This window comes from Ochotona princeps, chromosome 14 (assembly GCF_030435755.1).
Source record: "Ochotona princeps isolate mOchPri1 chromosome 14, mOchPri1.hap1, whole genome shotgun sequence".
NCBI lineage: Eukaryota > Metazoa > Chordata > Mammalia > Lagomorpha > Ochotonidae > Ochotona > Ochotona princeps.
Genome location: NC_080845.1, coordinates 1,559,561 through 1,696,910, shown reverse-complemented (window position 1 = coordinate 1,696,910; position 137,350 = coordinate 1,559,561). Strand labels below are relative to the sequence as shown.

General features: G+C 59.6%; 4 protein-coding genes and 1 long non-coding RNA gene across 9 annotated transcripts in view; 3 read left to right on the top strand and 2 right to left on the bottom strand.

Moving 5' to 3' along the window:
- Nucleotides 1–16,268, bottom strand: part of LOC131481929 (uncharacterized) — an 18,452-nt gene extending 2,184 nt beyond the window's left edge. Inside the window, exons 1-2 of the long non-coding RNA XR_009246656.1 lie at nt 15,915–16,268; nt 7,511–7,573 (exon numbers count right to left, since the gene is read on the bottom strand). This is a non-coding gene — a long non-coding RNA (uncharacterized LOC131481929). The remainder of the gene's footprint in view (nt 1–7,510; nt 7,574–15,914) is intronic.
- Nucleotides 16,269–42,396: 26,128 nt separating this feature from the next.
- GFI1B (growth factor independent 1B transcriptional repressor) lies at nt 42,397–45,892 on the top strand. Of its 3 annotated transcripts, none has more exons than XM_058672808.1 (6): nt 42,397–42,528; nt 42,856–42,990; nt 43,329–43,600; nt 44,043–44,180; nt 44,884–45,133; nt 45,251–45,892. In XM_058672808.1, the coding sequence occupies exons 1-6, from the start codon at nt 42,432–42,434 to the stop codon at nt 45,427–45,429; spliced, it is 1,071 nt and encodes a 356-aa protein (XP_058528791.1). In that variant the 5' UTR covers nt 42,397–42,431; the 3' UTR covers nt 45,430–45,892. The 3 variants fall into 3 exon arrangements, with proteins under 3 accessions (XP_058528791.1, XP_004593519.2, XP_004593520.2); XM_004593462.2 differs by having other exon boundaries at nt 42,399–42,528; nt 42,853–42,990; XM_004593463.2 differs by having other exon boundaries at nt 42,401–42,528; nt 42,853–42,990; nt 44,968–45,133; nt 45,251–45,891.
- A 19,322-nt stretch (nt 45,893–65,214) lies between these two features.
- Nucleotides 65,215–77,278, top strand: GTF3C5 (general transcription factor IIIC subunit 5). Its single transcript, XM_058672807.1, has 11 exons — nt 65,215–65,350; nt 67,479–67,683; nt 68,482–68,680; nt 71,664–71,859; nt 72,872–72,976; nt 74,541–74,655; nt 75,038–75,118; nt 75,355–75,449; nt 76,060–76,142; nt 76,349–76,491; nt 77,068–77,278. The coding sequence occupies exons 1-11, from the start codon at nt 65,219–65,221 to the stop codon at nt 77,223–77,225; spliced, it is 1,512 nt and encodes a 503-aa protein (XP_058528790.1). The 5' UTR covers nt 65,215–65,218; the 3' UTR covers nt 77,226–77,278.
- Nucleotides 77,279–83,343: 6,065 nt separating this feature from the next.
- On the top strand, nt 83,344–88,996 carry CEL (carboxyl ester lipase). The gene is made up of 11 exons (XM_004593669.2): nt 83,344–83,544; nt 84,990–85,140; nt 85,242–85,364; nt 85,481–85,678; nt 86,127–86,257; nt 86,344–86,451; nt 86,573–86,690; nt 87,616–87,802; nt 87,933–88,136; nt 88,387–88,584; nt 88,696–88,996. The coding sequence occupies exons 1-11, from the start codon at nt 83,476–83,478 to the stop codon at nt 88,994–88,996; spliced, it is 1,788 nt and encodes a 595-aa protein (XP_004593726.2). The 5' UTR covers nt 83,344–83,475.
- Nucleotides 88,997–92,465: 3,469 nt separating this feature from the next.
- On the bottom strand, nt 92,466–124,324 carry RALGDS (ral guanine nucleotide dissociation stimulator). Of its 3 annotated transcripts, none has more exons than XM_058672806.1 (18): nt 124,166–124,324; nt 100,332–100,442; nt 99,485–99,678; nt 99,092–99,187; nt 98,364–98,557; nt 97,887–98,215; nt 97,195–97,410; nt 96,883–96,986; nt 96,538–96,622; nt 95,954–96,022; nt 95,585–95,671; nt 95,373–95,405; nt 95,096–95,217; nt 94,914–95,009; nt 94,578–94,779; nt 94,240–94,482; nt 93,837–93,951; nt 92,466–93,315 (listed from the first exon to the last, which is right to left on the bottom strand). In XM_058672806.1, exons 1-18 carry the CDS (start codon nt 124,181–124,183, stop codon nt 93,140–93,142), a joined length of 2,490 nt encoding a protein of 829 aa, XP_058528789.1. In that variant the 5' UTR covers nt 124,184–124,324; the 3' UTR covers nt 92,466–93,139. The 3 variants fall into 3 exon arrangements, with proteins under 3 accessions (XP_058528789.1, XP_058528787.1, XP_058528788.1); XM_058672804.1 differs by lacking the exon at nt 124,166–124,324 and adding an exon at nt 106,364–106,666; XM_058672805.1 differs by lacking the exon at nt 124,166–124,324 and adding an exon at nt 106,364–106,666 and having other exon boundaries at nt 99,092–99,151.
- Between the last annotated feature and the right edge of the window lie 13,026 nt (nt 124,325–137,350).

Sequence of the window (137,350 nt, the reverse complement as noted above, 5' to 3'; positions counted from 1 at the left end):
CTCTCTATCTCTTCTCCTCTCTGTAAATCTGACTTTGCAATAAAAATAAAAAATAAATCTTAAAAAAAATAATGCAGCTCACACAATCAAGTGTTCTGTTGTTACACTTGATTTCTTTTCAACAAAGTTGCTACCTACCTACCCTCAGCTAACTGAGAGTAGCTTGTCTTCCCTGTGTTCTGAAGACAAGAATGCCAGATCTAGTCCTGCAGTCCCAGGCAGTCCAGAGCAAAGCAGCCGGAGCTCGGCCACAGCTCAACCCTGAAGCGTGGTCACAGGGCCAATCAGCTTGTGTGTCAGTCTGAGTGCACTTTAGCCAGAAAGCCCAGCCCCTGCAGCCTGCTCTTTCCAAGATGCTTTACACAAGATGATATTCAAAAATACATGAGAACAGTTTTACAGAGACACTTAAAGTTCTACTGCTGGGGCAGGTGCTGTGGCAGAGCAGATTAAGCTTCTGATTACTGCACTGGTGCCCCACAGGGCCACTGGCTGGAGTCCTGACTGCTCCACTTCCCAGCCAGCTCCCTGCTAATGTGCCTGGAAAAGAAGTGGAGGCTGGTCCACATGCTTGGGCCCCTGCACCCACATGGCAGACCCAGAAGCTCCCAGTTCCTGGCTTCAGGCCAGCCCAGCTCTGGTCACTGTAATCATTTGGGGAGAAAAGCAGTGGATGGAAGATCTGCGCCTCCTCCCTCTCCCATTCCCATAACTGCCTTTTGAATAAATAAACTTCTAAAAAAATTCTGCTTAACCACATTTTTAATCCCCAGGAAAAATATAAATACTGGATTTCTTAAACAACAACAACAAAAAACCCATTTATTTTTAATCGTGAAGACAGATTTACAGAATAAAGGAGAAACAACAGAACTCTTCCATCTGCTGGTTCACTCCCAAATGGTTGCAATGGCTGGAGCTGAGCCAATCCAAAGCCAGGAGCCAGGAGCTTCTGCCAGGTCTCCCACGTAGATGCAGGGTCCCAGGGCTTTGGGCCATTCTCGACTGCTTTCCCAGGCCACAAGCAGGGAGCTGGATGGGAAGCGGAGCAGTGGGGACATAAACTGGTGCCCAGACAGCATGCCAGCAGTTGGAGGTGGAGGATTAGCCAGCTGAGCCATCACACCAGCCCCTAATTCTTGGATCTGGAGCTTTTCATTCCTGTTAAGTTCAAGCACCTGACACCCCAAAAAGCCTTCATGAGATTTATGTCACAAGCTTTTAGAATCACTGCCCTGAGCAGAATTCTCTTTTCTTTCTAAATTTAAACAGGTCCTGAGGGTTTATACTAAGCCTAGGGTACTAGATAGGAAAGATAACTTAGCAAATGCAAAGATTCCACGAGTTCTAGTAGAAAAATGGACGTGGTTTGCTGGCGCCCAAGGAGGGAGTAGACCAACCTGGCTGCAACAGAAGGCTCAGGAGACACAGCTGCCTTAAACACCTTCCACAAATGAACAAGACCGGCTGGGGATTGTCAGCAAACTCAAGCGGCCAGTTACAGCCACGACAACCTCTTCTCCACTATGGATGCAACCTGCTACAGAGCATAACAGAAGTCAGAAGACAATAACTGTGTTGAGCAACTTCTGCACCCAACACGCTCATGCAACACTCCACTGAGTTTGGCCTTCTGATCAGTGGCTGCATGCACAACACGGTGCCACAGATAATGCGATTCCTACTGGGGTGCAGAACCTTCAACATCTGCTTCCTGCCCCCAAGCCTACAGCCCGGCCTGTCACCGACCTCAGCAAAGGGCGGCACGGCCATCTAAAGCCAGCAGGCGGCTGGCGTCCCTGCCTCTTCCAACACTCCAGACTTACACGGGCTGCTTTGGTATCACCCCGGTGCAAGCCACTGTCATCTTCCTCCTGGTGACAAGGGAGAAACAGCCTGCCCTGCAATTCACTCACCAAGACACCTCTGCTTCTCACACGCAGGAAAGCTCGTCCTTGCCCAGAGCCCTGCACTTGCTGCTCCCTTTTCGCCAGGAAACTTCTTTCATCGGAGGTCTGCTCAGCACATCACGCTGAGAATTCAGCTGTCAGCCAAGGGGCTGCTGCTCAGCAACTCTAAAATACACTCCTATTTCTTTGTCTTGGCTTTTTAAGATGTACCTACTTATGGGCCCTGCACGGTAGCCTAGTTGCTAAAGTCCTTGCCTTGTACACCTCAGGATCCCACATGGGCACCAGTTCACAACCTGGCAGCCCTGCTCCACTTCCCATCCAGCTCCCTGCCTGTGGCCTGGGAAAGCAGTCAAGGACGGCCCAAAGCCTTGGGACCCTGCACCCACATGGGAGACCTGGAAGAAGCTCCTGGCTCCTGGCTTCGGATCAGCTCAGTTATAGCCACTGCAGCCACTTGGGGAGTGAATCAGTGGATGGAAAATCTTCCCCTCTGTCTCTCCTCCTCTCTGTATATCTGACTTTCCAATAAAAATAAACATTTAAAAAAATTTTCCCTACTTATTTGAAAGTGAGAGAGGGAGAGCTACAGAGGCCTCCTCCATCTACTGGTTGACTCCCCAGATGGTCCTAACAGTCAGGAATGGGCTAGACCAAAGCCATGAGCCTGTGACTCCAGGCTAGGTCTCTGACAGCGGTGCACGAGCCAGAGAGCCTGGATCACCTTCCTCTGCTCTCCCAGGAGCATCAAGGGACCAGAGGCAAACCAACCAGGACTCAAACCAACACTGTGTTGCAGATGGCAGCTCACTTTTAACCCAGAAGAAACTTTGTAATCATTAGGAACCCTGGACCAGGTTGAAACTCCACAACTGGTCATCAGAGGGAACACTGATGATCTCAACAGGCATATAAAGTTTCGTCTCCCGCTCCATACTCCGTGGACTCAGCAGCATGCCTGGCATCCCCAGCAACTACACGATCATGTCGCTACCATGACATCAACCCAAAATACATCAGAAGGCTGAACAAGAAACTTAGGTGGAAGATTCAAATTAATGAATATGTGAATGTTCAAATAAGGTAAAATACCCTAGATGAAACATCCAAGTTGAAACTCTGCCAGTTTAAGTATAAAATGTTGGAACCAAAACTTTGATATAGTGGGTTAGTCTCCACCTTCATTACCAGCATCCCACATGGGCACTGGTTCAAGCCCTGGCTGCTCCACTTCCCATCCAGCTCCCTGCCTGTGGCCTGGGAAAGCAGCTGAGGATGGCCTAAAGCCTTGGGACCCTGCACCCTCGTGAGAGACCTGGAAGAAGCTCCTGGTTTCAGATCAGGTCAGCTCTGGACACTGCAACCATTTGGGCAGTGATCCAGCAGACGGAATAACTGTGTGTGTGTCCTTCTCTTTGTAACTCAGCCTTTAAACAAAAAAATTACATAAACCTTTTGTTTTCTAAAACCTATAAAACAGGGGGTGCCAGCACAATGGCTCAAGTAGTTAATCCTCTGCCTGCAAGTGCTGGCATCCCATAGGGGCACTGGCTCATGTCCCAGCTGCTCCAACTCCCATCCAACTCCCTGCTTGTGGCCTGGCGGGTGGGGCAGTCGAGGACAGCCCGGGGTCTTGGAACCCTGCACTTGTGTGGGAGATCCAGAGGAGGCTTCTGGCTTTGGTTGGCTGAGTTCTGGCCATTGCGGCCACTTGAGAAATGGATCAGTGAAAGGAGGATCTTCCTCAGTGTCTCTCCTCTTCTCTGTGCATCTGACTTTCCAAGAAAAAAAAGTCTTTAAAAAAATATGTTATAAAACATGGGCCCAGCATGGTAGCCTAGAGGCTGAAGTCCTCACCTTGCATGCGCCAGGATCCCATATGGGTATCCCGGTGGCCCTGCTTCCCATCCAGCTCCCTGCCTGTGGTCTGGGAAAGCAGTCGAGGACAGCCCAAAGCCTTGGGACCCTGCACCCACATGGGAGACCCAAAAGATACTCCAGGCTCCTGGCTTCGGATTGGCTTAGCTCTGGCCCTTGTGGTCTCTTGGGGAGTGAATCAGTGGACAGAAGATCTTCCTCTCTGTCTCGCCACCTTTCTGTATATCTCACTTTCCAATAAAAACAAATAAATCTTTAAAAAAATATGTCACAAAGTGTTTACTTTTTTACAAAAATAAAAAGTTTCCATTATAGTGGTGAATGTGATTTATCTTTAGAACAGAAGGAGGGCAGGTGTTGAGCGCAGTCGCTGAGGTGCCACGTTGGACACTCCAGGTCCCAGCCCAGCTCCGCCCCAGGTCCCAGCCCAGCTCCGCCCCAGGTCCCAGCCCAGCTCCGCCCCAGGTCCCAGCCTCCTGATAACACAGACCCTGGGAGGCAGGGGATGCTGACTGACAAGCGTGTGGGCAGAGCTCCCCGTGCTGCTGCTGGCTTGGCCCAGTGTGAGGCTACCATGGGCATCTCACAGGTCTAGCTCTTGTGTCTTTCAAATAAATAAAAACAAGTAAGTGGTTTTAAAGAAGTACAAAAAAGTATATTAACAAATATATTAACAGATTATAATAATAGTAAGAGTAGTTGGAAAAATCTACAAATAATAGTTGGGCTCTGAGCCAATGTTTATAATTTTTTAAAAAAAAACACCTTTTGTCACTGTAGATTTTTTTTAAGATTCATTTTATTTTTATTGGAAAGTCAGATATACAGAGAGGAGGAAAGACGGGAAGATCTGCCATCTGATGGTTCACTCCCCAAGTGACCACAATGGCTGGAGCTGAGCCAATCCGAAGCCAGGAGCCAGGAACCTCTTCTAGGTCTCCCACGCGGGTTCAGGGTCCCAAGGCTTTGGGCCGTCCTGTACAAGCAGGGAGCTGGATGAGAAGCGGGACCACCGGGATGAGAACCGGCACCCATATGGGATCCTGGCGCGTGCAAGGAGAGGACTTTATCCACTATGCTATCGTGCTGAGCCCTCAATGTTTATAAAATTTAAGTAATTCAGGGCTACTTACACAGAAATTAAATACCTTAATTCTAACTGCTATAAAATTGTTTTTGAAGCATTCGTTACAAACAAAATAATCTTTATATAAGTACATTTGATTTGTAGGCTTTGTGGTCTGCCTTGGTGGCATAACAAGTTACGTGACCACCTGCGACAGCCAGCATCCCAGGTGGGCGCCAGTCCGGGTACCAGCTGCTCCACTTCCCATCCAGCTCCCTGCTGAGGTGTCTGGGAAGGCAGCGGAGGATGGCCAGAGCATGTGTGTCCCTTCCAAATAAACTAAAAATGAATTTTGCCTTGGGACCCTGCACCCACGCGGGAGACCCACTCCTGGCCCCAGGCTTCAGACTGGTCCAGCTCCACCCGCTGCGACCTCCTGGGGAGGGAACCAACGGATTCAAAAGCTCTTGCTCTGTGTCTCCTTCTCTAGAAATCTGACTTTGCAATAAATAAATAAATAAATCTTAGAATAAAAATAAAGCTTTAAAAACCATCACTTATTTTTTGAAAAAGAAACAGCCAATATTTGGAGGTAAATTTGTAAGGACAAATTTAAACTGTCAGCTCTGTAACCTCATATTAAATCAAAATAATTTTCATACAAGCATTTGTATTGGTCAACAATATCCATGATATAATCATCTTGAGGTTAACTGAGGTTAAAGAGAGCAAAAAGAATAATAAGAACAAAAATGAAATGACCAAAAAAAAGCCACTTTGTGCTCAGTAATAACATTTCAAACTAGACTTTGCAAAAACTCTAAGGCAATTTCTTACAGTTTCTAATCTCAAGAGCGCAGATCAGCAGTTTGCAGTAGTAACAAAGGTGACAACGGTGGGGCCTCGCCAGCTATGGCTCCGGTGCCCTCTAGTAAACCACCCACCAGACACGTCCCTGAGTTCTGCCTTGTCCACTGAGGCTGCGTGTGCCAGCTGTCAAGGACGGCAGCTTACTGCACTCACAAAGTGCCTTTGCTACGCTAAAGTTTCAGTTTTAAAATCTGACCACTTCGGGCGGGTGTGGTACTACAGTGGGCTAAGCCTCAGCCTGCAGTGCCAGCATCTCACATGGGCACCAGTTTGAATCCCAGCTGTTCCATTTCTGATCCAGCTCCCTGCTGGTGGCCTGGGAGAGCAGTGGAGGATGGCCACGTGTCTAGGTCCCAGCACCCACATGGGAGACCCAGAAACTCCAGGTTCACAGCTTTGGACCAACTCAGCTCTGGCCACTGTGGCCAAGAGGAGAGTGAACCAGGGAACAGAAGATTTCTTTGTCACTGTCTCTCCTCCTCTGTAACTGCTTCACATACAAATGAATCTTTAAAAAATAAAATCTGACTATTAAAATGTAACAGACTCCTAACTGTGCAACACTGATCAGTAACTGCTGAGGCTCAGTGTCACACCCCAGGGCTTCCACACCACACGGCACGCCTGCCCATACAACTGGAATCACACCTCACGGCACGCCTGTCCGTGCATCTGGAATCACACCTCACGGCACGACTGCCCGTGCAACTGGAATCACACCTCACGGCACGCCTGCCCGTGCATCTGGAATCACACCTCACGGCACGCCTGCCCATACAACTGGAATCACACCTCACGGCACGCCTGTCCGTGCATCTGGAATCACACCTGACAGCACGCCTGCCCGTGCTTCTGGAATCACACCTGACGGCACGCCTGCCCGTGCTTCTGGAATCACACCTGACGGCACGCCTGCCCGTGCTTCTGGAATCACACCTGACGGCACGCCTGCCCGTGCTTCTGGAATCACACCTCACGGCACGCCTGCCCGTGCTTCTGGAATCACACCTCACGGCACGCCTGCCCGTGCTTCTGGAATCACACCTCACGGCACGCCTGCCCGTGCTTCTGGAATCACACTTCAGGGATGAACTGAGTCCTGAGACTCAGATCCACAAAAACGCCACTGCTTCAGTTTGTACAAGGTACCTGCTGTAGGACTTCTTCAACTCCTAAAACCCTCTTTGGCATTAATTTATATGTCCCCACATAACTTAGGACAGTGCGCAGACACAGCCATATTGAGCTGGGGGTGGGAGTGGATCCTGGCCCAGGAAGTACCCGAGAATCACCCAGGAAGTCTAAAATCCTGCAGCCCAGGCCCCCGCGCAGAGCTCCCAGGGCGAGGTGCAGCCAGCACTTCCGGCCTGTGTTTTTAAGGCGCAGCCAGGGTCACGAGCTGCATAGCTAACTGACCTGCTCCAGTAAGCTGATTCTGGCATCTAAACCAAACTCTGCTGCCAGGAAGGAGGGCTGCTGCCACACCCCCAACAGCAGGCACGTGACCTTCGGAAAACTCTGACGTCGTCAGGACGCTGGGGACACACCACAGGGAAGACAGCCAGGAGGGTATGTAAAGTGTGGCCGGCATACAGCACAGGGCCTGGCACTAAGCAAGGGGCACCTCATCAGGGACTGGAGGACTTCCAGCCACAGACAGCCCGGTTCCTGGCAGGATGCTACAACCACACATGTGGAATCCCTAAATGTCAACAAGCATGAGAATACAAACGTGGAGAAGAGGGGCACCCTCCACCACTCCCCCACCTTTGGGTGGCTGGCTCACCTGCTCGGTGGACAGCTGGCACTTCGGTTTCCAGGGCTGTCACTCTGGGGTCTTTCATGGTCCCTGGGGGCACAAAGCACACACATAGGTAAGCAACAGTCTCATGGCCAGTAAACATGGAGCGCAGATGGCAGCTGAAAGCTCACGCGGCACAAACTCCTTCCTGTCGACCTCTGAGAGGAGACTACGGGGCTCCCACTGAGACAGACACCAACACCCACACACCCACCATCAGCAACGTGCCTCTATTTGCATTTCTCAACAGCCGGTGGCTGGAAGAACCTCAAGATTTTGCTGAACTTGAAAACAGATGGACAGAATGAGCTCTAGAATAAGAGTTCCTGGCTCTGTCGCTTTTAATGTTACCTTGGGATACTTCATGTAAGTCTGTATGTCCAACCTCAAGTCACTTCCTCTGTAAAGTGAGACTAAAACAGCTCTGGCCCAAGCAGGCTGCGCGCAGACTAGGTGAGGTGTGTGTCCAGAGGCTCTGGGCAGAGCGGGGGCCGCAGTCACTACCCCAGGCGCTGCCACATGCACCCAGCCAGCCTGCATCACCTCCTCACTGGCGCCTGCCCTCCTCGCTGCCATTCAGCTGCTCAACCGAGCCACACCGCTTCCCATCCGGGACACACGTCTGCTGTCCCTGGGCCTCAGAGACACCACCTCAGCTAACTCTCCTTCGATAACGTGTTCATCAGGGAAGCCTTCCTCAGCCTCTGCCCCCCACGCCCAGCCCCTAGGCAAGGTCACGCCCTCTGAGACCCCCTGGGCAGCCTGTATTTTTTGTGTGGTTAATCACCATCCCCTCCCACACCCTGCAGCTGGCCCCCTGCTCTTTCTCCAGCAGCCACCATGGCATCCGACACTTAGTGACCAGGAGTTAGAAAACTTCGTTAACTTCATGCACAAGGCAAATTGTGCCTTCGAACCGCACAGTCTAAGGCTACTGCTTCTACAGTAAAGACATACAACATTTAATTATTTCTCTACTTTCTTCCTCTTTTTTTTACTGTCCAAATTAATTTATAGTAAATATTCATGATAAATATGAATATTAAAGACATTCCAGTTTGCTTTCAAAATACATACCCCTCCGCTACATGGAGGTACAATCTGATCAGATTGCAAACTGCACGAGGGCAACAGCTATTCATCTGGTCTGGCACCTGCTCAGGTCAGCCAAGATCTCAGCACAGCTTTGGCGGCCACTCCAGGATAGCACACAGAGTGTGGACACAGAGCCTCATGCATTTCACCACACTGACCACAGAAAAGCCCGGACACACGATCCGAAACACACTCCTAGTCAAAGTCACACTGGTGGATTGAGCAAGTCTCCAGCTAGTAAAATCTCTTGCTCCAGACAACAGACCCTGTTTCGTGGTGGAACACAGACAGGGCTCCCACACCACCAGCACCTGCCGGTGCCACAGGTCGAATGGCCCTGCAGAGAGGCCGTCCTGACCCTCCTAATTCCAGCTGTTAGTATAGCAAGTCAGATTTCCTCTTGCCATCAGTCCCAGTCAGATCTCTGACCTGAAATCAACATCTAAAGCCGAACACTAACACTTCAAACTTCTTCATCACATAGTCAAAACAAACAAACCAAAAGGGCCCGTGACTAAAGCAGCAGCGCCATCATGCTCACTTGGACAAGGGCATTGGCCATTCCCTGCTCCATTACCCTGAAATCCCATCCTGCACTCCACGAAGGGTGACACCTGCCAGAACCCCCATTTTCATCCTCAAAAGCCAAGCCATGGAATATGTGGCTCCCACACCTGGCATTTCCTGGAGAGAAGTTCCAGCTCAGGCAGCAGTCTCACCTCACACAGGCCTGTGGCCCGGTAGGCCAGCTCTCCAAACAGCCACAGAGGGCAGGCTGGAGGTCAAGCAGGAGGAGGGCAGGGCAATCTGCTTCCATTGAATTCCATCTGAACAGACTTCAGCCAAGACTGTGACTATGCTGGGCTGCGGCTGGCAGGACCCTGGGGGAGTTCTGTGCTGACCTCAGGCCTAGACAGGATGCCTCATGAGCTGAGTCAGGCTCGGGAGCTAGGACCCTCTTTGTAAAGCATTGTACCCAAAATGGGCTAAAACTAACCCCAAGACTTCTCTGCACTAGGAAATACCTGAATTCACACTAAATCACCTAAGACAATTTTGTGAGTTAACTCGAATTTAAGAAACAAATAGACATATTTTAAATATATATATTTATATATTTATAAATATAAATATATTTATAAATATAGATAGATAGATAGATAGATATTTTTTTTAATTTGGGGGCCAGCACAATGGTTCAATGGCTAAATCCTCACCTGCAAGTGCTGAGGTCCCATAGGACACCAGTACATGTCCTGGCTGCTCCACTCCCCATCCAGCTCCCCGCCCACGGCCTGGGAAAGCAGCAGAGGCTGGTCGAAAGCCTTGGGACCCTGCAACATGTGGAAGACCCTGAGGAAGCTCTTGGCTTCAGATCAGCTCAGCTCTGGTCGCTGCGGCCATTTGGAGGGTTAACCAGCAAATGGAGGATCTTGTTCTGTCTCTCTTCTCTCCATAAATCTGATCTGCCTTTCTGACGGGCAGAGAGCTCCCACCTGTTGGGACATTCCCCTAATGCTCACAATAGCCAAACTGGACCAGGCCAAAGCCAGGAGCCAGAAGCTCAAGCAGGTTCTCCCATACTGACAGGGACCTAACTGAGGCATCACTTGTCCCTCAGCATCCTGGAGTCAGGACCCAAACACAGGTACTCTAGGATGGTACCCAAGTGCCTTAACAGCATTCATAAACCACAGTGCATCTGAACCACCTGTCACTGCTTCCTTAGGTTCACATGTTTATCATTAAAAATTCAAAGATGGGCTCAGTGCAGTAGTCTAGCGGCTAAAGTCCTTGCCTTGTACGCCAGGATCCCATATGGGCACCGGTTCTAACCCTGGCAGTTCCACTTCCCATCCAGCTCCCTGCCTGTGGCCTGGGAAAGCAGTGGAGGACGGCCCAAAGCCTTGGGACCCTGCACCCGTGTGGGAGACCCAGAAGAAGCTCCTGGCATTGGATCAGCTCAGCTCCGGCTGTTGCAGCTGCTTGGGGAGTGAATCGTCGGACGGAAGATCTTCCTCTCTGTCTCTCCTCCTCTCTGTATATCTGCCTTTGCAATAAAAATAAATAAATCTTAAAAAAAATCCAAAGTTGCTTAAGACGCAGGCCCAGGCAGGGGCGTACAGGCACAGCCCAGGCGGGGAAGGTGTGTTACCATGCGTGTCGGTGCTCAGCTCTGACTCGAGGACTCCCCAGAGATTTCCCAGAGCAACATTCTGGACAGTGAAGCACAGTATCACCTTCAGCACAAATGCATCTAAAACGAGTTAGAAACTGCATCGGAAAAGAGACTTTCTCTACTTCTCTATCAGTTCATAGAAGAAAAAGAAAGAACAATGCTACTGCCCAAAGAATGTGTAAGTAAAGCAGCTGAGAGCCAGGTACACCCAAACACGCATGCCCGTGAGACACCCAGGCTCAGGGTCCCAGGACGAGCAGCAGCGCCCTAAACTGCCGGGGTTCCCACTCCAAGGCTCTGGGGGAGCTCTGAAGGACAGTATGCCAAAGTCGGTGCCCCTGTCCGAGCACACAGTGTCTGGCGACTTGCCCAGGGCTGGAGCCCGCTTCCGGCCAGGCACTTCCTCGCTTTAAGTGATGCTCAGGTTAAGACATTCTATAAACATGAACAAAACTGTTCATCCAGGAAATACAGACCAAGAACGATGCCATGTGGGCTTCAAAAGATCCAGAAACCATTTCCCCCCAAGGAATAGCAGCAGGTTGCTTTGGATTTCACACGGGAAGGACCGAGGGACAAACACTTGAGGGGAGAAGCGCAGGCGGCTGCTGGCCGAGGCGCCCATGCCACGGGCACAGGCACATCTGAGGACCTGGGAGAAAGCTGAACTCACTAGCTTCACTGCGTCTCTGAATACAGAGAGTAGTTTGTGGGGTCCTTTGAGCCGACTCTGATGCCCCCCAAAGATTAAGCACGACTAGGCTAAGTAAGGAGAAAACCAGAAACAGGCATCCTTTCACTTTCACATCTACTTTGATGCTCAGAAGGCAAAAACGAATCCTTCAGCAAGCCTGGAAAAAGTGTGGTGGGACTCTGCCGGGTGCTAGGCGCCGGTGCAGAGCGCATGCCCAATGCTTGGCGCCGGCGCAGGACGCATGCCAGGCCTGAGCCCTCAGCAGGGCTCAGCCCCAGCTGCTTCTGTGTGTGTGTGTGTGTGTGTGTGTGTGTAAAACACGGCACCTCATTCACAAAATGATTTATTACACAAACACCTAAGTCTACCTTTAACAGACTTGGCCATCTCCTACCTACTGGTTTAAAAGAAACGAGAATTTTGAAAAATATTTCTTTCTTTACTCACACGTTTGTTTATTTCAAAGGTGGGCAGGACAGGTAGCAGGAACAAAAAGGACAGAGAAGAGCCCTAGGGGGGCCATGGTTTCCGGCAGATTCTCAGAGGAAAACTGGGGGTCGCCCGTCCCCTCTGAGACCCCCCTGACCTGCAAGGTATTCCATGAGCTCAACAGGACAGGCAGCTCACCAAGGTGGAAGACTCAACATTTGGAGGCAACCAAACAGGGCTCACACCTGGTCAGACCTTACCCCACCGACTTCAAGTCCCTAAGTCGTCCTGCACCTTCAAAGCTAGGAGAAGAGTTTAAGATCAGACAGGCAGATACTCAGCACAAGTACCCAATAAATGTAAACTTCATTGTAACAATTTTAACAAAATGTACCGCTGGGTACACAATGTGTAGCAATCTCTCCATGAACAGTTGGTATTTGCAACACTGATAAAGTCATTCTCAAATTCAAAACAGATACACATCAAGTGTCTTACTGTGTTCCATGAATGACTCCAAGTGGCACAGGGCTTCCTGAAGGCTCCGGCCTCTGCCCTTGGCGATCTTATCCCATCAGCAGCACAAGGCCAACACTCTGGTACCTGCTGTCACTGTATTCACTTCAGAAAGGACCTGTGAGAAGCGGCCAAGGTCTTGGCTGCTTGCTACCTAGGATGTGGGTTCAAGGCTGGGCACACGCTTCTGACTCAGCTCCCTGCCTGTGACCTTGCAAAGCTGGGCGGTGCTGCACCTATGTGGGCGTTGCACCCACGTGGGAGACCAGACCGAGTTCCAGGTTCCTGGCTCTCTGCTCAGGCCAGCCCTGACTGTTATGACCATGTACGGAGTGAACCACAAGACAGAAGATCTTGCTTTGTCTTTCTAATGAAAACATGCTAAGGAAAGGAAAAGGAAAAGGAAAAGCAAAAGGAAAAGGCAGGGAAAGGAAGGAAGGTCTGGGCTGAGTTTCGGCCAGTAGTGATCATGACACTCAAGACACGCTGCTCATTTTCTTTTTCTGTCTTTTAAGAATGTATTTCTATTGAAAAGGCAGATCTTCAGAGGGGAGAGACAGAAAGAAAGATCTTCCATCTGCTGGTTCACTCCAGCAGCTGCAAGGGCCAGAACTGGGCCGATCTGAAGCCAGGAGCCTCCTGGGGTCTCCCACACACGGAAGGGCCCCAAGGCTTTGGGAAGTGGAGAGGCAGGGGGAGGACTGGCCAGCTGAGCCAAAACAAGGCCCAGCACCTTGCTCTCCAGGTGTCAGTCCCTTGCAGCTTAGCACACAGGTTACTGCTCCTTACTACTTGCCAGCATGTAACCAGTGACAAGGGCAGATAGGAGAGGCAAGAACAGGACAAAGCCCTGAGATTTCATATGAATGTGGTTATTTAAAAAGACATTAAATGACTAATTTTAGCAACTATAAACTTCACAGTAAGTCAAACAATCTTATATTGTTGACAGGAGACTTATTTCAGGCCAACTTAAATGGGAAAGAAATATTTCATATAAACCAAATCATGTAAGATAGAAACCATTTGATGATCAGATGTAAAATAACAGCGTTTGTGACTAAAAAGATAAGCATTTTTACTCTGACTGGACATTATACATTGTCCAAAACACCATAAAGTACCCCACAAATAGGTATAATTTTTATGTCTGAAAGGTTAAAAAAAAATAGAAAGTATAGGGACCGGTGCTGCGGCACAGCACATAAAGCTACCACTCCCGGTGCCGGCAGCCCACATGCCACCAGTTCTAGTCCCGGCTGCTCCACTTCCCACCCAGCTCCCTGCCAATACACCTAGGAAAGCAGCAGAGGATGGTCCAAGCGCTTGGGCCCTGCACCAAGTGCAGAAATGGAGGAAGCTCTGAGTTTCTGGCTTCAGCTGGCCGGCCCAGGCTGTAGGGTCATTTAGGAAGCAAACCATCAGATGAAGACTCTCCCCTTAGCCTCTCCTCTCTGTAACTCTGCGCCTGACTCTGCAGAAGCGGAGCTACCAGGGCAAGTCAGCTCCAGATGAGGCTCCCCAGGCCGTCCCACACACCAGAGGCCTGAAGCAGTTTTAAGTAATGACTGTAACAGTTACAAAGTAAAAGGAATCGGCCACATTGACACTTTGAGTCAGTGGCTGTCAACCACCTGGGCACAACACAGCATCCAAACTAAACCTTGTGGGGTGTCCTCAAGATCCACCTTGAGCTCCTGCCAAACACCCCTAACAACCCTCCGCTGTGGCACTGCACTGGCTCTGCAAACTGCACACACAGGTGTGCAGCGGTTCTGGCTGAGCTCACAGGTGAAGCCTGACAGTGAGGAGAGGCCAGCTGAGCACAGGGCTCTGAGGAGGGAAAGGGAGGCTGGCAGCCGCCTTCTAAAAAGCAACTCAGGGACAGACCAAGGGTTTACGACACCAGGAAACACAGAGGTAAAGCATGCTCCTGTCAGCCGCCCTTGCAGAGCTGTGCTTCGGATAAGACAGGAACTTCAGGCCTGGGATCTCTTCCACTTACACCTGGTGGACACAGGCCCTTAGAGGATTCCACTGTTCCCCAGGGCGTCGGCAGAGGAGCAGAGTCATCTGCTCAACGCACAACTGGGCAAGGTGCATTTCCCAACCAAATGCTACATCAGCTTTCACTTTTGCATATCCCAGGTTTACTCAGAAACACTCTGCTTAGGAAACGCAGGTGACTGCCAAGAGATGAGGTTTTCTGAGGCGCCCTTTAATTTACTGCCCCACTTTTGCAGCCTGCTGGATGGAGCTCCAGGTGGACCCTCACACTGTAAGTCAAAGGATCTCAGAGGAGTCTGATTCTATTTTGGTGCCTCCACAGGCTCACCTGACTTAAAGTTCTATTCCTATGCTTCCTATTTAAACAAACAAACAAAAGAAAATCAAGCAAGCATTCTAGGACTTGGTTCTGCAGCAAACACATCATTTTCTAAAGTCCGAACACTCTCTCTCTCTCTCTCTTCTATCCCCCACCCCCGCAAGCGATGAAGTCTTTGCACTTCACGACGGGACACGTGGATCACACCTGTGGGATGGGTCAGACCCTCCTGGGGGGGGGCATGACCTTGCCCATCCCCGCCCCCGACGCTCGGCATCTTCATCGGAGAAGCCTGCAGGTGTCACTAACGGTTACCCCCTCGCCTTTGTGGAGGACCCGACGACCGGCTGCACAGCGCTTCCAGCAGCGCCCCGGGCTCACGGACCGCGCCCCCCCGACGTCGCCACCCCCAGCCCGCAGCAGGCCACACAAAGAGCGGGCTTCATTTCCGACAGGTCCCTCCGACGGCAGGCTGCACGAATGAATGAAGGAGCGCCGGGCCGCGCCGCTGCAGCCGGCCGGCCCCCAGGCACCACCTCGGGCCACTTGCCGGCCGCGGAGCAGCCCTCCCGGGCGCAGCCGGCGCGAGGCACCCGGGAGGCACCGTGCACCTTGCAGCCGGCCGAGTCCGGGGTGCCCCCGAGCGGGCTCCATTCATTCGGCCCCCAGCGCCCCCCGCGCGACCCCTCTCGCCCACTCCCGCACCCAGCTCCTCCCTCCAGCAGCTGGCCGCCCGCCCAGGGGCTCCCCCGACGCCGGGCCCTGCGCGCCCGCGCGTGAACCTGTCACCCCGCCACGTCCCGGGAGGGCGCAGGGGCCGCCCGCACCCCTGCCTGGGCACCGAGGCCCCCGGGGGCGCCAGCTGGGGCGACGTCCCGGCCCAGCCCCCCTCTGCCCCCCAGGGACCGGCCAGTCCCCCCGACGCTCGCCGGGGTCAGCGCGTAAGAAGAGGGAGGGGACGCTCTCCGAATCCCCCCTTCCCCCCGATCCTCTTCCCAGCAAGTGAGCCCCTGGCGCCGGCCCCACCCCCCACGTCCAGAACCTTCGCGACTGGGATCAGGGTGCCAGGGCTGCCCCGAAAAGCTCCGGTGGAAAGGAGAGGGCGACACCCCCATACTCACCCACCGTCTCCTCCCCCTCAGCTGTTTACCTCACAGTTCCTCCAGCCTACAGGGCGCCGCCATCTTGGACGCCCAGCACCTCCCCCTGTGGTGAAACGTCCGCTGCCGGCTGCGCCCTCCGCCACGAAAAAGAGTCCCCGGCAGGGCGCCGCCTCGCCAGCTCGCCCATGCCCGGCCGGGCGCGAGCCTCGGCCCCGCCGCACCGAGCGGGCCTGGCCCCTCATCCCGGACGGTGCCGGCTGCGCCGCCGGGCACACGGGGAGCGTTTTCCAGGGAGGGGGGCGGGGACGGCGGAAGGATCCCGAAAGCAGGTCGCAGAGCGATCTTGTGACTCCGACAGAGGCAGAAAGAAGGCCCGGCGCGGAGGGAGGAGCCACGCGAGGAGCCGAGGGGCGGGCCGGTCACGTGACGGGCCGGCCGGGCGCCGCCGAGAGGCCTCCACCCGCTGGCCCTGGACGGCCGTGGTGGGAGCGCCGGACCTCAGCCCGGCCGGGCGCCGCCGAGACGCGTCCACCCGCTGGCCCTGGACGGCCGTGGTGGGAGCGCCGGACCTCAGCGGTGGGCTTGGGTCGGCCTGAGGGCGCCAAGCGCGCCTGTCCCCGGAGGCCCTTGGGAGCCGCAGCCCCCTCTCCCTTCTCGAGGTGGACACACACAGCGAAACGGCAGGGTCGCCCCCTCAGCTAGGCGGCCCCACGGCTGCTTTGGGGTCGCCGCCGTGGAAACCGGACGTGCCACTGTAGAGTGACCACATCGCCCTGGGTCCAGCCCTGCTCTGCTCCCTGAGGGCCTGGTCGGGGTGCTCCGTGTGGCCTGGGCAGGACTCCGTAGGGGACACGAGGGTTCCTGCGCCCAGGGATGGTCCGCGTTGTGCACAGCGTCAGCGCCTGCTGGTTACCACCTTGGAGGCCCGTGGCACTGGCCACAGTGACTGCGGGGTCTGACCGGAACAGCCGGAGGCCTGGACCCAAGGGAGGGGAGAGGGGCTGGGAAGAGACAGACCCTGCAGGTGGAAATAACTAAAGGCTTGGGAAGCACTTGGGTCACAACGCAGGGCAGCCTGTGGTTAGGGGAACTGGGGGGCCTGTGAGTGGCCAGCCTAGCATTGGGGTGTCATGGGGGTGCGGTCAGAACTACTCCCGGATGGGGCTGCTGCTGGCCAGGGTGATGCCTGTGTGGGAACTCAGAAAACCAAACCCTGCCTGCTCCCCCACGCCCCACCTTCCCTCGCCCTGTAAGCAGTAAACAACCCGGATAGATACCCAGGACACTCTTGGGGTCCACTAGCCCAGCAAGGCCATAGACGAGCTGCCAAGCGCAAGAGGAGGTGGGCGAATCCGCTGACCCAATATTGAAGGTGGTTTTGGACCTCAGGCTGGGTGGGCAAGCCTTACCTCCTTCATCTGGTCTGGGACACTAGACGATAATGCCTTAAGAATGGGGGGAGGGCTGGAAGTTTGTGGGAAGATGCCACTGCATATTTATTTGGGTGCAAAGAGAAACTTGAAATCCATGCATGGGTTCTCACGGTCGGTATTTCCCCTGTACTTCTTGAACGCTGTGTAGCTCACATGGTCCTCACCACTGCTCATCAACAACACACGTGCTGGCAGGCTTGGGTGCAGCCAGTGCTCAGGTTTTCTGCCGGAGTGTAGTTTGGGCAGGTTAAAGGAGAGGGCTGGGGACTCTCAGTCCCACCAGCCCATGGGAGCCACAGCAGGGTTTCCCGAGACCAGCTGGGGCTGGGAGAGCTAAAGTCGTGAGGGTTGAAGGGGCAGGTGTTGCGCCTCAGCTCCGAGTCAGGGACCTCCTTGCCTGCCCGCCTGCCCTCAGCCCCACAGTTCCATCCCACTGGAGTGTAGGGAGCTGGGAGTCCTGGAGCGCATCACCTGTGCCTCTCACAGGAGCCATCACCACCACATCGGCATTTACCCAGCATCTGCACGAAGAATGATGATGGTTGGAGCTCAGCGTGGACCAGCAGGGACTGCCGCCATCTCCATCCCACCCAAGCCTGAGTCGCCAGGACTGCAGGCTCCATTCACTGCATGGGGCCTCCCTGTCATGGTAGGGGTTCTGGCTGGCCCTAGCCGGTCAGGGCTACACCCTGAGGGCTGGAGCTGGCTGCAGGCTTGCTGCCCATGGTGGGTGCCTGTTGCCTTTCTGTAGTGTCTCATCTTCCCGGCGGAGGGGACACGCAGGGTCTCCCACATGGGTACAGATTCTCAAGGCTTTGGGCCGTCCTCTGCTGCTTTCCCAGGCCACAAGCAGGGAGCTGGAAGGGAAGTGGAGCAGCCAGAATACGAACAGGCACCCATGTGGGATCCCAGAGGATGCAAGGCGAGGACTTTAGCCACTGGGCTATTAACTGGGCGCCAAATAAGTAGATCTTTAATAAAAAGGATGGATGATAAAACAATTTTCTTTGAAGAGCCACAGAAGCAGGGTAAGGAAGCAGGGGTCCTATGCCCAGTTCTGTGGGAAGCTGAGTGACAGATGTGGCCCACAGAGGAGAGAGAAGTGGAAGGAGAGACCCAGGATCCCTGCACCTGCACTGGCTGAGGCCCAGGGAACAGCTTCCTCCTGGTCGGCCAGGTTCTGCTCAGCCGCCACTGTCCTAACAGATGCTCATGCTGGCTGGATTTGCTCCCTTAAAAGCAAAAGGCTTCCAGAATGCAATGGGCTCAGAATCTCTCTGGAAGGGCAGCAACAGCCAGAAAGAGTCCCTCTCAGTGCTTGTAGCCGGTGTGGCTCCCGCTGACACCTGTGTGAGGGCAGCTCCTGGCCAGGCGCGCTGCCCACACAGGCAATGTGTCTTGTTAGGCAGAGACCAGGATCCTGGTGAGGCCCTCCCACCCTGGGCCCCCTTTGATCACCTCACTGTCCTCTCCGCGTGCAGCCCACATCCTCCTGGGCTGGACCATCAGGAGGCCTCACATGGGGTCACCTCACCTCCCTTCCCCGTTCAGCCTGTGTCCTCCCTGGCTGGACCATCAGGAGGCCTCACACAGCCCTCTGCTGCCCAGGCTAGCTGTCACTGCCCTCGGTCCTGCACTGCTCTTTCGCTGTGTGAGTTCCCTCGCACCTGCCGCCACTTCCTGCCTGGTCTGGCCAGGACCCGCACCTCCTGCTGCGAGGCCTGGCTGCCCTCTGTGTCCGCAGTGGCTCCCCGCCTTCCCACGTCACTGTCCCCGGGTGCTTTCCCATTGCTGCCTTCTCTGAAGCTACTCGCACCTCTGCCTTGTCCATTTGCCCTTGGGACTGCGAGGGCTGCACCCTGCTGAGAGAAGCCCCCCACAGCCTGGGCTACCTGCTGAGAACCACCCCCAGACCCACAAATGCTCATGCACCTCAGGGGTCCTGGGTCTCGGGGTGAAAAGCTCCCTCCCCTTGACCCAGCCAGATTCTCCCTCCTGTGAATCCGCTGCGCGTGTTGATGGGCATTGGTTGAGCATCGCTGCGACTTGGAATGGCTTCAGCGGACACAGGCTGCTTTGGGCTGTGCAACAGGGCTGGGACTGTGTAGGCCCTGAGTGAGTGAGTGAGTGTGTGTGTGCGCGCGCGCGCGCGTTGCGCCCCAGAGATCTGTCTCCCTCCAGACTCAATACTGGCTCTCTGGCGCCCCCTGGAGGCGGAATGAACAAGCATGTCCTGGTTTAAGGTCAAAAGTCAGGGTATAGAGGGTCAACACTGAAGCATAACGTATATTGGTGCACCCCAGCTTCCTGCTAGCGTGTGTGGAAAGGCAGAGGAAAGTGACGCAAATGAGCCAACGAAGGCAAGTGTCTCTCCCCCCTCTGTCACTCTTTTAAATAAGCAAATATTAAGATTTGTCTTTATTTGCTTAAAAGACCGATAGGGGGAGAGACAGAGAGATCCTCTGGTTCATTCCTAGGAGGCCACAACAGCCAAAACTGAGTCTGTTCGAAGCCAGGAGCCAGGAGTTTGTTCTGGGTCTCCCACATGGGTGCAGGGTTCCAGGCACGTTGGCCATTCTCCGCTGCTTTCCCAGAAGTATTCGTAGGAGGCTGACTTAGAAGTGGAACAGCCAGAAGTCAAGCTGGCACCCGTGTGGGCTGCGGGCACCGAGGCAGCAGCTTGGTAACTGAGTGCCTTTCACACTGGTCTCACAGAGGCTGGGAGAGCAAGATGAGGGTGCTGTCTATCCGCCCTCCTGGCTGCTGGTACTGGCTGCACTTACTGAGCATGCCTTGACTGAAGACACGTCCCTCTATGGACCGTCGCAAGCACACGGCACTCCCCTGGTGTTGGTCTCTGCACCCTGAGTCTCCCCCTTTCCCTTTTTTGGAAGGACAAGTCATAGTTAATTGGGGCCACACACTATTCACTTTGATTAATTTGATGAAGTAACACACCCTGATTCATTCCCAAAATGACTGCGACAACTCTATAGGAACCATTTTAAATGAAGAGGAGACTGTGGGAGGACCAGGCCTGGTGGTGCCCTGGGAGGGGGGACCAGTAGGGCCTCCCTGGGCCAGGCCACTGCCCCGGCAGTGGGAGGAGGCCCGCAGTCCCGGCAGTGGGAGGAGGCCCGCAGCCCCGGCAGTGGGAGGAGGCCCGCAGTCCCGGCAGTGGGAGGAGGCCCGCAGTGGCTTTTGGCATCAGCAAGCAGCCTGTGCTGTAATCTCATGCTACCCTCAGCCATGTTAGGATGTCCGCTCTCAGCGACCTGAACTCATGGTAGATGGTCTGACTGCAGTGCACGCATTGCGTGGTTAGACCACTTCTGTTGCTGACCCCTATGCAAAGGAGCCAACAGCATCTCTGAGTGATGACAAGGAGGTGAAGGACACAGCCACTGGCACTGGGTGAAGTCTCCAGCTCACAAGAGGGGCACCCATTAGATGAAATAGAAAGTTCTGAAACCGGGATAGGCCAGCCCTAAGCCCCTAAACATCAAGAAGAAACTAGAGAAGATGGGATGAATGCGTACCCTTCACCAGTCCTCTGAGGGGGGACAAAATGGGGCAGGCGGGTAGCGAGCTTAGGGTCATGAGCAGGAAGCCACACTCCCGCTGCTCTTTGTAAAACCCTTGTACCTGTCAATCAATGCCCCCTTCCCTTCCCTAAAATGTGCTTCCCCTCATCAGGGACCTAGGGTGATATCACGAACCCCCAACCTTCTCAAAGTCATGTGAAGACTGTAATGTGGAGGGGTGCCCCATCTCTTGTAGACACAGAATAGACGGTAGAAGCGTGTCCCTCTTTCTCACCGCTGCCTCCTGACACACTGCACCCATGGACATGCGCCATGTCGTCATCTCATTCTCTAAAGACATGACGTGGAAACTGAGGGTCACTCCGCTGTCTGGAATGCATGTAAGCCCACCCACAGTACACTGGACCATCCTCTGCTGCCTCTCCCGGGTCCATGACAGGGAGCTGGATTGGAAGTGGAGCAACCAGGACATGAAGGACATGAACCAGTGCCCACACGGGATGCTGGCACTCTGCCTACTGCAGTGCAACACCAGCCCGATACAACATGTATCTTCTAGCATATGTGGGTCCCTGCAAAATGCATATGCTCACCTGGTGTAAATGTGCCAGCAATCTGCATCCAGCTGCCTTCACCCTCAGCATCAGACTTGGAGGCTCCATCCGTGTTACTCTGTGTCCATCTGGCCAGCAGCTCCTAGTGGCTGACAGTGACCCCATGATATGGTCTACCTCTCCATCTCCGAGGGAGCCACACCCACACTGCCACCAGCAAAAACGCTGTCCCTGGCAAGTTTTGCCAAGAATTTCTTTTTTCTTTTTAAAAATTTTTAATGTTAGTTTTGATGATGCTTACATAGTTGATCAGGGTGGGAAGGGTTGGGGATCAGGGCAACATGGGTGAGACCCTTGTTAACACATACTATTTTTCTTCTTTCTGTATCTGGGGGAGGGAGGATGGGAAGGGAAGAAACACACCCAGCCTCCCAGCTGCCTCAGTACCCCAGGATGGAGAACGGCCACCCGATGCCATCCCGGGGTCCCCATTGTGGAGCCTGTCAAGTGGTTTTGATAGTTCTGAGATGCTGTTGATAGCGCCACTCTAAGGATGAGGAAATCCTTCCAAGGTCAACTGGCCGACAGAGTCCACCTCAGAGTCTCCATTCACCCAGGAATTTGCTGTCAAGCTTTGCTGGGGTAGTTGATCAATTTGTTCTGCCCTCCTTTGCAAACCAATAGGTGCTGCAGCCCAACCCTGTGCAGTACACCCGTGGCCCTCACATACCACAGGGGGAGCTGATAACAACCCTCACTGGATTGGCCCCCAACTCTGGTTCCTGTGCCTGCCAGCATGTGCAGTAGACTGCTCCAATCTGCCCCCACATCCCATTCAGGGGCAGACAATGCCTAAAGAGAGTACAGAATTCTCAGCAGGGTTGTCCGGTCTCCATGCACAGGGAGGAGGAATTGCCTTCAGGTGGATACAGAGACATCCGCCGGGCCCTGCCATGCAGCGGGAAATTCCTTGCGGCCCTGCCTACAATGGAACAGTTCTCTTCACACCTTTGTGTCCTCTATACCCACCACATGGACACCAGCATCAAACAATTCTTAAAAAGCAACCTTTAAAAATAAATTTTAGGAGTGGGTGTTTAGCCTAGTAATTAGTATGCCAGCATCCCACATCAATGTACTTGGGTTCAGTTCCCAGCTCCAGCCTCTTGCCATTACAGACTCTGAGAGGTGGCAGGTACTGGTGCAAGGGCTTGGGTTCCGGCCACCCATGGGGGAAGTCTGAATCTTGTTCCCAGCTCCGGCATGGCCAGCCTAGCCCTGGCTGGCAGCAGGCACTGGGAGGTGAACCAGCAAATGAGAGCTTTCTCTTCTTACCGCTCAAATACGCGTGAGTATATAAAAGAATAGAGGAAGAACTTCATAAATAAGGAATTTTTTTCTTTGAAAAAAGATTTATTTATTTTTATTGGCAAGGCAGATTTACAGAGAGAAGGAGACACAGAGAGAAAAATCTTCCATCCCCTGGTTCACTCCCCAAGTGGCCATAGTAGCCAGAGCTGAGCCGATCTAAAGCCAGGAGATTTTTCTGGGTCTCCCATGCAAATGTAGGTTCCCAAAGCCTTGGGCTGTCCACTACTGCTTTCCCAGGCCACAAACTGGGAAGTGGAGCAACCAAGACACCAACTGGCGCCTATATGGGATCCCTGTGCTTGCAAGGAGAGAACTTCAGGTGCTGAACCATCATGCTAGGCCCTGGAAAAGGAAATTCTAAAAGGAAGCTAAAACGGAGTTTGTGGCTTCTGTCTTTAGCCTGGCCCAGCCCTGACCTCCAAGGCCTTGGAGGAGGGAACCAGCAGATAGAAGACCTCCCTCTGTCTCTCCGTCTCTCACTGGCGCTCTACCTTTCAAAAAATAAAAGTAAGGCAAAGAATGGAGAGGAAGGAAAGAAAGGAAGACGGAGAAGAGGGAGGAAGGGAGGGAGGGAGGGGACAGTGGGGGGTTGGAGCTGAAGTTACCCAGGAGCCTTTTCAGAGTGGCCAGAATTGATTTCTCAGCTCTGGCTCGCAGTTCCATCTGCCTGTCAATGGGGCACAGTGGTGAGTAGCTGGATTCTACCACCCATGTGGGGAATCTGGACTGGGTGTAAAAAATGACTCACAAGAACTTTGTTGGGGGAAACTCCATTCTCAGACATCCCTCTCCCATGCAACAGAAAGACAGTCGGGGAAAGGAGGCTGCAAAGGAGCAGAAAGGTGAGGAAAGAAGCATGCAGGGGGTGGGGTTTAAACTCTTGTTGACACGGAAGCTGAAGCAGGTATCATTTCGGTCCCTATTTGGTGAGAAGTGTTGGCCTGTGTCCATCATGGGTCCAACTGGGGCTCTGCTGCCTCATGGTGTCCCGGATCTCTGCTGTCCATTCCCGGTTCTAGTCTGAGGTCAGAGTGATGGGCCTGGTTCAGAGCATGCTCCACCCTCCTCCCGTAACCATGGCAACCATCACTCAGGTCTCCTAATAGGGAAGAAGAGCCTGCATCTATCTACAGCAGGCAGAAGAGGGCATTGTCCCTAGGCGAGGGCCAGAGAGGTGCCATGGGCACCAGAGTGTAGGGGTGGAGCAACATTTGGTTGAAGGTGATCCATGAGGCTTAATGGATTTTTTCCTGAATGAATCTTAGAAACAAGGGGCAATAGTTAATAAGAGACCTATAATTACTAGTGGAGTGAGCATTGGAATAGGTCATGACATGAGCGGGGATCCCCAGATATTGAGACTGGAGCTGCTGTCTGAATTTTTCAAAGCATTGAGTATGTTTAATTAATGGGAGGTAGAGGATAATTATTAGTAGAATTGGAAGCAGGGGGGACATCTTGGCATTTAATGGTTAGTGTGATAGGCCTGTCTGTTGAACCTCCCAATGAGATGAGGTAAAGCCTTGGAAGGGTCTGATGTGGTACCAGGAGGTGTGGTCAAGAAGTCTGACCGCAGTGGGTGTGGTGAGGACCACCATGTGAGGTCTGGTCCACCGTGGCTGAGGTGAGTCTGGGTGAAGAGTCTTAAGTAGAACTGAATCTTCTGATTGGAGAGGAAGGGTGTCCAGGTCCACTGTCGAGTTCAGGTTGGGCCGTGGGAGAGGACAGTGGTGGGAGGGGACAGTGGTGGGAGGGGACAGTGGTGGGAGGGGACAATGGTGGGCCATGGGAGGGGACAGTGGTGGGAGGGGACAGTGGTGGGAGGGGACAGTGGTGGGAGGGGACAGTGGTGTGCCGTGGGAGAGGACAGTGGTGGGCCGTGGGACAGTGGTGGGCCGTGGGAGAGGACAGTGGGTGAAGTTCTGTGGTGAGACGTGAGGTTACAGCTCATTGGGAGATAACTGGGACATGTGAGCTTCACGAGCTGTGGGGAAGGGGCAGCAGCAAGTGGCACCTGGCACCGGGTCCAGGATAGGGTGTTGGAATAACTCCTCACGCTCCTCCCTTTTGTTATATTTAAGGAAAAGAGGCGGTGTCCTCCTCAATGGCTTTTCTGAGCTGAGTCTGGGCGCGGTGTTCTCTCAGCGGCGGTCTCAACCTGGTGGGGGAGGAATGAGAGGGTCCTGGCCCTGAAAAAGAAACTGGTTAATGGTTTGGTTAGAACAAATGTCACATTGGAATGGTGACGCAGGAATGGAGACGGGGCTAGTTATCAAAAGTCCTTTTGAAAAGACGGCTGGAGTTCCTCCTGAAGCTCGTTGGAATATGTGGTCTCTGAGGGTTGGTTTGTGGAGCTTCTCAGGGTGCCTGCATGGGGGCGGATGGGTCATCAGGGCAGATGTTGACTTCTGTGCAGACTCCACATTCCAGCCATTCTTGGATGGGGTGTCCGTTTGGCTTTGGCAGGGAACTGGGGTCACTTCTGCTCAACCCCGGTACTGCCCACCCATACGTTGTCAGCCCCGTTGGGCAGGGGTGCTGACAGAAGCTTGCGTGTGGTTTCCTCAGTCTTCAAGGAAACGTGTATACGTTTACCCAGCAAGGGTGATGTTCGCTCCAGTGTTTTGCTCTGCGGCCCTTACAGGCTGAAGAACAGATGTTGGGTTTATCACATGCTTTTTCTGCGTTCACCCGCCCTGAGGTAAGTGACGCGGGCACATCTCGTGGTATTGGACCATCCTTGCATTCCAGGGACAAACTGCTTGCTCATGATGTATTCCTCAAGATGTGTGTGGGATCTTCTTGGCTAACATTTCAGTTACGATAGCTGCATTTTTCCAAATTTATAAGCTAGGGGTTCCTTTATTCAGAACGCGTGACTGTTCATACCTCACGTGATTATCACTATGATTGCCTTTGAATTTTGCTTTGTATTTGCTATATCTGTTCTTTGCTCTTTTTCTTTCAGTCTTCTTTAATTCTTTTTTTTCCAGATTAAGGAGTTTTGGGGAGCCCAGCATGATGGCTTGGCTGGCTAATCCTCTGCCTTGCAACCTTTAGGATCCCAAATGCGCACTGGTTCAAGTCCTGGCTGCCCCACTTCCCATCCAGCTCCCTGCTTGTGGTCTGGGAAAGCAGTCGAGGATGGTCCAAAGTCTTGGGACCCTGCACCCATGAGGAGACCCAGAAGAAGCTTCTGCTTCAATCAGTTCAGCTCCAGCTGTTGAGGCCACTTGGAGAGTGAACCAGCAGATGGAAGATTTTTTTTGTCTTTGTCTCAATAAACTTGGCTCTCTAATAAAAATAAATATATCTTCAAGTTAAAAAAAAAGAAGAGGAAGAAGTTTTGGGGATATCATTTTACTTCCACTGTGGGTGTGTTGGCTGCCCGTCTGTTTTCTGTTTTTGGTGGTTGCTCTAGATTTTATACTATGTTTCCTTAACTTCTTGCCCTCTGTATCCAGCGGCTGATACGCCACGTTAGTTACAATTTAAGAACTTTGTATCACCCTTCTTGTATTTCCTACCTCTTGTTCTTTTGTGATTGTTGCCATAGATTTTATTGTTTCATGGGTTGCAAGCAGTGTTAAAGATCTACTTGTTGGAAAGGCAGAGAGGTGGAGGATCTCCCATTCACTGATGCCCTGCCAAGGCCTCCGCAGCCCAAGTGGCTGGGGTTGAACCAAGCCACCTTTATCCAGGTCTACCCTGGTGCAGCGGAGCCAACAACATCTCAGAACTGTCAAAACCACTCAAGGAACACCCTAGGGGCGTTCTTTCCCAAACCGGAGTCTTTAAAGTGTGGTCAGATGAGTGCCCCCATCCCCAGGAGCTGATGCAGTTTGGCAGCAAGGCGTGGCCTTCTCCCCCTTCCCCCTAGGGACACAGGAGAGAGAGAAAAAGAGTCAAATTATTTATCCAACCCTCCTTCCTCCATGCCTCAACTAGACACCCCCACCCTAATCCGAGATCCACATGGGCGTTCATCCTTCTCAACTGTGCAAACATTCTTAAAAATAAAATTAGAAAGAAAAAAAAAACCCTTCTTTAGATATCTAAGTTCTTTTAAAGTCAATTTTTCAAGTTTGATTGACTTGATAGTTATTTGAAACCCAAGGAGGCAGGAGAAAAAGAGCTCTGTTCTCTAATTCATGCTCCCAATGCTTGTGACAGCTAGGGCTGGGCCAAACCAAAGCCCCTCAGGCCGGGATCGTGGACCTGCAGGGGATCTGGAGCTCAGCCCGGCACTGGCCAAGCAGAGGAGGCCACCCCAGCCCCAGAAGATGAAGAAATCCCCAGTCAACCGCGCCCAGTCTCAGGAGTCCATTCCCGCAAGGGCACCAAGGAGCGCCAGAGGGCGCCAGCGCCACCAGGGAGCACCAGAGGACAGAGGGATGGGGGCTGTCCCCCCAGAACCCCAGCCTGCAGGGGGACCAGCAGAGGGCAGAGGGATGGGGTCTGCCCTCCACAACCCAGGCCTGCAGGGGAACCAGCAAAGAGTCAAGGGATGGGGTCTGCCCCACTGCCCACAACCCCAGCCTGCAGAGGGACTGAGGGATGGGGTCTGTCCCCCCACGATCCAAGCCTGCAGGGAGACCAGGGAAGAGGTGTGAATGGTGTCTGTCCCCCCACGACCCCAGCCTGCAGGGGCACTTGTCCTAATTCTCATCTTGAGTTCAGATCTGACCTCCAGGACTAACAGTTTCTAGCCATTGTTCCTGCAATCTCAGGAAACAACACGGGCAGTGGCTCCAAGAAGGGGATTTTATGATTGCTTATAATACACTGAATAAGTATTTAAAAAACAAATGATGAGCTCAAGCTGATACTCAAATGTAAAAATCAAAAGAAGAAGAAGAGGAGGAGGAGGAGGAGGAGGAGGAGGAGGAGGAGGAGGAGGAGGAGGAGGAGGAGGAGGAGGAGGAGGAGGAGGAGGAGGAGGAGGAGGAGGAGGAGGAGGAGGAGGAGGAGGAGGAGGAGGAGGAGGAGGAGGAGGAGGAGGAGGAGGAGGAGGAGGAGGAGGAGGAGGAGGAGGAGGAGGAGGAGGAGGAGGAGGAGGAGGAGGAGGAGGAGGAGGAGGAGGAGGAGGAGGAGGAGGAGGAGGAGGAGGAGGAGGAGGAGGAGGAGGAGGAGGAGGAGGAGGAGGAGGAGGAGGAGGAGGAGGAGGAGGAGGAGGAGGAGGAGGAGGAGGAGGAGGAGGAGGAGGAGGAGGAGGAGGAGGAGGAGGAGGAGGAGGAGGAGGAGGAGGAGGAGGAGGAGGAGGAGGAGGAGGAGGAGGAGGAGGAGGAGGAGGAGGAGGAGGAGGAGGAGGAGGAGGAGGAGGAGGAGGAGGAGGAGGAGGAGGAGGAGGAGGAGGAGGAGGAGGAGGAGGAGGAGGAGGAGGAGGAGGAGGAGGAGGAGGAGGAGGAGGAGGAGGAGGAGGAGGAGGAGGAGGAGGAGGAGGAGGAGGAGGAGGAGGAGGAGGAGGAGGAGGAGGAGGAGGAGGAGGAGGAGGAGGAGGAGGAGGAGGAGGAGGAGGAGGAGGAGGAGGAGGAGGAGGAGGAGGAGGAGGAGGAGGAGGAGGAGGAGGAGGAGGAGGAGGAGGAGGAGGAGGAGGAGGAGGAGGAGGAGGAGGAGGAGGAGGAGGAGGAGGAGGAGGAGGAGGAGGAGGAGGAGGAGGAGGAGGAGGAGGAGGAGGAGGAGGAGGAGGAGGAGGAGGAGGAGGAGGAGGAGGAGGAGGAGGAGGAGGAGGAGGAGGAGGAGGAGGAGGAGGAGGAGGAGGAGGAGGAGGAGGAGGAGGAGGAGGAGGAGGAGGAGGAGGAGGAGGAGGAGGTGGAGGAGGTGGAGGTCCCTGGTAGTGCCGACCCCTCCCTGCAAGCAGCAGTGAAGAAGGAGAAAGGTTGATTGCTCACACTCTGATTTTTGAAAGAATTGTGCTTCAGGCCCAGTTAATAAAAGAAAGCTCTTTTTTTGTTTTTTTAAAGATTTATTTATTTTTATTACAAAGTCAGATATACAGAGAGGAGGAGAGACAGAGAGGAAGATCTTCCATCCGATGATTCACTCCCCAAGTGAGCCGCAATGGGCCGGTGCGCGCCAATCCGATGCTGGGAACCAGGAACCTCTTCCGGGTCTCCCACGCGAGTGCAGGGTCCCAATGCATTGGGCCGTCCTCGACTGCTAAAAGAAAGCTCTTTATAGGGCACAGCGTGGTAGTCTAGCAGCCAAAGTCCTTGCCTTGAATGCACCAGGATCCCATAAAGTTGCTGGTTCTAATCCCGGCTGCCCCACTTCCCATCCAGCTCCCTGCTTGTGGCCTGGGAAAGCAGCAGAGGACGGCCCAAAGCCTTGGGACCCTGCACCCACATGGGAGACCCAGAAGAAGCTCCAGACTCCTGGCTTCAGATCAGCGCAGCTCCAGCCGTTGTGGCCACTTGGGAAATGAATCATCAGATGGAAGCTCTTCCTCTCTGTCTCTCCTCCTCTCTGACTTTCCAAAAAAAATGAATTTTTTTTTAAAAAAGAAAAGAAATCTCTTTATAGTCAGCAGGAAAAAAATCAGAGTCAATACTGTGGTGTAGTAGGTGACGCCTCTGTGGGTGGCACCGGCATCTCATGTGGGCTCTGGGTTCAAGTCCCACCTGCTCCACTTCCAATCTTGCTAAGGCTCCTAGGCAAACAGCAGAGGATGACCCACGTGCTTGGGATCCGGCACCCGCCTGGCAGATGCAGAATAAACTCCCGGCCAGCCCAGCCCAGCCTCTAGTCCCTGCAACAAATTGGGGAGTGAACCTACAGATGGAAAATCCCACTCTCTCTGTTTCTCCTTCTGTCTCTGTATGTGAATTTGCCTTTCCAATAAAGACAAATAAATCCTTTTTTTAAAAAAATCAGAAATGTCAAAGGAATGATTGAGTTGGTAGAGCAGGGGAATTTTTTGCAGCTGCCGAGGAAATGTGTCATTCCTGCAAGAAGCTGCAGGGGGCGCTGGGACCCTCGGGGGAGGCTGGGGTCAGAGTTCCACCCCGGCCGTCACTTCATAACCTCCTGGGCTGTGAGCCTACAGCACGTCCTGGGCAGGGTCCATGCCTGGACCCCCTATCCCAAGCCTCCTACTGCTTGGACCCGACTTCCAGGAGGCAAGGGATGAGGGCACACGTTCAGCAACGCGCAGGAGGAGGCTGGCCAAGGCTGCACCTGCTGGCCTGCCTGGCTTCTCCAGGAGGAGGCCCAATAGCAAAGGAAGGTGCTGTCGCGCAGGCCGGCGACCCAAGAATAAGCCGCAAAGGCTGAGCGCTGAACTTGGCTGCACCTGATGGCCCAGGCGGACTGCTGCTGACCACACGCACTGGCTGGTGATTTTCCCAGGTGCCAGGGGGACGTGGCAGGCAGTGACCGTGGGGAAAGCAGCCTGCTATCAGAATGGGCAAAGCCACAAGGTCCCCACACATTGAGGCCCCTTCAGGGGTTGACTCTGGCATGCCGGAATGCTTACTTCTTCACCTGCAGTTTGGGTTTTGTTTTTTACAGTAAATACTCGAAAAAGCTTCCAAGATCCAAAAATGTAACAAGAGGGTCGGTTTTAGAGTGGCACAGTGGATTAAGCCACCCTCTGCGACCCATATTAGAGTGCCAGTTTGGGCTTCTGTCACCCACATGAGGGACCCGGATGGAGTTCCAGGCTCCCGACCCAGTATTGGTCATGGTGGCCGTTTGGCAAGGGAACCAGCAGATGAAAGCTCTCTCTCCTAATCTCTGCCTTGTCACTCTGCCTTTCAAATAAAACATACCGTTCTACAATTCTATACGTACTTTTGAATGGATACGTTTGTAAAAATATGGGTCATGATGCAGATTTAGTTGTATTTGAATGCAATTGGAGTGAAGGCAAGCTGGCGGCCCTGACCACGGGGCAATGACTCCATATGACTTCTGCTCCTGCTGCCTATGCCTCCCGCTGTGTGAGTCAGAAGGCCCTGGTGTGTGTGTGTGTGTGTGTGTGTGTGTGTGTGTGTGCGCACTGAGGCTGAACTGCACAGCACACAGCATGAAGTGCACCATGCTGGTTATGCTCTGGCATGCATCGCTGAGTGGCGAGATGACCATCATGTCATTGTACAGGAATCCTGCAATTCCCCCTCAGAACCCCAGTCCCCACCCTGTCCCTGCCCCCGGTAGCCAGCTTCGCACCTCCATGGTTTGAGCACGCTGGGAAAGTGCAGTCACACAGGGCTTGTTCTGCAGGGGGGTGCCTGCCTTGTAGAAATGTCAGACTGTTTTCCTTAAGGCTGAATACTGTTCCATTGTGCTTGCTGCTTGGCCTGTCCATGGACACGTGGGTCTCCGCCTCTTGGCTATTGGTGACTTAGAGCAGATAGGATGAGGGATGGCATGAGGGGTGGACAACGTCCTTGGGACCACAGCCTGACTGGGTCCCAGACATGACTCTCCTGCCTCCTGAAGGGCATGTGACAAGCGTCTGTTATCACCAGTAAACCATTCTTGTGTGGACATGGCAGTGCCCGTGCTGCACACACGTAGCCACAACACCTCCCTGGCCGGAGTCCACCCATCCACACCCTACCCCCTGGTGGGGAGCCTGGGGGAGGCTCTGCAGGGTCAGGGAACTCGGATAAAAAGATGGGCTTGAGAAAAAGGCTAAAGGCAGCCAGAACATGCAAAATAGATGGAAATCAGGTGCAAATCCTGGCGACCGAGTCCCACTCCCTCCCCCAGCCCTGCTCCTTCCAGGTGTCAGTGGGGCTGAATCGGAGCCCCAGGCTGCAAGTGGGGGGACAGACGGGGATGGAGAGCTTTGGCAAGTGGCAGGCGGCTTCCAGCTTCTTGTCTGCATCCCCTGCAGACCTCCAGGGTCCCGGCCCTTGCAGCTTTGCTTCCCGGCTCTGTCCCAGGCCGGAAGCCCGGAAGCCCGGAAGCCCGAAAGCCTGGGAGTCAGGGCTTCTCCCCACCCAGCAGCACCCAAGCCCTCTACTTGCTAGAAAGACCCAGGCCCTGGTGGGGGTGTGCCGCCGGGGCCCCGGTGGGGGTTGTGAGGAACAGGCTGACTAACAAGTGTCAAATACACACACACACACGTACAGGCACAGAATCACAAATGAACACTGCATACACACTTGAACATGTACTTGTGCTCATAGCCTGCTCGGGGAAGCACGGGGTTGCACACATGCGGCACGTGCTGCCTGGTCTCTGGTACAGCGGCTGCATGGACTTGGCCATGGACGTGGCTGCTAGCACAGCCACCACACACAAGTCAGCCTGCCAAGACGCCAGCAGCTTCCGGCTCCCAGATGAAGGAAGTGGGGTCTTAGAGTCAGCTGCTGGGACACAGCTCTCCCACAGGAAGCGTTACAGCATCCTGGCCGGGCATCACGGCACCCTGGCCGGGCATCACGGCATCCTGGCCCGGCGTCACGGCACCCTGGCCCGGCGTCACGGCACCCTGGCCCGGCGTCACGGCACCCTGGCCGGGCATCACGGCATCCTGGCCCGGCGTCACGGCACCCTGGCCCGGCGTCACGGCACCCTGGCCCGGCGTCACGGCACCTGTGACCCTGGCATCTCATCTGACCACCAGTTTCAATCCCAGTTGTTCTCCTTCTGGTTCAGCTCCTGCAAATGCACCCGGGAAAGCAGCAGGAGACAGCCCGGGTGCTCCGTCCCTGCCCCCGTGCGGGAGACCTGGCTGGGGCTCTGGACATGGAAGCTCTCTCCCCCCTCAGTAACTCTGTCTTTCAAATAGACAAATCTTTTCCGTTTTAGCAATTGTACCATCTCAGTTGATACCTATGGCAGTGCTGGTCGGAGCCCCATCCTTAGAACCATTGTACAGATGGAAAGGTTGAGGCTCTGGGAAGGCTGATCAGCTGTCTAAGGTGGCTCTGCTGGGAATTAGTCTCACAACGGACTGTCACTTTGCCCACCTGCCCCCGGGAAGTGGGATGTGACCTGCCCTGGCAGAGGTGCTCCTGAATTGTAAAGTAAAATGTCTAGATTAGAGATGGTAAAACGATGATGAAGGCGTTGGTGGGTCTCGGGCAGCCAGGGGCCCCAGGCCTGGCTCTGGGTGCAGGGTAGGGGCAGGGTGGCCTTGTGGGTCTCGCTGGGCCTTCCGAGCCTTGGTGGGTCTTCACTGGCCTGGGGTCTGCAGCCATCTGCCTCCCCTGCTGTCTCCAGGGAGTCCTGGGCACCACCACCTGTTGGCTGCAGGTGCAATGCTCACCTGCCAGGCAGTGCCCTCCCAGGCCAAGGGCAAGAGCACAGAGGCCCTGGACTTCTTCCTCAGTGCCCCCGGGCATCACATACGGTTGACCTCGGGCCTGGAGACAGTGGTCCCGGCATGCTCGGGCTGCACAGGCCCATCCACCAACACCACCTCCCCACCAGCCAAGCCCCCTCATGGCCTAGTTGCCACAGGCTGCCTGCTGCCGTCCCTGGGGACTTGTTCTGGCCAGCCTGCTGGGACGCAGACACAGACTCATTGTGGATAAGGAGATGGACCCCCAGGACACACATTGCCTCCCCCTCCTCCAGTGTCACTCTGGCCGGCCACCAGAGGTCTTTGCTGTAGCTAGGCTGCTCGCTGCCCACAACTAGCCAACCCAGAATGTCCAACCTGGCTGTTGGCTGTGTCCTAATGATGACCACAGGCAATTATAATATCCCTTGTGTAAGATTACCGCGGGCAGTAGCCTAGTGGCTTAAGTCCTCTGATGGCACGCCCTGGGATCCCATATGGGCATCGGTTCTAACCCTGGCTGCTCCACTTCCCATCCAGCTCCCTGCTTCTGGCCTGGGAAAGCAGGTGAGGATGGTTCAAAACCTTGGGACCCTGCACCCACGTGGGAGATCCAGAAGAAGTGCCTGGCTCCTGGCTTCGGATCAGCTCAGCCACAGTTGTGGCTCACTTGGGGAGTGAATCATTGGATGGAAGATCTTCCTCTCTGTCTCTTCTCCTTTCTGTATATCTGACTTTCCGATAAAATAAATAAATCTTAAAAAAAAAAGAAAAAAAGATTACCGCAGGCAACCTGCTCCCACCATGCACCTGACACCACGCATGCACGTTGGAGACCAACCAACAGCAAGTCCCCAAATTCTCAGAAATCTCCATCCTTTCCTGGAAACTCCACCCAAGGAACGCTCCTCCCCCTCGGAAGCCTCCAGCTCATAGAGGGCCATGACTGGAACTTTGGAAGGGGGCTCCCCCTCAACCATGGCCCCACTCTCTCTAGGGTGTGTAGCTCCGCTTTGTTCATGGGTCTTGTGCCTCAGCCACTCTTTGTCTGTGTCTCGTCCCTGAATTGTGTCATGCACTCGAGATGAGAGCCTGGCCCGCCCGTCACCCACGGATGGGTGGACTTCCTGGTGGGCTTGCTCCTTCCACCTGTGTGTCCCCCTGGACACCCTGGGAGGTATCAGGCAGAACTGGGGGCCTGGAACCGAGCTCCACCACGGCCGGTCCCCCAGCATCCCCTCTCTGCAATTCCTCCAAGCCCCTCACCCTTCTCCTACCCCTTTGAAGTAACTATGTCCACCTCCTGTAGTGGATGTACCCTGGAATGCAGCCTAGGGTGTCCCATCAAAGCACACTGCCCAGCCCCGGCTGGCACAGGAGACCAGAAGAGGAGATGCTTTCGCACCATGCGGTTAACTCGGGGCAAAAGGGTCCGCAAGGTTAGCATGGACGGGAAAATATGAGGCGGGCAGCAGCAGAGCAGGTTAAGGTTGGAGGCCCTTCTGATTGTCTTAGTCCTGCCTGCAAAGGCAGGCAGGAGCGCCGCCGTGTGGCGAAGCGGCGAATGGCCCTCCCTGCAGGGGCAGCACCTTGGGTCACCCCCACCCAGGGCGGCAGGTGGGATGCCCGGGCGTCTCCCGCGAGCAGCCGGGATTGGGAAGAGCTCCCCTCTCCCTGACGGCTGTCCGTGTTCCTCCCCCTGCCGGCCACGGCGGCCATCGTCGAACACAGCAGTAAGACAGAGCCCGCAACAGAGGGCGGGAGAGGGCAGGTGGAGCTGGCTACCTGTACCCCTCACCCCACCCCGTGCACGGAGTGTACTGTGCCCATCTGGGCTTGCCCACCTGTCTCTGTTTGGTCCCTGCCCATCGTGGAGGACCCAGCCACGTTCCTTTGCCCTCAGGAGAGATAGAAGCCACGCTCCCAACACCTCATTGGCCCCAGGCCGCAGTGATTGGCACTAGCAAGCACTTGTGAGCCGGAGGCAGGTCAGAATGGGCCTCAGGGGACTCTGAGGACCCACCCAAGCCTCTAGACCACAGTCTGGCCACGTCGCCACAGAGTTTGGGCCGAGGAGGTGCAGAGAGCAGAGAGCAAAGCTGGGAGGCACAGCCATCCTTTCCTTCATTCATTGTGTGCTTGCGTGCTGAGGGTCTCCAAGGTACTGTCCCCAGCACCAGCCGTGGGTCAGCTAGGCTTGCCCCCGCCCGCCAGGCTGTGCAGCAGGCACCCAGGTATTTTCAGGGGGTAGGATGTAAGAGGAGGAGGGTGACGCAACAGAGTTTGAAATGTGTGTGTCCACGTGTGCATGGGGAGACGGGGCCTGCTTCTTCAGTGGTCAAGCTGGTGACATTTCTTCTGAGACCTGCCCAGCAAGAAAGAGCTGGCCACGGGAGATCTGGGACCCCGAGGGGACAGCAAAAGTCCACATCTCTCAAGGGCTACACTTGGCGTTGTGTGTGCCTGGAGTGGGCGGGGGTCTTCCTGCCACACTCTGCTCTCCCTTTGGGCTCCGGGCTCTGCCTACCCAGGCCTCAGCTGCGTGGGTGCCCTGGCCTGTCACTCTGGGCACGGGCTGTTCCTCTTTGTGGATGCCCTTCCCTACTTCCTCCTGCTGCTGGGTCGTCAGCCATCAGTGCAGAGGTCACTTCCTGCCTGCCGCTGATGTGCAAGCTGGGTCCCTGGGCTTGCCATGCCCCTACCCCTGGGAGTCCCACGGCAGTGCTGGCACTCCCTGTTTGATGCCTGCTGAGATGCGTCCCCCACATAATCCAGGACCCCCGGTGTTGGTGCTAAGAGGTGGGGGCTGAGGAAGCAGGAGGGTTCTGCCGCTACGGGAATTTGCACTGACTTGTACCTGCTCCTAACACCCATCCTGCCGGCTGAGGGCACAGCCTGGTCCCTGCCCCTTCCCCACTGCAAAGGGCAGCAGAAGCGCCATCTGGAAGCCATGCCCAGATGCTGAACCCCCAAACTGAGAACTCAGTGTCTGCTATTCTGTTTTTGTTTGTTTGTTTGCTATTGTTTATTTGTTTACTTACTTACATATTTCTTTGAAAGACAAAGCCAGAGAGAGGAGAGATCTTCTATCTGCTGGTTCATTCCCAGCTTATTGCAATAGTCAGGGTCGGGCCGGGCCACAGCTAGGAGCCAGAAGCTTCCTCTGGGTGTCCCACGTGGGTGCAGGGGGCCAAGCACTTGGGCCATCTTTTGCGGTTTTCCAGGTGTATTAACAGGGAGCTGGATTGGAAGTGGAGCAGTCAGGACACGAACCATGCCCACATGGGATTGCTGGAGTTGCAGACAGGGGCTTAACCCATGACACCTCCCTGTGGTGTTTTGCTATAACAACAAACCTATGGGCATCTGCTGCCTTGTGGGCACTGCTGGGATGCGGAAGGAGCAGGGAGAGGGAGGGGCTGGCACAGGAAAGCACCTGATAGCACCTGGTGGATGTGCATTGAGCGCTCCAGCTGGGGAAGCTCTGGGGAAGCCCAACTCACCGCCCTGACGATCCTGGGGGACGATCCCGGAGGATCACCTTGGAGGGTGTGGGTTCTGTGGGCAGGGGTCCCCAGGGCAAAACAGCTCCAGATGCTGTGCCTGACCCACAACCCCCACCCCACCCCCGGCTCCAAGGGCCCTAGAGCGGGGGCGGGGCTACAACAGAATGGCACACCCCTCTTGGGGCCCAGCGTCCTACCAGAGAGCACCCACATCGCCCCCCTGTGTGTGCCCGCTCCCGAGGAGGAAGCCGGGAAGTGAAGACGAACCTGGCCTGTTATTTGTTTATACGTGTGTGTGGATTGAAGCACCGTTGGCACCACAAGAAGCCGAATGTTCCCGTGGCATTTTCCATGAGCGTCCAGCTGGGCCCTAGGACAGAAAGACCTCGCCTTGGAACGCCCCTTTCTTTCCCACGTCGAACCTTGGACTTGGCCCTGGGGCTGCGGGCTGCCAAGCTTGTTTTTTCTGGGACCGTATGCAAATCAGGCTAACTGTGCTGTCCCGCGGAGCTGGTGTCTTATGCAAAACCTCCTGGGAGGAGGTGGGAAGGGTGCAAGACCAGGGAATGAAATTGTCCCAGCTGCCCCTACCCACCCAGGAGATGGACCCGACCCCCACCACCCCACCGCGGGCTGCAGCGCCCCCTGAACCCCCAGTGGCCAGCAGAGGGCAGCCCAAGCTCCCCATATGTGTTTCTGTGGGCTGCTTCTCCGGCTGAGGGTCCCCGGGGCCACACTCATCCCCATATCTCCTTCCCACTAAGAGCGCCACCTTGCCCCCCTAAAGACAACCTCCTCTGTAAGTGTGGACAGCAGGGCTCCCAGTTCACCTGCTGGGCTGCCCGCTGGGGCCCAGCTCCCAGGGGGTGCTCAGCAGCTGGATGCTGAACTTGGGGAGGTGGCAGGAAGACAGAAGGGAGAGGAGGCGGAAAGGAGGAGCGAAGGAAAGAAAGAGAAAGCAAACCTGACTTACATCTTTTTTTGCCCAAAGTCAGGTTATGATAATAAGTGCTTTTATGTCTCACGTTATTATTTTTTAATTTGGTCATTTGTTCGTTGCATTGTTCTCATCTGGGTGTCCTTCAAAGTTTTTTTTTGTGGGGGGGGAGGGGTAGAGAGGGGAAGAGAGAGCGCGCCCTCCGTGGGCCGGGGATGAGCTGGGAGTCTGAGCCCTGCGAAGTTTTGATAAGCAGCCGCGGCCAGCCCTGGCACCCTCCCCATTGGCTGTCACCACGCCGCCAGATTTTGACACAAATAATCAGATTGGAAATCAGGGAGGGGAAGAGAGGAGGAGAAACACACACAGAGAAAAGGAGAAGTACGTGTGGAGAGAGCCACGCAGTGGACAGACGGAGCAGGGACCTGTCTGTCCCGGAGAGGCGCGTGGTCCCCAAGCAGGACCCTCGGGCAGGGCCGCTCGCAGGTGAGTGCGGTGGGGGGCACCCGCCAGCTCCTCCTTTTGTATCTGCCAGTTCCTTGACCAAGTTCCTCCTGCAGCTGGAATCTGCCTAGATGGGCACTGGCCAGGGGAGGTGGCGGGGACAGCCTCTGCTGTGGCTATGGGGCCACGCGCCCCTGGCTGGGGGAATCCCGCCTTCCACCCAGCCAGATGGATTCTTTGCAAAACCCGATTTCTGGCTGCCAGATGTTTCCCTCAGGCGCAAAGTCCTGGGAGCCACCCTCCTACCCGCGGCTGTCCCAGGGACCTAGGCAGTGTGCGAAGGGACTCACGTCGGGGTGCCTGAGCATCTCAGACGGTCCTGGCCCCAGCAGCCTTGAAGGACGCTGCAGCTTCGCAGCCCCAGGCAACCTGTGGGACACTCTGACTGCTGGGTGTCATCTCCTTCCCTCCCGAGCCCAGGACAAGTGCAGCAGGAGGACTGAGGGGCGTCTCGGGGCTCCCATCCTCTGGCCTTTGGCCTTTCCCATCTGTCTTCAAAGCAAAAGCCAAGCAGAAGTGTGCTGGCACCTGGGGAGACACTTGCTCTAATCTGGCACTTGTTGCCTGGGGGCTTCTGGGCACACACCCGTGTCTGGGGGTCTGAGACGCGCCTGCCTGCCCCACCTCACAGCTGTACTAGCAAGAGGGACCAGGGTAACTGCCTCCAAGGCCAGTGGGGCAAGGAGCTTCCGAGGATCTCCTAACTCCACTTCCCAGTGGGGGCGACAGACAAGTGTCCCTTTGGGAGCATCACAAAGCAGTGCCCGGTCAGGTTAGAGGGACAGAATCACCGAGGGGTGGCAGAGCATTGCCCTGGTGTTTGCAAGTGCATAGAGCCGGGTGGACGGAAGACTTGGGACTGGGTGGCCCTAGACCAGCCCCTCCTCCCCAGGAAAATGACCTGACCACACTGTCACAGCCAACATCTGGGACCCTGGTACCAACAGCAGAAAAAGGCTCTTTCCCCATCCCCCTTTGCTAGAAGACACAGCCTCACACTCTTCCAGCCCCCTCGGCTCCAGGTCCTCACAGGTGGGATTAGGCGGGGTCTGCCTCGGCTGCCTGGCTGATGCCTTTCCCACGTGGGTGCTGGGTGCTGGAACTCCAGGCTTTCTGAGGCTGGATGCTGTTCCCCGCAGACATGCCACCTTCGGTGTTTGACTTGGCCACTCGGCCGTCGGCACACGCGGGAGCTGCTGCTACACTGTGCTCCTGTGACCAACCTGCTGTGAACATGGCCTTGTGCCAGCCCCTCTCTGCCCTTGGCTGCCCCACTCCCCATTGCATTTGGTGCTTACAAACTGATACGTTGCCTTTTGCCCCCGGGTTTTCTGAGCCGCCTGGGAGTCCCTTCTGGACTACCAGCGGGAGTAGTGACCACCACGCACAGCTGGCCGGGTCACCTCATTCCTACCACCTGGTTTGTGTCCCTTGCCGGGGTGGGGGCGCCTCCGATACAGACAGGAGATTATTTGTTCCTTCCTCCTGTGATGCCTTTAAATCTGAACGAAGAACAAGGGGCTTCTATAGACTTAGCAGCTTCACCTCCCCCACTGTCCCCCCAAAGGGAACCGGGGTGACAAGTTTCTCCATCCAGGTGGGTCATCCCCTCCCCAAAGGTCAACAGATTGCATACGGGATTGTAGAGCAAAAGGGAAGTTTAGAAATCTCTTAGCCCAACTGTCCCTTTTGAGAGATAGGAAAACCCAACACAGCAGTGCAGGCGGCTGGCGGGTGGGGTCCCCCAAGACCAAGGTCACGAAATCAGACTCAATCACGCAGGGGGCACAGGCGCCTGGTAGCACAAGATGGCAGGCCCATGGACCACAACCGGCCCCGAAGTGGGCTGGAAGACCCTGGCCCTCCACTGGCATCTGTCTGGGTGCCCTCCAGCAGGGCAGCGCGCGGAGATTCAGAGCCCGTGGCCGGGGCGGGGTGTGCAGTCAGGGCAGCCGCTTTCCCGACGCCCGAAACCATCAGGCCGTTTGTGAAGAAATCCTCAACTTCTGTTACAATCTCTGCTCGTAGCTCTTTCTCAGAACGGCCCGTGTGAATCAAAACCCGGGGTTGTTAATTAACTGCAGTTTAGGTGACCGGTTCCTGTTTTTCTTTGCTGCCTTTTTTTTTTAACTTGCCAAGGGGAAGTGCACCGGTTGCACTTGGCCCTTCCAAGGGATGAACTTGGGGGCTTGGCTGCAGGGTTGGCGTGCCCGGAGCACTGGCCAGGTAACAGAGGAGACGGGGGAAGGACCTGTCCCTCCCCTGCCCGCCACTTGCAACCTTCCAGGGTTCTAAAAGGGCTTGTCAACTCCCCCTCCACTCCCCTCCACTCCCGAGTTGGGCCTCCCCTCCGCCCCGCCCGGTGCTGCCCACCGATTCCAGCAGGTGCCGTGAGGACCATGGATGGGCCTGGCTGTGGCCACTGGCCAGAAGTGCTGTCAGCAGGGACATGCCACGGGACCTCAAGCAAATGACTTTCCTCTCTGTCCTGTGTGGCATCGGTTTGGCCCCCTCCACTAAGAAAGTCCCACCAAGGGTACTGCCTGTGCTGGGCACCCAGCGGACACACTGGGCAGGCTGCTCGGGTAGGGCAGGGGTCTTGAGCCTCGGCTCTCGCTGTGAGATGGGCTGGGAGCGGGCAGGCCTGTGGGTGCTGGCATGGTCTGAGTGGGAACTCTGCCAGCCATGCCTTGTGGCCCAGGTGTGTGATCCTTGCTGATTTCCTAATACAACGTTCAGAGTCGGGTAAGTGTTCATTCCTTCGACGGCCAGGGCCCCCAAGAAGAGGACAGAAGGGAACCCAGCCCCTCCCGCCAGCCCCGCTCCGGGCTTTCCTCAAGCTGAGAGCTGGAACATGGAAGGAAGGGGGGCTGTGGGGAGCCCCGGCGTGTGGGGGAGGGGGAGGAAGATGTGTCCCTGGGTGATAAGGCTGTGGCTGCCCCGTGGGTGGGGGTGGGGGCAGCAGCCCCAGTTGGGGGCCTTGACTCAGGCATGGCACCAGAGGCCTCCAAGCGTGTCTCTTGTAAAGCTTGGAGAGCGATGCCAGGCACACTGCAGGTCAGCATCAAGAGCTGCCAGCAACTGTGCCCCCGGCCTGTGGATGCCCTCAGCACACCCACGGCCCCCTCAGCCAACAAGGAGGGCTGGGGCTGGGTTCCTGCCCCCTAGGAACGGCAGGGCTCTGGGCCAGGGTGTGCCCGCCTAGGATGGTTGGGAACCTCTGGAGTGTCGTTAGGGGCTGGCCGCCTGCAGAAAGTCACCCAAGACATCCCTTCATGCCAAGACAGAGCTCCGAGCTCTTTCTAATCTCCCGCCTTCCGTGCCGCTCCTGGGCCCAGGCCTTATCAATGGGGCCCGGGATCCCTTCCCACCTTCCTGTGGCCCTATCAACCGGCAGCTATGGGGACGGGGGTGGGACTCCTCCGAGAAGGCCTCGGAGATTGCCTTCAGGTACATGGCTGGCCGTTCACTGCATCTCCCAGGCCCCTGGGGGAGCCTCCCGGCCGGCCACAAGCACATGTAGACACTTATGGCCGGTCAGCATAGCCCAGCACTGCCACTTCCTCGGCCTTACCCAGCTGCGACAGCAGGTACCTTGGCCCATTTGGTACTCTGCTTTTCCCCCGCTCCTCACCTGACCAGTCACTGGCTGAGGTCATGGAGCAAGGCTGGCTGTGGCTCTGCTCCCACTGCTCGGGCCTCCAGGGCTCCTCAGACCGTGCCCCTCTCCAGCTGGGCTCTTCCGCAGCAGCAGCGCGTGGCTTACAGATGGACTTCCGGTGGGCACAACTGCAAGAGAGCGCCCACCCCCAACTCCTGCTTGGCACAGCAGCCCTGCCAAGTGCACCTGCTGTCCTGAAAGCCTGTCACAGAAGGGCAGACCAGAGAGGCTAAGGGTCTGCCCCACACTGCCCAGCCGGCAAGCCCACTGGCACTTCTACAAGCCTCTAATGTTTCTGGGTCCCTAGGACTCCAATGCTGCTTTCTAGAAGTGGAGTCCAGGGGCCAGTGCTGCAGCACAGCACGCCAAGCTGCTGCTTGCCTTGCCGGCCGCACATGGTAGCTCCGATTGGAGATCCAGCTCTCTGAGAATGTGAGATCCAGATGGAGTTCTCGGCCGAAGTCTGGGCCAGCCCTAGCTGTGGCAGCCATTTGGGGAGTGACCCAGTGGATGGAAGCCAGGCCTGGCCCTGTGACAGTGGCCCCAGCATGCCCAGGGCTAGTGGAGACCTTGTGGTCCCTGCCTCCTGCCAGCCTCTGCCCACACATGGCTCCCTCCTTGTGTGCCCAGATGCCCTGTTCTTGCAAGGACACCAGCACCTGGACTTTAAGGCCACCCTAAGGGTCACATTGACAGCTTCTGGGAGCACTTGAACCTTGGAGGCTGAGTGCCAAGTCATGGCGTCTCCTTGCCCGTTCTCATCTCCTTGCCTGTCCCTCCCACCCCCCGCCAAGCAGGTGCACAGTGCACGTGACAATGCCACGCTCCTTTCTGGTCAAGAGTAAGAAGGCTCATTCCTACCACGAGCCCCGCACACAGGACGACGCCATCTGGCATCCGACCCCCAGCCCCGGTGAGTCAGAGCCCCTCCTACCTCCTCCGGATCTCCCTGTCCTTGGGGGGCCAGTGGCATCCCTCCTCGCGCTGGCCTCTGCTCCCAGTGTGCCAGCAGGAACTGCTGAATGAATGACAGAGGGCATGCCTAACGGGAGGATGGGAGCTGGGACCCTGCCATGGCCTTGGGGGTCCTGCGTGGAGGGTCACGGAGGAGCGGGGGCAGGGTAAGGCTGCTTGGACAATCCAAGACGGCCCCAGAGCAGCAGCCATTGGGCCCCCGTGCTCACAGCAGACCCCAGGAGCCGAAGCGGGTGAGTCTGACTGCCTTGTCTGCCTGCAGCAGCCAAGAACCAGGTCATGAGCCATGGCCCTGCTCTCAGCTCGCTGTTCCCGAATCAGCACTTGGACTGGGCCAGCCTCAAATGGGAACCAGAGCCGGAGCTCGAGAAGGGCTTGCCCAGGGTGCCTGCGGCCCCAGGTACTGAGCTCGAAACCAGGATGTGCCCCTTGCCGGGATGGAGTCAGGCAGGACAGACAAGTTCATCTGCGGTCACCTTCTCCGGCTTCCCCCGACGCGGGGGAGGGCTTCAGCGTGGTGGGTCGAAGCAGCAGCCAGCAGGACCCACCGGGCAGTGGGTGCACCGGCACCGCGGTGGAGTGGGGGCTTCTAGGTTGGAGGAACAGGGGTACCCAGTGAGACCCCAGGGTGGAAAGTAGACGGGGTCCCTGGGAAGGGGCTCCAGGGGTGATGGCACGTGGAGAGCAGGGGCCACACCTGTGGCTGAGTCCCCAGGGCCTGTGTCATGCTCTTCACAGAGAGGACCCCTGTGATGTCCAGAGCCCAGGAACGGGACTTGCCACCTTCAGACTCGCCCCCCTTCTACAAACCCAGCCTCTCCTGGGACACGCTGGCCTCATCCTATGGCCACAGCTACCGGCAGGCCCCCTCCACCATGCAGTCCGCCTTCCTGGAGCACTCGGTCAGCCTGTACGGCAGCCCCCTGGTGCCCAGTGCTGAGCCACCCTTGGACTTCAGCCTCCGTTACTCCCCTGGCATGGATGCCTACCACTGTGTCAAATGCAACAAGGTGAGGGGCACAGACGGGAAACGGGCCCTGCTCTGCATGCCCCCCGCTGCCTGCCTCGCGCTGTGGATCTAGGGGCCCTGGTGGGTGCAGGATTCAGTGTTTGTTCATGGAACCCTGACCACAGGCCCTGCAGCATGCCAAGCCCTTACACCCATGACCTCCAGGGGGTAAGCCAAGGGCTTAAGGTTCAGAGAGGTTAGGTCTCTTGCCCAAGGTTGCACAGTACACAGGCATCAGAACCCACAGTGGTGTTTCAAGCTGGCTCCAACCACCTCCTGGCTTCCAACCTCTGCTGCTCCACCTTCCGATGGGGCGAGGAGGGGCTTTCCAGGCGTCCTGTCCCAGCCCTCATTTTATAGATGGGGACCTGCCAGGGTGTGGGGCAGTGGCCGGGCCCCTCTCCACATGCCCCACACCCCGTCAACTCTGCCTCTCCCTGTAGGTGTTCTCCACCCCCCACGGGCTCGAGGTGCATGTCCGGCGCTCCCACAGCGGCACACGGCCCTTCGCCTGTGACGTATGTGGTAAGACCTTCGGCCACGCCGTGAGCCTGGAGCAGCACACGCATGTTCACTCCCAGGTGGGCCACTGGGTCCCTCCCTGACCCCAAGGGTGATGCAGATGGCTGAGGTGTGGAGAGGGGGGTCTCTGGACGCCACAGAGTGCTTGGTGCTTCTGCTGCCAGGGTCATTGGCAGATTGTGCCCTGGGCTTCAGCGTGGGACTCGTTCATTGCCAGCCACTTGGATCTGGCTGGGAGGTCCCTCCCACCCAGTTAGACACATGGAGGCAGGGACCCCTTCCAGGGAGGGCATGTGAAACCAGCGGGGTCACCAACAGCCAAGAAGTCACAGCAGCAGCAGTTCGGGTGGGAAAGGCAGGGAATGACACGGAGCGAACTCCGACCCACTGTGGTCGGCACTGTTCCATTGTACAGAAGGGAAAACTGTTTCTCAGGGGCTGTAATGATTCCCAGAAGCCCCATGAAGGCAGAAGCTTCTGGTTAACCCAGCAGTACACCTGCTGGTCACTGTCCCTGTGTCAGCAAGCAACTGGGCTGAGGCTCGTGACCTGGATATGCCTAAAAAACACACAGATCAGTCAGTCGGTCGACAAACACTGAGGTTGACTGAGTGGGGATACTGGGCCATTTACAAGGAAAATAGCACTGGTGGCCAGCTGGGCCCGCACTGGGAGGCAGGAATGGGGCTGGGCGTGGCGTGGGGTAGGGGCAGGGACCCCGGGTCCTCAAGGCCACCCCCAACGGAGCGTCCTCTTCCGCAGGGGACCCCCCTGGCGGGGTCCGGTCCGGCGCCCGGCGTGGTGCTCCCCGCGCCTGACCCCGCGGCGCCTCGTTTCCTCCGGCAGGAGCGCACCTTCGAGTGCCGGATGTGCGGCAAAGCCTTCAAGCGCTCGTCCACGCTGTCCACGCACCTGCTCATCCACTCGGACACGCGCCCCTACCCCTGCCAGTTCTGTGGCAAGCGCTTCCACCAGAAGTCGGACATGAAGAAACATACCTACATCCACACGGGTGAGGCGGCCACCGCCCTGGCCTTTGAGCACCCACCGGGACACTGGGCGGCCGGGAGCGGCAGGTGCGTCTCCCAGTCATCCACACCACTTTCCTCATCTCCCGCATCCCATGCAGGTGAGAAACCACACAAGTGCCAGGTATGTGGCAAGGCCTTCAGCCAGAGCTCCAACCTCATCACCCACAGCCGCAAGCACACGGGCTTCAAGCCGTTCAGTTGTGAGCTGTGCGCCAAGGGCTTCCAGCGGAAGGTGGACTTGCGGCGGCACCGTGAGAGCCAGCACAGCCTCAAGTGAGGGGCCCCTCCTCCCCACCCCCACACAGCAGGCCCTTGAGCTGGTGTAGAGCTCTCTGGGACTTTTGCTGAGTGACCTCAGAGGAGCTACGTTCACTCTCTGCTCCAATGCTGATGCCATGCCTGGGCACTGCTGGGCCAAGTGCGCCCAGGCACCTCCTTACTGGCAAAACAGAGGAAGAAGCCATGACACCCCAGGGACCTCTGTGCCAGGAGGCCCAGGACACACCAGGGAGCTTCCCCTCATGCTGGCCATCTCGGCTGCCTTTCTGGCTGCTACTCCGGCCAGTGAGGGGGGTCTGCGTCCTGGGGCTGCTGCCCTGTCCCGGGCGGCTGTGCACTGTGCAGCAGGCCCCTGTTCCCGTGCTCAGGGAGCAGCTGGCAGGTGCTGCTACCCACAGCCTGCACCCCTCGGGTGCTGTAAATATCAATAAAGGCCCATACTGCAAATGAGAGCAGTATCTGTGATGCATCACCTGCCCGTGGGGCCGCCGCACGGCAGCAGATTTGAGGGGCTGCTGGAGAGCTTTAGACAAAGGGGGGTCTTTCCCCGATTCAACATGGGGATCCAGCACAGAGCCACTGCCAACCTGGGGCTCTGCCCACCTCCCACGGTGTGGGAATAACACGGGACGGCCTCAAAAACAGCCATGAGCGTGGTGGCCTCTCTTGCAGTTGTGGGACCAGGGCCTGGAGGAGTGTCCTGTGAGCTAAACTCAGGGCACCAACAGGCCAGGCCTCCTCTGACATGCACGCCCACACACACTTTCATACTTGTTTGAACACACACGCATATGCTCAGCTTCACTCACATTCATACAGTTCACCTGCTCTTTTTTTTTTTTTTAAGATTTTATTATTATTGGAAAGCCGGATATACAGAGAGGAGGAGAGACAGAGAGGAAGATCTTCCATCCGATGTTTCACTCCCCAAGTGAGCTGCAACGGGCCGGTAAGCGCCAATCCGATGCAGGGACCAGGAACCTCCTCCAGGTCTCCCACGCAGGTGCAGGGTCTCAAAGCTTTGAGCTGTCCTCGACTGCTTTCCCAGGTTATAAGCAGGGAGCTGGATGGGAAGTGGAGCTGCCGGGATTAGAACCGGCGCCCATATAGGATCCCAGGGCTTTCAAGGCGAGGACTTTAGCCGCTAGGCCACGCCGCCAGGCCCAGTTTCACCTGCTCTTACACACACATCCTGAGATGCATGCTGGTTCACACACACACACATTGGCACCCACTGGCATGCACACACACCCACACACACTGGCATGCACACACACACTGGCACCCACACACACTGGCACCCACTGGCATGCACACACACCCACACACACTGGCATGCACACACACACTGGCACCCACACACACTGGCACCCACTGGCATGCACACACGCATCCACAGGGAGGTGGAACACTCCCCGGGTGGCCCTTGGAGGTTGTGAGAAAGGATTGCGACCTGCCAGCCCCAGCTTGCCCACCCCTCCTCCTCCTCTCCATCGACCTCAGCCTGGGTCTCCCGTCTCCTCCCCTTCCCTCTCATAGGACTTAGGGTCACCTCCAGGGACCCCCCTGGGCAGCTCAGAGCCCAGGTCCTGTCTCCACGCCCCCGGAGGTGGACTAGGTGCCGCTGTCCCATTTCACAGATCTGGCAGCTGAGGCCCTGGGAGGGCAGCCTACAAGAATGGAGACAGCAAAAGAGGAGCATTTTGAAGGAAACCCCACCATGGACAGGGAGTCCCCTTTGTAACGTGACTTGGTCTTGGGCTCGGGAACCAACCTGTTCAATGTGGGTTTGATCGCTGGGCGACACCAAGGCCCAGCTGGCCGTGGGAAGTCCGAACGGAGCCGGAAACCGTTCACTGCTCATGCTGAGTGTCCGTCTGGCCTTGCTGTCCAGAGCAGTGAACGGGACTCTCCTGATCCGTGTCCCCCGTCACGGCAAGGCCCACGCCGGACATCACCTCCAGCGACACTGGTGTCCTCCAGTGTCTTCCTAGGCCCTCCAAAGGCCCTAAGATTTGAAGCTAGTCACATTTACACCAGCCAGACAACTTTGGGGAACTCCAGGGTCAAGTTGAGTGGCAAGGGGGCGGGTGGGTATTTGGTGTGGCCACTAAGACACCGTTTGAAATACCTGCATCCTATGTCAGACCCCACCCCAGCTCCCGGGAGAAGCTAGTGAGGGGGTGGCCAGTGGGGCTCAAATCCTGGGACTTCTGCTGCACCTGGGAGAGTCCTGGATAGAGTTCCTGGCTTGTGGTATGGCCCCTCCCCCTTTCAAGTAAATCATTTCAAAAGTTAGCTGGAGGGGCTGGCATGGACATTGGCATCCCAATTGGGCACCACCTTGCGTCCCGGATACTCAACCTCTAATCCAGCTCCCTGCTAATGTACCTGGGAAAGCAGCAGAGGAAGGCCCAGGCACCCACGTGGGAGACCTGGAGGGAGCTCCTGGCACCTGGCTTCTGACCTGCCCAGCTCCAGCTGTTGCAGCCATCTGGAGAGTGAACCGGTGGATGCAGGACCTCACCTTCACTTGTATCTCTCAATAAATAAGTCGTTGAGAGGATGACTGCTGGGGAGCCTTAGGGCACTCTTCTTGGAGCGCTCAGCCTGTGACATGCGGGTGTCCACACCCCAGAGGCAGAAAAAGTGAGGGAGAGAGAGGGGGCGGGAGAGGGAGTTTGGTCGGCCTAGCCAAGCGTCAGCTGAGATCAGATCAGAACCTTTCCCTTTCCAAGTTGAACGATTACAGAGCGGGCACAGCGGGTCTCTCATTGTCTAGTTTTCTCCCCAAATGGCCCAATGGCCAGTCCACTGCCAGCAGCCAGGAACTCCACGCGGATCTCTCAAGTGGGTACAGGCGCCTAAGCACTTGGGCTATCTTTTATTGCTTTCCTGGGCACAGGGCAAGGAACTGTGGTCGAAAGGGCAGCAGCTGGACTCAATCCGGTGCCCATACAGGATGCTGGCACTGCAGGTGGAGGCCTGGCGCCACAGCACCGCCCCCTCCCAGATCTGACTCTGAATGGAGCCTCAGTTTCCACCTCCATCCCCTGGGTGCAGAAAGTGTTCTCTATGGGTTCCCCTCCGGCATGGGCCTCCTGGGTTTTGAGACCAAGGCTCGGTGCCCAGGTCCCTTCCCTGCCATCCCAGGGCAGGGAAAATCCCACCTCCCTCAGCCCAGCGGCTTGGGTTTGCCAGGGCAGCTCTGGAGCCTCTGTTGACTCTCACCAAAATTCCCCTCCACAAACCCAGCAGGTGTGCACGCTGGGCCAGTGAACTGAGTGGGAGGCTGGTCATTTCCGCAGCTCCCTTCAGAGCCCTGGAGAAGGCCTGTTACCCCTGCCATGCCCATGGGGACCCGGAAGTGGTCCTGGGGAGCTCCTGATCACACCCTGGGGGAGGGAGGGCGGCAGCACTGCCCTGCACCTCCCAAGTCAAAGACAGTGAGCGGGTGGGCACAGGGATGGGGGTGGACCCTTACCCTGCCCCAACACACATAGACACACACACAACACACAAAGGCTGGCAGACACACACACAAACAGGCTGGCAGACACACACACATACACAGGCTGGCAGACACACACACACACAACACACATGGGCTAGCACACACAACACACATGGGCTGGCAGACACACACACAACACCTGCAGGCTGGCAGACATACACACAACACCCACAGGCTGGCAGACACACACACACAACACCCACGGGCTGGCAGACACACACACACAACACACATGGGCAGGCACACACAACACACACGGACTGGCAGACACACACACGACACCCACGGGCTGGCAGACACACACACACAGACAGGTTGGCAGACACACACACAGGCTGGCAGACACACACAACACACACAGGCTGGCAGACACACACAACACACACAGGCTGGCAGACACACACACGACACCCACGAGCTGGCAGACACACACACAGACAGGCTGGCAGACACACACACACAACACACATGGGCAGGCACACACAACACACACGGACTGGCAGACACACACACGACACCCACGGGCTGGCAGACACACACACAGACAGGTTGGCAGACACACACACAGGCTGGCAGACACACACACACAACACACACAGGCTGGCAGACACACACAACACACACAGGCTGACAGACACACACAACACACACAGGCTGGCAGACACACACACACAACACACATGGGCAGGCACACACAACACACACAGGCTGGCAGACACACACACAGACAGGTTGGCAGACACACACACAGGCTGGCAGACACACACACAACACCCGTGGGCTAGTAGCTGCTTTGCATGTTCTTTGTTTGCTCAACAAAACCAGAGCCAGAACAGGATTTCAGCCACTTGTATGGCGGGCGGGGAGGGCCAAGGAGGAAGAGGAGGAGGAGGAAGAGGCAGACAGGGGCTGTGCGCTTTGCCAGGACCTGGCTCCTCACCGAGTGAATGCCCACATGAGCTGTGCATGGGCGCCAGGCGCTACTGCAGCACAGCCACAGAGCTGCCACCCCAGGCATGCTGCCGTGGAAGTGGCCAGTTCCCAGGAGTCCCTGAGCCTGTTCCCCAAGCCAGGACAGCCCCACTGGGACAGCCTGGGGGCAGCTTGCCTGTGCTGCAGGAGCAGCCGTCGCTGCTTACCACCCCTCGTGTGGCTTCCCAGGCACAACCTGCAGTGCCTGGAGGAGACAGCAGCCACAAGCCAGGGACCATCCTGACACCAGTGAGAGTTTGTGGTGGGGTCCCAGCCACCATCCCAGGATTGGGCAGGTGACTCTAGGTGTGGTGGGGGCGTTGCTCTCCTGCTGCCTGTCCATATACCACCCTTGGCTTTCTGCGAGACCCTAGGCTCCATGCCCCTGGGGGCACTGTCCAGTGCCAGGAAGCCCGTCTGTGCCTGGCTTTTGCTTGCCTCACAGGGGCCTGGAGCCCAGAAACAATAGGTGTTTACCTAAAGTCATGTTGGTAGTTGGCAGTGACAGACCAGGGCATAGAATCTGTTACAATGGGCCTGCACAATGGCTCTATAGGCTAATACTCCCGCTTCAAGTGCCGGATCCCATATGGGCGCCAGTTCGTGTCCCGGCTACTCCACGTCCCATCCAGCTCCCTGCTTGTGACCTGGGAAAGCAGTCAAAGACAGCCCAAAGCCTTGGGACCCTGCCACCCGCGTGGGAGACCCAGAAGAAGCTCCTGGCTTTGGATTGGCTCAGTTCCAGTCACTGAGGCCATTTAGGGAGGAAACCAGCAGGTGGAAGATCTGTCTCTCTTTGTTTCTGTAAATCTGCCTTTCCAATAAAAATAAATGCATCTTAACAACAACAACAACAACAAAATAATCTGTTGAAATGGCAACCTGTGAGTTTGTGCCAGGAGACGAGAGGGTCGGGGAGATTGCCAGGAGAATGGGCGCTCGCGCGGATGCTGGTGATGGTGGCAGGGAGTGTCTACTGACTCAACAGAATACAACAAGGCCAGTCGGCCACCCAGGGAGCAGGAAGCAATGCCGGCATGGATTTTCAGATCCACATGTGCCATCAGGAGTGCCAGCTTAACACTGCAGCCGCAGCCCCTGCCCCTGCCCAGCCCACCCAAGCTGGATGCCTCCCAGCAGGGCAGCTTGGCCCTGGCAGCCCCAGGGCCCCTGCGTGCAGCCTGGGAGGTGCCCAGTGAACCTTCCATGGAAATCACTGATAAGAAGGGAAATAGACTTGCCGCTAGCAGGCCGGGATCGCCGTGGAGGGCCGGGGCAGAAGCAGCAACGGGTGCCGGGGCAGGCAGGGACAGGAAGGACACGGAGGAGGTGCGGGGGACATCCTGTAGCCACCGAAGGGGCCAGTAAGTGTGCTGGCCAAAGCCCGACCTGACAAGCAGCTGCTGAAGTAGCTGGGGGCAGACTCCACCTGCCGTTTCGGGGGTTGGGGAAAAGGTTGTCTATGAAAGGAAGTGCGGCTGGCATTGAGGTGTGTGGCATTGTGGCATAGCAGGTAAAGTTGCTACCTGCAGTGCTAACATCCCGTGTGAGCCCCGGTTCCTGTCCCGGCTGCTCCACGTCCCATCCAGCTTCCTGCTTGTGGCCTGGGAAAGCAGTGGAGGACGGCCCAAAGCCTTGGGACCCTGCACCCATGTGGGAGACCTGGAGGAGGCTCCTGGCTTCAGATCGGCTCAGCTCTGGCCATTGCAGCCACTTGGGGAGTGAACCAGTGGATGGAGGATCTTTGTCTCTCCTTCTCTTTGTAAATCTGATCTGCTTTTCCAGTAAAGAAATAAATAAATAAAACTTTAAAAATAATCTATTTTATCAAAGCGATGCAAAGATTTGCACCAGAATTCACTCATCTTTCAGTTCCATTTTCCATGATTGACACGTTGATGGAGGAAGCCGTTTACTTCACAAACGAAACAAAAGTGATTTATAAATCAGTACGCCCCGGCAATGCCGCGCTGTTGGTGGCACTGCTCACACCTGGAAGGAAGTGTGCACTTGTGTGCCGAGGGCAGCGCATCCACGGGGCGGCCAAGGGCGAGGGGCAGCCGTGCCGTGCTTTCGCAATGGCTCCGTGTGATAACACTATCGCTGGCATTGAAAGAAAGCCTTGCTAGCTCACACGCCCGGGGAGCCAATCCCCTAGCCGTGGAGTCACCTGGGCTCTGCCTTGGCACCCCTCGCTCAAAGGGCCCCTTGGGCCCCCATGGTGGGGACTGTCCTTTCTGTCCTGTCCCCTCCCCCTGTCGCCTCCTAGCAGGTGGTGGCCAACCCCCAGGCTCCGTCTTGGAACTGGGGCAGGGCCACTGAGGTGGGGCTGAGCTCCTGGCCTGGGAACAGGGGAGACCACAGCAGACAGTGGGCACGCGGCCCTCTGGAGGACACCCTGCTCTTCCTCCCAGCCTGAGCTGGGGGCTGCCCCTCCCTCCTCCACAGGTGGCCAGCCGGAACCGCTCAGGACCTGGGGGCCTGGGGTTGGGAGCTGCAGGAAAGGGGCAGGGAAATCCAAGGCAAGGCCTGCCTGGACCTAGCCACGCACAGGTCTGACCTGATAAGTTTATCAGGCCGAGCCGGCTGCCAACCGTTAGAGGGGAACCGGCTGCAGGCCCGGCAGGAGCACTCTCCTGGGCTGATAGTGCCTGGAAGTGTTATCACGGCTCTGGAGGGTCAGCGCGGGAAAGAGGGAAGAGTGAGCGATGCAGAGAGAGAGAGAGAGAGAGAGAGAGGCCGGCTTCCACCCGTTTCACCAGAAAACAGGAACCAAGGAGGAAGGGTCTCGGGGTCTTCCTTGGGATGCCCCGGGGGAGAGGCAGCCCCGCCTAACAGGTGCCGGCCACAGCCTTCCTCCTCTGATTCCATCATTTACCACCGTGCAAGTCATGGAACAGATTCTAGAAGGTTCTGACAACCTGAGACAAAGCAACCTGGGTGACTTAGGTCAGCCTCTCCCTTCTAGGGAGCTTCAGCTCTCCACCTTCCCCAGCAGCCTTCCTCATACGGGGGGGTCCTGGGGTGAAAGTCCACACAGGTGACACCTGAGGGAGCCCTGGAGTGGCCTGCGACCACGCGGGGACACATGCATGATATGTCCAGCAGCTGAGCAGGACCCAGGAGAAGGGGTGCCTGTGGAAGAGGGGAAGCCAACACCATCCCAGGCCTGCAGGCTCCAAAAGCACTCTGCGACCCCAGGGTGAAGCCGGGTGAACCCCGATGCCCCTGAGCCCACTGCCTGACTCCCAGCGTGTGAAGCCCCTGGCAGAGGGAAGCAGACCCTGCTGGTGGCCATGGGGTGTTCTTTTGGGGGTGGGGGCAGAAATGGATCCGAAAATCCCTTGGCCGTACTTTTCCCTGGACTTTCCTCGGAAGCTGAGTGGAAGCGAGCGGCTGTTCCTTTGTTCAAGAGCGAGAGGATGGCTGGCGTGCAGTCACTGTGGAAAGCCGGCGCCGGTTTAGGTCGCGGCCACTTCGTGTCCCATCCAGCTCCCTGCTAAGACACCTGGGTAAGCAGCAGAGGGAGGCCCAAGGCCGTGGGCCCCTGCACCTGACCCAGCCAGAGCTGCCGGTTCCGGCCTGGCCCAGCACGGGGCTACAGCAGCCATGCAGGGAGTGAACCAGGGCAAGGAAGACCAGCATCTCCCTTCACCAAACAGAACTCTGCCGTGTAAATACGTGAGTGATAAATAAGGCCCCAGCACAATGGTCAGCAGCTAAATAATCCTTGCCTTGCATGTGCCAGGATGCCATAGGCAGCTGCCTCGTTAGAGTCCCGGCTGCTCCACTTCCCATCCAGCTCCCTGCTTGTCGCTTGGGAAAGCTGTTAGGACGGGCCGAAGCCTTGGGATCCTGTACCCACATGGGAGACCTGGAAGAGGTTCCAGGCTCCTGGCTTCAGATCAGCGCAGTGCCAGCCATTGCAGCCACTTGGGGTGTGAATCAGAGCATGGAAGATCTTTTTCTCTGTCTCTCATTCTCTCTGTATATCTGACTTTCCAATAAAAATAAGTACATTTTTATAGATCAATAAATAAAAACCTTTAATAATAAATAAATAAATAAATAAATGAAAGTAGAACTCAAAAGAAGAAAGGCATGGAGGGCTGGGGTGGGGTCCTGACCCCAGGTGGGGTTTGTGGCCCCTCTGCCCAACCAAGGGCACAAACAGGGGGCAGGCTGCCTGCGGGGGAGGTAGTGGTGCCCAGGCCTGCCCAAGCCCACTGCGCAGGGGCCCAAATGGGCTAAAAATCTTCATTTATTTGGTGTTTCCAAGGAGCTTGGGTGGAGGCCAGGGGCGGGAGATGAACAGAGCCAGAGGAAGTGACGCAGGAAGGGGGTGGGAATGCTGGAAGCAATGAGGGGCATGGCGACTGCAGGCTTCTTCCCTCTAGCCCTCAGTCCTCGGCAAGGTGGTGCCTGCAACCTTTAGAAGCTCTAGATTTGGGGCTGGCCCTGTGGAATAGCAAGTAAACCCAGCACCCCAAAGCAGTATCCCATGTGACCCGTGGTGCCCCAATGCCGGCATCCCATGTGGGCACTGCTTCATTTTCCCACAATGCTGGCATCCCACATGGGTGCCGGTTCATGTCCCAGCTGCTCCACTTCCTGTCCAGCTCTCTGCTTATGGCCTGGGAAAGCAGCAGAGGATGGCCCAGGACCTTGGGACCCTGCACCCACATGGGAGACCAGGAAGAAGTTCCTGGCTCCTGGCGTTAGTCTGGCCCAGCAATGACCTTTGCAACCATTTAAGGGAATAAACCAGAAGATGGAAGATCTTTCTCTCTCTGCACCTCTGCCTTTCAAATACATAAAATATTTAAACTAATTTTAAAAAAGAAGCCTCTAGATTCAGCTTGCATGGGCCAGGTGCCAAGGTGGCCTTTGGTCCATTCCTGAGCAGGGGACTGGGCGCATGTCCCTGTTGCACACACTGGGACACCAGCTGTTCCCTCTGTGAGCACATGGCGGGAAAAGAGGGAAGGCAGAAACGTGGCATGAGGTTAGAGGCTTAGTGCAGGGTTCCCACACCTCCATCCCAGCTCTGCACCTGCGGGCTTCGTGAGACCCCGTCACTGCCTGGGGGACCCAGACGGAGTTCTGGGCTCCCAGCTCCAACCTGGCCAGGCTCTGGCTGTGGCAGGCTTCTGAGCAACAAACTGGTAGATGCAAGTGCCCACACTCTCTCTGCTTTCCAAATAAAAACAATTAAAAGTGTTTAGCTGGCACTGGATACATTTTAGCTGTTAGACCTTGCCTGGTGTTACTGATAAAAAAGCTAATCTATAATGTTTGATGAGAGTTTATTAAGTGCCACGTGAGGCTACAAGCACTTTAGACACTAAACTTTTTAAAATATATTTAATTTTTTATGTTTTTGAAATGCAGCATCTTCCACCTGCTGGTTCACTCCACAAGTGGCCGCAATGGCCAGAGCTGAGCTGATCCGAAGCCAGGAGCCAGGAACCTCTTCTGGATCTCCCATGCTGGTATAGGGTCTCAAGGCTTTGGCCCGTCCTAACTGCTTTCCCAGGCCACAAGCAGGAGCTGGATGGGAAGTGGAGCAGCCGGGACTCAAACTGAGGTGGCACTCATGGGTGTCAGCATGAGCTCTGGTCCCCACTTCAGGGGGGGCTTCAATGTTACCCCACTTTCCTGGTGAGGAAGCAGAGGGCAGAGGTTAAGTGCCACCTGCACCTGTCAGCCCCTCCTCCCTTGGTGCCTCTGCTGCTTGGTATAGCTGCCCTCCCCTTAAGCGTCCTGTGCCTGGTGTGGGCGGCACTCCTCTGGACCCCTCTAGGGCTGCCTGTTCCCTTCGGCCTTGGGCCAGGCCGTGGAGGGCTTGGGACGCGCCTCTCGTTTGCCGCAAATGTCAGTCACTTGTTATCATGGCCAGCAGCTCTAACCTCAGAGCCGGGGACCTGAGTCGGGTCCCCAGGTCCTGGGTGCTCCCCGTCCAGGGCTGGGGAGCAGAGCTGGGGGGCAGGGGGCCTTGTGGTCACGTGATGAACTGAACGTTCGGCCCTGCTGACAGCAGGCACCCAGCAGCTCAGAGCTATTTCTGCAAAGGATGACTGCGGGCTTCCCCGACGGATCTCTTAAAAATAGAGGGGTTATCGCGGCCCCCAGACCCCCCTCCTTGGCGCGGCGTGCCGACATGATTTCTGGGGATGGCCCGCATCCCGGCTGCCTTGGCCCTGGGGACTTATCTCGGCATTCAGGCGGGCAGCAGGAAGGCGCTGGGAGACTAGCGCGGCCAGCTCTTCCTGCCCCAGAAGCCCCTTTTGGGAGCAGCAGGGGATGTGGCCGCTGACTCAGGGTTGTCAATCACCCCTGCCCTTGGGCTGCGGTTGCCCACGGGCCTCAGGGGAATCAGCGTGTCTGGTGAGGGCCTGGGGCCACGCAGCCTGGGCTCCCTGCAGCAGCCACACCTGTGCCCAGGATGACCATGGCCCTTGGTCCATGGAAGGGACTGGGCAACCGGCTGTGCTGAACTGGTGGGCCCTGGAGCGAATAGGTACAGGCCGGGGCAGGGCCAGGCCAGCTTCTCGCCACTGCGTCTGCTCTGAGTGACAAGGGCCTGCCACCAGCACCTCCTCGGGGTCCCTGACTTTCTGTCTCCTCACACCCCAATGTACTCATTGCACCCCTGGGCCTGACTCTGGGGACCAAGACCCCGGAGAATGCCCACCTGAGCGGGTGGAGGGGAGGTGTCACCAGTGCAGGGGTCACTGTGGCCAGGCCTGGGGGTCATGGGCGCCTTCCTGGAGGAAGCAGGCAGCTCTGGGACAGACAGGACTGTACCTGTCCCTCAGCCAGGGACACATGGAAGGCAGAGGCCCCTGTCCACTTCCCACCTGACCCACGGGACGCCCTTGGGCCTTGAGCCGATGGGAGATCAGGAGCCTTCCTGGAGGACTCCACGGCCACCGTCAGGGGCTACAGATGCCCATGAGGGGTGGCCATATGCCCCTGGAATCTTCTAGAAACAGGTTCAGGCTCAATGGGCCCAGCCTCCCCAGCCTAGGGCCTGAGCAGCCAGCAATCTTAGCTAGAAACTGTCACAGACCCAGGGTTTCCTCCGTGCTGGGCCCCCAGTGCCCCCGAGCCCAGCCTCCGAGTTATCGCCGCCCTCCAGCTGCCGGGCCCCCAGCCCCTGCAACCACCACCCCCGATGATTCGGCAAATCTTCCCCCGCCGGGGCAGGACGAACAAGAGGGGGAAAAAATCACAAAGTCAGATTACAGAGCCCCAACTGCAGCGCAGGTCCCCGGCAGAGAGATAAGGCCTCTGTGGCCCGAGCCTGAAAGCCCCTCGGCTAGATAACCCACCCAAGGCTGCAGGTGTGGCGGGCCGGGCGCTGCAAGCCAGCGGGAACCCAGGCTGGGCTGGGCCAGTCAACAGGGCCGTGCAGCAAACTGCGCAAAGAGGAAGCCGGGGCCTCCTTGCCCCTGGCCACCCCACCCAGGGCTGGCCAGGGGCAAGGAGAAGGGCGGGGGCCTTCTCAGAACACTCTGGGGCAAGGTGCCCGGCCAATGCCCTCCGCCCCCAGCCTCCAGCTGCCTGCCCACTTGCACCCCAGCACATATGCAGGACGGAGATGCAGGGCCTGGACCCCGTGTGGGGAGGAAGTGCCAGCTCCCGCCCTCCGGAGCAGCCGAGGTGCTGCTCTCCAGCAAGGAATGCCCTTTTGGGGAGGCCCGGCTGGCGGTGCAGCTAGCTTGGCTCTGGCCTCCTAGACCGGGAGGGGGTGTAGGGAGCAATTTGTCCCACACCCAGACCTGGGAGGGGCAGGAGTCACCTTGAGCAGGTCACTTCTCTGCTTTTGGCCCCATATGACAAGGCGGGCAGTAAGATGGCTGTAGCCAGCAGGAGCCGCCCCGGGCTCTTCTCTGTCTCCTGGCCTGAGCGGGACCTGTTGGGGCACAGGCCAAGCATCCAGCTGAACAGCATCCTGAGTTCCCGGGCTTGCCTGCGTGCCGCAGGGTGCCTGGTATGGCTCGGGCTGCTGGGGCAGCTGGCGTGGCTCAGGTGGGAGGCTGGCATGGCTGGCATGACTTGGGTAGCCGTGGCTCTTGGGGTCCTGCTGTATTATCTGGATCCCCGGCCAACTCCAAGCTCGTGGATCCTCAGCCATGCGTGACCTTCAGCAAATCACTTCCCTCCTCTGGTCCTTGGTCCCCCACATTGCAAGGAGGGGACATCTACTCCTGATGAGGTCTCAAGGTGGGTGGCTTCACTTTGGAATTTTGCAAACTGAAAGCCGCTCAGCGGTGTACAGCTGGCCCAGTTGAGAGCCAAGGAGACAGAGAAAGCTGATGCACCTCAGGTGGAGGCGGGGCCGGCACTCAGCACAGCCTGGGAGGCCACAAAATGTCGCAGCACCAGCCGCACGTGGGTGCCAGTTCAAGTCCCGGCTGTTACACACCACAGAATCCTGGCCTCTGAGCCACTTCTTTTGCCCAGAAGTCAGCTTTCCCAATGTCCCACTCATTGCTCTGTATTAGTATTAAAATATATTGATTTGTATTTGAAAAAGCAGAGTTACAATAATAAAGAGAGGTTTACTCCATGGAAACCACAACAGCCGGAGCCGAGGCAGCCGTAAGCATAGGTCTCGCACGTGGACGCGGGGGTCCAGGCACTTGGGCCACCTTCTGCTACCTTCCCAGGTACGGGGAGCTGGATGAGAAGTGGAGCAGTGGGGTCTCGAACCAGGACCTACATGGGATGCAGGCGCAGGCAGAGCCACGGTGCTGGCTCCTCCCACTAATCCTCACCCTCCTTCATTCCAGCCCCACCGGCACACAGCCCCAAAGACACCTCACACTCACCCCGCAGTAGGCTTCCCTTCCTCTCCCTGCCCCCAAGTCCAGGTCCTAACTGTCACTTAACCTGTTTGGGTCCCAGGTGGACCTCCTCTGCTTCCCCAGCATCTGCTAAGGAAAGCCCTTCCAGGGTCGTGGACAAGCCCCTGTGCCCAGAGTGTGGACAGCGACTGGAGGGCATGGCCGTGCACTCCAGGCCTCTGCCCAGGGCCACAGCTACTCAGCATGTCAGACCGTGCGGCCCCAGTGGACACCCTGGACTGTAGGCACGAGGGTGCCAGGGACAGCCGCCCCTTGGGGACAGCGCTCCTCCCTCAATCTCAGTGGCTGGGAGGCCCCCCGAGGGCACGAGCACCCACACACCGAGCACTTACGGAAGTCAGAGTCCTGGTGCAGTGGGTCAGGCGTCGCTTGTGATGTCGACATTCCATATGGGCATCGGTTCAAGTCCCGACTGCTCCACTTCCTATCTGGCTCCCTACTGATGCGCCTAGGAAAGCAGAGAAAGACTGCCCCTGCACCCATGTGGGAGACCTGGCAGAGGCCCCAGGCTCTGGCCTCAGGCCAGCCTAGCTCTGGCCCTTGAAGCCAATTGGGGAGTGAGCGAACAATAGAAAATCGGTCTCTCTCTCTCTCACTCTGCCTTCCAAATAAGTAAAGAAATCTTGAAAAAGTAAAGAAAATTCAGGTGTGGTGCTGCGGCTACTGCAGGACAACACTGAGTCCTGAGAGGCTGAGCCTGGGGCAGCGGCAGCAGGTGGGAGCTCGCCAGCCCCTTCCCTGCCCTCCCTGCTCCCTGCTCCCCCCTTCCAGCATTCCCCACTGCAGGTGGGTCTGTGACCATGGCCTAACGCTGGATTATTTCATGATTGAAGTCATTCTTCCCCACTTCTACCTGCAGCCCGCGACCCTGTGGGGCTCCCTGCCATCCCCTGGTGGCCTGCACTGAGATGGTTTCCTTCCTAGCAAAGGTGGACTGGGGCTCGCCCTGTGCCAGGTGCTGGGGAGGACCAGGGCCAGAGAGACCTTCACGCCAGACTGTCCGGCCAGGGCAGGGGGCAGCAGCTGTGCAGTGGGCGGGGCTTCTCCAAAGGGATGCAGCTGGGGTTGCCTTAAGCTACAAGAGGAGCAGGTGGAATGAGGACCAGGGTCCTGGTCCCTCCGGGTTAGAGACTGATGGGCAGGGGGAGGAGTCACACCTGGGGTGGCTGGGAGGTGGTGGGGGGAGTCTCTGTTCAAGGGCTCACTTTGCACCCCAGGCAGGCGGGAGCCACAGCAGGTCCAAGGTGGAGGGAGGTGGGGTCGGAGTGCGGACTTCAGGGGAGAGAAATGCCTGCTACTGTTGTGGCAGCCTCAAGTGGGTGGGGGCTGCCCCCAGCAGGTGACCCAGCTTCTACCCTGTGCCTTAGAGACCCCCCCACCCACCCACCCCAACACCTCCCAGGTCAAGTCCCGGGGAGGGGGCTGGGAGAGATTGGAGTGTGGAGTTCAGGAATGTAGCAGCTGGTTAGGAATTGTAACAAAATCACAGCTTGTGACCCACCTGACACCCGCTGAGGGGGAAGGCTGGAAACAACCTGAGGGCCCAGCGCCCAGGGCGCGGCTGCCTGCCGCGAGGAGGAAGCACCCTGGCCGCGCAGTCACCCCTTCATTCCTGGGCACGGGTGCGGCTGGAGTAGAACTGCTTGCTGTGAGGCAGCGTGCTGGGCAGCTCCCAGGAAGGGGCCGCCTGGAGGCCCCCATGCCTGGAATCACCCTGCCAGCAGGAGGACCACCAGAAGGTGGGGGGATGAGCTCAGACTGCGAGCTGGAAGGCACAGAGCCAGGGGGCCTTGCCTGGAGGGGCTGGAGGGTGCCACTGCGGAAGTGGAGCGCAGGCACTAATGGGGCAGAACTGGTGTCCTCATGGGGGCCTGGCCAGCTCTCCCTTGACCTTGTACTTGCCAGGGGTGGATTTCCGTGAGTCAGCTGTCCCCAGGGAGCCCGCTGGCTGGCTGGCTGGCTGCCTGTGCGGGACAACGGTGGCAATTCTGCAAGCAGGGTGTGTGTGCCTGGGCTCTTGTGACCACCTGCTTGGTGTCATCCCTTTATAAGTGTCCCCTCCCCAAGCCAGGCTCACTCTGCAGAGTTGCCACCAACATGGCAGCCTCGCGTCCCATGGCCTGGGCACTGTGAGGATGGGTTGAGGGCGGCAGGAGACTGGTGGGGCTTGTGTGTTGTCCTTCATGTGGCAGGTGGGCAGGTGTTGGGCAGCAGGGACAGGCGGCTGTGAGGGACCCCGCATCCCGAATCAGGGTGTGTGGGATCCACCTCTGCCCTTGCTGACACACCTGGGGGGCCACCGCTGAGGGGCAGAGCTGGCGTCGCCCACGATGGAGACCAGGACGGAGCTGTTATCTTCAGCCCGGGTCAGCCCTGGCTCTTGTGGCCATCTGGGGAGTGAACCAGTGGATGGAAAATCTTTTTCTCTGTCTCTCCTTCTCTCTGCCTTTCAAATAAAAATAAATAAACATTTTTTAAAAATATATGCCAGCCAGGCCCAGTGCAATAGCATAGTGGCTAAGTCCTTGCCTTGCACGCCAGGAGCCCATATGGGCGCCAGTTCTAATCCTGGCAGCCCTGCTTCCCATCCAGCTTCCTGTTTGTGGCTTGGGAAAGCAGTCGAGAATGGCCCAGAGCCTTGGGACCCTGCACCCACGTGGGAGACCCAGAAGAGGCTCTTGGCTCCTGGCTTCAGATTAGCCCAGGTCCAGCCGCTGCGGCTGCTTGGGGAGTGAACCATCAGAAGGAAGATCTTCCTCTCTGTCTCTCCTCCTCTCTGTATATCTGCCTTTCCAATATATGTATATATATGCCAGCCATACACATGGAAGGTGGGAATGGACTTGTCTTGGGGGGAAGGAGAGGACAGCTGGGGACAGAGCACGAGTGGTCCCTGCACAGTCGTGGGCCCCTCACCCGGGGGCATTTTGAGAGAGGGTGGTCAGGCCTGTGGGTGAGGCGGGACCATCATGCAGGACGTCGGCCCTGGCGCCACCCAGTGCCCAGCATGGGGGATGCAGCCAGCACTGAGGGACACACATGGCCGGCGGGATGGCAGCACCTCTGCACACAGGTCCCAGCTGTGTGGGCTTGCAGCTTGCACCTGCTCCGTGCCAGGGGCCTTCTTTCCCCACAGCATTGCAAAATCAAGATGACAGAGTTAGGTCCAGGAGCAAATCCTGATTTCCCACGAGAAGAGAAATGATAACGAAAGATGGAAGGCAGAGAGACGGTGCCTCTGGCTCCCTCCAAAGGGGTACAACGGTGGGGGCTGGGCCAGGCCAAAACCAGGAGCCCGGAGTGCCATCCTATCTTGTTCACAGGTGGCAGATAGCCACGCACTTAGGCCATCTTCCTCTGCCTTCTCCGGCTCATCAGCAGGGAACTGGGTGAGAAGTGGAGTAGCCCGGCCTCGAACCGGTGCCCATGTGGGATGGCAGCGCTCCAGATGGTGGCCTAACTCACTGTGCCACCAGGCCAGGACTTTGCATTCTGCTCTCCATCTCCGTTTCTGAGGACCCTGGGAGTTCCTCATCGTGGGATCCGTGGCTTCTCCTCACACAGGCTCTCCGGGGCCCCTGCTTGACACCTGGACCACACTTTGTTTAACCGGGGACCTTGTGGGTGGCTGACACCCTCTGCCCTGGGGTGCTAACGCTGCTCTAAGCACGGGTGTCCCCAGGACCCAGGCTCTCCTGGATGCGGGCTGGGACGCAGCCCGTGGGTGCTGCTTAGTGCTGCGCGGGGGAGGGGGCTGTGCCGTTCTGAACTCCTCTCTCGCTGTTCACGCCTGCAGCCCCCACCCGCCCGCTGGTGACGGAACACTTCTCGGTGGGCCCAGCCTTGGCCGCAGTGACAGACCACGGGAGGTGGTGGGGGTGTGTCACCCTGGAGGCCACCCCCACCTGGGAGGCCTCTGCGTGGAGTGGCTGCACAGTGCACGCCTGAGGGGCTGTCACAGACCCTGCGGCAGGCAATGCCCGGCTCGGCCCCGGCTGCTACAGCCATTTAGGGAGTGAACTGGCATTTAGGGAGATCTCTGTCTCTGTAACTCTGCCCTTCAAATAAATAAATCTTAAAACACACACAAACAGGCTGTGTGGAAATGTGGAAGTAAGATAAGATGGTTGCGTTGCGAAAAAGAAAAAGAAAAGCCCTGTTGAAATGCACGCAGTTTTGAAACTAGAGGCGTTTTAGAAAACTCACCCATTTCACTTCACTCCAGCGACATGTGCTGCCAGCGCCCCCCAGCCGACGACGGGACGCCAGGTGCACGAATCCCCGGTGCACGCGTGTGGGTGAGGTGTGCGAGGTCGGCCCTGACCCCGGGCACCTGCTGACCGTGGCCAGGCGGGTCCTTTCCGAGCAGCCCAGCCCCACTCCTCAACCCCGGCTGCTTTCCTGGGTGTCATGGGCGCCTGCGACCGCAAGGTGGCGGTGTTGAACAATGTGGGCGCTCTGCTGCCGCCTCGTGGCCAGCGGCGAACACGACACCTGCCTTCTTCCCCATTCGTACATTTTAAGAGTTGAATATTTGGCAGACAGGAACCTGGAGCTCCATCTGGGTCTCCCACGCGGGTACAGGTGCATTAGCAGGGAGCTGGATCAGCAGTGGGCAGCCAGGATTGAACCTGCGGCGTTGCAGTCTGGCACGCAGGCTTCAGTTGTACTCCAGGGCTGGCCCCACGGCCCTGCTGCATCCAGGACCCAAATAATAAAAGGTATCTAGTACCCAGCCCACTCTGAGGGTCAGGATGCCCCAGGAAGGCCACGTGCTGTCTGAGCAGGCGTCTGCGGGAGGAGGCAGCTAGGCTGGGGAGGCGCAGTGGGCAGGGGTGAGACCTCATTCTAGAAAGATCCCTCTTGCTTCCCTAAAGAGAACGGGTCCCAGCAAAGTGAGGGGGCGAAGGTGCCCGGCAGTCTGGAGTTGGCTTGGCAGGTCCAAAACCCGCTTCCTTCCACAGCCAGGTGTGTTTGTGTGTGGAGGGAGACAGCCAGGAAAGACGCGCCCGGTGGGCCAGGCACTCACTGTGGACCAGCCCCGCACACCGCAAACGCGCCGCTAACTCGCCAGCCACTTGATGCCCGCACAGCCGGCGCGAAAACGCAGTGCACGGGCCAGTGTGACAGCCTAGTGGCTAAATCCTCGCCTTTCACGCGCCAGGATCATCCCATATGGGCGCCAGTTCAAGTCCCGGCCGCTCCACTTCCCATCTAGCTCCCTGCTTGTGGCCTGGGAAAGCGGTCGAGGACGGCCCAAAGCCTTGGGACCCTGCACCCACGTGGGAGACCCAGAAAAGCTCCTGGTTCCTGGCTTCAGATCAGCGCAGCTCTGGCCATGGTGGTCACTTGGGGAGTGAACCAGTGAATTCAAGATCTTTCTCCGTACCTCCTTCTGTCTGTATTTCTGCCTTTCCAGTAATAACAGTAATAACAATCTTCAAAACAACAAAACCCGCACTGCCTGTGGAATCGCAGGCAGTGTGGGACCCCAGCTCCCGGCGCGGACGCACCCCACTGGGTAGGGCCTGGGCTGGAGGGATGGCCACGGGGAGCTCTCCCCCAGCGCTGCCTTCCGTCAAACAAAACCAAAGGCCCGGGTGCGAGCGCTGCACCCGCTAACCCAGCTCACGGGTGTTCCCCATGAAAGCGCCGCCTGGGGTCCCCGCACCCCAACGAAGGGCTGCAAACGGGCAGGACTGGACTAGGCTAGGGGCTCCCACCTGTGGGGGCAGGGGCCCCTACTGCTTTCCCAGGCCATCAGCAAGGAGCAGGACCGGGACTCGAACCAGCGCCCCCGTGGGATGCCGGTGCTGCAGGTAGAGGCTTAAGGTATTAGGCCCCCCTCCCCTTTAACCCAGCGGCCCTTCGGAGACTCGCGGGGCCAGGCCTCGGGGCCCGCCTGCCTTCGCACCGGCCTCCCGCTCCGTCCCCGGGCGGCGTCCCGGAGCCCTCGGCCGGCTGCTCCGAGCGTACTTCTGCCCTCTCCCCTTCGCGGCGCACTCGGCCAGCCAGAAGCACAGAGCACAGAGCTCATCGCTCAGGACTCGCAGTCACGCTCAGAAACATCCGACTCGCCGGGAACGCGCTTCCGCCTTCCTCCCTCACAAAGAGGAGAACCGGAAGCCTGCCTTGGGCCCGCCCCCTCATCGTCATTGGGTGGGTTCCCCGGAAGATGGCGGGGCCCTTGCCAAATCCAGACTCCTTATTGGCTAAAAGCTGAACGATGGAAAGAGGGGGCGGGACAGGGCTCCTCCGAGATTCTAATTGGTTAAAAGAAGAAACCGCTTGACTCGAACTCGGATCCTCATTGGCTAAAGTCGAGGGTTGCGTGGGTGCCTGGCTGGCTGGCGGGAGGCCCGGAACGGTGTCTGCGCGGAACCACCGGGACGGGCGTCGGGAAGCTGCCGGAGGCGCGGACGGCAGCCATGGCGGCCGGGGCGGCCGTCTCCTTGGAGCTGCGGCGCGAGCGGCGCATGGTGTGCGTGGAGTATCCCGGCGTGGTGCGCGACGTGAGCAACATGCTGGCGACGCTGGGCGGCGAGGAGAGCGTCTCCCGAGTGAGGAGCCGGGCCCTCGGGGCGGGGGGAGAGGGTCTCCTTGGCAACGAGGGAGGAGCGGGTCCTGGCGGCCGGTGGGCGGGGCTGAGCCGGGGCGTGGTCTCCGTGGCAACGGAGGAGGGGCGGGCCCTGGCGGCCAGCGGGCGGGGCTGCGCCGGGGGCGTGGTCTCCTTGGCAACGGGGGAGGGGCGGATCGTGGTGGGCGGGAGCGGGCGTGGCTGCCCTGGCTGTCTGTGGGCGGGGCCGAGCCGGGGGCGTGGCTTCCCTGGCAGCATGGGGCGGGCCTTGGCATGGCCGGGGTCCCTGGAGACCCCGAGGGTCGGGACAAAGGGCTGACGGGGGTCCTGGAGACCCCGAGGGTCGGGACAAAGGGCTGACGGGGGTCCTGGAGACCCCGAGGGTCGGGACAAAGGGCTGATGGGGGTCCTGGAGACCCCGAGGTCAGGGCAAAGGGCTGACGGGGGTCCTGGAGACCCCAAGGGTCGGGGTGAAGGGCTGACGGGGGTCCCTGGCGCAGGGTGAGGGGCTGTTTTCCACCCCTTCTCATGGCTGACCCTCAGCTTCGGCCTCCAAGGCCTGAGTGCAGGGTCTTCCCCTAGTGGGAGACCATGGGCGGGGGCGCTTGGGGTGGAGGTGGCCAGCTCTGGGGCGCACTGGGTGGCGGCTGCTGTGCCCACTCCCCTCCTCGGGAGCCTGCCCAGGCTGGAGCTGTCCTGCAGGTGACCACGCGGAGGGGAGCCTCGGGGGTGAGTGGGCATGTGGCCGCGCAGTTACTGTCCACCTGCCCACGCTGCCAAGTTGGGCCTCCAGTGATGTTCCATCCTGTTTATGCGGACCGCTCTTGCTTCTACCACTTCTGATGACATCAGTGGCAATGCCTGGCTTTGTTGTTGTTGTTGTGGAAGATTTATTTATTAACTTGAAAAGCAGAGTTCCAGAAAGAGGGTCTGTCTGCCGTTTTGTGTCCAGCTCTAGCAGGGCGTGCAGAGCCCTTCTGGGCACGCAGAACCGCCAACCTGCTGCGGATTCACGGAGCTTGGAGTGGCACCGCCGCTGCCTGGGTGGGGCCAGAGCGCAGGTGTGCTGGGCCAAGGGCCAGCCCTCGCCCACCGTGTCCTGCAGTTTGACATTGCGGGCCGGCAGACCCTGCACACCTTAGCGAACCACATGGCAGGAGAGCGTCCAGGCTTCTCTTTTGGGGCTTGGCTGCTTGACCGAAACCCTGGCACCATGCGTGCATTCATGCTGCTTTGTCTTGGCAGTGCCCACGCAGGGCCAGGCGCTGGCGTGGCTGTTGGCAGCCACAGGCGAGCAGGCATCCTTGCCCGGGGCATGCAGCCACCGTGTTCTGCACACGCACTGGGCAGGCCAGCATTGGTTTGATGACGGCGACTCAGGCACAGACTGTGAGGCCTAGGGTGGGTTTTTGTTTGTTTTTCCTTTATTTGAAAGAGAGCAGGAATATGCTCCCATGACTTCCCCAAGCGGCCTGGGAGCCCCGCTCGTAACTGAGCTCTCCCCGTGGAGCCACACTCATGGTGGCTCTGTGCTGAGCCCGTCGCCCACTGCTGCACGGACATCGCTTGTCTGTTTAAGATCTTTTTATGTGTTTAGAAAGGAAAATTGGACCCGAGAGACCCTTCTGCTGGTTCACTGTCCAGATGGCCACAACACCCAGGGGTGGGTCATGCCAACTCTGGGGGCTGGCACTGCATCCGAGTCTCCCGTGTGAGTGTGGGCGCTCAGGAATTTGGGTCATTGCTGCTGCTCTGCAGGTGCCTTGGCAGGGAGCTGGATCGGAAACTGAGCAGCCAGGACTGGAACTGGGGCCCATATGGGATGCTGATGGGTCACCCCTAAAGCGGGCACTGGGCCCGATGCCCCTCCCGTGGAGGTGGGAGCCTGGCTCGGCGGGCCGCAGGCCATGGGGAGAGTGGAGTGGTGATTTCATCTCTGGGCTCGGAGACACAAGATGGAATGACCCTGGGGTCATCCTGTAGTGGGTTACCCGGAGCCCACAGGTGTGCCCGAGGCTGGTGTGGGGCGAAAAGGGCACCCTGGCGCCCACCAGCCCTTCCTGGTCGGCTGCCTGACTTTGCCCTCTCGCCCTCGGGCCCCCAACCCCCAGATCTACGCAGACCCCACCAAGAGGCTGGAGCTCCACTTCCGGCCCAAGGACCCATACTGCCACCCGGTGTGTGCCAACCGCCTCAGCACCACCAACCTGCTGCTGCGCATCCGGAAGAAGACGCGACGGCGGCCAGGGGCCCTGCCCGAGGTCACGCTGCACATGGAGGTTGTGGGCATCGTGCCCATTGTCTACAAGTTCCAGGGTGCGTCCTGCAGTCCTCGGGCACCCTGTGGGAGCCGCCCTGCACCTTGCACGCTGGCCTGAGGGGCAGGACACGTGGCCGCTCAGCAGTGCCCTGAGCACGGCAGGCTCGTGGCTGGCATGTCTCCCTGGGTTCTGTGCCAAGTCTCCTGGGTCCTGCTGAGACCCCCCCCCATGTGCATAGACTGGCAGTTCACACTCCTGTGGAGTTTAAGGTTTTTTTTTTTCTTAAGATTAATTTATTTGAAAGGCTGGGCAACCAAAAGGAAAAGATCTTCCATTCACTGGTTCGCTCCCTGCATTAACCAGGGCTGGGCCAGGCTGAAGCCAGGAGTCTAGCACTCCACCCAGAAGGGCCTATGCACTTGGCCCCTCCTCCACTGCCTTCCCGGGCACATCAGCAGGGAGCTGGAGTGGAAGTGGAGCAGTCGGGACAGGGGCCAGTGCTCAGATGGGATGCCACCATCCTGGTGGGCAGCTTAACCGGCTGGGGCCCTGCACACTGGCCAGCCTGTCCCTCATCCCTGCCCCTGCACACCGGCCGGCCTGTCCCTCATCCCTGCCCCTGCACACCGGCCGGCCTGTCCCTCGTCCCTGCCCCTGCACGCCGGCCGGCCTGTCCCTCGTCCCTGCCCCTGCACGCCGGCCGGCCTGTCCCTCGTCCCTGCCCCTTCACGCCAACCAGCCTGTCCCTCGTCCCATCCCAGCCTGATTTTTGTGGCAGTGAGGGGGCGCCATGAAGGGTGCTCCTTACAGGGGTACGGGTCCTGGGGCTGCCACCGCTGCTGTCTCTCCCCAGGAATGTCCGACTTCCAGTACCTGGCCGTGCACACGGAGGCGGGCGGTGGGCACAGGTCCATGTATGACAAGCTGCTCCTGCTGAAGCCCGAGAAGGAGGGCTTCTTCCACCAGGACCTGCCGCTCTACATCCCCCCGCCCATCTTCTCGCGCCTCGACACCCCCGTGGACTACTTCTACCGGCCGGAGACGCAGCACCGGTAAGGGCCCAGGCTGCCTCGGGCATGGGATGCCCTCAGCGCCCACCCAGCGTGACTGCTGGATGAGATCAGAAAAGTACACGTCCTTTTGGTGCAAGGCCGGGAGGCCCCTGGAGGGCCTGACACAGTCCGGCAGAAGCCAGCTGGGTTCCACGCTCCCCCGCCCCGCTTGGCTGCTCCGTCCCCACCCCGACAGAGATCACGACCACCCCTCGTAGTCCTCGGCCGTCTCTGCCAACTCTGTCACGTTCACCTGCCAAAGCTCAGCCCGGCTGCTCGGGCTTGAGTGTTGTCGCATGGTCCTTGCTTGTTCAAACTGCACGCAAGCAGACTGAAAGCCTTGAAGGTGGCCCTCGGCCTCTCGTGGCCAGCCTGTGGGGGGGCGCTTGGCAGGCATTGGCAGCTGTGTGAGTGAGGAGACAGGAGCTGGGGGAGCCAGAGGGTGTCTGGGCAAAGGGCCGCAGGTGGCGGGGCGCCTGTTGGTGGGCACGTGTCCAGGGTGTGGTGTGTATGGGAAAGGCAGACACCGGGACAGCCTGGCAGCAGGTGTGAGCTATGGCGTGGTGTTAGAAGCCTGGAAGAGTCTGGAATGTTGAGCCCCAGAGCAGCTGCCCCTGGAGAACAGGAGGAAGAGACCTTCACCTTGTCTCTGGACAGTTCTCACAGAGTGGCCATCATGTTCAGGTGCTCCCTGGGACCCGGGGTGTGTGGACCAGCACCTGGGAGCTGGGCTGGACAGGAAGCCCCAGGCTCGTGGGGCAGGCTTGGCAGCGCTTCCTAAGCCTACAGTCCCACTATGTTCAGAGACATCTTGGGGGCCACAGCACCCCACTGTCCTCCTGCTTGAGGACGTAATTCACACTGTTAAGAGGAAGACAGGCTGTCTGGTCCCCTCACTGCATGGGGTGACGTGGCAGGATGCTTGTGTCCTGCCGGGCAAGCTCTGCCAGTGGGTGGGTCTAATCCCTCTTGTGCTTATGTGGTTGGTTCTGGAACCTTCTCCCCACACCCACGCCATTTGCTCCTTTTGTGACAGAGCACCCCACAGGCCGTGGCACTCTGGCTCCGCCCGGAGCTGGCAGGTGGACGGGGAGGAGCGGCGCCCTTTGGCCCCCAGAGCCCGTTCCTCCGGGTGTTATCGCTTGCCCAGCACGTGGGAGGCGTCTGTGCTCTTTCCCAGGGGTGCTGTTTGCTTTGCTGCTCTGCCAGCCGCCCCGAGCACACAGGGTCTGGCGGCTGCCCTTTGGGGCCCCTGCGTCCTGCAAGGTGGTGTGTCTTAGGTCGGGTGGACAGAGGGGAAGTGGTGATGCTGGCCTGGTGGGGCCCGGGCATGCTCAGCAGCCCCCTAGGGAGGTCCTGCTGACGGCGGGGCAGCACAAGACCCCTGCCAGTCATTGGCCAGGCCCAGGGCCACCATGGCAGAGCAGGCTCTTCCTCCACAGTGCTGGGCACAGGCCGCTGGCTGCCCCCTGCTGTTGCTCTCTGAGCCTGGTGTCCAGCTTTCCCTCTTGGGGTACATGGAGCCCCCAGAAAACAGGACAGTGTGGTACTTAGTTGGGGCAGTCTTGGTTTTAGGATTTATTTATTGAAAAGGCAGAATGACACACAGGAAGAGAGAGCGAGAGGGAGGGAAGGAGAGACCCCTCATGCTCTAGTCACTGCCCAGTGGTCCCGGGTGGTCACAGCAGCAGAGCTGGACCAGCTGGAGCCAGCAGCCAGGAGCCTCATCTGAGTGTCCCACCTGCGCAGCAAGGGTGCAAGCACTCGGGCCGTCCCCTGCCACCTCCCAGGCGCCTTAGCAGGGAGCTGGGTAGAAAGCCGAGCAGCTGAGGCTGGAACCTGCACCTGGTAGGGCATGCCAGCCTTGCCAAGCATGACTCATTCCGCCTTGGCACACACCCCAAGGGCACAGGCGTGATGCCCCGGGGGCTGCATCCCTGCTGGGAGCCTCCCTGCCTTCTTTGTCAATGTGTAGCTAAGGAAACAAGTTACAGTCACGCACAAGTGGGAACGGGCACCCCAGTGTGGCCACAGGGGCTCCAGGGCCCACTCTAAGTACACTTGAGGGGTCAGCACTGTGACGTGGCTGGTTAAGTTGCCACCTGCAAGCGCACATGTTCCAAGTCCCGGCTGCTCCACTTCCTGTCGAGCTGCCTGCCGAGGCACCTGGGAGAGCCGTGGAGGACTCAGGTGCTTGGCCCTGCCCCACGTGGCGGATGTGGGTGAAGCTTCTGGCTCCTGGCTTCAGCCTGGCCCCGCTCTGGCCATTGCAGCCATTTGAGGAATGAGCCAGCAGACAGAAGATCTTCCTCTCTGCCTCTTCTCCCTCTTTCTGTAATTCTGCCTTTCAAATAAATAAATAAATAAAATGTTTTGAAGACACTTCGGTGTGACACAGCTGGTGACGCAGAGGAGCCGCTGGGTGGGGGGACTGGCACACAGAATGTTCTAGAACCCTGCTTTGTGTATATGCTTTGATCAGGACTTTGTTTCTAGGGCAGTTTTAAGTCCACAGCAACCCAAGAAGGCAGATTTTCCACCCACTTGCAGCAATAACCTTTGGGTCCACTGGTGGTGCTGGACCTGCGCCCCCCCCCACCCGCCCCAGGGCCTCACTCCTGTGCCAGGCAGCCTGGTCAGGTCCAGGGGAGCTTCATCTTTGATTGCCATGCCCTCGTGGCATGGCTGGGCAGGGTCTTCCTGGGCCATGGAGCAGCCAGGCACCCTGGGCGGAGTCCTCCTCGCGCCACAGAACACCCAGATGCCTGGGTTGAGGGTCCCGCGGCAGAAGCCTATCAGTGCCTCCCGAATCCACTTGTGACAGCCTTGGAGCTGCCCCAAGCCGCCTCGCCGTCGGGGTCCCTCCTCCCCCATTGGCATCCCTGGGACAGGCCCTCCCACTTTGTGCTCCATCGGCTCCCTGCCCTCGCTGCTGCCCGCTGGGCCTGCCCTCAGTAGCACCCCACAATGCTGTGTTCCTTAGGGAAGGCTACAACAACCCCCCCATCTCAGGCGAGAACCTCATTGGCTTGAGCAGAGCCCGGCGTCCCCACAATGCCATCTTTGTCAACTTTGAGGACAGCGAAGTACCCATGCAGCCACTGGAGGCCGCGGTGCAGACGTGGGGGAAGGTGTGTGGCAACCCCGTGGACCAGAAGACCGAGGAGGAGCTGCGGAAGGTGAGCCAGCCCAGTGCTGCCCGCCACCTCAGGGCTGCCCACTGCCCAGTGCTGCCCGCTGCCTCGGGGCTGCCCACCGCTGCCCAGTGCTGCCCAGTGCTGCCCAGTGCTGCCTGCCACAGCCAGGAGCCTCTTGGGTCTCCCACGCAGGTGCAGGGTCCCAAGGCTTTGGGCTGTCCTCCATTGCTTTCCCAGGCCAGAAGCAGGGAGCTGGATGGGAAGTGGAGCAGCTGGGATATGAACTGGTACCATTATAGGATGCCAGTGCATGCAAGGCGAGGACTTTAGGTACTAGGCTATCGTGCCAGGCCCAGCCTTCAGGGATTCTTCCCACCAGGTATCACATGTCAGAGCTGCGAGCCCAAGGCTGGAAGGGCAGTACTTGTTAGCGTTTAGGAGAGGTGGGTTGTGGGAGGGTGACTCAGACTTGCAGCTCCTAGGTCCCCGCACCACTGTCCCTGTTGGCACTGGGGCACCTGTGGGTGTGGTGAAGGCCACAGCGGGAGCCCTGTCTGTCGGGGCCCTCTGCTGACCCAGGCCGGCTCAACCCTGGCTTGTACTGTTGGGGGTGCAGTACAGGCCGTTCCCTGAGCTGGAGCAGGGAGGGCGTTTCTCAGCCTGTGTGGCTGTCCTCCCTGTCTCTGGACACAGTCCAGATCCCAGCAGAGCCTGCAGGGCCCCTACTGCCTGGGCCTCCTCGCTGTGGCCACTGGGCCAGCGACTTCCCCTCCTGCCCACGTGGTGTCCCCACTCAGGCTCCCTGGAGGTTCCAAAACTCTGGCACGTTCTGTGTCAGCCGGCTGCCCTGCACCCTGTGAGCTGTGGGAGAGCTCAGCCCCGGCCCCCAGGATCATGTCAGGACCGCCAGTCAGTCTCGTAGCTACCCCCGACCTGTGCTGGGCCTGCAGGCCCGCGTAAGGGAAGGAGGGGTGCTAATGGGTGCTGGGGCCCGACCGTGCTCCGAGGACTGGAAGCAGCTGCTGCACTAAGCCCTGCCCTTGACCCTCCCCAGCTGTTTGAGATCCGTCCCATCTGGTCCCGGAACGCCGTCAAGGCCAACATCAGCATCCACCCTGACAAGCTCAAGATCCTGCTCCCCTTGGTAGCTTACTACATGGTGAGTGTGGGCCTGCTGCATGGTGAGTGCTGGCCGGCCTGCATGGTGAGTGTGGGCCTGCTGCATGGTGAGTGCTGGCCGGCCTGCTGTACGGTGGGTGCGGGCCTGCTGCGAGGTGGGTGCGGGCCTGCTGCATGGTGAGTGCTGGCCAGCCTGCTGCGTGGTGAGTGTAGGCTGGCCTGCTGTACGGTGGGTGCGGGCCTGCTGCATGGTGAGTGTGGGCTGGCCTGCTGCGTGGTGGGTGTGGGCCTGCTGCATGGTGAGTGCTGGCCGGCCTGCTGTACGGTGGGTGCGGGCCTGCTGCGTGGTGGGTGCGGGCCTGCTGCATGGTGAGTGCTGGCCAGCCTGCTGCGTGGTGAGTGTGGGCCGGCCTGCTGTATGGTGGGTGCGGGCCTGCTGCACGGTGAGTGTGGGCCGGCCTGCTGCACGGTGGGTGTGGGCCGGCCTGCTGCGTGGTGAGTGTGGGCCGGCCTGCTGCGAGTTGGGTGTGGGCTGGCCTGCTGCACGGTGGGTGTGGGCCGGCCTGCTGCGTGGTGAGTGTGGGCCGGCCTGCTGCGAGGTGGGTGTGGGCTGACCTGCTGCACGGTGGGTGTGAGCTGGCCTGCTGCGTGGTGAGTGTGGGCCGGCCTACTGTATGGTGGGTGCGGGCCTGCTGCGTGGTGAGTGTGGGCCGGCCTGCTGCGAGGTGGGTGTGGGCTGGCCTGCTGCACGGTGGGTGTGGGCCGGCCTGCTGCACGGTGGGTGTGGGCTGGCCTGCTGCGAGGTGGGTGTGGGCTGGCCTGCTGCGTGGTGAGTGTGGGCCGGCCTGCTGTATGGTGGGTACGGGCCTGCTGCGTGGTGAGTGTGGGCCGGCCTGCTGTATGGTGGGTACGGGCCTGCTGCGTGGTGAGTGTGGACCGGCCTGCTGCGTGGTGAGTGTGGGCCGGCCTGCTGCACGGTGGGTGTGGGCCGGCCTGGCGTCTGTGAGCCCAGCGAGAGCAGGGGCTCCCACTGCAGCCCCCCCATGGCACGTTTGGATGACCGGGGTGTGGGAGGGCTGAGCTCACCGAGCAGCTGGGCAGGCCATGTGCGCCTCACGTCCCTGGTTCCTCCCTGGGGTCCTGCTTACCCAGGCCCAGCCTGTGTGGCCACAGCATCACCAGCATAGTTCCTCCACTCGTGTCCAGTGGGGTTCATGGGCTGAGATGGGGTTGTCGTGCTTGGGGTTCCCTGAGGGACAGTTTGCTCAGAGTCCCCACCTGGAGCCATTGGGGAGCCACTGTGACGTCCTCCTGCCAGGCCCGCAGCAGGTGCCTGTCCCCAGACCCTCAGCTCCAGCTCTGTAGGTCTGAGCCCGCCACAAACACCCAGTGGGGCCAGAGCACGCCTGTTCCCTGAGCTGGGAGCATGCTGAGCGCTGCTGCAGTGCCGGCTCTCACAGGATGGCTCCCTGAGCGTGACCTCAGCTGAGCTGCACGCAACCTGCAGGAGCTCCTGCCGTCGTGGCCTGTGGATGGCCTGATGGCTCTTCCCGGGAGCCGGAGCCTGCCCGCGGCCCCTCCTCACATGCCTGCCCATGTCTCAGATAACAGGCCCCTGGAGGAGCCTGTGGATCCGCTTCGGGTACGACCCCCGCAAGCACCCGGAAGCCAAGATCTACCAAGTCCTTGACTTCCGAATCCGCTGTGGAATGAAATACGGTAAACCCTGCTGGCAATTCTGCTCGCGCGTGCGCTCTTTGCTTTTCCCTCTCCCTCTCCGTGTTTCTGTGTCTGGCGTTGCCTTTTATAATAAGAATGTGTTCACATGGAGTGGTTCCAGAAGCCCTCCCAGATGAGACCGTTGGACCCAGAGCAGCGTAGAAGCAGGAGGGCCCCAGCGCCTGCCTGGGTGGCTGAGCATCACACAGGAGTGCAGCAGCCTGCTCATGGCCTCGGCCCCCAGCCTGGGCCGGGGCTGGGCCTGCTCATGGCCTCGGCCCCCAGCCTGGGCCGGGGCTGGGCCTGCTGGTGACCCTCCTGCAGTACAGCAGCTGGGGGGAACCTTTCTCAGTAGCTGGCCCTGTGCCACCTTTGACTGCAGGTTACGCCCCTGGGGACATGCCTGTCAAGGCCAAGCGCAGCGCCTACAACTACAGCCTGCCCATCACTGTCAAGAAGACAGGTGAGCATCCCGGACCTGTGCCGCGGGCTGAGGGTTACTGCCCAGATGAGCGTCCTGGGCCTGTGCCACGGGCCGGGGGGCACTGCCCAGGTGAGCATCCTGGGCCTGTGCCGCGGGCCAGGGGGCACTGCCCAGGTGAGCGTCCTGGGCCCGCGCTGTGGGCCAGGGGTCACTGCCAGGGTTGCTCCAGGCCTGCCTGCTGTGGTTGCCAGAGCACTGTCGTTGTCCCCGCGCAGCCAGCCAGCTTGTCACCAGGCAGGATCTGAAGCAGGACTCGAACCCTGCGGGCACAGCCGAGCCGCAAAAGTCCTCCTCCAAGTACAAGCTCAAGGTGGGTGCTCCTGAGCTGCAAAGACGGGCAGGGCCAAGAGGGCTTGGGGTGCAGTCTGTCCACCCCCAGCACCACACTGGGCAGGACGATCTGATGGCAACTATGGGGGCCTGTGACCCCAGGCCGCGGCCCAGGGGAATTGGACCTGGGACGAAGCCGAGGCCCGCTCCGAGCTGCAGCTGTGGCTGGCCGCAGCTATGAAGTGACCAGTAGCCCTCAGTCTCCCATCCCCCTTGCTGCCAACATTCAGTGGCAGCTGGAAATTTCACAGCTCCCTCAGCAGGTGAGGGTGGCACAGAGTGAGAACAGCTGGCGTGGGCATGAGGAAGGTTCCCTATTAAGATGGGTGCCGGGTAGGGAGGAGAGCAGACAGGCACTCCTTGCCAAGGCAGCAGGTGAGGGCAGAGGTCGCCCAGTTGGCACAGGCCACACTGCAGGGAAGCCCAGGGCCCAGGCACCTTGCCATGTTCCCTGCCTCCTCAGGTCTTCCCCAACCTAGGTCACTGGAAACATTCCTTGGAATGTTTCCTTGGAAACATCCCTGTGTAGTCTTGCCACCCCACCCCAGCTGGGACTCAGCTTCCTGACCCACCAACCGCTCCTCCCCCAGGATTCTGTCTACATCTTCCGGGAGGGGGCCCTGCCGCCCTATCGCCAGATGTTCTACCAGCTGTGTGACCTGAATGTGGAAGAGTACGTATGCGGGGCCCAAGGGACAGGCCAGTGCAAAGCTGGGAGGAGGGGGAGTGGGCCGTGCCTGCTGGGGCAGGCGGGTCAAGGCCCAGCCTGGCAGTCTCCACCACGTCATTGGTGCGGCGGCCAGCTGGGTGCTGCTGCCTCCCCTGTGCCGGAGCCCTGCCGGGCCCCGTCCATGCCCTCCACTCAGTCCCCCGATCCAGGCTGCAGAGGATCATCCACCGTAATGACGGCGAGGAGCAGCTGTGCACGGAGCGCGACGGGTGGTGCCTCCCCAAGACGAGCGATGACCTGCGGGACAGCATGTCGCTCATGATCTGGCACACGATCCGCTCACGGAGGCCTGGTGAGCGCCACACGCGCCGGGGCCAGGCTCCCAGACAGGGCACCCGCAGGGGAGGCCCGGTGAGCGCCACACGCGCCGGGGCCAGGCTCCCCAGACAGGGCACCCGCAGGGGAGGCCCGGTGAGCGCCACACGCGCCGGGGCCAGGCTCCCCAGACAGGGCACCCGCAGGGGAGGCTTGGTGAGCACCACACACGCCGAGGCCAGGCTCCCCAGACAGGGCACCCGCAGGGGGACACCCGGGTCGGGGGCAGTGGCTGGCCACCTCTGTGATCAGGGCTACGGCTTGCTGCCCCGAGCCTGCCAGAGCCTGGCTCTGTGTGAGCTGGGAGGCAGCATGTGGCCCCGCTGAGGGGATTCCTGTCTGGCTCTGGGGGCAGCGGTCCCACCCCGGGTGGCCCCACAGCTCTTCCCAGAAGTGGCTTTCCCACCTGCCTGCCTCAGTATCCTCTGTGGTTCTGGTGAGAGTTGGGTTGCTGGCCGCCCCCGCCTCCATGACGGCCTCAGGCTCCAGCCGGCTCCAGCCCTCCCAACGCCCACTCTGGCCCACACCTGCGGCCTGTGCCTTTCTCGCCTAGCCCTCTTCTCCAGTCCGGCCAAGGCCGACAGCGGCAAGGAGCAGCTGAGCGACGAGTCCGGGGAGGAGGATGAGGACGACGAGGAGGAGGAGGAGGACTTCAAGGCATCAGATGGCAGCGAGAATGAGATGGAGATGGAGATTTTGGACTACGTGTGAGAGGCCCCCAAGCCAGGACCCGGCCGATGGCAGGTCCCACCCAGGGCTGGCCGGGCCACAGCGCCATGGTGCCTGCAGCAGCCAGACGGGCCCAGGACCCGGCCGATGGCAGGTCCCACCCAGAGCTGGCCGGGCCACAGCGCCATGGTGCCTGCAGCAGCCAGACGGGCCCAGCGAAGGGTGCAGTTGGGCCTCGCCGTGGGCCGCTGCTGTGCGTGACTGTCTGGCCCTGGGCGGCTGGGGGCATCCCTGGCCCCACTGAGCAGGCTGAGCTGGCTGTGGTAACCTGAGATCAGCTGAGGCTGCAGGCAGAGACAGCCTGAGGAGCCTGGCTCACCCGTGGTCACAGCCTGCCATGACTGCCCCTGAGCCATCTGTGCTGCGTGCAGAGCCTCATCTGTCCCTTTGTTCAGTGGCCTGCTGACAGTGGAGGGGTGCTGGGGGCAGCTCTGTCTGCCCTCGCTTCCCAGGGTGTGTGGGTTCTGCAAGTTGATGGCCAACATGCCCACTGTTCTCTTGGCTGCAGCATACCCATCCCTGCCAAGCCCCCTGCCACGGAGAGCTATGGCAGCGCCACTTCCTGTTGGGCTTGAGTCACAGGAGGGCCGTCCTCTGACCCCAGTCACCCATGTCCCCCCAGTGCTACAGGGCCAGTCCTGCCCTGTGCCTGGGATTCCAGGGTCTGTGGTACTTGGAGCGGGTATTCCTGGGGACCTGCTTGTAGTGGGACACAAGCCAGCCACCCTGGCCCCTGTGACCCCTCCCTGCCCGCTGCTGTGGGAGCTCAGCCCGGTGGGAAGACGCGGCTTGGCTGGAAGGCAGCTGGGGCCTGGGCCGCCTGCCACCTCCCGCTTGCCTGGCCCTGGCAGGCTGTTCCCCTGGCACATCTCCACTGAGCTGCCACTGTGCTGAGCCCCAGAGAGGGTGCAGTTCTGGGCTCTCCCTTCTCCCAGGGACCATTCCAGTCCTTGTGTGACCCCACGCTGTTCTCAGCCAGAGCCCAGGGCAGGGTTACGTCCCAGGCCTCGCAGGGTCTCCCCACTTTTCATCAAGTTGCGGGAATCCTCTCAGCACCAGAGCTGGTCTCAGGGAGCAGCCCACGTCCTGGGCAGCACCGGGCAGTCGTGACAAGCCCAGTGGTCCCCACCAGCCCCCGTCGCTGCCAGTGTTAGGCCAGACGTGCCATGTTTGTGTCTTCTGTGTGTGTTTTGCTGGAATTAAAATGAATTTCAGCCGTGACTGTCTCCGGCTCCTCAAGGCTGTAACAGCTGCGGTGCCGTCGTTAACATTGGTACCACCCGGGGCATTCCTGAGAAATCGGGCTGTGCGTGTGTGTGTGCGTGTGCGCAAGGGAAGGTGGGACATCTGGGAGGCCATTGGGTTACAGAGCTGCCTGGGCGAGGCCCTGTGACCGAACCTTGATGATTTCATGGGAAGAGACCACGAGGAGGAGGAGGAGGGCGCTCTTTGGCTCTCTGTGTGGCCCCTCCCCCACCCCATAGACCCGTTGCCACCCAGCGCCCTCAGATGCCAGAGCTCTGGGGTCGCCCCGTCTGAGGCTATGAGCATGTGACCTGTTCCTCCTCAGGTGTTCTGTTAGGATGACAAAAAGCTGACCAGCACGGACAGGTTCCAAGTTCTCACTGCGCAGGGCAGGCCGTGGGCTAGGGCCCCTGGACGGGCTTCCGTCAAGGGTAGGGCGCCCCCCACCCTGCCAGCAGGGAAATCTGCTTTTCTCCAAGTCCTCTCAGCTGGTTCTCCAGAAAGGTACAGGAAAATACCGAAAAAAGTGTCTACATGCCTCGTGGTGGTGGTAAGCAGCATAGAACCGCTCCCATCCACTGACTGTCTCCCCGAGTGTCCACCGCGGCTGGGCCTCCCGTGTGGGCACTGAGCCCCAGGCCCTGGGGCCCTCCCCACCCCCTCCCAGGCCTGCTCTAGTGAGGGCCCAGAGCTGGGCCTCAAACCTCAGCGTTCTAATGTGGGGTGCCAGTGTCTTGGCTGGGTGTTAACATCTGTTTGTTTGAAAGGCTGAGAGGGCAGAGGGAGATCCGAACAGCTGCAGTGGCTGAAGCTAGGCCAGTCCAAGGCCAGGAACCAGCAGCCCGCTCTGGGTCCCCCATGTGGGTACAGAGACCCAAACACTTGAGCCATCCTCTGCTGCTTTCCACGAGCAGGAAGCTGGATCAGAAGTGGAGCCACTGGCCCTGCAGCTGTCACCCACGTAGGCTGCTGGTCCCACAATACCACAGCACTGCCCCCTTAGCTGGAATCTTTGCTACCAGGCTAAATGCTCCTCCCTAGTCCAGCCTCACGGTACCTAACACTCACAGTCTCTGATTCTTGGGCCACTCTTCAAATACCTCATGGCCCCTTCTACTTCCCGCATCAGCCCGGCGCCCACCAGATGCCAGACAGCTGCCAGCACTGCCCCACGGGTCTCCACCTGGGAGTCAGTCAGTCTCTGCTCACCCAGTCTTCAATCCGAGGACCAGCTGGAGCCCCAGCTCCTCTGCTTCCCATCCAGCTCCCTGCTAATGCGCTTGCGAAGGCAGCAGAGGAAGGCCCAGGTGCTTGGGACCTTAAACCCACATGGGAGACTAGGGTGGAGTTTCAGTCTCCTGCCTTGAACCTGGTCCAGCCTTGGCTGTTATCGCCATATGGAAGATGGATTCACTACTCCCTCTCTTCTCTCTTAAATAAATCTTACAGAATAGATGGGCAGGTACCAAAACCCACATAGGAATATCCTGACATCAAGCTATAACATGGACAGTGTGCACCTGTCAGGGTGACCAAAATTCAGGAACCCAACAGTACCAGGTGCTGACCAGGACGGGGGCAGAGTGGCAGGTGGTGCAGCCACATCTAGAGATCACTTGGCAATTTTTTTTTTTTAAAGATTTTATTATTATTGGAAAGCCGGACATACAGAGAGGAGGAGAGACAGAGAGGAAGATCTTCCATCCGATGTTTCACTCCCCAAGTGAGCCGCAACGGGCCGGTGCGCGCCGATCTGAAGCCGGGAACCAGGAACCTCTTCCGGGTCTCCCATGCGGGTGCAGGGTCCCAGTGCATTGGGCCGTCCTCGACTGCTTTCCCAGGCCACAAGCAGGGAGCTGGATGGGAAGTGGAGCTGCTGGAATTAGAACCGGCGCCCATATGGGATCCCGGGGCTTTCAAGGCGAGGACTTTAGCCGCTAGGCCACGCCACCGGGCCCCCTCGGCAATTTTTAAAGATTTATTTATTTTACTTGAATGAGTCAGAGAGAGGAGACAAATCTTTTCCACTAGTTCATACCCCAAATGGCTGCATTAGCTGGAGCTGGGCTCATCTGAAGCCAGGAGCCAGTTGAGCAGGGTCCCAAGGACTTCGGCCATCCCCAGTCCATTCACAGAGAGCTGGATCGCAAGTGGAACAGCTGGGATTGGAACTGGCGCTGCCTTGGGATGCCACTGCCGAAGGTGGACAGTGGGCGTGCTGTGCCATGGTGCCAGCCCCTGGCAATCTTCAAAGCAAATAAGGCACATTTATCTCTCGGCTCATGGTATCACTCCTGAGTGCTGACCCAGGGACTCCTGAGTGCTGACCCGGGGAACAGTGGCTTGGGCACACGGGGACTCCTGAGTGCTGACCCGGGGAACAGTGGCTTGGGCACACGGGGACTCCTGAGTGCTGACCCGGGGACCGGTGGCTTGGGCACATGGGGACTCCTGAGTGCTGACCCGGGGACCGGTGGCTTGGGCACACGGGGACTCCTGAGTGCTGACCCGGGGACCGGTGGCTTGGGCACACGGGGACCAGTGGCTTGAGCACATGGGGATTCAGGAGTGCTGACCTGGGGACCAGTGGCTTTGGCACACGGAAACTCAGGATGCTGAAACCAGAAAGGCATCGGAGAGTGGGTAAGCACGCTGTGTGCCCACACAAAGGAGAATGGCTCCATACTGGAGAACCCTGGGCTGGGAGGCCTGGCAAGAACAGGCGGAAGGGAGCCCAGGGCTGAGTGGGAGCTGTGGGTCAGGCCGAACTGTGTACTGCACAACTCTGCCTCTCCAACTTCCGGGGAAGAAAGAACAAAACTGGGACGAGTTGAAGGATCTGGGATGAGCGGCACCTCGGGGATTCTGACTGTATGGAGGGGTCTGTGTGCTGTTGGCATCAGGTGCCCCCATGCAGACCATGGAGAGACCCTCAGGTGAACGCTGGGCTCTGGGCATCAGGGTTGTCATTAAGGTCCCTCTCATTCTCACGGAGGTCGAGGCTGTGGGGGCTCTGGGGTCTGGGGATTGTGAAATATCAGCATCTTGCATTTTGTGTGGCTGTGACCCTAAAGCAGCCCGAGGGGCCAGGGCAGTGGCATTTCAGGCTCACCCTCTGCCTGCAGTGCCAGCGTCCCCCGTTGGCACCAGTTACAGTCCCAGTGACTTTGCTTGCAATCCAGCTGTCTGCTTATGCCCTGAGAAAGCAGTGGAGGACCAAACCTTAGGCCCCACTACCCATGAAGGAGACCCAGAGGAGGCTCCTGGCTCCTGGCTTCAGAGCAGCTCAGCTCTAGCTCATTGCGGAAGATCTGTCTCTCTCTGTAAAGTATTTCAAATAATTTTTTTTTTATTCTAGCTTTCTGGTATACTGGGTTTTTTTTTTAGTTTTTTATTTACTTTTTAATTTTAGATGATGTTTACATAGTTGATTAGGGTGGGAAGGATCAAGGGTTAGGGAAAAATGTGTGTGATTATTGTTCCCAAATATTCTATTTCTTCTTTCTTGTTTCTGGGGCATGGATTGGGTGGGTGGGACAAGGGAAGAAGCCATACCCACCCTTCCAACTGCCCCAATCCCGGGATGGGGAACGGCCGCCCGATATCAACCCGGGTCTTGCCCAGGTGCCAATCTCCCCCACCCAAGCATGAGGGAGCACAGTGTCCATTGGCTGTCACAGTTGGCCTTAGAGTCTCCATTTGCCCAGACATTGGCTGGGGTCGTTGTCCAATTTGCCCTGCCCTCCTCCTGGCAGGCTACCAGCTGTCCTCTGCAGGCCTCAATGGACTGCCATGTGCTCCATGTGGGTCTGGGTCAGCTGCTCCATCTTACCCACTGAGGAGAACCCAAGGGTGCGGGCCAGGTGATCTGGGTCTCTCCAGTCCCCACCGTCCCCCTCCTTTTTTTTTTTTTTTTTTTTTTTTGGAAAGATTTATTTTCATCGGAAAGGCAGATTTACAGCGGCAGAGAGCTGGAAGGGTAATAGAGCGGCTGAAGCATGAAGCAGCACAGGTGGGTCATGAATCTGGCTCCCCAGTAAACAAGTCTTTGAAAGGTACTTGTGAGTTTCAGCATGTGGACCTCTTCCCCTTTCCCGGCCCCATGCCCTCCCCCGCCTCCCATCCCCTTTGGCTGAGCCACGCAGGTGACCCTGAGGCAGACAACACTGTGGGAAATTCGCAGAATTGAACTTCCTTGACAGAGGCCAAGACCTTTCACTCCTAGGACCCTTGGCTCCTGTCCCCCTGCCCTGGACCCAACTCCTCCCCGCCACTGTCCACCCATTCAGTAGTGAGGGCATCAAGCAGACAGACCTGCAGGGTCTGTGTGATAGGAGCCCAGGCAGCAGCCCGAAGGCGACTTAGTGGGCTGGGGACTGTGTTGAAGGCACAGGCCCCTGGACAGAGAAGGGGCAGCTCCGCCTGCAGCCTCTGTTGCCCACTCAGTGTCAAGGTTGGACTTCCTGGGTAAGGTGGTCTTTTCCTTTGCTGGTTCGTGTTGGCAGAAATGAGCATCCCATGGGCTCAACAATCTCTTCCCCTCTCCTGTCTTCCCATCTGGCTCAGGCCTCGTGGCTCCACGCTGGTGTGGACTTGTGCCCTCCTTCCTCAATGCAAGCTCAGCCCTGCCAGGTGCCCAGTAGCTCACAGCCTCTGTGACCCAGAAGCCAACACTCAACCCCTGCACCTCCCCATGGGGCTCTCCTCCCTGGCTGAACCAGGGGGCCAGTCAGAGCCTGGAGACAGAGCGCACCTCCTCGCCCTTGTGAGTGGAGCCTCAGCCTGCGGCAGCCGGCACACAGCCAAGCCCTGGCCCTGGCCTGTGTGCCCCACCTGCTCCCATTCCCAGGGGGGCAGGCACCTACCCAGATGCCCAGCAGCAGCTGGCCTTGGGAAAGCTGCACCGTGTCTGCACCCGTGACCTTGACTCTTGCTCCATAAGTACCTGGGCCCCCCTGGGAGAGCCACCCAGAGGCGGACGCACACCATGGGACGCCTGGAGCTGATCGTGTGGGGCCTGGCCTGCTGCTTGACAGCGGCGCAGGCAGCGGTGACGGTAAGTGACAGCCTCACAGGGCGCCCCTTTGCGCTCTCCTCCCAGCCGACAGTGTGAGTGAAGCCAGGGCCCAGAGCAGAGCAGGCTGGGAACCGAGACCCAGGCCTGGGGTTTCTGTTCCCATGCATGGCCTTTCTGAAGGGGTCTCTCTGCTGATGACCAAGATCGCTGGGTAAGCAGAGGAGGCCAACTCCACGGGACTTCAGACAGACCGCAGTGGGTGTTGGTATGAGTACGTCCCACACGGCATCTGGAACAATTTAAACCAGAAGAAAAAAAAAAAAAAAGGAAATGCACCTTCCAAGCTGAAATTTCAATGTACCACCCTCGTGGGTCCTGGCCTCCTCCCACGCCCTGCTGATGTCACCTCACAGCAGGGGCTCACGGGGCCTGCTGGCCACATGCCCAACATCACAACATCACAGAGCAACCACAAGCAAGGACCTGAAACCCGGCCTTGTCCAAACCAGGGATCTGCACCTCCCCACTTTCCGCACCTTGCCACCTCCACTTCCTGTCCCTCCCCAGGGGACACGCGTCTCTAACTCCTGCCCTTCCCACTCAACCCTGCTGCCTCTCCACCCTTCACCCTGCTGTCCCAGCCCCCCATGGCCCCGCTCTGTGCACCCCTCCTGTCACTTCCTTGAGAGCTCCAGCACAGCTGGAAGGACCCAGTTTCCTGCCAACGGCTGCTGCGGGTGCCAGCACCCCCTTCCGGAGCCACCGACCCCCTCAGTGGGAAGTCCCGGGGCTGATGTCCACCACACAGAGACCTCTGAGAAGCGACTTCCCAGGCCCTCCCACGGCGCCAGGCTGCCCCCTGCTTGGACTTGGAAGGGTTTTCCTCCTGCTACCAGCTTCAGCCCAGCCCCCACTGTCCTGTCCTCAGACCTCTGGGACCCTGGCGGGGCTGGGGCAGAGGGTGTGGGTGCGTGCTGCCTTTCCCACTTGGAGGCTGATGCGGGTGTGAGCCAGGCTGGCAGATGCACCTGTGCCAGCCTCCAGGCACCATGTGCAGATGTAAGAGCCTTCCTTCCATCTTGGCTGTTCTCTGGGCTGGGGTCTCAGGCCAGGTAGGCCCCTTGGGCTGGCAGGAGGTGAGGGAACCGGACCCTTTGTCTGCCTTGGATTTGCACAATGAGCAAGAGCCATGCCAGCCATGCCTCCCAACTGCTGGCAACACTGTAGTGGCCCACCTTGCAGATGGGAAGACCGAGGCTCCCTGTCATAGCTGGCCAGTCATATCCAGAACCCAGGACCACCCCATGCCTTAGAAGAGTCCCAAGAGGGAACAGCTGCTTTTACAACCCTGGGGAGGGGACAGGCCATGTGGGGCAGGTGGCAGGGCCTTCCCCAGGCTTTGATGCACCCCCGCAAAGCAGGCTCACCTATGGGCTCGACCCTGGGCTCAGGCTGGCCTGGCTGAGCCCCCTGCCTTCTGCCAGCTGGGGGCCGTGTACACAGAAGGTGGTTTCGTGGAGGGCGTCAACAAGAGGCTCAGCCTGCTGGGTGGGGACTCCGTTGACATCTTCAAGGGTATCCCCTTTGCCACCGCCTCAACTCTGGAGGACCCCCAGCGACACCCGGGCTGGCAAGGTGAGGGGAGGAGGTGGTGAGAGGATGTGTGCCGGGCGGGCCCTGTGGTGGGTGTGGTGTCCAGGGTGCGTCCTCACAGCAACCCCTGTGGCTGCCCGCAGGGACCCTGAAGGCCACTGACTACCACAAGCGCTGCCTGCAGGCCACCTTGACCCAGACCAGCACCTTTGGGGAGGAGGACTGTCTCTACCTCAACATCTGGGTCCCCCAGGGCAGGAAGGCAGGTCAGAGCCCAGGCAGGGCTGTGAGGGGACGCCTGGCTGGGCCCCTGCCCGGGAGAAGTCTGTGGCTCACGAGGGTGCCAGTGCTCAGCTGGCTGTGCCCCCTGTCCCCACCACAGTCTCCAGCAACCTGCCCGTAATGATCTGGATCTATGGCGGTGCCTACCTCATGGGCTCTGGCCAGGGCGCCAACTTCTTCAGCAACTACCTGTATGACGGCGAGGAGATTGCCACGCGCGGCAACGTCATCGTGGTCACCTTCAACTACCGCGTCGGCCCCCTCGGCTTCCTCAGCACCGGGGACGCCAACCTGCCAGGTGCGCTGGGAGCCCGAGCCCGGCCGGGGTTGCCGGGCGGTCGGAGAGGAGGCTGCAGACAGACGGGTGGACGGGTGGATGGGTGGACGGGTGGACGGGTGGACGGGTGGACGGGTGGACAGGTGGACAGGCAGCCACCGGGGGAGACACAGGGCACAGAGCAAGGTGCTGCAACCCTGGTACAGACACACAGCAGCCAGGGGAAGCCAGGCAGGGCTTGGCCATGCTGTGCTAGTCCCCACCCCTCCCTGGCACCCTGTCCTGCCCAGCCTCCTAGGACACACCTGGTGCCATCCTGGGCTCTGTAAGGTCTAGACACGCATCCCACCAGCACTGAATGGCACCTGCTGGTGCCAGGCCCTAGGTCTCTCACTGCAGCACTCCCAGACCTGGCGAAAGGTTTAGGAGGAAGGTCCCTTGCTTACCTCTGCCCCCCCCCCGCCACCAGGTAACTACGGCCTTCGGGACCAGCACATGGCCATCGCCTGGGTGAAGAGGAACATTGCAGCCTTTGGGGGAGACCCCGACAACATTACCCTCTTTGGGGAATCAGCTGGGGGTGCTAGTGTCTCTCTGCAGGTCTGGAGACCCCTTGGGGTGGGGGAGGGCGGGGCTGCTGCTGAGCCCCAGGTGCAGCCTGGGTGACTGACCTCTGTGTGTCGCAGACCCTGACCCCCTACAACAAGGGCCTCATCCGGCGTGCCATCAGCCAGAGCGGGGTGGCGCTGAGCCCCTGGGCCATCCAGAAGAACCCTCTCTTCTGGGCCAAGAAGGTCAGCAGAGGGGCAATGCGTGGGGGTGGGGTGGGTGGGCAGGGAGCTCGGTCTCCACGCCTCGAACCCCAAATCACTCCCCATCCTCAATTCCACATGTCCACCTGGCTTCTATCCCCAGATTGCGGAAAAGGTGGGCTGTCCCCTGGACGACACAGCAAAAATGGCTGGCTGCTTGAAGATCACTGACCCCCGGGCGCTGACACTGGCCTACAATCTGCCCCTGGGGGGCACAGAGTGTGAGTGGGCGGCCAGGGGTGCGATGTGGGGGCACGGTACTCTGGACTGAGGCTGGCGCCCCAGGCAGCTCACAGCCACACACCCTGTTCCCAGGGTGGGGACCTTCCTTCTTGCTCTCCTTCAGGGGTCACAGCTGTCCCATCTCTAACAGGGACATTTGCCCTCCCCTGTCCCAGGGTGGCCAACTGCACATGCAGGGAGACTTCACAGCCCAGAGCTGAGCACTCACCTTTGACCCCCACCAGCCAAGCCCACCGGGGACCCCTTAGCCAGGCAGCTTCATTAGCCCGGTGGGCTGGACTCTGTCCCCGACAGAGCGAAGCCTGATCACTCACACCTTAACCCGCTGTGAATTAGGATGCGAGTTGGTCGGAGCCAAACAGCTGTGTGTGGCAGCCTCACAGGACCCAGGGGGAGCCGGCTGTCCCCTGCCCGGAAACCAGTTTTCGGGTGCTGTAGGGGCTAGTCCAGACTTTGCATGGTTTCTGGCTGGGGTGGGAGAGAGAGAGAGAGCGCTTCCATGTACAAGACCACGTCCAAATGGCTGCACCCATGGGGCCGGGCCAGGCTGAAGCCGGCAGCTTGGGAGTCCTTCCAGATCGCCTATATGGGTGCTGACAGGGACCTAAGTATTGGGCCATCCCGTGTCGCTCTTGTGCTGGGAAGCCGAGCTGCCGGGATGGGACGCAGCACTCCGTTGTGGGACGCTGGTGTCACAAGCAGTGACCCCTGGAGACATTTCTGATGATGTTCGGGAGAGAGGGTGGAGCCAGGGACGCCACTCCACCCGCATGGCGTTCAGTTGCCCTGCCCCGACGCCCACGGTGCCCAGGCTGGGATCAGGGCAGGCAGGAGGGCTCTGACCACAGCTGGCCGTGAGGAGGCGGAGTGTGGGGAGCCCGCTGAGCCTTGGACCGCCCACAGACCCCGTGTTGTTCTACCTGGGTTTCATGCCCGTCATCGACGGGGACTTCCTCCCCGATGACCCCATCAACCTGTTCGAGAACGCCGCCGACATCGACTACCTTGCGGGCACCAATGACATGGATGGCCACCTCTTTGCCTCCGTTGACGTACCAGTCATTAACAAGTCCAGCAAGGACATGTCAGAGTAAGTGGCTGGGGAAAGGGCAGCACACACTGGCCTGGACGCAGATGGCACAGTGAGGGGAGGGGGTGTGCCGATGCCCTCCTGTTGGCACCACAGTGGGGTCCAGTGCCTGCTTGGTCCCCCCCCCCAGCGAGGATTTCTACAAGCTGGTCAGAGGCTTCACTGTCACCAAGGGGACTGCGGGGGCCGAGGCCGTGTACAACGCCTACACCGAGTCCTGGGCCCAGGACTCCAGCCAGGAGAACAAGAAGAGGACCGTGGTGGACATAGAGACGGACATCCTGTTCCTGATCCCCACGGAGGTAGCCCTGGCCCAGCACCGAAGCCACGCCAGGTGAGGCTCCTTGGCGCAGGGCGCGGTCAGGGTGCGCTTCCTTCTGGCCTCTTTATGCCGGCTGAGCAAGAAAGGGAACAGGCACACATCTGGAAAGGGACGCAAAGCGTGTACAGAGCTCCGGGAGGAGGTCGTGTGCGCCTCGCCAGGGGTGACAACCTCGGCTTTCCCCTGGCTCTGCTCTGCCTGCCCCTCCAGCGGCCTCCCTCCAGGGCCTGCTGACCTGGGTGGGCTCCTCTCCCCGCCTCAGGACCGGCCAGACCTACTGGTACCTGTTCTCCCACCCCTCGCGGATGCCAGTCTACCCCAGCTGGATGGGGGCCGACCATGCTGACGACCTCCAGTACGTCTTTGGGAAGCCCTTTGCCACTCCCCTGGGCTACCGGGCTCAAGACAGGACGGTCTCCAAGAGCCTGATTGCTTACTGGACCAACTTCGCCAGGACCGGGTAAGGTGCTCTGCTGTGGGGCGTCTGGAATGGTGCCTGGAGATCCTTCTGATGCCCTGCAGGCAGGGGTGAGGCCCTGGTGACACAGCTCAGCTTTGCCTTGTCCCGTAGGGACCCCAACACAGGCACATCAGAAGTGCCTGCCTACTGGGAGCCCTACACCTTGGAGAACGGCAACTACCTGGAGATCAACAAGCAGACGTCCAAAGACTCCAGGGGGCAGTACCTGAGACCCAGCTTCCTGAAGTTCTGGACCACCACCTACCTGGAGCTGCCCACGGTGATTGGAAACGACCCGGGCTTGGTGCTGGTGCCGCCCACCGATGACCCAGAGGCCAGCTTCACGCCTCCTGCTGACACCTCTGTGAACGACTCCATGGATGCTCAGGTTCCCGTGGCCATTGGCTTCTAGTGTGTCAGGAGCCTCAGCACCCAAGAGCCACAGGGTGGCACCCCACGCACCCGCCTCCTCCCCTCCTGAGCTCTTCCAAAATAAAGCCTGCCGCTCCCGGTCTGTTGTCTGGATCATTATCGAGCTGGAGGGAGGATCCAGGGTCTGGCCCTCCCTCTCCCTCCATCCTCAGAACCGTTGTCCTTGTAGAGAGGGGCACAGGATCCAAGTGTGTGTGTGTGTGTGTGTGTGTGTGTGTGTGTGTGTAGGGGAGGGGCGTGGCATGCTCAATGGCCAGGTGAGGATTTAGGGTTGGGGATCTGGGGCTTGTGGGGGACCCTGGTTCACAGGATGAGGGTTCCCTTAGCCTTAACCACTGCACCAGCAAGCTCCTCCCAGACACGAAGCCAGAGGACGCGGAACTCTACAGGCAGGAGGCAGCTAAGGGGAGGGCCAGCCCCGGGCTCCGGGGGACTGAGCAGGAGTCCCCACTGTCCACTGTGGGGACTGTCCACTGTCCCTGGCTGGCCTCCTCCTGGCTGCCTTGCATGTCTGGCCTGTCACTGGCTTGGCTCAGTCCCCTAACAGATGTGAGAAGCAGTCCTGAGGCCTGTTGCTTTAACTGCTCTTGTCTTTAGGATTGATTTATTTATTTGAAGGGCAGAGTGAAAGCGACAGGGAGAGCATCTCCCATTTGCTGGCTCTCTTTCCTGTCACATGGCTGCTTGGCCAGGGCTGGGCCAGGCAGCGGCCAGGAACCTGGAACTCTGTTAGGGTCTCCCACATGGCTGACAACGGGCCTAAGCATTTAGGCCATCTGCTGCTGCTTTCCCAGGAGCCTTGGGGGGCTGGGTAAGAGGGAAGCTGCCGGGACTTGAACCGGCACTCAAGCGGCGGCTTAGCACACTGCTCTCCTAATTTGCTGTTTCACTGACGTGCAGGGCTAGATGAGAGCCGTCCATGCCATGCACAGCCATCTCTCTCCATCAGCCCCCGTTGGTTACTCCGCAGAGAAACCGCATCTCCAGGAGAGCACCTCCCCTCCCGTTCTCCCCCGCAGCCTCTGGAGTCCTCTCCCTGGCTGTCAGTCTCTAGACATTGGCCTGTTGCAGACATTTGTTGTAAACAAACCCAATGTTGACGGTGCGCACAGCTCCTAGCAGGTGCCATCAGCCCCCAGTCCCTTCTATGGCCAAGTAATCCTGGTTGTTGTTAGCACGCAAGGTGGTATGTAGTATTCTTTTTCTTTAAAAAAAAAAAAGATTTTTAATTTATTTTTTATTACAAAGTCAGATATACAGAGAGGAGGAGAGACAGAGAGGAAGATCTTCCGTCCAATGATTCACTTCTCAAGTGAGTGCAACGGACGGTGCTGTGCCGGTCTGAAACCAGGAGCCAGGAGCCTCCTCCAGGTCTCCCACACTGGTGCAGGATCCCAAAGCCATTGGGCCATCCTCAACTGCTTTCCCAGGCCACAAGCAGGGAGCTGGATGGGAAGTGAAGCAGCCGGCACATGAACTGGCACCCATATGGGATCCCGGGCATGCAAGGCGAGGATTTAGCCACTAGGCTACTGTGCCGGGCCCAGTATTTTAGCATTCTCTTACAGTTCTGTTTCTGTAAAGTTGTTACCAAGTTGCCCACTTTCATCTGAAATGTTAGTCATTGGAGTCTTTTCCCGCCAATGCAGCTAGAAGTTTGTCAAAGAAAGGACTCTTGGTCTTGTGGGTTCTCTTTATTTTTTGGTTGATCCCTTTTGTTAGCGTTGCCTGGAGTTCGGCCTTTGGTTCCTCACTGCAGGAATTCAGCCGGACATGCTGGCCGCCATCTTGTCCTGGCAGCCATCCTAACTCCTAAGTCCTCGAAGATCACCTGCTGCCCTCAGCTGACAGCTGCCTCCTAGCACGCCTTGGGAAAGCCCAGCTGTGCTTCTGTCGACCCCCTGGCCACGTGGCCTGCGATCCTGCGGCCTGTGCTCGGCAGGGGACATGTTCTCACAGTCCCTCGAACACGGCGTGGGTCTCCATTTGTCTGCCTTTGGCTGGTGCCCAGTTTCACACGCTGGGTTTTTCTAGGTTCGAGGTATGCAGGTGGGGCTGTTGAACCCGGTTGCAGGAATCCTGCAGTCCGAGCCTTCCTTCCGAGTGGCGCACGCCCTGGTTTGGGGATGTTGTTTCTGTTTTCATTGCCTCGCGGTCTCGTCAGCATCCCTCACCGCGCTCTCTGTTCTGGACGTACTGTCTGGCCACGTCACCTTGAATGTCCACGTCCCGCTGTGGCTGTCACCACCTCTCTGTGATTTCCAACTTTTCAAACGGCCCAAAACTTGTGCTGCAGTGGGCGTGGCGTGAACGCCCCACGTGCCTCTGAGAAGGGCGTGGTGCGCTGCCTGCCAGGGTAGCTATTTCCTAACAGCTCCTATTTCGCATACTTTACAAGTGTTATCAGGCGTGTACATGTTTATAGTTGTGTATCTTCTTGGCCAACTGAACCCTTTCATCAATACATAGTGCCCCATTTATCTTGTTTTCTTTTTGACCTAAAATCTACTCCGATAATACAGTCATTAAGATATACTATCTTGGGCCTGGCACGGTCACCTAGCAGCTAGGGTCCTGGCCTTGCATGTGTCAGTATGGGCACTGGTTCAAATCCTGGCAGCCCCACTTCCCATCCAGCTCCCTGCTTGTGGCCTGGGAAAGCAGTCGAGGACGGCCCAGAGCCTTGGGACCCTGCACCCACGTGCAGGAGACCCGGAAGAAGCTCCTGGCTCCTGATTGGCTCAGCTCCATCTGTTGCAGCCACTTGGGGAGTGAATCATCGGACGGAAGATCTTCCTCTCTGTCTCTCCTCCTCTCTGTATATCTGACTTTCCAATAAAAATAAAATAAATCTTAAAAAGATGTACTGTTTTTCTTGCAATGTTTCAAAATTTTTCATACTTCTGTAAGTAATTGGTGATTTTAACACATTTATATTTACAGTGAGTGCTGGGAAAGCAGGCCTTATTTCTAGTGTTCAGCTAACTTTTTTTCTGGATGTTAAGCCCATTTCCCTAAATTCCTCTAAAAAAGTTTTTTTTTTTTAAACTTTTAAGGTTTATTAGTTTATTTAAAAGTCAGAGTTAGACTTTAGGGAGAGCCTTCCACCCTCTGGCTCACTTCCCCGTTCAGTGCACGTTCTGCTGAGCTCTTCCCTGCTCTTGGGGATTTTCAGGAACCTTCTCAGAGGTTCTCTTGGAGATGAAGCAGCAGCATCACGGAACCCGCACAACCCTGCAGGACCAGGAGCAACGCACCCTCGCAGCCGACACGCCGCTCTCAGCACCGCTCTGCGGGCCCGGCCTGAGCTCCCATGGCGCTTGTCTTCACGCACGGCGTTCCCGGCAGGCTGGCGGCCACTAACACACCGCTGTGCTGCCTTCTGAGCTGGCACCGGGGCCCCCCACGCCCCACACAGCATATCAAACAATAAAACCACAGCCACCGGCTAGAGTAGAAACAGGATTTTAATATAATATTCAAGTCTAGCATTTACTATTTACATCAAATAAATATTGTTCCCCCCCGCCCCATTGGTAAACTTTTTTTTTTCTTTTTATACAAATACTTCATCCGCCTCCCCTGCAAAGCCCAGTCGTGCGTGGGAGATCTCACCCGGCCCAGGACACAGCGGTGAGAGTGGCACCTGCAGTGACATGAGATTTGCACCAGTGGGACTGTCCACGAGAGTGGTCCATGGGTGGGGGGTGTCTCTCTCTCTCTCCTCTGCCAGGAGGGGGCTGGGTACATGACCCTCGTCTCTCTCACTTGGCCATGACGGTGGCATCTTTGGTGCAGCCTGAGGAAGGCCGGAGTGGTGGGATGAGGGGGCAGGCCAGTGCCCGCGGGTGCAAGCGGGCAGTGCCCCTGCACCTGGGAAGGTGTCGGGGTGGAGGGCACGGCGGGCAGTGCCTCGGAGGGGTCCTCTGGTTCCCGAGAGCAGAAGGCACCTAAGGCAGCGAGTAGTCCTCGGCAGGGGCCAGGTCAGCCTGCCTGGCAGCAGGCATCAATCCCGGCCACGGGAGAGGATCCAGGTGGGCCGCCGGGTGGCAGAAGGCACCTGCTGGGCCTGGGCCACTCTGGTCTGTCCGAGCTCGGCCGCCAGGCCCCGGGGCGGACGTCCTTAGAAGATGCCTTTGGCAATCTTGAGTCCTTTCTGCTTCATGCGAGGGAGTGTGGAGCTGGTCCCGTGTTTGACCTTGGCCCCCTTGGTGAAGGTCCGCTTCCTCAGGATGAAGTCGTAGTTGGCCGTAGAGTTCATGGCGTAGAACACATTGGCGTTCTCAGGGATCTTCAGCTCTGGGGGCAGGGGGCGGGAGGGTGGTCGTTAGAACAGCTCCCTGCACTCTCTCCTGGGGAACCGGAGGTGAACAGGCTGAGACTTCCAACTTGGCTCCAGGGGCCACCTAGGCCCCCCCGAAGACAGGCTGTACCAAGATCTGGTTAGAACCCAACCAACAGTTCTATGCCCGGGGCTGCCCCCTGCTGCCCACACAGCTGCCGCTGCTGCCCTGGGCACCTGTGGTGACTCAGCTGTGCCAATCCAGATCCTGGCTCCCGCCCTTGCCCTGCTCTGGGCTGCCCCCTTCCCTGCCCCTGGGCTGCCTGGGCAGGCTGGACCCGGGCTCTGTGGGCATCCCACAGAGCTGCTTCTCCTGGGACTTCTTGAAGCTCGTCCCGTGTGCTTCAGCCACCAGGACCCCGCACCCTGGGGAGCAGTCCTGTGTTCCCCACTTCCTGCTCCCTGACCACACCCCGGGGAGGGCGGGCGGGAAGGACGCCCACCAGGCCCCGCCCCCGCCCGCCTCCAGAGGACGTACTGCGGCCGTCCGAGATGACCTGCACCAGCTCGTAGTCCTCCGGCTCATGCTCTTCTAAGCTGTGCTTGTCCATGGCCTTGCGGATGACAGTCGGGGCCTTGTCTTGGCTCGTCACCTGGCCGGGGCGGGGACCAGGCCGTCAGGGCCAGGTGAGTGGACACAGAGTCCCGGCCCCTTCCTCTGCTGTCGCAGGATGGCCCAACACCCTGTGTCCACCTGTTCGCCTACAGGAGCCTGCCCCCTCCTCTCACGCTGCCCTGCCCAGCTGTCTGCCACTCGGCTTGCCCTAGCTCCTGGGGGGCGACAGGACCAAGATGCCTTGGGGGACACACAGCGCTCTGTGCCCCACCTCCCTGGCCTGCTCCGGCCCACGCGCCCATGCGGGGACAGGCCCCGCGCTCACCAGGATGCTCTTGTACATGTTGCCGTTGTCCACGTCCAGGCTGACGCGGATGATACAGCAGTCGCCCACCTGCTGGTTGTAGAGTGGCAGCGAGGAGCCGTAGCTGCAGGCGCCCGACACGGAGCGCTTGTGGGTACGTGCGGCGGCCACGGGCGTGGTGGAGGCCGAGGACGAGGAGGTGCTGCTGGAGGCGGAGCTGATGCCTGAGGTCTCCGGGGAGGACTGCGAGGCGGACTCCCAGAACTGTGGGGCAGGGCCGGCATGGTGAGCGGTCAGTGCGGGGCGCCCAGTCGGCACACGCGTGCGGCCAGCCGCGGGGGGGGGGGGACTGCCGTCACCTTCTTGTCCTGGGCGTCCGGGGACTCGGGGACGAAGCTCAGGTTAATCTCCTCCACGTCGGAGCTGGACGAGCCCGCCGAGTGTACGCTGAGCGCGTCGGCAAGGTCCCCGCCGCTGAGGTAGGGGCCGCACCGGAGCTGGTCGCATGACTTGGAATGACAGCCGCCACTGGCACTGAGCTCCGTGCTGGGGGCCTGGCGGCTGCACAGAGGGGCGGCTCATGGGAGGGGCCTTTCGGCGGGCGCTCGCCCTCTGACGGCTTGTGTCCTGTCTCCCGGAGCCGGACCCAGGGGCGGGCAGGCCCCAGCTCCCCACCCCCCGGGCCCAGTGCTCACTCGCTCCAGCGCTTCACGATGGCCGTGCTCTTCTTGGACTTGAGGGTGTTGCTGGCGGACTCGGACGGCGGCTCCAGCTCGCACGACAGGTTGTAGCTGCCAGGGAACGGGGTGGCCGTGAGGCTGCGGGGGTGGCTTCCCCTCCTCCTATGGCCCCAGCTGCCCCGGCCGGCCAGCCTTACCTCTCGGCCTCACTGAGCCGCGCCGTGGAGCGGAACCAGGCCCGGAAGTGCTCCTCGGGTGCCAGGCTGTAGTTGTTGCAGGCCGACTGCAGCAGCTTGATCTGAGCAATCACTTCAAACTCCTGCGGCCGGAGGAGGGACGGGGGTGGTGTGTGTGAGGTCCTTGTCTTGGGGGATCGTCCTTTCCTCCCTGTTGCCCTCCCTTCCTGCTTCCCAGGGTCTCCGTGAATCTAAGGGGGGTGGTTGGGGAAGCAAGTGAGGAGGCTGTGGGGCTCACCTTTCTCCTCTTCTCGAAGTTGATGAGCCTCCCCTGGAAGGCAAACCAAGTGTCCTCTGGAGTGGCCCCCTGCTGCCCTGCCCCACGCCATACTACCACCCACGCCCACCAGGGGGCAGTGTGTAGATGCCCGCACTAAGCAGGAGGCTATAGTGCAGCGACGCCCACGAGTCCTGCCCTGCCCCAGCCTCACCCAGCCCTGGCTCACTCACATACAGGTAGTCCTTCATGGCCGTGTCCAGCATCACCAAGTCAGTGAGGAACGTGCCCAGATAGGGGACGGTGCCCTGGATGACACCCTGCGGCACAGGGTTGGGGGTGGTGAGCAGGGTCCTGTCCCCTGCCCAGGCCTCCCCTGCCCCGGCCCCACGGCTGACACTGCAGTCTCTCTGGTCACCTCTCCGGCTGGCATTCACAAGTGCCCAGGATGGGGCAGGGGTAGGCTTCTGCTCACCCCGAGGCTTTGCCAGGCCGGCTCCAGGGGTCACAGCTGGTGTCCCGGGTGACCAGGTATCCAGCCCCGGGCATGGCCCTCTGGGGACACACAGGGGCTCCTGCCTGGCCGCCCCACCCTCACTCACCATCTCCTTGTGCCGCCGCTGGGCTCTCTTAGGGTTCATCTCCAGAGTGGCAAACTTGGAGGTGCCCTCCTGCCAGGGTGGAGGACGGGGTGAGTGGGACCTCCCTCCTACACCCCCAGCCTTTCTGCGCTGCTCAGCGCCCCCTGGGGTGGAACCCCGCCGCCTTACTGTTCCCATACCTGGTTCAGGGCAGCCTGGGATGGGGTGTCACACCCCTGCCCCTGTTGCTGACCCAGTCCTGCCCGGCAGGGACCCTGCTTAAGAAGCCCCATGTTTCTCTCCTCTCTGGGCCCCCTCGTGAGGTTAGCACCCCATGGCTGTTACCCCTCCAACTTCCAGAGGAGGGTGTGGGAGCCTTGAGAGGGACAGTGGCTTGCTCAGTGCTCCACGGGGACGGGGGTGCTCACAGTCTCCAGGATGCTAAGTCCCGGTGGGAGACAATGGCTAGGAGGCCGGACACCTGCCACCCCTGCTGGCTCCCGGGTCCTTCCTGGCACAGCCAGACTGCCCCCACAACACCCACCCAGTTCCCTAGGGCCTCCTGCTGCCCCAACATGCCCTCCGAGCTCGCCTCCACCCCTCACCTTGATGAGCAGCTCTCGGCTTAGGGAGTAGTTATTGTCATCTGAGAAGATCTCTGACAGTTTCTGGAAGACCCGGAAGCTCTCCCTACAGCAGGGGCGGAAGGGGGCAAGTGAGAGCTGGGAGAGGGAAGGTGGTGTGGGGGAACAAGGACTCTAGAGGGGCTCCTGGGGACTCCCTTGAGACGATGGGAACCTGGGGGTCCCCTGGAGTGGCCCAGCCCCACGCCTGGAGGACAAGGGAGGCGAGCCTGAGCCAGCACTGCCCGCACGCTTGGGACTGCACAGGTCCAAGGAGCCCTGGGGTGTGCCCTGCCTGCCCAGGGCTCTGACAGCGAGGGCACCTACCGAGACACCTCCTCCCAGGTCTTCTTGAGCCGGTGGATGGAGTTGCTCTGCAGAGCAGAGAGGATGGCGTAGAGAGACGAGAAGTTTTTGAGGAGCCGACACTCCTGGGGGACAGGGGAGGGGAGCTGATGAGGAGGGAAGACTGTCCCCGTCCCAGCTGTGGCCCAGAGGCGGGGCAGAGCATGGCCTGAGCACAGCATGGTGGGAGGAAGCGAGCAGCTGGGGCAAGGCCAACGGGCCCCGGGCCCCGGGCCCTGGGTGGGCGCTAGGACTGCACAAGCTACTTCCTGGGCGGCCCCTGCTGAGGCGTACCCGGGCCACCTCGATCCAGTGCTCCACCACCCGGGCCCTGTCCAGCGCCTTCATGCTCCGGTCCCCGAGGCACGTGGTGATGACGCAGTTGGCCACGCTGTTGAACTGGGCGACGGTGGCGCGGATGGTGGGCGCCAGGTGCTCCTTGCCCTTCTTATCCCGTTGCGACCAGATGGAGCCCAGGCAGTGGTATGGCACCACCTTCTTGAACAGCTCCTGTGGGCCAGGTCACAGCTCAGCAGCCACCCTTGCGTCCGCCTGGGGTCCTGCACTTGGAGTTGCAGCCCAGAAGGCACAGGAGGGTGAGGCTGGACCCTTTCGGGGGTGGCAGTGGGGTCCCTGCCCAGCTCATGGGGACCACGGGTTGTGGCTGAGTCCAAACGTTTATACCTGCCCAAGCAGTGGGACCAGCCCCTGTCCAGACACACAAGTGCAGGCTCGGCCCGGAGTCTGCCCTGCACACATGTACCCACTAGGCACCTAATGTGTGCTGGGCAGACCCTGTGTGATCTCCACAGTAGCTGTGTGTGGGGTGGTCCCACACTCTGTCCTCAGGGGACTCGAGGCCTCAGGCTCAAGCAGCCTTAACTTAAGAAGTAACGGACAGACTGTGGCTCCTGACACAGAGCTGGGAGCGGCTGGCCTGGGCTGCAGGTGCCGGGAGGCAGGCCCCAGGGAGCGGAGCCACTCACCGCGTCCATCAGCGTGAACTGCTCGGCCACCAGCTCGGGCGGAAAGACCAGGAGGTGAGGCCTTTCCTCGCCCAGCCCGTCCTCGGCGGCCACAGGTGGGGGCCAGGGAGGTTCCGGGGACACTGCCGGCACTGAGGCTGCATCCAGCTCCAGGGACTGAGCGAGGGCTTCCTCCAGCTCGGCGGCCAGCTCGGGTGCCGGCTCCAGTTCCAGAACTGGGGCGGGGTCTGTATCCAGCTCCGGAGCTGGTGCTGGCTCGGGACTGGGTGTGGGCACCGGAGCTGGCTCTGGCGGGGGTCTGAGGACGGGCGCTGGAGCTGGGGACAGAGCTGTGGGGGGAGAAGGGCCAATGATGCCAGCATCTCTCGGAGTGCCCCCACCCCCTGCCACCCAGAGAATCCCCAGTCAGCGCACACCAGGGAACCAGCACCACCCCCACCCCGCTTGGTCCCAGGCGCCCGGCCCAGCCTTCCGCACCCTCGGGCTCAGAGTCACCGTGCTCTGGGTCCTCCAGCTGGGCCAGGAGCAGGTGGGCGCGGCGTTCCAAGTCCGAGCCGGGCATGTTGAGCTGCACGTAGGCCACCAGCTGCTTGAGGCAGGGGAAGTCCGGGGGCTGGCAGAAGTCCTCCGAATACTGGTCCAGCCAGGTGCCCAGGATGGAGGAGATAGCACTGGGGGCAGGTAGGCAGATGATCAGTGGATGTGAGAAGGCCAGCCTTTCTGGCCACATGGTCCCCACCCCAGCCCAAGCCCCCTTGGCTGTGCACACAGCGGCAGCCAGGTCACCAAGAGGGGCTGCCCAGGACTTCTGTGGGAGGGGACCCTTCCTCTTCTCCAGGCGAGTCCCACTCTTGCTGGCTGCCCCTTTCCCAATGGGACATATTTGTCCTCCCCCAACGTGTGGCGTGCATTGCTGTCCTGTGGGAAGATGGCATATACCCTGACCCTGGGCCAGACTCCCTCTCCCCGCCACCAAGTGCCAGCTAAGCCCATGTTGATCAGGGTCTGAGAGCTGGCTGCTCCCCACTGCCTGAGGTGGGATAGGGCAGGCCTCCCTGCCAGAGGCAGCTTCCGGGGGCTGGGATCCCCACTCCCATCCCCTGGCCCTGCCTCCTATCACGCCCTAATGGGAACTGCAGGAAGTGTGGGTGCTGGGCTGATTCCGACCTGCCCCCCACATCCCCCACTTCCCCCAGGCCACTTACTTCCTGAGTTGGTCCTGGGGGCCGCCGTCCTCGCTGGAGTACGGGAGGACACATCCATATCTAGAGGAGGCCGTGAGGGCGTCACATCTACCGTACCTGCTCATGACGCCTGGTGTTACTGGGCACTGCCCGCTAGAGGGGAGCCCCAGGCGGGTGGGGGTGCTCCCTGCCTTTTGCTAAGGACTAGACAGGGGTCCCACACCCACTCCCAGTTGTCTGCTCTGTGGGCCAGTCCCTCTTGGGGCATCCGTGTGGCCACACTCAGGACAGGGAGGGGCTGCCTCTGCAGGGCAGCCCACTGGGCTTTCTATGGCTCCTCCCACTTGGCCCATGTGGTCACCAGGTGGGAAGGGGATGCTCAGAGCCCTTGGGCACTGGCAGGGGCAGACCCACCTCTTGAACAGCAGGTCCAGGACCTGCTGGGTGGTGGTGAAGGCCCTGTAGGTGCACAGGAAGACGGTGACGTAGGAGAGGTCGCTGCCCTGGAAGGCGGGCACTAGGTGCTCCACCAGCTTTTCCAGCGTGCCTGCCTTCACCGTGCGCACCTTGCAGGTCTCGTACAGGTTCAGGGCCGACTCGTTCTCACACTGGGCGGGACAGGGGAGGAGGCGCGCTCAGTGGCAGGCCTGGGGGAGGCTGTGGCAGAGACCCACACCCCAGGCCCTTGGTGGCTCCCAGACACGTCGCTAGGGAGCCAGACTGGGACTCGAACTGGGGCTCTGATACGGCATGCCAGCGCTGCAGGCAGAGCTGCAGCTCACCACACCTCTCTGCGCTGGGCCCGGTTCTCAGCTTTCCAAGGGGGAAGTTGAGGCATGGGAATGCAGAAAAACACCTGTGCCTGTGGGTCAGCCCGTCAGTACAGCAGTGGCCAATGAATGGCTGCCAGATGAAGGACGGTGTCTAAGTGGGCCTTGGGCAATGTTCCCATTCTACAGATGGGAAAATAAAAGCTTCTGCTGTGGTGGGGGTGATGGGCACATGGGACTTCCTGTAGCTCTGCTAAACTCCCACTGACAGAAACCACGTTGTGGCCTGGCAGCAGCCACAGGCCTCACGGTCCTCCGTGGCCTGGTCACACCCCAGTTCCTGACACTGCAGGTCCCTAAGCAGTGTGAGCTGACCACTGCAAGACGAAGTGAGAGGCTGGGGAGGGAAGGACTGACGGGGCACCTGGGGACACGTGGGGCGAAGCGTGAGGCCCCTCGGGCTTCCAGGCCGGGAGGGGGCCGGCACTCACCCCGAGCCAGCGCTGGCCCTTGCTGGCTCCCTGGTGCAGCTGGACCTTGCGCAGCGAGATGGAGTAGATGAGCCCGTTGATCAGTTCCTCGCCAATCTCCTGTGTGGAGCTCTGTGGAGACAGCGCCCGGCAGGCCCCATGACCGCCAGCTCCTGGGGTGGCACAGGGAAGGCGTCACGAGGCCGGAGGCCGCTGCCCCCACCCCCACGGTGATGCGCCACACTGATCCTATTCAGAGACGGACAAGACAGAGGTCGGGCCGCCACGGGTAAGGACCCCACCCAGCCACCTGCGTCGGGGAGCGGCTCCCCAGGGCCCACGGCCGAGGTCACCCTCTCCCTCCTGCTGGTCCGCAGTGGAGGCAGCCCCCCCGGACAGGCGGAGCCCTGCAGCTCGCACCATGCGCCCGGGCCAGGTGTGGGGTGTCCCCGGCAGTCACATGCAAGGCCACTTCCTTCCGCTTCTGCTCATTCATGCCCGTGCTCCGTGGGGCCACAGAGGAGTGCCCAGCTGCTGACACACTCAGCATGGCATGGGGTGGCAGTGGGCGATGTGAACCCCCAAACCATGGGACCCCACACAGCTGCCTCCTGCCTCTGGCAACAGGAAAAACCCCTCTGTCTTCGGGGGAGAGACCACACCTCCCGCTGCCCAGGGAAGGGGGCGCTTGTGAGGGGCGGGGTCTGACAATATGGACCTCCCAGAGTGCAGCACCGGCAATGGTGACCAGCTGGCCTGAGACAGGGTGCAGCCAGGGCTTGGGGCCGGCGCAGGTGGCCAGCGCACCCTCAGCCTGGCGCTGGCTGCAAACCTGCATCTAAGGCCTGGGCAGGGGCCCAGTGTTCGCTGGGCTGTCCTCTGGCCATCAGGGCTCCTGCTGCCCCCTCTCACGGGGTGGGCGGGCATCCGGAAGCACATTTCCTCTGACCCAAGCTCACCCTCCCACTGTGGCTCTGTACCAGCGGGAAGGCTGCTGACAGCGCTGGGCTGCTGCTGCTGGGGAAATGGGGGGGTTCCTCTGCCTGGCGCATTTCTCAGAAATCAGCAGAACTAGGAACCCCAGGAACTGGGAACTCTAGGCCACCACACACCCGGAGAGCCCAGGAGCACATGCCTGCAGTCCCTCCCAGGCTCCCCTCCTCCCCAGGGGCCTTAGCTCAGCTGGGGGAAAGGGGGCTCCTCTCCCCTCCCTGGGTTTAGCCACATCTGGCTTAGCCAAGTCTTGGAGAGTGGGAGGCGGTCACGACCCACCAGGCTTAAGACCCTGAGCTTCGACCCTCTGAGTGAGGGCCCAGCACACTGCCCCCACAGCGCCTGGGCAGGGTGGAGGGGCTTGCTCTGTGCCTACATGGCGGCTCGGGGAGCTGGGCGTGATGGCTGGCTGGTAGGCCAGCTAGCAGCTGGCTGACCCTGGCCGGGCCGTCATGTGATCCTTTAGCTTCCCCCGCCCCGATGGGGTGCTCTGTGCCAGCCTGGGGTACAGGTGAGGGTGCCAGGTACACATGCATGCCTGGGTGTACTGGAGTCCTGTCCTATAGCCAGGGCTCCAGTGGGTATGAGCGGCAGATCAGGGCTCTGTCGGTAGCTGAGACCCCTCCCCGCTCCCACCCCATTCCAGGGACGCAGAAGGGAAGGGCACAGAACCATGGGCTCTGCCCTGCCACCCCGCAGGCCACCTGGACCACCCTCTGCTACCAGTGGGAGCCATGCTGGGCCTGGCTGAGGTGGCCGTGGGGTGGGGGTGGCCTGTGGAGCACGCCTTTACCCAGGGCGGGCGTCCAGGCGGCTGGGCCTGCTGGGGAAAGGAATGCTGCTGTCCTCGGGCCAGAGCTCCTGCGGGCAAGACGCAGGCCGGGCCCGGCCAGGGGCTCAGTGGGCAGCTGGGCCTCTGAGCACACGCAGGCCAATGCAGGGAGGAGGTGGGGTGGCACGGGCCCTGCCGTCCCTTGGGCTGCCACCTGGTGTCCCGGCACGCAGAGCGGAAGAGGCCTGGGTGGTGGCTCTGGCCTGGCGTGTCACCTGATCAGCCTGGCTGACGGAGGGAGGGGGCTGCAGGCTCGTCCCTGGGAGCACGCTCCGGTCCTCAACGCCCCTCTGGCCCAGCTCCCCATTTCTGAGGTGCGTGACCCGTGGATCCCCATTGTTCCCAGCCGTGGGGGCAACAGCAGAGGGACAAGGCCTGGGCAGCCATGGGCTCCTCTGTGTCTGCCCCACGCTGGCCTGCAAACAGAGCAGCCTGGTCAGGGGAAGCTTCCATGTGCCCGAGATCATCCCGGGACCTGGCTACACCCTGGGCCACCGACTCACTGCAGGCTACCTGGGGCCCTGTCTTTGCTAGAGGCCTCCATGTGTACAGGGGTAGCGGTCACTCTCCATGCAGGTGACGTGGAGGGTGACAGAGGACACACAGCTTGTGGGGGATGGTGCCGATGAGCCTGGTTAAACTGGGTTGCTGCACCAGGGGCAGCTTCCCACCCCTAGGACTGCCCGACCCCAGGAGCAGGTTTCCATGGCAACCAGGAAGCTCCAAGACTCCAGCAACTGGAGCCTGTCAGGTCTCATGGTCTTCCCCTTGCTGCTCGTGTCCCTGTCCACTCATGACTGGCAGTCAGGTGGACCACCCCAGGGAAGGAGAGGAGCCCTGAAGGGAGGCAGGACGCAACAGCCGGGGGAAGGGACAAAGCGAGGCCTGGCAGCTGCCTCTCCCACCAACACTGCAGCCTCAAAGTGGACTCCACTCCCCACTGCACAGACTGCAGCTTCGGAGTGGACTCCGCTCCCCACTGCACAGATCTGGGGAAGGGCCCAGACAGGAAGGACTTCCTGAGGCCACACAGCAGGACCCTGGGGACTGGGCAGGCCCAGAGCTGTGACACCTGCATCTCCAGGAAGGACGCCCGCAGCCGTGTCCTGGGTGGTGGGGGACAAGCCCCTCAGAAGCACCATACAGCCTGGGCCTGTCACTCCCCCAGAAACGGGTCAGGCCATTGCCTGCCTGGTTCTAACACCAGGGGCTCCTGCTATGCCTCCTGTGGGGTCCTAAAGGGGCAGCCCGTACCAGGCCCCTTTCAGAATAAGGGAATGAAGGCTCACAAAGCAAGACGTGGGTGCAGAGGGGCCGAGTGGCCAGCGCGGGCCAGAGCTCTCCTAGGGGTATGCCAGCTGGGGGGCTGCAAACCCACCAGAAGATCCCCGGGGGGCACGGCAATGCCCCTTGCAGGCACGTACCCTGCATCTGCGTAGACCGGGGCCTGCTTGAGGGCCCTTGCAGGCTCTGTGCTCTCCTGGGCCAGGCAGGGGAGTGGCATTCCACTGGCCCAGCGCGGCCAGGAACATGGTGCGTCCGGGCCTACGAGGTGGATGGCTGCACGTGGGGACAAGGTGACCAGGGCACGGCTGACTGCTGAGGAGCTGCCCGAAGCATGGTGGTGGGGGAGATGGAACAGCCAGCAGCCCCCCGAACATGTTCCGGGCACAAGCAGGGATACGCAGACTGGACCCCCTTCCTCCACGTCCCTGCACCCTCAGTCCTGCCGGCTAGCAGTCTCACACCTCCTGGGCCCATCTGTGCCCTCCTCTCACTCCCTTTGAAAAGTTAGGAAGATCCAAGACTGGCCAGGGTACCCCCTCCTCCTGTCCTGGGGGCTGCCCCTTTGTAGGCAACCAGGGAGGCCCCTTAGAAGACGGTACACACACACACCCACCCACATGCACGGGTGCTCAGGCGCAGACCCCTGGGGCCTGTGGACAGCTGGTGCCCCTGGCACTCATGTGCCCTAGGGTTAGACCTGAGGCCTGCACACGGTGAGATCAGACAGGTGGGAGTGAGGCAGCAGGCCAGAGGGGGTCACTCTCTGTTCCCGCCGGCCGCCCCCAGCTGCCCCGGCCGCTTGGGGTCAGGGCCCACCTCTGCTGCTGACCGGCTTGTGACTGCAAGCTAATAAACCCCGAGTGGCCGCATTGTTCCACGGGTCAAATGGCTTATTAATAATCCTGACCCCCACCCGACACAATGTGGGCAGAACGGTCCGACTTGGCATCCCTCCCCCTTTCCCTGCCCCAGCTGCACGCTGGCATCGGGGGGCAGCGACTGTGTTCAGTTTGGGGGTTCTGTGGAGGAGGTGGGCCTCGCTTCCTCCTGGACATTCGTTCAGCGACCCACAGCCCTTTGCCCTCTGAGCTACAAGCAGCCCCGACTCGCCCCTCCCCTGCCTTGGCTCAGCTGGCACCCATGCCCCTTCTGACTTCTACTGCCCCTTGCCCGCAGCAGGAGCCCCTGCAGGCCCCCTGCAGCCCCCTCCAAGTCCTGGCTGTGTGTGCGCGGGCCAGGGGCTTCACCACCCTGGCTCTTTGTCTCCTAGAAGGCTGAGTTGGCGCCCCATTCTGCAGACGGAACGAGGTGGCTGGGGCCTGCGGACTCTGAAAGCTCCCCTGGCCGGGCGCAGAGTCCTGGGTGGACCACAGAGACCACCAGCAAGCAGGGGGCTGGGTGGGACCGGGAAGGGGGGGTGGCTTGGCTGAGGCCAGATGTGTGAGGACCTCCGGCAGCAGAAAAAGGGAAGGACTGGGCGGAGGCTTGCAGGAAAACGGGATGGGGGAGGGAAGGCAAACACTGCCTGGTAGCTTCCAGAAAGGACAGCACCAGGGGCTGCGGCTCTGGCAGGCCGCCCCAGGAGGGACAGGGACTCTCCCACCCCCCTCCGGCCCCGTGCTCAATGGTCATTGTGTGTGGTTTCCGGGAGAGGCCTCCTCTCCCGCCAGGACTCTGGCTTTCCTGCTCCAGCCAGAAGCTTCCCCTTTGATTTCCAAGCAGCAGGCACCGGGGCTGGATCCCACGGGCGAGGGACGGAGGACACACACCGGGCAGCGACAGAGCTCGCCTTGGCCGCGGCTGGCCGAGGAGCTGCCCAGCCTCCCGCTGCCTGCAAGCAGCACACAAAGCCCTGGGCGCTGCCAGACATAATGAGCGCCAGATGAACTCGGGGCTAGTGTCAGGCCGCCCACCCCCACGCTCCCAGGGGGTCCTGCTCCAGCTGCCAGTGAGGAAGGCCGCTGGTGGGGTGGGGGTGGGGGTGGGTCGGAGAAACAGCTTGGTCCAGCCGCCTGCCAGGCCTGGGAGGAAATGGTATTGCAGGTTGGAGATTCCCCCGATCAAGCCAGATGGAAAAACACACTTTGCATCCAGGCCCTGTGGGACACTAAGACTCGAGGTGGACACCAACCACCCCCCATCCCTTCCGGAGTTGACAATGGTCGCTCATGGCCACGCTGGGGGGGGGGGGCGATGTCACAGGGACCCTGACTGGCATGATCCAGGCTCTGACCGGGCGTGATGTGCCCTGGACATTCCACGCCCCTTACCCCAGGGACAGCCCATCCAGCCCTCACACCCAGGAGGGCAGGCCGTCAGGCTAGAGGGCCCTGCCGGGGCATCCCAGGCGCAGCCAGAGTCCCAGCCGTCAAGGAGTCGGCCCCACTTCCACCTGTGACAGCCACACGCTCCCCCGCACCCCGGATCTTCGCCAGCCCCGAGAATGTTCTAATTAAGCCCAACTGAGTCACACCCAAGGGCTTGGGAGGCCCCCAGCTCAGAGTCTCCCTGGGAAGGTGGGGGTCCCAGCTCTGCCACCTTCATCACCGTGTCCTGAAGCCCTTACAGCCCTTGGGGCACGCCGGGGGGGCCTGCGACAGGTGCCCTGCCCTTGCGGCTGGGTGGGGAGGAGTCGCAGGTCTGACACACACAGGGACATCAGCACAGCGGGGAAGGTTCTACCTGCGCTCCGGGACCAGGTCTGACACTTTGGCTAGGCGACAGCACGCACGGGGCGGCCCCAAGGGGCGCCCGAACCAGCCTGGGACCCTCTCCAGCGGGATGGGGCGTGCTGCCTGGCGGCCCCTCGCCTGTCCTGCCTCCCGGGGGCCACAGGACCGAGTCCTGCCGAGGGAGGGAGGCCCTCCAGCCCCGCCGCCAAACCCCGCACCAAGGCGGCGCGGGCGCTCAGGCCGCCCCCTCCCCCGGCGCGCTCACCCACCTCGAGGCGCGGCAGGTCCGGATCGAGCTGCGTGAAGCTATGCAGGACCACGGGGCAGCTGTCGGGGCCGCCAACCTCCAAGCGCACGGCGTCCCACACGCTGCGGCTCCGCCGGGAGCCCGGAAACAGCGGCTCGGCGCCGCCCGCAGGCCCGGCCGCCTCGGCCCACATGCGCTGCACCATGGACGGCTCGCGGCGGCCGGCCGGGCGGCGCGGGCGCGCGGGGGCCGGCCCGGCGCGCGGCGCTGGCGGGGGCGGCTCGCTGCAGGCCCTCTGCGCCCGCCGCCCGGCCCCCGCCGAGGTCAGCCCGGGGGAGGAGCCGGGCCGCGCGGCGTGGGCGGTGCGTGCGCCTGCGTGCCCGCCCCCGCTCTCGGGGCCTGCGCGCCCGTGGCCTCGGCTCCACCTCCCCGCGAGCGCCTCCCGGAGCCCTGTGGCCTTGCACGGTGGCCTAACCTCGCAGGACGAGGCCGAGTTCTCACCAGGCTTGTCGGCTTGGAGGAGTCACATACTGATGGAGAGGGAGGCGCTGCGCACAGGGGCGCGCAACGGCACGGAGGAAGGTGACCCTGCGTGACTATGCACGCGTGTGCCCGAAGTCCCGCGCGTCGGGGTAGGGGGTGGGAAGGCCTTTGCACCCCGCCCCTTGGAGCCCTGTGTCCTCCAGGCTGGAAGGCAATGGAGAGCAGTCAGGCAGGTGGAGGGTTATCTCTAGGGCTGCGGCCTGCCGGAGGGAAGGCGCAAGTGTCGCTGGAGCAGCCCTGCTGGGAGCTCGACCACCCGCGGCTTCTGGATGGAAGGGCGGCTGCTGAAGGCCCAGCCAGGGCCCCTGGAGGGAACCAGCAGGAGCCGAAGGTGGGGAGAACAGCCCACTGCCCGGCCATGGCCGGCAACAACGCAGCCAGTGTCGCCCACCTCCCCAAGTCGAGCCTGTCCTGCTTGGCCTCACTTTCTGCGTCTGAAACCTGCCCCCCCCCGCCCCCACCCCCCGTCCCATGCACCTTCTCGTCCAGGATGCACTGGCCCGTGCCTCCCTCCCCCACCCGTAGGGTCCACTTTGCATCTTACTTCTGGGTGGTGCTTCATTGCTTTAGCATCTCCCCTCTTGGAATCCTCCACATTATAATATCAGCTAGAACTGTTTGCTTACAGAAAAACCAATGGGGCGATTCATCTGGGGTGGGGCTCCCTGGAGGGCTGCTGAGGGTGCTCCAGACCTACTCCGGGGGCACCTGCCTGGCTGCGTCTCCTTTCTCTCCTTTTCCTCCAAGAGGTGGGCCTGGAGGTCAGGCACAAAGTAGGGGGTGGGGCTGGAAGAGCTGAGTGGGGCAGGCCTGGCCTGGGGGGCCGGGCTGAGAGTCCCCTCATTTCTTCGCCAGCCCCTCTGGCTGTTGGCAGCACCCCTTCCCCACCCTGGGAACTTCCGTCTCCTGGCGGTCTTACTCATGGTTTTGGCAGTTCACTGCACCTACCCTGTGCACCTGTCCCACCACACACACACACACACTTCTAGGTCCCAGCAACGCCCAGCTCCACGGATTCCCCCTTTCCTCTGGTCCTCACCTTACCTGGGCTCAGGGGAAGCTCCTGACCTCCAGGGGGGTGGTGTTTTAGCCTGCAGCAGCTGAGGCTGCCACTAGGCCACGCCCTCCCTCTCCCAGGCTGTGGGTCCACCCTGACCCAGGGCAAGGCCAACCCAAAGGAGAGGGGAATGGGGCGACTGAGGTCACACCGAAGCAACCCCAAATCCGAAGCAGGGCTCTCAGGACTTCCCAGAGGACGGGGCCTGCGATGCGTGCATGTGTGTGTGCGTCCCACATCCCAGACCGTGGCGATTTAAACAGGACACACAGTCCAGTTTGGCCAACAAGTCCACTTTCACTTGCAATGGAAAGTGACCCTGTGGCACTGCTGGTAGGTGTGAGAGCCAGGCCTGTGGTGGGCTGGGCTCAGGCCGCAGCACCCACCGGTACATGTGAGATGTGGGGCTGGCACAGAACTGATTGGGTAGCTGCATCCACTGATAAGTGCGTTGGCTGGTGAAGGTGACCAACTGAACCTGACCCTGTACTAGCTGCCACACACAAGAGTCAAGTCTGAGGTCACCCTGGCTGAGGTTTCTCGGGGGACTCCCCAGCTAGACTCCTGGACCCAAACCCTGGCCTTGGGGCCCAGCACAGTAGCCTAGTGGCTAAAGACCTCGCCTTGAATGTGCCAGGATCCCAGGTGGGCGTTGGCATATCCCGGCTGCCCCACTTCCCTTCCAGCTCCCTGCTTGTGGCCTGGGAAAGCAGCCAAGGATGTCCCAAAGCCTTGGGACCCTGCACCTACGTGGGAGACCTGGAAGCAGCTCCTGGCTCCTGGCTTCGGATTGGCTCAGCTCTGGCCGTTGTGGCCGCTTGGGGAGTAAACCAGCAGATGGAAGACCTTCCTCTCTCTTTCCTCCTCTATATATATATATGCCTTTCAATAAAAACAAATAAATCTTTAAAAAGACAAGCCCTGGCCTCAGGGAAAATCACAAGACATGTGGTCTGATCTTGGAGTATCAGAACCGGCCACCTCAATTGCTGATCGCGTGCGAGAGAGAACACACACACACACACACACACACACACACAACAGCCAGCTCGTCTGAGCCAACAGTGGACCTCAAATTCCTCAGCAAAAGATGGACAGAACAGGTCAAACAACCCTCCCGGCCAGGCTTGGCTGCAAGGGTCTGGGTTTGTGGGTGCAATGGAGGCAGGCCTGGTCCGCCAAAAGATCTTAGATTTTCTCACCCCTGAAGCAACAAAGCCAAAAATACCTCAGGATAATCAAGACCAGCACTCGAGCAACACCCATGGAACACTGCTCCCCACAGCGGGGGCTCCAAGGCGACATCAAATAACCATCTGTAATTTGACAGCAAGGAATGGTTCTCGCTGTTCCCCCCACAATTAAACAAAACCTGGAGCCCAGTGGCACAATAACCTAGTGGCTAAAGTCCTTGCCTTGCACGTGCCGGGATCCCATGTGGGTGCCGGTTCTAATCCCGGCAGCCTCACTTCCCTTCCAGCTCCCTGCTTGTGACCTGGGAAAGCCATCAAGGACGGCCAAAGCCTTGGGACCCTGCACCTGCGTGGGAGACCCGGAAGAAGCTCCTGGCCCCTGGCTTTGGATTGGCTCAGCTCTGGCCATTGCGGTCACTTGGGGAGTAAATCAGCGGACAAAAGATGTACCTCTCTGTCTCTCCTCTCTGTATGTCTGAGTTTGCAACAAAAAGAAATAAATCTTAAAAAAAATTAAAACACCAAAGATTTATGTCACTCAACTTCCTCCACACCTCAACCCTTATCACAGGCCTACGTGGGCAAGCATCCTTTTCAACTAGGTAACCAATAGTAAAAGATAAAAGTCACTATGAAAAAAAAAATGGAGAGAGGCCTCGCCAATGCCGGTGGTGGCTGTGCAGGTGGGGGTCTTCAACGCCATGTGTGTCTGTGAGAAGTGCCAAGAACAGAAGGGGTGTAGCTTTTGATACAAGCCCTCCAGCGGCCATCAAAGAGAGGACCCCTAACTTCCAAATCAGGGTCCGGGTCTGCCCTCTCTTTGGGCATCCCCACAACCAGGGACACTCAGGCTGGTGCCAGCCTTTGCCAGCCTGTGCCTGACCTTGGAGACTCTGAAGATCAAGGCTGACCAGAAGCCTGGTGCTGGCCAAGTCTGCTGGGAAGAACGCGGGGGCACAGAGCATTCCGGAAGCAGGGGTTTCACAGGGTATCTCCTCCCCGCCCAGTTCCCGGCCAGCCCTGGGAACACAGGCCTCCCCTTCCTCCTTCTGGGGGGCATCGCCGGCAGGACAGGCTGTGGCTCCCAAGTGCAGCCGAGGCCCAGGCCCGGCCAGGCCCACGCATGTGTTTTCTTTGGCTGATGAGATGTTTTTCGACTTTTGAGCTGACAGTAAAAGGTCAGGTGACTTAATATGAAAATCCACGTGTCCACTCCTGGAACCGTGGACCACCTGAAGGGTCCGGGCTTGCATCCTGGCCTGTGACGGCGGGGGGTGGGGGGCAGGCGGCAGCTGACTCAGCAGCAGTGTCCCCTTGTGTGTGGCTTGGTTAATCACAGACCCCCCCGGAAGTTGCCAACTCTCACTTAGGGGAAAGGCATCCTTAGGCCCAATTTTCACAGTCCCTTTGCTCTCTGCCTCCATCCTGGCACCCCGACTGTCCTTAAGCAGATCAATTGCCCAGTGTGACCCCAGTGTTCACCTGTAGGTCTCTGTTCCACATCCGAGGAGGCACCCACAGAACTGTCCATGCTCTCTGGGGCTAGGTTGCTGCTGGCCGGGCGTCCCTTCTTCCAGGGTGTCAGGACTCAGGCCGGTCTCTGTGACCCCAGGTATGCGGGATCCCCGGTGGGGACAGGCATGAGGTGACCACTGAGTAACCGGCCCTCCCCAACCTGCAAACCTGGAACAGCAGCCGGTCAGGCTATGGCACCAAACGTTTCACCTCTCTGGGCAGGTGGTTACTCTGTTGTGTTCTATATTTAGGGTCTTGGGGAGGACTGCTCGAGGGTGTGGCCTGTCCACGCCCCTGGGTCACTTCCCGACAGGGATGCTTCACCATTCCTGGCCTGCCTGAGACCTGGGGTGGCCCCGTGTGGGCGGATGACCACACACACCTTAGCAGGCAGTGAGGCACCGGGCTAGCCTTGGGAGCTCCTGAGCCCAGCTCCGCCTCCTGCTTTGCTGGAACTCCGCCCCCTTCCCCAGCTGGTCCCGGCTGGAGCAGGTCAGGACCGGCCAGCCAGAGACCACAGGGAGTGGAGGGAAGTGACCTCATTCTGCCCCCAGACCTCTGCCCTGAAGGGCCGTCCGAGTCCCAGAGCAGCACAGCAAGGTGCACCAAGGCCTTAGGGCTCCGGGTCAGCCAGGAGTGGGCACAGGGCTGTGTTGTGTTGCTACGGAAACCAGCGCTCAAGGCCCATCGTCACTCCCCTCTTGCCTCTGAGCTGGAGAAGCGTTTGGTCCGCATGATCAGCACTGTCCCCAGGGAGACAAATGGGGCCGCTGCTCTTACAGGGCGTCCTGGACACGCTGGGGACCGCCGATTCCGAGGGTGGTGGCCTGGCTGATCCCTACACTTGGAGGCCCCTGCTCAGGTAACAACACACTTGCAGCCACCCAGTGCCTGCAGCCCCCTGCCAGCCATGGTCCTCCTACACGCTCAGCCAGGGCAAGGCAGCAGGGGGAAGGGCCCGGCGTGGCAGCCGAGCAGTTAAACTGCTGTGTGGCATGCCTGCCGCTATGGGCATCTGGGTAGTGGACCAGCCGACGGTCACTCTGTCCCTCTATCACTCTATCCAGCAAAATGAAACTATGAGAAAAACTAAAATTTAAAGTTTCACTTAAAAACAAAAACTAAAAAAACAACTCCCTACCAACAGCCAGCAATGTTAGGCCTGCGATGACCGGCCCAGCCCAAGTGGTCAACCCTTTCAACACCTTCAGGTTCAAGTCTCGGCTTTGTCTTTCTTGGGGTCATTAGCCCGAGCCACAGTGTCCCTGTCAGTAAATGAGGACAAGGATGGACACAGCTGACTCGGGAGAGCAGATGAGAAATGAGGCCTTGGCCATCCAAGAGAGGCCAGGCAAACAGAGACAGGCCACAGCGCCCCCCCTCGCACCCCACCCTGACTCACCGGCGATGGGCCAAAGCGGGAGGCCAGTCAGAGCGGACACACACAGGAGTCCCCGGCACTGCTGCCCAGGCCTCCTCTCTCATGGCCGCAACTGGAGGTGGGAGCTTCCCTAAGCAGTTTCCAGCCAAACTCCCTCAACCAGTTCTGAAGGCCAAAGAAGCCACCTGCCAAGCCCAGTCCCAGCTTGCTGGGGGACATACCCAGCCTCTCCCGGTTGCCCTGGAAACTCACCTGGGTGGCTAGTGCCAGCAGAGGACCTGGTGAGGGAGGCTGGCTCCGGGGGCCTGCCTGGCGGGCCAGCACATGCCGCCGGGCTGTGACCACAGAGACACAGGCAGCTAGGAACAAGGAGCCCTTCCTGGCCTTGGGCGCAGCAGACCTGGGGCAGGCCTGGACTGCCTCTCGAGCCATGGTGGGGAGACGGGGCTCCCCGGGGAGGCCCTCAGCTGGTGTGCCAGTCACCGCCGGCCCCGGGGGAGCCGAGCAGCCAAGTGCCTAGGTCTGCTGTCACCTGCATGGCTGTCATACCTACTGCTGTGACGGGCAGGGCCAGGAATTCCCGCTCGTGTGAGGCCACAGACCAACTGCAAGGCTGGGTGCCGTCCCCAGCTGTCTGGGATTCTGGCTGGAACTGTCCCTCCTGGGTGGGCCCAGCTGTCCCCCGGGACTCCCCGGTCACAGGCAAGCAGACGCAAGGACTGGGACCCAAGGGCCTCGGTTGGCAGTGGTGGGGGACCTGCCAGGGGGACTCAATGACTCATTCTGGAAGCATCCCAGCCGGGCCGACCTCACGGCTCCTCCATTACCCCTGGCGGTCAGGCAGGGGTTCAAGCCGGCATCACCAACTGTTTCTGACCAAGGAGGGCAGGAGAAAAAGCCAGCACCCCTACCTTCCTTTCAGTCAAGACACTGCCAAAAGTGACACAGGTAGGCTGGACACTGGGGTAAAGGTCACTCATGGGTGAGATCCGTACCCAACGCTGGCATGGTGGCGTGGCGGGTAAGGCCACCCACAGGTGCCAGTTCGAGTCCGGCTTGCTTCACTTCTGGATCCACTTCCCTGTTGAGGCACTTGGGAAAGCAGTGGAGGACTCAGGTGCTTGGGGGACATGGAGGAAGCTCCTGGGGCTTCGGGCTGGCCCAGCCCCAGCTGTTACAGTCATCTGGGGGGCTTCAGGCTGGCCCAGCCCCAGCTGTTACGGTCATCTGGGGGAGTGTGTGAACCAATGGATGAGGATCTCTCTAATAAAAAAACAAAAAACCCTTCCCCGTGCAGACTCGACTACTCTAAAGCACCCATTTGACACATGGAAAAACTGAGGCCTGAGGGGCCAGCACAAAGGCCCAATTGGCACATCCCCCACCTACAAGCACTGGCGTCCCACACGGGTACCAGTGTGTGTCCCAGCTGCGTCACTTCCCATCCAGCTTCCTGCCTGTGGCCTGGAAAAGCAGCGGAGGACGGCCCAAGCCCTTGGGACCCTGCACCCATGAGGGAGACACTGAAGATGTTCCTGGTTCCTGGCTTTGGATCTGCTCAGCTCCGGCTATTTGCAGTCATTTGGGCAGTGAAACGATGGATGAAGATCTTTCTGTCTTTCCAGTAAAACTAAGTATATAAAAAACAAAACCAAAACAAGCCCTGAGGCCTGAGGCAGGTTCACGGTGCTGCCTGGGACGCCCCACTCACATGCCTGGGGGGCCCAAGGGCTTGGGCCTCTGCTGGCCACCGGGGCTCCAGGCTTCTGGTTTCCACCTAGCTAGTCCTGAATGTTGTGGCCATTTGGGAAGTGAACAAGCAAATGGAAAATCCATTTGTCTTTGTCTGATAAAATGAAATAGTCACCAAAACCAAGGCCTGGAGAACACAGAGAAGTGCTTGGGACCTCACAGGAGGCACCAGGGCCAGCTGTTGTCACAGGGCCCATGGCTCCCAGAGCCCGGCCATGCCAGGGCGAGGTCCAGCCCAGAGGCACGTGCAGCCCCTGGCTGGGCATGTAGGTCCCTTGAGCAGGCTGGTGCCCTGCGGCCTTCCACCATGTCGGTCTTCTGTGGGCGCGTCACATCCTCTTCCAGGGCCATTGTGGGGTGTGGGGGGGACATTTCGGCCTGGAAGCAGCAGATGGGGCTCCTGTGCACGGGGGTGTTTCCCTCCCCCCCGCGGGTGGGTTCCTTGTCTCCACGCACCCCCTTCCTGCGCTGTCATGCTGGGAGGAGGGCAGGGCCGGAGGCACCCACAGGGGTCTTCAAACTGAAATCCACTGTGGTCTCTTCCCCTCCCAGAGCCGTGACCTTGAACTCTTACCCACGAGAATTCTTTTATTTTGTTTTTCAAGGAAGAAAGGATTTTGGAGACAGCCCTGAGATGAGAGGTCTCTGGGGGTAGTGTGCGCGGGACTCAGAGAAAGGTGGGTCTTTCACAGCAGCCCCGCCCCACCCCCCACACGCGGCCTCCAAGTCCCTACCCACCTTATGCTCATTACCACGGCAACATCAACCAGACCATCCCCACTCCCAGCCCGTCCCGCTGCCCGCTCCACAGGCCCTGTTCCCCCAAGCAGTGTGGTGGGGAAGGTCAGCTGTCACCTCTGGCATCTAGCACATGTTGGCACTCTGTGGCTTTGAGGAGCCAAACCCTGACCTCCAGGCACCCTGGGACCCTTGGCTTCCTGACCTGTAAGATGGACACAAGGGTTCTGGCAGATTTGACAAGGATGTGGTATGGGCCTGGCCGTGGCTGCACTCACTCGGGTACCACATGACTGCCCAGCCACTGCTGGTGAGGGCCGTCCTCACACAAGTTTAGGAAGGTGCCCAGGGTCTGCCTGGGTGAGGGGGAGCCGCTGAGAAGGTAGGCGGCCACTCAGGTTTCCGGCCACTCCCCTGTAGGCTTTGGGGCTCCCTGCAGTCTGGGCGTTCAGTCAGGTGGGGACAGAAGGTCTGGGGACCCAACGAGGCCCCAGCAAAGCGGGCAGCAGCGTCTGCACTGATCCGATCCGAGGAGGGAGGCAGTCCTGGGTACCTGAACCGTCTCCAGTGTTGCCAGCAACTTTCTCGAGAAGATGGGGGCGGGGGTGTGGGGAAAGGCAGGGGGCCTGGGGTCGAGTCCTGTTGGCAAAGTGTGACTTTGGCTGTCTGCTGTAGAAGGGGCCAGCCAGATTTGGGGTGGCCTGCTGGCTGGGGCTTGGCTCCTAGAGCAGACAAGGGGACGGGGCCACAGGGAAGCAAGTGGCTAGACCTGTGAGCCTAGTAGCTTCCAGCATCTTCCCTTCCCCGACCCTCAACACCTCCTGCCTCGGCCTCGGCCGAATCCTGGGCTACTCCTTCCGAATCCAGCTGAGTTAGCTGGGAGGAGGCTGGATTCAGTAAAGCCGGAGCCCCAAGGAGGCGGAGCCACGAGTGTCCGGCCCACCTCCTGCCCACGTGGTCCCTGTCCGCCCCGGGGAAGAGCTGGGCCTTTGTTCCCTGCCAGCCCTGAGTGGCCACATGATGTGGCGCCTCACGCCTCACTGTCACTGCCTGGAACGGGCTGGGTTCCTGGACAAGCGGGGGAGTCCCGCCAGCACCCGCCTATGCACACCAGCCCTGCCCCGGGAATGTGTGTGTGTGAGAAGCTCGCAGCACCAGGCTCACAGCCGGGTGCCCCTGCTCTGCCCACCACGGCCACAGGGAGAACATGCCTGGCCAGCCACTCACCCCACGTGACACCTCCGGGCACACGCCTGTGGGCATGCAGCACTGCTACCCGGCCCTGGAGGGTGAGCAGGGGGCAGGCGGCCCTTTCACCATCCCCAGGTGGGGGTGTGCCCCAGGCAGCCAAGGCACATTGTTTATAAACACGGGGCCCTGTCGCTAGGCAGGATGACTCAGAGCCCATGCGCTGGCGACTCCTGTCCACATGTTTACTCGGCACAGCATCCTGCCTCGGAAGCAGACCGGAGAGCCCAGGCCCTGCCTCCACCCCTCCCTCCCCTACCACCCAGTGTCACACACCCAGCCCTCCCCCTGCTCACAGCCCTGACCTGGGGCAGGCAGTCTGGCCTGACTTCCACTAACCCCCCCACCCCAGCCAGCACTGAACCTGGGCCCGCCACTCCCCAACGAGCCCACATGAGCTTGGGGTAGGCCGTCTCCAGTGCAAATCCCAGTGCCCTCCCACCCACAGGCAGCTGGGGGAGCGGGGGGGGGGGTGGGCAAGGCTGCAGGCTGGATTATAGAGGGAAGGAGGCTGCAGGCAGCCCCCAGAGGAGCCCTGAGAATGGCAGAACCGCAGGATGCACCTGCCAGGCACCGGGAAGCTAAGTGCCAGGGGGCACGGGACCCAGGCTTTCCTTCAAAACAGGAACTCGGGGTGGGCGGGCTGCCGGGCTCCCCCGATGCGGGCTGCCTGCCGGCCCCTCTGTCACGTGGCTGCCAGGAAGCCCTGGACCTGAATCCAGGCCCTGCCCTGGCTGTTCCTCCTGGCTCCCAGCCCAGCAGGTCCAGCACTGCTGTGGGCACGGGTGGCTCCCCTCCCCCTGCAGCAGAAACCCACTCCCCTTCTCTGAAGGCCCCAGCATACCCCGAAGCAGGGTCGGCCCAGCGGCCTCTGGGTGCACGCCCCCAGCCTGTCACACACTGGTGCAGCTGGCCGACACTGGGTGGCTTCGCCGTGCAGGTCCCCTCCCCTCACTGCCAAGCCTTGGTCCTGGCCCATTCATTGGGTGATAGCAAAGGAAAGGGACTTCCGGATGGGAAGTACCTAGCGCAGGGCCTGGCATGCTCCACTAATTCAGAAAAATCAGTGCAGCCAAGGACACGCTCCCTTGGGGGGAAAGTGGGTGGTGACGCCACCGCCGGCTCTCAGTTTTAATTTGGGGCTGGCTGACAGACTTCTGCAAAATGTAACATAAAGGTCACAGCGAGGTCAGATGGCCACAGGAGCTCCTGGACAAGGTCCCACTTCTGTCCCTTTCCTGGGGAGTTCTCACAGCCGCTGACGGGTCAGGAGGAGCAGGCGCCCAGTGCACACCTGCACTGCAAGAGCTCGGGCCTTCCAGCTCTGCCTGTTCTTGAAAACAGGCAGGGAGGGTGGCCAAATGCTCACGTTGCACGCGCCGGGATCCCACACGGGTGCTGGTTTGTGTCCCAGCTGCTCCACTTCCCATCCAGCTCCCTGTTTGTGTCCTGGGAAAGCAGTGCAGGGCTACCCACGTTTGGGTTCCTGCCACCCATGTGGGAGATCCAGATGGAGTTCCTGGCTCCTGGCTTCAGCCTGGCTGTTGTGCCCACGTGGGAAGTGAACCTGCAGATGGAAGCTCTCTCTCTAAATAAATAAATGAGGCACCTGCTGGGAGCTTCAAACGCCTGGACGCACAGAACAGGTGGACCAAACAAGGGTTCCTCCAGCTGCTGCAAGGTTCCCGGACCCTCGAGGAGTCCCCTCAGTGGGTTCAGGAGCTTCCCGGGGCAGGCAAGAGGCTGGAGAGATGGCACAGGGGCCATTTCCAGGTGCGGCAAGGCTGACTCTGCCCACCTGGCCCCCCTTTCCAGGGCTGCCTGGGGTGCCAGCTTTGAACAGGTCAGGGGCTCAGGGGCAGAGCCCAGTTAGGCCCCAGTGCCCAGCATGCCTGGTCACCCAGTGCTTGGGACAAATAGGCCCTTGTGGGGCAGGAAGGCTGCTGCTGTGCCAGGCACACTGTGTGCCCAGCTGCCACTGGCCTGCCGCCCGTCCAAGGGGCTGAGCCTGGGAAGCAGGGCTGCCCTTTCATGGGGCACCTCCTGAGCTGCCCAGGGCACCAGCTGGCTGCCAGGACGTGGTGGGGCTGGTGCCCACTGTCCTGGTTCCCACAGTCCTGGTCCAGCAGGAGGCTCCCCCAGGCTGAGGCGGTGGGGAGGCCGTGCTACAGGATTCCAGGGCCCTGGGGCTGGGCGACCTGGCCTTCTGCCACCCCCTCGCCTGACACTGCCCCGATTCAGAGCTCCATACCACCATGTGACCATAAAGAAACGGTGCTAAGCTGTCAGCCCATTTACCAGATGACAGAACGGACATGTGGAGGCTCTGAGCACTGGGGACTCCCCCGACACGCACAAAGTTCATGGAAAACATGCAGCGCAAGGCACAGATTATTTGGTGCCTAAAAACCTTCGAGTCAAGAAGCTGTTCGCTGAAGACACGGACTGCGAAACAAATCAAGGTGCACGGGTCACCTTTCCCCGCAACCCCCCACTTCATTCTGTGCTTCCACTCACTTCTGGAAAACAGCCCCTCACTGGTGAGCTAAGGGCTTGTCCCACCGGGGGCACCTGTGCTCCACTGGCACATGGAGACCCACGAGGTCACACAGAGATGTTGGTGATGTCACCCGAGGGCAGGGAGTCCCTCTCAAGACGCACACCCCACCCCCCCCCGCCCCCGGCCCAGCCAAGAAAGGCGGTGACCCGGCAAACACACTCCCTCCGGGCTCCGCGTGCCTGCCACTGCCCAGCGCCTGCTCCTAGCAGGACCTCAGCCAGGGGAGCAGGCACGCGCCCTGCTCAGGGATTTCCTGTCCCGGTGCTCGGAAGCAAAGTCCCTTTTTGGAATCTCCAAGAATTCCAGGAGTCTGCTGCCAGGGAGGAGGGGCGGGCAGCGGGTGCTGGTGGTTCAGTCCGCCCCTGGTGGGCACTTCCGCCTGCCCACTGCGCCTGCTGGAACCCTGGAGGGCCAGAGGCCTAAGGGACCCAGCTGGGGCTCCCCACATGGCGTGAGGGACTCATGGGGTGCTCATAGCTCTAACTCGGGGTTCTGCCTCCCCCTCATCCCTCCCTCTGCCTCTTGACCTCTAGGCAGCTGATGTCTTGCAGGTGACAGGTGAGGGTGACCATGGCTGGACTCCCCTCCCTCTAGCCACAGCTCAGCATGAGTGGGATGAGCACAAAGCCTTCCTCTCCCCAAACCCTCCGTTTGACCCCTCAGGTCAGTTTGGTGTCCCAAAGAGGGCAGAGATGAGGATGGGGGTGGAGCGGAAGGGACCTTCCCAGACAGGCTCAGGGCCGCTAACTGGCCAAGGGTCCTGTCTCTCAACTGGACAGCCCCTTCCCATGGCATAGCCAGCATCCCCGAAGGGGCCCTGTGCTTGCCCTGGGTGAAGCAATTCTGGATCCACACAGAGGGCCCAGGTGCCTGCCAGCCTGGGGTGTGGGGGTGCTGGGGACTGACCCCGCCTCTCTCATCTGCTCCGCATGGTGGGTGGCGCCTGTGCCCTCCGGCCTTCTGTGTCCTCTGGCAGGAAGGCCTCTGTCACCACCTCCCTCCAGGCCAGCTAGGGCTGGGACTCCTGGGAGGGTCCACCAGCCTTAGGGCCCCGCCTGCCCGCTCCTCCCAGTCGCCTGAGCCCGGCCTTTGTTTGTGAGGCACCTGAATGGGAGTGGGGGAGGAGAGGGCACAGGGCAGGGATGGGAAAAGCGGAAGTGGAGGAGGATTGGGGAGACCCCACTACTGCCTCCCACACGGACACATGAGCCCTATGCGGGACAGGCAGTGAAGTCCTCTTCGTGCTGGACACCTGGGAGGGGTGAATTCACAGCCCAAGGGCTCAGACCAAGGGAAGGACTCAGACTGGACCCCATCCCGCTGGCCAGGGCACCTGCAGCTGCCTCCTGGGGCAAGGGCTCACCACCAACCTGTACCACCTGTCATTCCAACAGAGCGTCAGGGCCTCCCACCCTCACCCACCCTCCCAGCCAGTACCACCAGCTCCCGGTCCAGTGCTTTGCGGCACCCACTCAGGACCGCAGAGGAAACCCAGCAAGCTGAGCACCTGACATCCCTGCCCCACCCGAGGCCCCGGCCCCTCACCCAACGGGTGACATGACTCCCAAGACAGCAGTTCTGCGAGTGGCAAAAACACAGGTGGAGGGGCATGTGGGCCCAGACAAGGACACTGAGCCGGTGAGAAGGGTTCCGCAGCTGGCCAGAACCCCGTTGGGCTTTCCGGGAGGGCAGCAGGGGCAGCGGGCATAACACCAGGCTATGGTATGCCTGGTCTCCTCCACTCTCACTGGACCCGCCCACCTCAGGCTACAGGGCTGGCCCAATTACAGGGGTTTGTGTGTGGGTGAGTGTGTGTGTGTGTGTGTGTGTGTGTGTTTGTTTTGGGGGGAGTGCAAGGAGAGGGCAGTGGCCTGGGGGTTCCCTCAGGAAACATCCAGGGGGCAGGAGTTCCCGTTCTCCTGGGACAACAGGAAACCAAGGTCCACACCCAGCCCCAACACTCCGTCCACCTTCCGCTGCCGTGTATTTTGGGGACCTGCAGTTGCTAAGCAATGGCTGCTGGTTGCCACGGAAACCCTCTCCACTTCTAGGGCTCATTCTTTGTAGGGGGATGCCATGGGGCTTTCCTTGGGGTGTCCTCTACGCCTCCTCACTCTGGCTTGGCTGTCCCGGGGGGAGACACGGTGGGGGAAGGAATGAGGGGGTCTGTGGGCTCACCCTTGACTCCTGCAGGGGCCCAGCCAGTCCCAGACTCTTTAAGCCTTAAAAACCTGGAAGCTGAGCACAGACCCAAGTCCAAGGCCTTCATTAAGTGGGAAAGCGAGAGAAAGGGGCTCCTTTGCTCTGTTTACACCTCCCCGCCCTCTGCTAACCACCCCCTTGGGCCTCCCAGGCCCGCCCCGCCCAGCCCCGCCCGCTGCTGACCTCTGCAAGCTGGCTTAAATTGGAAGGAAATTGGAAGGAATTTGGCCCCTGGCTCAGCACCGGGCCCTCCCCAGGCACACTGGGCCTGGATGTTCCCACCAGGCCTGCCACTACGTGGCCCGGGCCCCTTCCATGCCTCAGTTTCCCCACAGGAATGTCAAGAGACGCAAGGACGGCGTGGGCACAGGCTGGCTCTCCTCAGCAGGCACCTGGCCCCAGGAATCTGCCGTGTGAGGTAGTGACGGGGCACGGTTGTGGTGGCAGAGCTGCCACACCACCCAGGTACCAGGGCCCTGGGAGCCCCATGGACTGGGCACCACAGCCCTGCATGAAGACCAGAGGCCAGCACAGAGGGCCGGGCAGCCTCAGGGGCTCGCTGGCAGAGGCAAGAGTAGGGGCCCATGAGACCAAGAGGCAGCCACCCCCAGGTCCTCCTGCGCCTACTCCTCAGGGAACCAGGCCTGCTGCTCCTGGCACATCCACGGAGTGTCTAAGAGGTCACCGCCAGGGGCGACATCCCCTGCATGGACACCGGGAACCTCCAGACCCACCACCCAGAGCCCACAGGCGCCATGTAGCCACAGGGCCCCTGGGCAGCCTGCAGCCTGGGGGCGGAGCAGGTTGGTCAGCGGCTGCTGCGGCAGGCTGGCCAGCCCGGGTCCTCTGCTGCCTGCCCACCTGCACGTCTCCCTTCCTGTTCATTTCAGATACCTGCTGTGCGCCATGCAGGTCACCTCCTCCACAAGCCACCCTCCGCCCTACTGGGCCCACCAGGCCCCACCCTGCAGCCCCGCCCAGCTCGATTGTATCACTAGGAAATGATGGAGCTCCCGCCCTGTTTACAGCTAGGTGTCCTCATCTCCTGGGCAACCGTGAGGTGAGCCCTTCCTGGGTGGCAGCTCACGGCGGCTCCAGGCAGTGCCTGGGAGGTCCCTCCTGTGGCGCCACCTGCCGGGTTAAGCTGGGAGTTCTTGCCACATCCTTGCCCGGTCGCCCTCGGGGCACCTGAGTATGGGGCCCAGGACTCCTGGTAAGGGTCGACCGGTTCATACAGAGTACAGCGCCTGAGATAGAGACCCAAAGACTGCATGTTAACAGGGAACGGCGCGCAGTCCCCCAGACGCAGCGAGAGTGACAACATGGATCGCAGGGTCGTCGGCAGGTGCCACAGCAGGAAAGGGCAGGAGGGACCCTCTCCTATGGCTTTGGGGTGGAGCAGGGAAGGCTGGCCCTGCTGACCCCTTGGCCTTGGCCTGGTAGCCCCTATGCTGTGGTCAAGTCCACTGTGTGGGACTTCGCGTCAGACCACAGACTGGACTCCTGGAATCACCCTCACCCCAAGGGCAGTGCCTTCCCCCCAGGGTCTCTCGTGGCACCCACCCAGGCTCCACACAAACACAGTCCCTCCCTGGCCAACCTCCTGCCCTCTCTGGTCAGGCCTGCGTCCGGGAAACCACACGCTAAGAGAAGGAACACACTTGTTCGCTCACTCCGGGGTTAGTGTAAACCACAGGAGAGCGGCGCCTGGGGGACACGGAGAGTGGCCAGGCGTGCGCACAGGCACCCTGTGAGCTGGACAGCCCAGGGCCGGGCTGCAGTCAGTCATGGTGGCAGCTAAAGGGGGCTGGGGTCCCTGCCAGAGAACACACCTGCCCAGTGTCCCCTGTGTTCCCTCAACTCCATCTGCACCACGGGGAGCCACTCCAGGGTAGGAGCTGTCCCTGCCCATGTGGCCAAGAACCTCCAGTCCCACAGGGCCTGGGTGCACAGCTCAGGAGGGTGCTGGGTGGACACGCCCTGTCACGCCTCTGCCATTCACCCCCAAATCCCGAGATCTGGGACCCCAGCCCTGGTCTCTGTGGGGTCTGATACTTGGGTGGTCTCTAGCTCAGCCCTGTTCACTCCCTCTTGCAGCCACACAGGCCCCTCCCACCTCTGCGGGTCTCTGCACCAGCCCCCCGCCCCACTTGCACAAGGCTGGCTGTGGCTGGTCTGCTATGCACAGCCAAACGCAACCAAAGGGGCGCAGTGTCCTCCACCTGGTGGCCCTGCCCGCAGCCCTGGCCCCATGCTCCCTCTGGGACTCCCTCTTGCATTCTTGGGGCTTGAAGACCACTCCGCTCGCCCAGACGCTGTAGGCCCCCACCGGCTATTTCTGAGGCACCTCCAGGCCCAGCAGTCCCTGACCAGGGGTCGTGCCGAATGCAGAAATGGGAGCTCCTCCCTGTCACCACATGGCACACACTGCAGGCTCTGTCAGGCTGTCAGGAGGTCACCCTGGCGGGGGGCGGGGGACAGTGCCTGCTGGCCCACGGGGGTCTCCCATGGAGCACACTGGGCACTCCTGCCCCCTGGTGGCCAGTGCACATCCTGCAGCCCCAGACAGGAAACCCAGAAAACAAAACACACACCTTTGTTTGGGGATTGTCAAGATAGCAGCTCTCCAGGCCCCAAAGGGGCCACGCGCCACAGTTGCCAGGCTCCAGGGGCAACACAGGGGCCCTCAGGAAGCCCCCTCGTGCCCCTCGCTCTCTCTGCTGGCCCAGAGGCGGGGAAGGGGTGTTGTCCAGGTCACTCAAAAGGCCGCCTCACTCCAGCCAGGGCAATAGCTACTCGGCCTTGCTTGCAAGGAGGTCCCTGAAGGATCTACCCTAGCCAGACCTGCCCGCGAGCAGCGCGGAACAGCAGGTACAGGACTGTGTCCAGCTGGGTAGCTCCCCACTCCTCAGCCCCACCAACTCCACTCCCAGGCTGTGCTCTGCACCAGGCCTGAAAGACACAGCCCAGGGACCCTCCAGATGCCAAACAGGAATCCCAGGCCAACGCTCCTGCACCGTAAGGAGGGGCCACCCGCCCTGTCCTCTCCCGCGGTCCAGGGGAGGACTCCCGGTCTCCCAGACTGGCACCTCCGCACGCTGGGCACCCAGCGTGTTGCTAGGAAACCAGATGCCCTGGCTGGAGTCACAGCTACTGTGACCTCCTGCACCTCCGTCTCCAGGGTCTCCTCTGAGTCCCAGGAAGTGAGTGTGTGTGTGTGTGTGTGTGTGTGTGTGCGCGAGTGCGTGCACCCCCGTGCGCGCCCCAGAGCCCAGCAACAGCGGATGGGTTTGCATCTGAGCCTGGGGGTGGAGGAGGTGGGTCGGGGTCCTCCGAAATCTAGGTTGGGAGGGCTCAACATTCCCAAAGGAGACCCTAGTGAAGGGCCGAGCCCAGGCCTAGGAGGCCAGACCCTCACCTCCCCGTGGTCTCAGTCCACCTCCAGGGCCCCAGGTCAGTCCTCCCTTTGCGCCCCACGCCTCAGTTTCCCAACGGCATTCGGAGGGGTTGGACACGGAACTGCGTAAGCGCGCGCTCTGCGTGGCCGCGGCGTGGGCGTGGGCGTGGGCGGGCGGTCCTCCCTCCACCACCACCACCATCACCCTGCCCCCGCCGGGCAATCACCATCCACTCACCGGGCAGTCCACCATCATCCTCAGCCGCCCAGCTCATCGCCGGCCCCAGGGCGGGGCCCCGGGCTCGCAGCGGCCGCTGGCCTCGGGCCGCGCGCGGCGCAGGGGGGTGTCCGGCTGCGGCGCTCATGGCGCGGGCCGCCGTCCGCGCTGCGCCCGGGGCTCCGCGCCGCTGGCCACTGCCACCCGCGTCGCTCCCATTGTGTGCGCAGCCGCGCCTCGCCGCGCTGCCGGCCGCTCGGGCCCCGCCGCTCGGTTCCGCCCGGGCTCCCGGGGCGCTCGGCCGGGGTGGGCGGCGACAGCGCCGGCTCCGCCCCGGCCCCGCCCCAGCCCGCCCGCAGGTGCGAGGCGCGGGCCCGGCTGCTCGGGCTCGGTGGGGCGCGCTCGGGCCTGGCTCCCCTCGGGCGCACGCCGAGGGACCTCCGCGCGGACACGGGGCCCGCAGGAGGTGCGCGCACGTGACAGCCCCGCGCGCACGCGCCACGCAGCAAGGGCCCAGCCCGCCTGCCAGCAGCAAGGTGCCCCACCCACCTAGGACCTGGGGTCGCCCTCCTGCAGGCCAGGTGGGGACGGCAGAGCGGAGTGGATGTCAGCAGCCAATCCAGCACCCCGCCACCTGCGTATCCCCGAGGACCCTGATGCCACCTGCCAGCCTCGGTGCGTGGCTTGGCCAGCGTGGGCTGAACCCGAGGCGGCAGTGGACATAGTGCCTACCAGAACACAGGATCCCAGCAGCTGTCCCTGGCTGAGAGCAGGGCTGGGCAGGAGCCTGGAAGGAGGGCCTGAACGGGTGCTGGGGCGCCGAGCCCCATTCTGTCCTTGAGCAGGGGCGGGGCCCAGCCCTAAGCGACCTTGCTCGGCTGTGCATGCTCTAAAGTCTGGGGCCCAGCGCCTTGCTCCCAACGCCCAGTGTGTGTGGGAGGGAGTGGGAGAGGTGGGTCGCGCTGTCACTCCTGCCCCTGCCTGTCCCTGGGTCAGGACACACGTGGCCCCGCTGGGGGTTTGAACCCCCGCTCGGCTGTGTGGGAGCATGGCCCCTGAGCCTGGCCCTCAGGAGAGGCGGCTTCTGGGTTGGAGTGGGTGGCCCTGGGAGAGAACTCCCGGTGCTGGGCGAGGAGGCAGCGGCGTCTGTCACTGCAGGTTGGGGACAGGGCAGCCTATCACCTAAAATGTATATTTTATGGGAAGGTCAGGAAGAGACAGAGATCTTGTGTGTCCTGCCTCACCTCCCACCTCCTCGCCAATGCCTACAACAGCCAGGTGGGCCAGGTCAAAGCCAGGAGTGCCAGGAGCCCAGAACTGCAGGCGGGTGTCCCATGGGGCGGCAGGGACCCCAGTCCTTGGCAGGAAGCCGGCGTCTGGAGAGGGGCTGGAGCAGGCAGTCTGAGACACGATGCAGTTGTCCTAAGCCACATTTGTGTGTTTGAAAGGCAGGATGACACAGGAAGAGACTCAGAGAGATCTTCCATCTGCTGGTTCACTCTCCAAATGGCTGCAACGGCCAGGGCTGGGCCACGCGCAAGGCAGGAGCCTCTTCTGGGTCTCCCACGTGGGTGCAGGGCCCACGCACTCGGGCCGTCCTCTGCTGCCTTCCCAGGCTCGTCAAAAAGGAGCTGAACCAAAAGTGGGCGTGGAGCAACCGGACTCAAACTGGCGCTCGTATGGGATGCTGGCGCTGCAGGCAGCGGCGTTGCCCACGACACTGCCTCTTTGCTGCCTGCCTGCCGCGGCTGCAGCATCCTGGAGCTGCAGGGAGTGTGGTTGACACATTGTCCACCCAACGAAGCCCGGACCCTCCTGGGGCTGTGGAGACTGCACCCTCTGAGGCTAGGACCTGCTGCCTGTGGGGTCACAGCTGGGACCTGCCAGTCAGGACCCCCGAAGCGCAGGTCCCAGGCCACCTTTCACTCTCACTTGCAGAGCTCAGAGAAGGGGTGTGACCTACTCAGCACCCCACGGGCACCAGGATTGGGCCCCAAACCATGTTCTTCAGCAGTGTGGCCGTCACACACTCACGCTGGAATGCGCAGATTCTTCTCTCTCGAAGGAGCCTGCAAGGCAGCTTGGTTCTGTGTGTGAGGGCTGTACACCAGGGTTGGCTGTCGTCTCCAGGAGGCTGCAGGGCGCAGGGAGCAGCCTGCAAGCCGAGGCTTGTCGCCCAGGACTCGGGCCACCTTCTCCTGGGGCCCTCCCTGGAGGCAGGGCCTGCTCCCACCGCACGGGGTTAGGGTCGGGTGGGGGGCACAGGCCTGGACAACCCTGACCGGGTGGGGAGGTGTGCCCTGCTCCAGACGCAGGCATCGCCAGCTGCTTGTCCCTCTGCCCAGGAAGTTCCCAGCGTCCCCTCCTGGCCCCAGGCTGTGTCCTCACACTGGTCACTCCTGGATTCAGTCCCTGCTTGACGGCCGAGGCGGCAAGAGGCGTGGGATCTGGGACAGGGCTTATCTGCCGGCTCTCATGTGACCCCGTGGTCTCCTCCTCTTGAGGCGTGGGCAGCAGGTCACTGCCGCCTCCTCCTGTCTGTGCCCATGCTGCCATGTGCCCGTGCCCGTGTGCTCTCACACCTGCCCATGACAGCTCACACGGGCGCCGCACCTCTGCTCTCTGGGTGAATTTCCCTGGACAGTGCCAGGCTGGTTTCTGCCTCTGGTGTGGAGACAAGAGAAGCCAGGGTGGAGGGGCTGCTGGGCCTGGGGACCCGTCTGGGCTCTGAGCCAGGGGCTTGGGGGAGATGCAGGAAGTGCTGGACTTGGTGGGTGTAGGATAACCCTGCCAGCACCCTGCAGGGACCCGAGATCTGGCATGGGCCTGGCTGGGAGACCCTTCGCAGCTGCTCACCTCAGGGCGCACCCCCAGCCCTTAGCTGGCCATAGGAGGTCCCCAGGCAGGAGCCCCGCCAGGTCCCTCACCCCCACCACATCCCACTGCTCACTTCCCTACGGTCAGGTTCAGGGCAGGTGCGCCTGCAGCAGAAGCTTGTGGTGGGAGGTTCCCCTGAAGACAGCCGTGCTCACAGGGGTCAGCAGTGGCTCTGAGTGTCTGGCAGCAGGGGCAACGTGGCCTGCACTCAGCGAGGGCTACGTCTGTCTCCCTGGCCCTGCCCCGTCTCACATTGTGTGACAGCTGCCTCCGGGCCTCACTTTCTTGGCATGGTCAGCGTGGGTAAACAGCAGCTCACCTCCTGGGGGGTGTTGGAGGTGGCCATACATCGTGGGTGCCGCAGCAGGGCAGTGCCCACTCCACACGTCACCCACACCATGTTCTGGGAAAAGGCTGCTGCCACCCATCTGTACAGAAAGAGCTCGTGGCACTTGGCTTCCTTGTCTGAAGTCCCAGAGCTGGTGACTGACCTGAGGCCCAGGTCCCTGGCTCCCTGGAGCCCAATGCCACCCTGTCATCAGCACCTCCACCCTCCGACAGATCCATCGGCACTCCATGTACCCCCCTCCCCGCCAGGCGTGTCTGTGCCAGCTGCGTCCGCTGCAGCAGCGGGGTGGGGAGTACTGTGACTTGCAGCTGGGAGTGCTGCATGTCAGTTCAGTGGTCTGCAGGATTTGCCGCAGTAGCCATAGGTGCTGCCTCGTCTCGGTGTGTGTGGGCACAACCCTGGGATGCTTGCACCAGGAAGTGATCCCCAGCCAGCCACACATTTCCCGGTTCAGACTTGCAGGGCCGCATTGCAAGTCTCAGCCCGGCAAATGATGGGTGGGTCTGGGAGCAAGAAGGGGAAATATCCCCTGGAGGCGCTGGCCCCAGGCAGCCCAGCCCAGCAGCCTACGCTGGCTGGCCGTCTCTTCAAGCCCAAGCACGCCCAGCCACAAGCGGAGAGGGCCAAGACTACGGCAGCCGCAGAGGCGTCCGTGAAAAGAGCTACGCCACTGCTCTTCCACCCTAGATTGCCACCAAGACTCACTTTATCTATTGGAAAGAGGGAGGGAGGGAAACACACAGAGATCTTCCACCTGCCAGCTCGCTCTCCAGTGGCTGGGTAGTCCTGTTGCCAAATAGGACCCCAAACCTGGATCCACTCACCTGACACTTGGAAAGCCAGTCATGGACTTCGGGCTGCTGTTTATTGCTAAGTGCCAAACAAGGAGCTGGTCACCTAGAGTTTAGTTCCTGGGCTCCCCGAGAAGTTAGGGGTGATAGTAATTATAGATAGAAATTGGGGCAGGTGTGGGTATAGCGGCATGGTGGGGAAAGCTCCTGCCTGGGGTGCTGGTTTGAGTCCTGGCTGCCCCACTTGTGATGCAGCCTTTTGCTAATGGCCTGGGAAAAGTAGCAGAAGATGGCCCAAGTGTTTGGGTGCCTGCACCCACGTGGGAGAGCCACATGAAGTGCCTGGTTCCTGGCTTCCGCCTGGCCCAGTCCTGGCCATTGTGGCCATCTGGGGAGTGGACCAGTGGCTGAAACATTTGTTTTCCTTTCTTTCTCCCTCTCTCTCCAGCTTTCTCTCTGTAATGCCACCTTTCAAATAAATAGCCTAACTTTTTTTTTAAAGATTTATTCATTTTTATTGGAAAGGCGGATATACAGAGAGGAGGAGAGACAGAGAGGAAGAGCTTCCATCCGATGATTCACTCCCCAAGTGAGCCGCAACGGCTGGTGCTGTGCCGATCCGAAGCCGGGAACCAGGAACCTCTTCCAGGTCTCCCACGCGGGTGCAGGGTCCCAATGCACTGGGCCGCCCTCAACTGCTTTCCCAGGCCACAAGCAGGGAGCTGGATGGGAAGTGGAGCTGCCGGAAATAGAACCGGCGCCCATATGGGATCCCGGCGAGTTCAAGGCGAGGACTTTAGCCGCTAGGCCACGTCGCCGGGCCCTAAATAGCCTAATTTACAAAAATAGCCTAATTTACAAAAATAGCCTAATTTACAAAAATAGATCTGGGCCCGGCGTGGCCTAGCGGCTAAAGTCCTCGCCTTGAACTCGCCGGGATCCCATATGGGCGCCGGTTCTATTTCCGGTAGCTCCACTTCCCATCCAGCTCCCTGCTTGTGGCCTGGGAAAGCAGTTGAGGGCGGCCCAGTGCATTGGGACCCTGCACCCGCGTGGGAGACCTGGAAGAGGTTCCTGGTTCCCGGCTTCGGATCGGCACAGCACCAGCCGTTGCGGCTCACTTGGGGAGTGAATCATCGGATGGAAGCTCTTCCTCTCTGTCTCTCCTCCTTGTGTACATCTGACTGTAATAAAAAAAAATGAATAAATCTTAAAACAAAATACAAAAATAGATCTGAAGGGTACATGCTTTGCTCAAATTGCTGGTTGGTCAGTGCTGCCCGGCATCTTCCTTTGATTGGCTGGTGCTGCCGTGATCCTAGGGCACTGAGGACGGCCAGGAGGAGCTTCTGCTGTCCGTGGGGCAGTAGTTCCCATGTGCCCCAGGCCTGGGATCCCCCTAACCATCCCCTCCGGCAGCACTGGCCACCGGGGGAAGATGGTTGTTGCGTCAGCGCCTTCGAACCTTGCAGGACCAGCTGTCCGGTGAATGTCCTTTTGAAAAAGGACAGGCAGGGAAACCTTAGACTACGGGACCCAGACAAGAGTGGTTCAGTTTCAGTACAGGTTCAAGCCAGGAGCCTGGAGCTCCAGCGGGGTCTCCTGTGTGGCTGCAGGGACCCAAGCACTTGGGCCATGATCTGCTGTGCGTTAGCAGGGAGCTGGATCCGAAGCAGAACAGCAGGAACTTGAAGTGGTGCTCAGAGATGTCGGTGTCAGCCTAACCCGCTCTGCCACAGTGCTGGCCCCTAAACTCCAGCTTTCTAAATGTGTGCACACGATAGAAAGAAAGGTAAAATAAAGTGAAAGAAGGAAGCCATGGTGGGGAAGGTTGGCTCACCTCCCATCCGTAGAAATGTCAATCTCTTAAAATGAATTCAGGGTCGGCATGGTGGCAGCGGAGTCACTGCCTGTGGCTGCCTACGTGGACCAGCTCACGTCCTGGCACTCTGCCACCGATTCAGCTCTCCAAGAATGTCTGAGCGAGATCTCTCTCTCCCGCCCTATCGCTTTGCCTTTCAAATAAATACAACTTCAAAAATTCAAGACAATCAAAACACAAGCTGGGAAGAAAAAACAATGTAGGAAGCGCCCAAGGCCAAGCTGGAGGAGCTGGGAAGGCAGCAGAGGAGGTGCGGGGGATGCCGCCCGGGGACACGCATTGATGGACACGTGGTGGGCGCACTGGGAGTGGATGGAAACCCAGCCGTGAAGTTTGAGTGGAGGCCAGGTGGCCGGTGGGTGGGCTTGTCTGGGGGTGGACATTACAGCTGCCTGGTTGCTCAGCTGGTCCTGCTCCCCAGCCCAGTGGGAGGAAGGCACAGAGGGGTGGCAGAACACAGGCTCAGGGTTCCTGATGGACAGTAGGACTGCTGCAGTGACCAGGGCCCTCTGCTCCTCCCCCATCCCTTGCCCGGAGGTTTCTTTCTTTTTTTCTTCTTCTTTTTTTTAAGATTTATTTATTTTTGTTGCAAAGTCAGATATACAGAGAGGAGGAGAGACAGAGAGGAAGATCTTCCATGGTTCACTCCCCAAGTGAGCCGCAATGGCTGGAGCTGAGCCAATCCGAAGCCAGGAGCCTCTTCCAGGTGGGTGCAGGGTCCCAAGGCCTCGGGCTGTCCTCCACTGCTTTCCCAGGCCACAGACAGGGAGCTGGATGGGAAGCGGGACCACTGGGATTAGAACCGGCGCCCATATGGGATCCTGGCACGTTCAAGGGGAGGACTTTAACCGCTACGCTTTCATGCCAGGCCGTAAACACTTTCTTTTCTCTTGTCGAATTCATTGCTGGCTCATGGATTACACGGTGGCATCATTTTTCCCAAGAGACTTTTGTGTTTCCTTTTTGTCACCCATGTGTTGGTTACTCAATATCGTGTTTTTTCATGGAGCTGTAATTTGTTGTTGTCATCGTTGTTGTTGAGGCTGTTCTAACTCATACCAGTTGTTGACCTTGTTTCATGGCTTCTCAATTACAGAAATGTATAGTGATGGAGTACTGGGGTCTACCATATCCAGATGTGGGGGCATAATGCAAAATGCATCCCTGCTTCCAGACGAAAGATGGATTCCCAATGAAACGGTTGGCCATGGACTGTCCGACATTGTACCAGCCATGTTGGGGTACACTTACATAAGAGACTGATGGAATTATAATTCCTTATGAAGGACTGTACCACGCGTGTTATTATCGTCTCCATGCACCAAGTCCATCGCTGCGGGACAGTGACCGTGGTGGCAGGAGAGGAGAGGAAACAAGGGATTCAAGTGTGAGTGACTCTGCAGGGCCGGAATGACCACAAGGAAAAAGAAAGTCCTGGTATGGCAGGATGCTAGGTAAAACCAGGGCCTTTGGAAGCGGCAGTGACTGTGGAAGCCGCTGGGTTGGGATGTGGCTCCCCGCAGCCAGGAGCTTGGAGCCTGGGTGCGTCTCCGAAACCTGGGGCCCGGCCGCGTCTTCTTCCTTCTGCTGCTGCGTTCCTGCTTTTGCCTCATGACTAACTAGAAGGCCAGGGTCCAGATGCCTAGCGTTTCTCCTTTAAGATTTTTGTTTATTTATTTGGCAGGCAGAGCTCCCTGGGGGTGGGAGGGGCAGGAGATAGACAGATCTTCCATCTGCTAGCTTACTTCTCAAATGTTTGCAATCGCCAGGGTGGGGCGGGGAGCTTCCTCTAGGTCTCCCAGATGGAGAACCATCCTCCACTGCCTTTCCAGGTACACCGGCAGGAACCAGGTCTCGAACCGGCAACCCCTGGATGGCACAGGTACCAGCTTAACCAGGTGTGCCACAACATCTTTAGCTGTTACAATAAACAAAGACCAGTGCCCCCTTGGAGCCTGCAACAACCCAACCATTCACTCCGAACTGTCTAAATGTCAGGTTCATTCCAAGGGGGGAGATGTTAGTTTGTTCCTCTCAGGCACTGTAGGACATAAGAGGGGAGGCAAAAGGCAGCACCAGGTGGTGTGTGGACACTGTCACACTCCAGTGTGTCCCCCTGGCGCTGGCGCTGCCACCCTCTGGCCCCATCTACAGGGCATTGCCATCCTCCAGCCCCATTTACAGGGCACTGCCAACCTCCGACTCCTTCTATGAGTGTGTGGGGGTAGGGGGCTGCTCAGAGCTAGCAGCAAACCCAGGGTCAAGCCATGCAGGGGGCTACAGACGCCTGAAATTCCACCCCACTTCCATGGCAGCTCCAAGAGACCTAAACCCAACAGCACTGGTGGGAACCTGGAGGACAAAGACAGCCTGCTCCCCACATGCATTCACCCCACAAAGGCAAGGTACCCTACTGACCAGCGGCCCCAGACACCCAAACCCACGATATGGAGTGAAGGCCAGGAGGGTGCGTGGGGCATCCTCCTGTCATTCTAAGGGACTGGGTGTGTTCCTGTGGATGTGACACATCCATCTGGGCGGTTGGTCATTCCGGGGCTGGGGGCTGGGGGCCCATGAGCTAGGAGCGGTGGGCGGGGCCCGAATCCAGAGGGGACGGAGGTTTGGGGGCTGAGAGCAGAGATAAGCAGTGAGGGAGGGAGGGGGCTCCAGGGGCGCTGGGCCCCCAGGTCTGCACAGAAGCCGCCTCCGAGGTGGGCGGCCGTGGCTCTCCCTCCTTTCCCCAGCCTCCCCTTCCCACGGTGCGGGGTCACAGAAGCCCTCCCCTGGCTACTGGGACAGCGCCAGCCCAGGAATCTCTGGAACGCCTCGCACCCTCTTGTTTCTGCTAGGGCCTCAGTTTCTCCACGTGGGCCCTGGAACTGGTAACCCTTCGGCTGTGTTAGCCCCGATCCCAAGCAGGAGCAGTGTCCGGGCCAGCCCTAGCCTGTGTATCCCAGCCAGGGATCCCGACCTAGAAGTCCCTGCCCCTCACTTCCTGCTGTCAGAGCCGACTCGGGGTGCTCCTTGGTACCTGTGCAGTGCCAGGAAGACAAAGGTGGGACAGGGACCGTGTCTCCCCCTTGGGGGAAGCAGGCACACTCCTTGCAGACACACCAGCATTGGAATGGACACTGGCAGACCCTTGACCCATCAGCCGCTGACTTGGTTCCCCTGACGGCTAGTTGGGGGTCTTGGTGTGGCTGGAGTTCGAGGCCTATGCTGTTCTGAGATGCTTCAGGAACAGCTGGGGGTGGGCCCGGGCAGATGGAGGGTGGGATCTTAGTCTGAACAAGCCAGGCTACCTGCAGGTCCCTATTTGGGCCTTTCTTCTCCCCGAGCCTCAGTTTTCCTGTCTGTAAAACAGGCACATGGGAAACTTCATCTTTCAGGTCCTTCCCCGTCCCACGCAGCTGGTTTCGTCCTGTGTTGGGCAGCTAAGCCTTCCACTGGTACTCCAGGAAAGCTGGCTGAAATCCACATTCTAGTTAGTCATGGAGCTGGGTTGCGGGCCCTGGAGTTGAAACCCCACCCTCGACAGAGTCATCCCTGTGGGGCCTGGCTGGGTGTGACTTCCAAGGGGTGAGGGTGGGACAGAGTGGGGGTGGGGCAGCTGTGTAATGCCTCTCCCCCCGCCGCTCCCCGCCCCAGGAGCCAGCATCCTCCTGTGACAAGCGGGTGCTCTGCCAGCTTCAGTTTGGACCCAGCCGCTGATTTTGCCTTTGTTCTCCGGGGGCGGGGATGGTCGTCAGTTCAAGTCCTGGCTGCTCCACTTGCAGACTGGCTCCCCGCTTCTGTGCCTGGGAAAAGCAGGGGGAGACGACTCAAGTGCTCGGGCCCCCAATCCATGTGGGACACCTGGAAGAAAGTCCTGGCTCTTGGCTTCGGTCTGGCTCAACCCTGCCCATGGCAGCCATGTAGGGAAAGAACCAATAGATAGAAGATTGCTCCTTTTCTACAGCTGTGCCTTTCAAACTCAGAAAGAAAAAAATAAGGAAAAGAAAAGAAAAATAAAGCAAGAAAGCCAGCCTTGGGGTGGCCCTGGGGATGGACACGCAGCATCCCAGCCGTGAGTGGTTCAAGAAGGGACTCTCTGGGGGTGGCAGGGTGGGAAGCCCCCCCGCCCCCGGGCCTCCCCTCCACTCAGTTACTCTTCCTGAGTGTGGGGGCAGGCTGGAGCTCTAAGCAATGAGCGTAGAACATGAAAGCTCCGCCCTCTCCCTGAGCCCCACAGGGACCCCCTGCGTCTGCGAGTGCCGTGTCCCTGGCCGAGGGAGCACAGTGCAGCACCTCAAGGTGACAGGGAAGGACTGAGGTTCCCCAGTGATCAGAGCTGTGCGTCCCTGGTTTGGAACCAAGCGGACCTGCCTGGGAGCCCAGTGCGGCTACTCACTGGCCACTTGGAGTCTGGGGGAGTCGGAGAACCCACCACAGAGTCTGCCGTGTGGAGGAACTGCAGTCCGGCCTTCTAGCCCTGGGCACAGCTTATGGCAAGCGTTGGGTCACTGTGCCCTTGTTTGAGCCTGGCTGTGCCAGGCGGCGACCTCACCAGTCAGCTGTCCTGAGCTGGCCAGTGTCCTTGTGGCTGAGCCTTCCGGGCCCCAGCAGGAGAGGGGAGGCAGCTGCCTGGATGTGCTGGCCTTCTCTCTGAATGGAGCTCTGGGTGAACCTGCTCCCGCCTTGCTTGGGGGGTGGCTGCTGGGAGAGCAGCCACGGCCAGCAGAGGCTCGCCCAGGGGCCTGGCCTTGGCCTTGGGAGACCCGGGCTGCCACACTGGGCTGCATCTTCAGCAGGTCTCAGCCTCCCGGGTCACCTGTGTCCCTGGGGACCCTCCCAGCTCTAGCCAGCAAGCCCGGCCCTTGATCTCCCCCTCACACGTTCTCACTTGAGAACCTGGGAATCCTTTGCCACAAACGATGTGTCCCCAAGTCCTGTCTGCCTCCAGGGACCCTAACTCTGCCGAAGCCTCATCCCAGCTGGGTGGCTCAAGCAGGCCATGCCAACCCGCTGGGTTTGAGCATCCTCAACTCTGTGTGTGCCCTCTGGCACCTGCCAAAGCTAGCGCTTCCTGGTCACATGGCTGGGGCTCGTCCTTGGTCACATGGGATAGCATTCATTTTTCTTTTTTCTTTCTTTATTTTTAAATTTTTATTTTTGATGATTTTTATTTTTTTTTCCTTTTGCCTATTTATACTGTGTGTTTTGTTTTGTTTTGTTTTTGTTAGGAAGTTTATTTTTTTTATTAAATTTATTCATTAATTACATTGTGTTGTAATTACATAGAATCTGGGACTCTCCCCCCACCCTCCCCCCATGGTGGGTTCCTCCACCTTGTTGCATAACCATAGTTCAAGTTCAGTTGAGATTCCCTCTTTGCAAGTATATGCCAAGCATAGAGTCCAACATCTTATAGTCCAGTCAAGTCCAACTACTTATTGGGTAGACCCTCTCTGGTCTGAGGGCAGAGACAGCAGAGTATCATCCCGGTCAAATAAAAGCACTAACATACCATCTGCAACAATTAACATCGTTATGGAATTAATTGACATGGTATTGAGCAGTCAACATGTTAAAAATAAATGCGATTTCTTAACCACTTTCTGTGACCCCCCCACTCACAGTTCAATTTTAGTTTATATATGACATATGACATAACATTTTGATGATTTTTACATAGTTGATTAGGGTGCAAAGGGTCAAGGGCTACAGGAAAAGTGGGTGAGACCACCATTTACACATTTTTTCCCTTGCTGCATCTGGGGGAAGGGGAGACAAGGGGAGAAGCCACCCCCAGCCTCCCGACCGCCTCCACACCCTGGGATGGAGGACAGCCACCCGACGCCATCCCAGGGTCCCCGATGCGGGGTGAGCTCTGAGGGTCCTGCTCAACAGGTTCTGATGGTTCCACAGTTCTGAAGTGCTGCCGGTCTCGCCACTCCAAGCACAACGCAATCTTTCCAGAATCCATTGGTTGACACAGTCCACTTCTGTTTGCCCAGGTATTCACTGCCAACACTCGGCTGAGGTAGTTGATAGATTCGTTCTGTTCTCTGTCCTCTGCTGTGGTACCAGGTGTCCCCTGCAGACTCCAATGGACTGCCGTAGCCTCCATGTACTTCTGCATATGCCGTCCACTGCTCCATCTCAGCCACTGAGAAGGCCCAGTTCTGACACGTGCACTCCACGGTTAGACCATGGAACCTGCAATTCTCTCTGTGGTTAGGGTTCTGAGTGCAGCAGTTCAGTTGGGAAGATTCCCAAAGAAATGTCATCTGAGGTGATCCCAGACCTGATTCTTGTGTGTGCATGTCAATACAGGGTCTGGCACAGTCTGTTGCACACACTGGTAATTGCAATTGCAATTGTATCCAGCCCTGTCTCTGAGTATTGGAGCTCAGCCTGATCCTGCCCACCACACACTTGGCCCTCACATTAGCCAGTGGGAGCTGCAGCCTAGTAGGAGTGACCCGTGAAACACCCCACCAGGCCCGCCCCCTGCCCTGGTTCCCGTGCTTACCAGTATGTACAGCAGACTGGTCCAGTCTGTCCCACATCCCTTTCAGCTCTTATACATGTCAATGGGCATTGAAGCCTAGTTCAACCCAACCAGCTCTACAATCCAGCCCACACACCTGCCAGCGGGTGCCACTCTCTGTCTAGCCATGCCTGCCCCAGTCCTGGTTCTCACGCTCACCAGTGGGAGTGACAACCCAAGAGAGAGGTGCCCACTCTTTTCCTACCGGGCCCACTCTCCAGGCAGTTCTGCAGTTTAGCTTGATAGAATTAGCCGCCCTCCACCTCGTGTCAGCATCTGCCAGCTGGTGCTGCAGCAAAGCCCAGCCAACCTACACCCGCTTATGCATGCATTAGTAGGAACAGTCAACCAAGCCTGGCTTTACCCTGATCCAGCTCAGATACAGGCCCACAGGTGTTGTAGCCCTGCCCAGCCTGGTCTGCCCCCATCCCAGCTCTCACACTCACCAGTGGGAGCAGCGGTCCGCAGAGGAGCCACACGCAGCCCCCCTGCTAGGTCACCTCCTCCCCTCCGGGTCTCACGTGTGCTGGTTGGGTGCCGCAGCCGTCTAGTATGGCCCGCCTCACCTGGGCATTTGCCAGGGAGTGCTGTAGCTTGGCCAGGGCCAGCCCATTATCAGTCCCAGCTCATGCTGGTGGGGGCTACAGCCTTGCCCAGCCCAGTCAGCCCCCATTCTCAGCCCTCATGTGAAATGGCTTGTGTTAAGGCCTGCCCTGGCCTGACCCACACTCCATTCTGGCACTCAGATTCACCAGCAGGTGATGTGAACTGGCCC

Excerpts from the sequence above, each read along its gene's own strand:
- GTF3C5 (XM_058672807.1), top strand. The coding sequence starts at position 65,219 with ATGGCGGCCGGGGCGGCCGTCTCCTTGGAGCTGCGGCGCGAGCGGCGC. Across the intron at positions 68,681-71,663 it reads CGGCCGGAGACGCAGCACCG|GGAAGGCTACAACAACCCCC; the intron begins GTAAGGGCCCAG and ends TGTGTTCCTTAG. Across the intron at positions 76,492-77,067 it reads GATCCGCTCACGGAGGCCTG|CCCTCTTCTCCAGTCCGGCC; the intron begins GTGAGCGCCACA and ends TTTCTCGCCTAG.
- CEL (XM_004593669.2), top strand. The coding sequence starts at position 83,476 with ATGGGACGCCTGGAGCTGATCGTGTGGGGCCTGGCCTGCTGCTTGACA. Across the intron at positions 85,141-85,241 it reads GCGACACCCGGGCTGGCAAG|GGACCCTGAAGGCCACTGAC; the intron begins GTGAGGGGAGGA and ends GGCTGCCCGCAG. Across the intron at positions 88,585-88,695 it reads ACCAACTTCGCCAGGACCGG|GGACCCCAACACAGGCACAT; the intron begins GTAAGGTGCTCT and ends CTTGTCCCGTAG.
- RALGDS (XM_058672804.1), bottom strand. The coding sequence starts at position 106,546 with ATGGTGCAGCGCATGTGGGCCGAGGCGGCCGGGCCTGCGGGCGGCGCC. Across the intron at positions 95,672-95,953 it reads AGCGGCGGCACAAGGAGATG|GGTGTCATCCAGGGCACCGT; the intron begins GTGAGTGAGGGT and ends CCTGTGCCGCAG. Across the intron at positions 94,483-94,577 it reads CGGACGCCCAGGACAAGAAG|TTCTGGGAGTCCGCCTCGCA; the intron begins GTGACGGCAGTC and ends CCTGCCCCACAG.
- GFI1B (XM_004593462.2), top strand. The coding sequence starts at position 42,432 with ATGCCACGCTCCTTTCTGGTCAAGAGTAAGAAGGCTCATTCCTACCAC. Across the intron at positions 42,529-42,852 it reads GCATCCGACCCCCAGCCCCG|CAGCCAAGAACCAGGTCATG; the intron begins GTGAGTCAGAGC and ends GTCTGCCTGCAG. Across the intron at positions 42,991-43,328 it reads CAGGGTGCCTGCGGCCCCAG|AGAGGACCCCTGTGATGTCC; the intron begins GTACTGAGCTCG and ends TGCTCTTCACAG.